The sequence below is a fragment of the Perca flavescens genome, chromosome 20, assembly GCF_004354835.1.
Source record: "Perca flavescens isolate YP-PL-M2 chromosome 20, PFLA_1.0, whole genome shotgun sequence".
NCBI lineage: Eukaryota > Metazoa > Chordata > Actinopteri > Perciformes > Percidae > Perca > Perca flavescens.
In genome coordinates, this window is record NC_041350.1 from 15867647 (window position 1) to 16011825 (window position 144179).

Below are 144179 nucleotides of genomic sequence, written 5' to 3' on the forward strand. Positions count from 1 at the left end.
TATCGCAGGAGGTTGCATTTATTGTGCGACAGAAAAGCAGGGACCAGTGAGGAAACTATTTGACTCATCTTCTCAAGGTCCCTGAAATCTCCACAGGGCCTTGTCCTTGTAGCACAAGACTGCTGAATCGACGCAGTGCACTGAGACGGCTGTGCACAGATAAATATTTGAGTATGTGTGAGTGGCGAAAGCGAGATGACTCTGTCAGTTGTGCATGGAGTCATGGCATCAAGCAGGGACCTGCTCAGTGACACCGGGTAACTCAAGCAATGACATGGACACATACTCACATACTGTATCTCTCTGCACTCTATCAACACACACACACACACACACACACACACACACAGCCCTGTCAGCTAACTCCTGTCAGAGGCATCACCCTCTAGGTATAGTGGTGAGCTTTGTGCACACAGTTATCAGGCAGCTCGCCAGCTCTGCCTTCTCCTGCCTCTACCTAGATGACTCCCTTCATCCTAATGAGCTCTGTCAGAATGGCATTTGACATAAGCCGTCAATAAAGCACAGCTGACGGACATTATAGTCCTGAAATCCAGGATATCCCTGGCTGCTGCCCCTCATGGAAACTGGCTGGCGGCCAATGGATATATTTGACATAATACTTAGTTCACTTTGTCAAATATACAATTTCACCCAAATCTGTAAGCAGTTTTTCGGCAGATTTCAAAATAAGCTGATTTAAATTGAACAATGTGTTTACAGATAAGGATAATTGGTATTATAGATTTTATTTTAAACTGCATTCAATTGATAAAACTGCATAAACTCCTTGATTAAAAGAAAGCAACCTTAGCCAATGAAAACATTTGTATATTTTCAATAGGCACGGCGTGTAATTGTGCTGCATTGTATGTGGAGGCTCTTTCCGGAGCGAGCATTGCCATAGCTCACAGATTACTGCTCATCTGTGGCTGGCACTTTTAAAACACTAGGTCAAGGAAACCATTCTATTGCATGGAAACTAATCAACTTAAATTAGTCTTTTTTTTTATTATTATTATTATTATTATTATTATTATTATTATTATTATAGTATAGTACAGTGTAATGCAGTGATGATGAGTGTATCATAATTCTGAGCTCAGGGTGAAGTCACTGCACTACGAGGAGCTCAGTATGAATCATTCCCCCGAGCTAATAGACACAATTCAGGCTTCTGTTTTTTTAATTTTTTTTACTTTCCATCTCTTTCAATTTGCCTGAAGATGTGTTGGTAGGTATTGGGGAATGCATACAAATAAATACATGAAATTAATCTGGCTCGCTATTCATGTACATTACAATAAAGAAGTTCATTTAAGTTTAGTTTTCTGTTCACATAAAACACATTAAATCACACACATCCTAAAGAGACTGTGTAAAGGTCACCGCTGGGAAAGCTGCGATAGTGCAGACAAAAGAGCAAATTCTGTTGCTAGAAGAGACATTTATTGACAGTCGTGTGTGTGTGTGTGTGTGTGTGTGTGTGTGTGTGTGTGTGTGTGTGTGTGTGTGTGTGGTGACTAGGAGGAGCAGAGGCTCGTAGACAATGTGAATTGGAGGTGAGGCCCAGGCAGTATGGCTGCGGCGTTGTGACCTGTGCCCTGACTCACGCATCATGTAGCTCCCTGGTGCCAGAGGAACTTCTGACCGTGATGAGTTTTGACTCCTGTCACCTTTGGGTGTCGTCAAGATCCTCTGACATGGAAATATATATATATATATATATATATATATATATATATATTTACAGATATATTTTATTTTATTTTTTTGGAGAGGGTGCTTTTTTGCAGCCTAAAATGCTCTACGGGTGACCACTGTCCCCACCATTGAAGAATAAAGAGAAGAAGAGACATTGAGGAAGCTTTCTAAACAGACTCAAGACTCTAGGAAACAAAAAAGAGGTTTGCTGTTGTCACACAGTCAGAATAATTGGAAAACTATTCATAAAGGGCTTGTTCTTTAGAAACTTCCCGTTAGGTTGACAATTATGTGTCAAACTCTGTGCGTAAACGTTCGTTGCACTGTATCATAATAGATGTAAAGATTAGGACCTTTAAGATGTTCTGTATTGCAGGCCCACTTTATTGTCAAGTGTGTTTGTTAGTGAATAAGATGTGGAAAAACACTGCGATAGTGTGTGGGTGGCTGCAGAGGAAGGTCTAAAGACCAAGCATTCAATTACCCACCTGTTTTGACAGTTTGTCTGTAGCTGTGTCAATACATTCAATGAAAATGGTTTTCATTTTTTATTTAAAAAAAGATTTTGGACACTTTACATCCATTTACCATTACAGTTGCGGTTCAATGTGGCTGAAAACAAGGGAGTGATTGAAAAGAAAAGCACGCTGCTGGATGCCAATTTCATGTATGTACTTTATGTGGAAAATCACTTACTGCTGTGTTCAATTTCAGGCATGCTGTATATGACTGTGCCTGAACACAGAGGATTTACTGTTCATAATTACCAGGTTGGGCATTTTAGCTCTTAACAGCAAAATGCTGCCTGCCACACACAATCACTTTGTTGTGCAAGTGCTATACATAGGTGATGCATGCATCTGTTCATTTGCAATTTCTGCTCTATGCCTCTTACACAAACACTCACAAGCACAGGTAATATATATAGCCTGGCCTTGTGCAACCTGCACTCTCCCTGGTTTAATTTAGCCCAGAAATTGACTGCATTCAAGAGTGTAATGGATGTAATAATTGCATGCCCTCTATAACATGCTAACAAAAAAACAACCAGTGGGTTTCAAGGTATTCCTAATGGCTTTCTTCCAAGGATTCGAGGTTCACTCTCACTGTATTGTTCATTTGCGACAGCCCGACATCATTCGCTCACTTACATTTGAGACTTGTGGGGAAAATTAAATATGGATATTCAGAGAATATAGGATCTCACTTTTATGCCACATGATAATGGTATTGATTCAATGAAGTTACATTTACATGCCACGGATGGTCGATAATGCCTGTCGTATGCAGGATCACTGCAGAGATTCACACAACAGCATTGGGAACGGACACTCCAGTATAAATGTTTCAGTGCTGCTGTCAATCTCAGTTTTGAAATGGGCATTATGCTATTACATATTCACCATGCTAGTGTGAATTGGCTTACTGGATATAAGGTCAAATATCACATGCACTGATTATGATAACAGTGGTCTGTGCTGTGTAGTATATGCCCTGTGAAACAAAAGCTTGGGGGAGGAGTATATGTGTCAGGGTAGGGCTGTGTGCGCCCCCACACTGACTGCTGCAGTCTATTGGCTCTTCTCTATCCGTGTCTGCAGGACTGTGTAACTGAAAGGCACTGGATTACGTACACTGGGGGCCAATGGGTCAGTGGATAAGAAGTCTTCTCTGTTACCACAAATCCACAGATTAAACACAGTGTCGAGAGCTAGTGCTGCCCGAAGGGCAAATGGGTCTGAAAACACAACTCTCCGAGCTTTAGCGTAACCCTTCTGTCACCGTGTAGCCACGAGGCAACGTATGAGACTTCTGTTTAAGTCCCACTGCATAAGCCTGGCTTTTAAATACATCCGGGGGCAAAGTTAATCCCGTGCTGGGACAGTTGACAAGTTAAAACTGTCTGTCGTTCACCAAAGTCAACAAAACACTGAAGTCAAGCAGGCAGTGGACATACACAGTAATGTTTGCATCCTCCATCTTTGCTAAGCAGAAGTGCCTTCCCACCCCAGACAACTAACAGCATACATTAGCGTTGTGTGGTACTGTTTGACATCACTGCCTGCCTTCTCTTGATGCTGTTTAAGTGCTTTAAACAGGGTCAGCGCCTACACAGACAGTTCAGAGGATATTTGTTTTTGCCAGGGATATTTACAATGATACCCATGTGAGCATGTTTATGAAGAGTAATAGTAATGGGGGGGAGAAAGGTACTGTAGGTCTGTATATGATAGTGGCAGGGCGGCTGTTGGTGACAGGTTTTTGTAGCGTCTAGGTCTAGGGAATCTGGGTCATTTCCAGCCTGTTCACATGTAACTATTCCCCACTACTTCCCTCCCTCTGCCCAGGGCATGCTACGGCCCAGCTACATGCTAATGATGACACAAAGTAAATGCACTTGTCTCTTATCATAAATTGGGTGGAAACTGAGCCGTGGTCTGCAGCGGCGTTCACCACACCTCTGTGCCGTATCAATCCTCTCTTCACTTTGTAGTCCTCTTTATGTTGCTGTTTGCTACTGAGCTTTAGATAGAAACGTGTATCAAGTGTTTTCTCTTTGGCAATCATCATCCCAAGCTGTTTAATGCGGTAAAGGATCTGTATCATTTGGCATAACAGCCACAGCAGCATACAGAAGCTGGTTGTGTCCATGAATGCAGAGGCTTCAAAATTCCTCATAGTATTACAGTTACTTAAGTAGATTTACCTACATGTACATCATGATTAACGGGGATCTAATGTTATTTTACTCTAATTCGAAGGCTAGCCTAATTAATATTTTTGAGGCATAACGTTAATCCTGATCATGGAATTTAAAAGCTAATTAATATTACATACAGATCCTTCACTCTCCCTTACTAAAATGGCATGTTTAGGTCTTTAACAACAGAGAAGACAGAGAAGTTTGCCAGTGATTATGAAATTGAAGATTTCCATTTTTCTTAACACTTTAAAGACCTCTTGTTGTTAGTTTTTGCTGAAGAAACCTTCTAGTCCTCCAATCTAACATCTGCAGTGGGTTGACAGCAAACAGGAAGACCTGACATTCTAGACATAAATGCAATCCAGTGCAATATCCCTGCAACAAATATTTTGGTTGTTTTTGACTAGAGAAGTCATTTTTTCAGGTCACAGTTTGAGTCGTACTGGTTTGGATTCAGGTGTTCCTGGTATTCCTCACCACTCTGGTTTTGAATATTGTTCACCTAGTTTCCACACTCCGTCTCCAGGGATTTTAGTAGGCTACGTATAGATTTAGATGTGGTTACAACTACATGTAAATGAGGTAAACTTCATTAAAAAAAAAAAAAATAGAAAGCCAGCAGCCATAAAAAAAAAAAAAAAAAAAAACGTCAGGTATAGAAACCTACAACCGCATCCAAATCTGTTTTCTGACAGAGGACCGGCTGCAAAGATGCCAGTGGGATCCATGAAACAAATAGACAAAAGAGGGGAAAAAATAGATGTGTTTGAATGCGATCCACTGTGTTGCGGTGCTGAATGTGCGGAGATATTGGTGTCAGGAGGCCTACTATCTCCTGACACAGTGACATAGGCCTAGACGCGATGGGATACTACTTCGGCTTAGTCTAAGTAGGCCTATAAAATGGCATATAATATTTATAATTTCATATGGAAGGTGAAATGAAATTGACATTACAGAAATAAGAGAAAGACATGCGAGCAATTAAGAAATAACAATAATATGCGAATAAAAAGGGCCTATGAGAGTTTTTCCTGCGATACTGAAATACGAATTGACAATAAGAAAAAGTCGTGTCCTTTTTTTCATTCTATAAATGTTTTAACAGTGCCTATAAGCTAGACGTGTTACTTACAGAGCATATTCTACAAATGTTATTTCCAGCCCTCCGTTTAAGAGATCCAAAACTCGCCTATATTTTATTGATGCGCGCTTCCTAGAAAAAGTATTGCAGTCCTTGTAAATTTCGGTTGGGATGGGCAGCCTGCAGGGATGAAATATTTACCGGCAGCTAAATATTTCAGACCAGCACCTTGTCAGTCGCTCTCGGAATTTACTTCCACTTCTGCATCTGATGGCGGTCTAATCCTTTATTTACCAATATTTACCGGTTGGTGTAATAATATGGTGAATGAATGGCGACACCGATAGACAGAATTGTCTTTATCTGCTCATTGCTCATAGTGGCCGCTCTGCTTTTAAATTGGTAATTTCATAACGATGATGCGGCTCTATTTGTTTGTCATAGTAGACCTATTTCTGACAGACATCAACATGAAGAGATAGTGTGCACATTTTTTAATTAATAAGATTATTTTTTTTATCTGTAATGATGATGCGGTCTCCCGCAAGAGAAAGGCTTCCTGTGCAGAAGGCATTTCATAACCTTGCGTCTATAATTCATGCAAAAAGAGCCCGAAGGGGATTCATCTTGAGTGTGTGGCGTGTGCGTGCGTGCGCGTGCATGGGAGAGAGACACAGAGGGAAGAGAACGAGTGAGTGTGTGTGTGTGTGCGGGGGGGGGAATCTGTGAAAATAATATGGCTTTTCCGTCAGAATGAACTTGGCTACTGTATCCAGCCATGAAATAATCTGACCCGACACTTCAAACCATCTGCGCTATCTATCCGCCCTCTTATTTACTAAATCAGCCTGTGCACAAAACGGAGTGTGTCTGATACTAAAGCCGAGTAGCCTGGCAGAGCCATGCTAATCCCATATAGCCTACACAAATATCACGTTTATTCCCTGCTGTGTTTTACAGCCATCACAGAAGCAGCCGATGCTGTCGGCACTGATACAAGCGTACTGTAAATAAAGGCAGATATAAGATATGAGCTTCAGTCTGCTGGGATCACCATCACACACCACAAATGCCAATATAACGGCAATCATTTAGCCTGTGTTTTCAAAAAGAGCATTTAGGCTATTCATGCCCCGCATTAGAGCCTGCATCATCATAACTTGGACTCTAATATAGCCCAATTTATTATGGTTCATAAATTAGCACTTTTGTGAGGTTGAAAAATACAGGAAGCCTCAACTAACTCTGGTTCAGGTTGCGAAACTGAGTTCCTGTTGAAATAAAGTCCATATTGACCCCTTTTAATGATTTATATATATAGGCCAATATCGGTAAGCCTTAAGGCTATATCTGAGTAGGTCTATTCAACGTAACGAACTGTAATCTTATTTTGAAATGAAGACAGGCTACATTGAAACTGTAAACCTTTAGCCACGTGCCTATATGATAGCAATATTATAGGAGTATTGCCTAGTAGATTAAAAGCATGCCTATCAGGTTGCCACAATTTAATAGGACATAGACCTACTTAACACAGTATAATTCTCAACTGTGTATATTATATTGTATAACATTTAACAAGGCTACTGAGTTTTGTTTTTAGGGCATATAGTCAGCGGGATGTGTCTTATTGCTGAGCTGAGCGTGTTTGCCTGCTTTGGCACTTGACTATAGACTGGAGAGTCTTCTTTAACACAAAGGCAGGGGGTGTTTGCAAAGCACGGCAGGGCAGCTAAACGTTTGAAGACGCGAAGCAAAAAGGTCAAAATGTTTATATTATTTTTAAAAAGGGAGGTGCTGAGATCTCCTTTCTGCCTGATTGGCCGAACTTGACAGTGATTGACGTGCATCCATGGCAACCAGGCAGCCAATCTGCCAAGTCCAATAGGAAATCATCAGAGGGGGCTTGACTGTCTTTTTCTCCCCCCTTAAAAAATACATCTCGGCTCCGGCTTTAATTCTTTCCTACTTTCATTCCCAGCCTACCTTGAAAAATAGGCTACATCGCGGCTCCGGCTTTAATTTCCTCGCACCTTCAGCACTTTACCTGCCAAGTTTGCCAAGCCCGAGGATGCGGTAGCCGGCCCCCACGCAGCATCTTTCCTCCTCGGCGGCGTTTGGTGTTTGCGTTTTTCACGGCTGGTCAGGCGATTGGTTCGGTAACTTTGGGATTGCCTTGTTTTTTTTTTTTAGGTGTCTTGGACTGCCTCGGCGCACGGAAAGCAGGAGGACACGACGCGGAGGAGAGAGGAGAAAGGAGGGGGAAACACAGGATAAGCCTCCATGTTTCAACTGCCCATCTTGAATTTCAGCCCCCAGCAGGTCGCCGGGGTCTGCGAGACTCTGGAGGAGAGCGGGGATGTCGAGCGCCTCGGCCGCTTCCTCTGGTCGCTGCCCGTTGCGCCAGCGGCCTGCGAGGTCCTCAACAAGAACGAATCGGTGTTGAGGGCCCGGGCTGTCGTCGCCTTCCACACTGGCAATTTCCGTGAACTATACCACATCCTGGAGAACCACAAGTTCACCAAAGAGTCGCACACAAAGCTGCAGGCTCTGTGGCTCGAAGCGCACTATCAGGAAGCTGAGAAGCTGCGGGGACGCCCGCTGGGGCCGGTGGACAAATACAGGGTGCGGAAGAAGTTCCCCCTACCCAGAACCATATGGGATGGAGAGCAGAAAACCCACTGCTTCAAGGAGAGAACCCGGCACTTGTTAAGAGAATGGTATTTGCAGGACCCTTACCCGAATCCCAGTAAAAAGAGGGAGCTTGCACAGGCTACAGGACTTACACCCACACAAGTAGGAAACTGGTTCAAAAATCGCAGACAAAGAGACAGAGCAGCGGCTGCGAAGAACAGGTGAGCTACATGCATCTCTTGGATGGTTTCTGATCATGAAAGCTGGAACAGAAAACAAAGTATTTGCCATAGTAGAAAAGAAAAAAAACACCCTGCAATGATCCTGACTCGATGTTGCATCATGTTCATGATTCAGCGTGATATTTCAGTTTAATAGGCTATAGCAAAACCGGCCGTAACACACGCTGGTTGGAGCCATTTAGTTCTGACATCATTTCTCGTCCTGTAATCCAGAAAAATCAATTTTTCTTTTTTAATAAATGCTGCTCGCAGTATCTGTAAGACATATTTTAAAGGGGTTGAAATGCAGAAAATTGCCAGCCAGCTGTAGTGTCAATAAAGAAGTTATTAGTAATTTTAGATTTTTTTAGATATTGGGAGAAGAAAGCTTTGGATAAAGAGCTTGGTTTAAGATTTAACACAATACTGTAGAACAACATTTAGGCTAACATGAAGAGTTAGCTACATCCACATGTTGTTTTATGCTTAGGTCTATTTGATTGTTAGAGCACCCCAGGCAATGAACATCTATTATATAGGCTACGCCGAATAATAATCATCTAATATCTTAAATGTAGTTTAATAGATAGATAGATAATGTGTAGCCAGTCTGTTGAAAGGCCTACATTGTAGATCGAGGTCACACTGCTGAATTGGTCATGTTTAATACAGCTAAAACAGACCATCATTGTAAGTAATCTATAGGCTACATTAATTAATGAGATCTTCGAGAAGTGACATTTGTAATTATCCTATTGGTTTAGCCTATATTGTAAAGAACCGATCTTGCTGTGGTAGCCTACTTGTACAATAACATCTACCATAACAGTGCTATTTCTTTTTCAAACATGCCGCAAAAAATGCTAGTTTTACGTAGCCTAATTACATTTCATATTGTGTGTTTTTATAGCCTATAGTGAAAGTGAAAAATATAAATATTTGTTTCACTCATAGTTGTTTCAGGATTTTTAACACTAAAAAATACACAGCAGTAAAATGCATTGCCTGTAGCCTAGGCAATAAGATAACCTTTTTTTCAGAAAAAATATAATTTTGATTACACTGTAAATAATGAACTCTGTACAGCATAGGCTACATGTTAAAGTCTTGTTGTCCCGTCTCTCCGTGTCTTCTGCCCAGGCTCCAGCAGCAGGTCCTGTCCGGCGGTTCGGTTCGCTCCCTGGCGGACGAGGACGGCACCGTGGACCGCCTGGGGAACTCGTCCAGTCCGGAGGCCAGTCTGTCCAGCAAAGCAGCCGCCTCGGCCATCTCCATCACCTCCAGCGACAGTGAATGTGACATCTGACGGGCAGATCGACTGTGTTGATGAATTAAAGGGGGATACGAGTGAAAGACAATCCAATAAAACAAGTCATAGTGCCTGCGTTGAGATAAAAAAAACAAAAAAACGAACACACTCTCTCTCTTACACACACACACACACACACACACACACACACACACACACACAAACTGATAGCCTATTTGACGGGTGCCAAAACATGAGGGGATCTGTGATCTGCGGCGGACTGCCCGTCCTTTTCCTTTTAGACCTAATTTTTTTTTTATGCGTTTTACCCACGTGTGGATAACTGAACTTAATAGCCCACGGACGAAACATATTTGACGGACTAATAAACCAACGCCCCGAGATGAAAAGTAAAAAAGAAGAAAAAAAAAAAAGGGATGAAGGCATCCGAGCGCCTAACCTGCTGTTCTCTGTGGGTATTTCATGTTGAAAAAGAACTGTGATATTTTTACTTTACTTTCAAAGTTTTATAAATAATGTTTATTTGCCTATTTAAAAACGATCTGCTCTGTCTCTTCGAATTTCATATTCATTTGCTTGGTGTTTTTAATACTTGTACACAGGTGAACCTGTTGAGCATGCGCGCTTTAGTGAAAATGTGTTTCAGTAAAAGAAAAGAGTAAAGATAACTTAATAAAATAATTGTTGATCAAGAGAGTATAACGTTTATTTTTTTTTTGTTAGTGTGTGGGGAAAAACACTAAGTGATGAATAGTATTGTAAAATATTAGCCTAATATTCTTATATAAAATCCTCTTCGTTGTATTCATGAAGAGAAACCTTTCGTGATTATAACACCACATTGCTCTATTCCCTGACACGTTTTAGAGCAAGGCCTAATTGGCCCACATGCTTTGCGTCGTGTAATGCAGGGTGACAGCGAGAGGTCACAGAGAGGCCGGCTCACTAACCCGGATGATCTGCGAGAGAGATCACGGAGATCAAAACACAGCAGATTGTGGAAATGGGCTTTATTCTGCCGTGGAGGAGGACACACAAGCTTCTTAAATCTTTGCAAGTGTCCTTTTTCCCAAGACAGGGTTTCATTTAGTAAATAGGCCGTGCATGGTGCAAATACATCCCATAAATTGACATAAAATGACAGATGTATTATGGTTAAATTAATATAATTTTTTTTGCTGGATTTGTGTAGCATTAATGCACGAGTAGACTATAATCTTAAAAGTACACATCTGTTTGGACAAAATGGCTGATTTGTTTGATCAAGTTTTGTCATTTTAACTGACTACAGTATGTGCTGATTTAAATGAAGCCGTTTTAAACAAATCCCAAAAACATTACTATGTAAAGCTCTATTTATTTCTGTGGAAGGCCATAAACTATTCTTTGTTTTGTTGTCAGCAGCATCCTTCCAAACTGATATCTGGAATTACAATATTCTCTTCCAGGTTGAAAATAATGTCAGTAAAATATATGTTTTGACCAGCATATTACTAAACATTTCTACTGGACTAAATAGACTTTGAATCTGTACAAATTGCACACAGTGAAGTCCTAATGTGGTGAAAAAAAGGATGAGAGCTAAGTGAGCAAAGCAGACTAAACCAGAAGTTAAAGTTGAGCTTTTCCAACTGATGGGACAGACACCTGGTTTCCTCCAATTCGGAATTAATTAGGCTACAGTAACTTCTGAAACAGACAAAGGCCTTTCAGCTTGAACAACACAGACGGCAAATCTGTATGGAGAGAGAGGAAACAAGTGAAGGGAAATAAATGGGGGGGTGGAGGGGGTCCTTTTTATTTTTTGCTGCTTCTCTTTCAAACCAGGGGGACAAAATGGCTGAATATTTCAGTTTCTATTGAAAATAAGGACGACCGGGGGACCAGATGAAAAAGTCTTTCTCGCAGTCAATACAGTTGTCAAACTGGTCAGCGGTAATCAGTGCTAATGATGGGTCTGCGGTCCCTGCTCGGACAAAAGGGGCCCTGCCGCTGTTTTGTGAAGGGAAGCGACCGCGGGTCCCTCTCCAAAGAAAAGACTCCTGTGAGTAGTCTGCGGCACAGAAAACACAAGTGTGTGTGTGTGTGTGTGTGTGTGTGTGTGTGTGTGTGTGTGTGTGTGTGTGTGTGTGTGTGTGTGTGTGTGTGTGTGTGTGTGTGTGTGTGTGTGTGTGTGAACAGTTGATTGTTTTCTGACTTGTAGTGGCCGCAGGACGTATGCTTCATTAATTTATGAAATATAGTTCTTTCTAACCTGATCTCGACATTGTAGGCTAAAGAAAACATTTCATCTTCTGAGGTATTTCAGCTTGAGAGTATTTTGACAAGTTAAGGTTTGCCAAATAAGTGTGAGGTTAACTAAAGGACCTGGTAGTAATAGCCTATATGTTGAAGGCAACGGCCTTGACATGCTATACGTCTTTATTGTTATTGAATCTGTCAGAGCCGTTCAGTGTGCAGACACTCTGAAGCGCGGTATAGTTTGTCACCATAAATGACTGCACAGGCATGATAGCCTGCAGAACATCATAGGCTATCTGATTGGATTTGATCCGTAAAACCTACTTAGTGTTTTTTGATAGATAGAAGAAGATAATAATAATAATAATAATAATAATAATAATAATAATATATAACGAGCGTCTGCCCTATTTCTGATACCGTGGTGCTGGAAATTTTTACCGTGGCGCACCGCCACTATGCTATCAACATAGAGGAAACACTGATTAAATATATAAGCAGCAAACTATTTTAAAAGGTTACTTTATTTGATCACATCATCATCATCAGCCAGAATGTTTTAAATGCATATTGGTTTACAAGTCCTGAGAGCAATAGTACATTATAATAGTATTGGTATTAATACGGTATTTGTATTAGCTACATTGGAGCAGCTTCATTAAATTATATAAAAAACAATAATTAAACACAAGATTAAACAAAAAAAAAACATTAAAACAAGTATAGATTGCTAAAACATACAATGTACTTGGTGCATGTAGAACCGTAAACTGCCACATCCAGTGCTGGTAGGCTACATGATTAAAGTGTTTGTATTCCCTTAGCAGTCCTACAAAGTGCCTGTCTGTCTAAGTTCAAAAGTTTTTTTTATTTCTAAGGCGAGAAGCCATACAGGACACACTCTATCCAACCAGAAGAGAGAGTTAGGTGACCTCATATAACAATATCCTACAGGGAGGTAACACAAAGACGTCACAGATACGAGATGCTGGTGAAACGGTCCAAGGTGACGACACTTTGCACATCGTTGCTTCTTTAGTCACATTAACAGGCACAGAAAACCACCTGTGCCTTTTTTTTTTTAAATAACCGTCCGGCTTAGATAGGAGTCAAGCGACTTTGCTGCGTCCACCCTTTAAGTGTCCTCTCCCAGTTTCCAAACCCAGATTGCTAAATTGCGGTCACGACGAGATGATCTAGGCTACAGTCATACTATAAAATAAATGTATTTAAATGTTGAGGGGGACCAGTACAAAGGGTATCTTACTTGTAGAGCCTGCTACCTTCAACACCTTCATCGTCTGTCATATTGGCCTAGGCCTAGGCTATTGAACAACTTCTAGAACAGTCGTTTTAAAATTGATGGGCAAAGTCAACGAAACACTAAACCAGATCCACAACGCCCTGCTGACTGCGATGAACACATCGAAACGTGTCCAGCTTTATAGGCCTACAGTAGCCTAGGCTATACTCAAATGGTTGGCCGTTTAAACCGGTATTGTAATCCATCCATGGTTCACACCTGGGATCGTATCGGTAGCTCAACATTTGACTTCCGGAGTGCACAGTGATATAAGCTAATAACAGACAACTGGAAACCATGCAGATAGCGCGCCTGGGAAAGAAGTGAAACAAATACAGCTGTGCTCAGTTTTTACTGCAGCTGCATACACCTCATCTAGACCTGCTGCATTCATGCAACCCTGTCAGCTGAGCCCAGTACAAACACATCGACACTGACCGCAATCCGGGGTGTTGCAGATTGTTCAAACAATCTACAATGAAATGAATTAAATTTATTGGGAGGGTGGCGATACATAGGGATGTGTTTGCTTTTAGTCTCTGTGGTGCTGTGCTGATCCTTCCAGTGGTGGAATGTAACTAAGTAGTCTACATTTAGCCTACTCAAGCATTCAAGTGCAATTTTGAAGTACTTGTAGGCCTACTTTACTTGAGTGTTTTAATTGTATGCTACTTTATAGGCTACTTCTACTCTACTATACTGAAGTGATTATTGTAGGCTACTTTTCACTCACATATCTGACGGGTTTATTTACTTTGCAGATTCAGGTTATTGATACAAAATACACCACTTTATTAGGAACACTTTATTAGGAACACTTGTACGGTGATGCAACTTTTTCTGCCAGAAAATTATGAAGCCTATAATGTTCAATCTTTGTTGACACTATCAGCGTTTTTATTTTAATCATGTGTTTTGTCATTGAGGTCAGTGACGGACTGGGATCAAAAAAAAGGCCCTGGCATTTGCAACACACCAACCCTATTTTTGTCATTTGCCCAAATTCCAGATGGCCAGTCCGTCACTGATTGAGGTTAGTGATGTGTTGTACATACTGCATTATATTGAGATGGGTTTCTAATGTTCTGGCCAATCTAATTTATGTAAATAGGGAGGGCAAACAATATAATGCAGTCCAGTACAACACCATCTTATAACCTCAGTAATAAACATATAATTGAATTGACACTTTTTCACAAAGACTGAACATTATGAGCGTTGTATTGGACTGTAATATATTGTACAGGTCTATCTAATAAAGTAGCCACTGAGTGTGTAATCAACTAATAAATTATGATGTATTATTATAAACCTGGCAGTATATCATGTAGTTAAAATCAGCCTAGCAACATTAGTAATGCTTACACTGATGGATCAATAATAATACGTTTACTTTTGGTACTTTATTTTGATGCTGCTAAATTTTTAAGTGCAAGACTTTTACTTGTAGCAGAGTATTTCTACACTGTTGTATTGCTACTTTTATTTAAGTAAAATATCTGAATACTTCCCTACTGCTGTCCCTGAGCTTGCTTTGCTATGTCCTATTCAATAGGCAGCCTTATAAAGTAGCCTCATTTATCTGGGCTTTGCAACTTTTGTTTTTACATGGAGATAATACATACATAGACTGTTAATAATAATAATAATAATAATAATAATAATAATAATAATAACAAATCATTTGATAATAAAAGTGTTCGAGGTCACTCCGCAGTGGAAACTTGTCCTTTTTGTTCTCCGCCCTCTTCCTTTTCATCCCATCCGCACTCCCAACACCTTGTTTGTTTTTTTGAACGCCCACTGCTTGCTGTTTACAGCGTTAAAACTGAACTCAATGTGTGATCCTTCGAAAAAAAATCAAACAGCGGGCGTCTTTCTGTGCGAAAGGCCATGAGCTTACATCAAAATAGACCTATTCATTAAAAAACCGCTCTTTTCACCCAAGTGTTTCCCAACCTTGGAAATACAGCTATTTCGAGGCTTTCGTGTGTGTTATTATAACCTGGCTGATGTTTTTCTTCCCATCAGAGATGCTGATGTTTTCTTCTTAAAGAATATGAAACAATCTCATGTAGGCTATTCTGTACAGTAGTTGCTTCATCTTCTGAAGGCTGAAAAATGGAACCTGCAGACTAGTGCCGCCCCCTGGTGGCTGTGATGTCTGACGTGACATGGATCTCTATGAAGGATCCAAGAAGTGTATAGCTCTCCGAAACAAACTAAAATGAAGTTAGATATTGCAGGATAATATACTCCATCTATGCAGGCAATTTACGAACCTATTTCCCCCGTTGGACAAAAACCTAATCAAAACATATTGAGAATAATTCATTGCTTTTATGTATTCCCTGGTGCTCTGGGACGTATTTTGTATTTGTTAGAAATATTAGGGAAATTAGTGCAAATTCCCTCCACCTATCTAAAGAAGAAGAACAGAAATACACATCATATTTATTTAGCCTTAACTGTTCAGTTAGTCTATACCTTCAGTGAATCTATTTCCCTAATAGATCCCCAAGAAGAATTCCGTAACAGAAATACTACAATCCCTTCATTTTATTTTACTTAAACTTGCAGTTCATAATTATTTTAATCTTTTTAAATAGCCACATTGAAAGACATTTGCTCTAAAGAATATCCCCATATGTGTAGTTTGTGTGATTTCGTAAAACTTTATTTTTTTTAAAAGCTAAAAAATAATCCCAGAAAAAATACTGAGGGACATGACCGGTAGCTGTCCTGATTAGATTTAAAAACGGAAATGACAAAATGCATGTCCCAGGCTTCAGTTAAAATGTAAATTCACGAAGCAGTACTCCATGAGTTATAGTCTGCTCAGGGTCAGTGAATGCTGCAGGAGACTTTCAGCACCACGGACAGAGACACAGTTCACCTATTCATCAATAATCTGTTCCAGAATGTATCAGATCAGTATAATTTCTGGGTAAAACCTAATGTGATTCATTCACTTTGTGCACACTATCGTAACTACATGGCCAAAGATATGTGGACACAAACACACACACACACACACACACACACACACACACACTTCACACCCACAGTTGATCTTTGTTGAACCTCTGATTTTAAAACCCAAGGACAACTGCTACAACAGCCTGTACTACAACCCTTGTAGCTGCTACCTTAATTCTTCTGGGAAGGTTTTCCACGATATTTTGGACCTGGCTGCAGAAATGTGGGCCCATTCAGCCACATATATATATATATATATATATATATATATATATATATATATATATATATATATATATATATATATATATATATATATATATATATATATATATCTATACACTATTTCTATATTATTTATTATATTAATATATATATATATATATATATACACTGTTTCTATATTATTTATTATATTATTAATATATATATTTATATATATATATATTTTAAGATTTTTTTTTGGGCTTTTCCGACTTTATTTGACAGGACAGCTAGGTGAGAAAGGAGAGAGAGAGAGGGAAGACATGCAGGAAATCTTCACAGGTCGGATTCGATGTATGTATATGTGCGCCTGCCCTACCCACTGAGCCAACCCGGCTACTATTAATATTTATTTATTAATCTTTCTGACAAATTATACATTTTGTTTAAAGTGGTTGTTATTGTACTTCCTATACTTATTGTATGACAAAAATAAAAACAAAACAATGCTAGGTAAACCTGTAGATACCTGGTAGCCTGCTTTCAGATATAAAGTTGCAATGTTGTATTTACTACAAAGAGACTGACTGTGGCTTACTAATTCATCACATTGAACCATGACCCTATGTTCTGCAGGTTATACCTTCAGCAGACTTCTGTAAGTTTGTCATAGCAGACATTGATTGGCCCCGTTTAGTTCTGCTTTAAATCATGTTCCGAGTCGTGCTTAGTGCATTTCGTCAGGCGGATCAATAGATACATCGCTACAACCTTGGCCAGTCTGCATCGCTCACAAATCCGCTGTTTGTTAGCAGATACAATGCAGACAATGTGAGGCAATTATGTGAAGTCAGCCAGCGTTCACATCATCAGCCTGCTCTGCTCACACAAAGAAAACCAATGTCAGCCAGGATCCTCCGCCTATTATTGGAGCTGTAAGGGCCTTTGTTGTGACAGGCGCTGGTGACAACATATGAGATGCAAATATGACCCAGTCCTGGAACGCCAATATCGACAGAGCAGATCTTAGATGAAGCTGCCTGTTGGAAGTCAGATGGCCTGCAGCAAAGTCTAAACACAGTGTCCATCAGACCTCAGAGACTGGAGACTCTTAGAGAAGAGAAAATAGATCCTTGAGTTTGATTAAAATGTCTATAGAAATACTCCGGTGGAGTGCTTGTTATGTTTACAGGGCTTTGAGTGCCTTTTAACGTGCTAGAAACCTTAATCTATTAGGCCTATTATTATTATTATTATTATTATTATTATTATTATTATTATTATTATTAAGAATGGCTTATTTCAATGTGACATTATACATGTCTGTAATCATTCTAAAGCTATGTAGTTGATCCAGATTCAGGGCCAGATTTACCCACCAGGGGGCCCCAGAGGGTAAAGGACTGTGTCAAAATGTCTGCTGTATTATAACCATAGACTGTACATATTAATTAATATTAACAGTCTATGATTATAACAGATTTTGGGCCCCTTTACAAGGCAGGGCACCGGTTCCCTGCATAGACGTAGACTATGTATATGCAGGGAACCGGTGGCCCAGAGGCAGGTCCCCTCTTTCCCGTTTTGGAAATTAAGCCTTTACCAGATGTTGTGATAACTTTACTATTGATATGACTAAATGCATCATATCATATGCATTATATTCTATTTTAAATTAAAGGAAAATTATGACATAAGCCTGCCAAGAAAGGGAATTCAAATTCTCTCGGGTCAGTAGGTGAAGTACAGTATTCGGCCACTAGATGGAGACCGTGACTAAAGAAAGAGAATCATTTCCACCAAGGGGAGATTTAAAAAAATACGCTGTTTTCTGTGGCTCATTCATCAACATTACAACTAAATGTGGCTACATGGGAGTCCTTAATTTTTTAGGTGGGTTAACTAAATGTGGAATTACTATAACACCTTTTTATAAAGCACTTTTTTACATTATGATCAACTATACACATCATTATCCTTTAAAATCCTTGACCCCTTAAATAATAATAAAAAAAATCTTAAGTAATCTTAAAAATATGACAGACTTTACCAAAGTGCTGTGAGAATCAAATTTTTTTGAGCTATTTTTATATGCTTTTCTTAATTATTTTATTATTTTACCTATTATTTATATTTATTTTACCAGTTATTTATATTTATTTTATTGTCATTTAAAATCGGTTTAAATTTTAGTTTAATTATTTCTTTTTAAATTGTCATTATTCTTTAATTACATTATTAAATTCAGTCATCTATCTCTAACTCAGATAAGCGATGTCACAAATATATTATTTTCTTATTTTACCAATAAACAATAACTATATAAATAATATAAAAGACAGGCTGACTTTTATTAGTTATCAGTTATCAGAAAAAAACCCGGACAGTGCATGTCAGCGTGTGTGTGTATATATATATATATATGTGTGTGTGTGTGTGTGTGTGTGTGTGTGTGTGTGTGTGTGTATATATATATATATATATATATATATATATATATATATATATATATATATATATATATATATTGTCTGTGCTTGTAGTACTGACTATTGACCACAAGATGGTAGACAAGAACAGTTTAGAGGAAACGTCTCAGTAGCTCTACAGCTGCAAGTTTTGTACCCTTCTGTCATATATTACATAAATGTCAATGAAAAGCCTAACATAGTCAACAAAACTTGTAATGATTGCTTTAAGAAAAAATAAAGTAACTCAGATAACAGTCGCTTCAGAGGACACGGATGTGGCTTATTTCAGGTCTGGATTGCTCTTGGGGGAATTACTGGAATTGTTGGGTCTTTGTATATTATAGAGTGTGGTCTAGACCTACTTTATCTGTAAAGTGTCTTGAGATAACTCTTGTTATGATTTGATACTACAAATAAAATTGAATTGAAATTGAATTGGATTAAACAATAAGGCAAAGCACTACTTACATAAATAAAGAATAGATATGTTAATAAAAAAATATATAAAAAGACACAGATGACAGATATGTAGATATGTAAAAAATATTGATGAGGGGGAGTAGGGGAGGGGGGGGTGCAAAAGTTCACAGTATGTGCAATGATCAGGGCTAATAGTCTAGGATGTGTGTTAATATAACGTGTAGTGACTGATGGTGGGGGGTAAAGAGTCAGTCAGACTGTCAGTGGGGGTGCCAGGCCTTGTTGATGAGGCCCACCACAGTGTAATGAGAATTAAAACATTAAGACATGTACATTAAGAATAATATTGAACTGCTCAAAAAACTCTGAATACATTTTGGACAGTGCTGTACACGTATACAAACAAACTACAGGTACACCAAAAGAAAATTTGGACCCAAGTGTAAACGAGCATACAGCATACTGAGTGGAGGGTGTGAACCTACATGTGTAAGAAAGTGTTGAGGCAGGGCAAGGGCACAAGTTGGGATTTTTAAGGGTCTATATTTAAACTCTCTGGTCTCCAGTTTCTGCAGCTGTCGCCAAGTTTAAGTTCAGCACCTTGAGCCTTTCTCAGTCATGCTCTTGGGTCATAGTTATAAACCTGCCAAACTCTGAGAAAGAGAGAGCGAAGCAGAGACCCCTGTCTGGTCTTCATGTAATAGCTCCTGGAGCTTCAGAAAGTCCAAATAGTCCCAGTGTCCTCCTTATCTTATATACTGACGCTCTACCAGCACCACTTTATAATGCATCGCACCATGCCACAATATTACTGCACATTTTCTAAAATGCTTGAAAGACTCTTCTATTGTTTATGGGATATTAGCTTCCCACTTTTAAACCCCCTCAAATTATATTATCAATTATTCATGGACACTGTTTTTTTATTGTATGGTTCCTCTGCTTCCTTATCATTCATTGTAGAATTAAATAATTATTACAGTACAATAGGAATTTGTAAGCAGTTCCCAGGTTTCTCAAAGTCATACACTTGTTTATGGTTAATTGTAACTGACTACATGTAGAACAATATACTAGATACATACAACTAATACCATCATGGCCATATCATATGTATTCCAGTTTAAGTTCAAACCTTTCCACTAGCAGTTTTTATTTATTATTTTTTTTTTTTAGATAGGCCTATTGGATTAAAACAAGACAAATGAGTAAATGATTTACAGTGTTTAGCTCTTTCTCTGTAACAATTACAGAGAATTGTAATTGACAGTTACAGTGAGGTATATTTCACGTAACTGGGGCCAATCTTTCTCTGTAACTGTCTCAATAATATCCACAAACCGATCAGAACTGAGGGTTTACATTTATGATGAAGGACATGGTGTCTCAGCAGCAGTAAGTGAAATGTTTAGAGGTTATTAATGCTGATAAAAACAACAGGAAGTTACTATCATCACTGTATGAAACTAGCCCCCTGATTTGGGTTTTTGCTAATATTCTACCTGTTAAATACTGTTGTATAATGTATAATACTGTATCTACTATAATCTGCATGTCACAGTCAGTACTGTATCAGTGGCACAGCAGTCTGTGTTGTCTTGATTTGAGACAGACAACTATGGAAACATGTTTGTTTTTTTTACTTTAAGGGGTTACATCCTGTGTCATGCTTCAAAACACTCGGTTTTATCAGGTATCGTGTTCTACATTGGTTTGAATCTGTGTGCGCTGTTTGTGTGTTGTTTTAGTGAACTGGTGAAAAGTGCGTTATGTGAAGGTCGTTTTATGACAGAATCAAACCAAACCAAACTGTTATCTTTTGCACATTAAATATTTGAAAATGCATACACTGTTGTGATAAAAATGAGCTGAGAATAATTTTGAGAGTTAATAATTTTTATAATCTTCAACCTATCTACGAGTGATTAAAACAAGTTTAAAATCTTCCTTGTGTGAGTGTTACTTTGAAAATACCTAATCATTGCCTGAGATGTATAATTATAAACTATCTTCATATACTTAAAATAAAGTGAAACAAAAGTATTCCAGTAAAATCAATGTGTAATTGTTAAATCCTCAGGTCTAAATAACTGATCTGCTCCTTCTCTCCAGGTTTCTCCAAAAAACATCTTCTGCAGGCAGCAGCAGCAGTCTGTTTGAAGACATCCAGCAGGATGATGATGATGATGATGAGAAGGCTTCTTCTTTTCTGCTATTTCTTTGATGGGTGAGTGGACTTACATAAATATTTTTCCAAATTGCAGCCTTAATAAAGACATTTCAGGTCCTTTTGGTAGAGCGAGATGACAACTCTTCTGTGCTTAATTATAGCTGCCACATATGATAAACATGTTTCCCACAAGATCCTACTAATATAGCACTCCAGCCTGTACTTTGTGAGTAGTAAGACAATCATTCATTATGCAGACAGACTAGATAGATAGACAGATATATATATAGATAGACATATATATATAGATAGATAGATAGATAGATAGATAGATAGATAGATAGATAGATAGATAGATAGATAGATAGATAGATAGATAGATATAATCTGTGTCTGCTGAAGTAGTGCCTACTGTCCATTGGCAGCTCTGTGCCTAATAACACAGCTTAGCTGGCATACCAGAGCCGGTGGCACATTGTTGTTGCGGTAACTCAGAGAGAGCCTGGTAATTACCACCGGCCAGTGACACCATGCTGCAAATGCACCAGTCAGTACTGAGAGGACCAGCGGAGCATTTCCCCCTCCCTCATGTTGCCAGGATGCCCTGGTGATCAGCCATGGCACACAAGTTATTAGAGGGAAGAAAGTGCTCTCACCAAACAGCAGAAAGAGAAAGAAGTATGCCCTCTTTCCTGTCTTTTTCTGCTTCATTAATAACTAAACTGAGTTGGGAAGAGTAGTTGGAATCTGTTATTTTACCCTCTCTCTCTGCCCTCGTCTTAGATACACTCGACTGGGCCATGAGCACTGAGTGAGGAGTCATGAAGGCTTTCTCTCAGGAGAGGCCCTCTGGAAAACATACTGCAGGGCCGGAATGGGAAGTTTATTTTGCTTGGTGCATGAATATCTGTGGGATGTGGGGCTCTGTGCACAGAGGGCTGCAGAAGCACTCCAGTTGCATCAATGCAGCACCCTCCTCCTCTTTCACTGTCTGAGGAAATAATTTCAGTTCATCCCCCACTGCATCCTAATAATTCCTAATTCCTCACTCATCTTAATTTCATGCCTTCTCTTCTCTCCTTTCGCTCTGTGTTGCCCTCCCTGTTCTTCTATCATCTGCAGACTGAAATAGGCGCAGCAGCAGCTTTTCTCTGGGCCTTTTGTCCCTGCTCAGGGAGACGTTTGGCACACAGAGGATCGTGTTACAACTTTCATTTCCTGAAATTTTTTTTTTTTTCTGTGTGGAAACCAAGAAGGGTATTTTATCCTCCTGCTCTGCAGCATGAAGATGAAGGGCGAGGGGAGGGAGATGGCAGCTCAGATTCGTGCTGCTGTCACTCCAACGTCGGCAAACAAATAAAGTACAAACTGCACATAGCTGCGGGGTCCTGGTGGAGGGTAGTTGTGGTGTGGTTTGGGCACAGAGGGGGTGTGGATCATGTGTGTGAAGTGGGGGGCTTGGTTACTTGAGCTATTTGTGAGCCCCAGGATAGGTGAGGTGATGCCCCTTGGGAGTGTGAGGTATATTTCATTATCCCATATCCCATACCACTTCCTCTTGTTGTGTCTGCCACCCCTGCCCCTCCCCAAAAGCCCCTTGAGCCTGGAGCAGTGATGTGTCTGTGTTTAGACTCGGGATCTTTCTTGGCTGGACATAGAAGCAGAACAACATGCAGTTTTGTGGTAAAAGTCTGCAGAATTATTAATTATTAATCCTATTGTGAAATAAGGCCTATAATATGGTACTATACCCAGTCATTATGGCTCAAGTTACGTCTGGCTCCTTAAAAGAAGCAATCAATGCTGTTTTATGTTCAGTACCTATACATAACAAATCTCTGGATGCAGTAGAATAGATGTCCAAGGCTGAAAGAGAAACTATAATTGAGTTTATTTTTTGTGAAGTTGAATTGTCTATATTATTTTATGGGACCTTCCATCTCTGTCTGTGGCTCTCATCCCCAAGCCCATTGGGTCCTCCTGAAGACTAAATCTCGCACCTATATATAGAGGTTTACTCCTCAACGCAGCGGGCCCGGGTTCGACTCTGACTGCGGCCCTTTGCTGCATGTCATTCCCCCTCTCTCTCCCCTTTAATTTCTTCAGCTGTCTTGTCAATAAAGGCCTAAAAATGCCCCAAAAAATAATCTTAAAAAAAAGTAGTATTCTGTCTTTTTGTTTGGGCTCTTTATGATCTTCTTTTCTTTGCATTTAAAATTCAATTTGAAGCTCTCTAGTTTGAAATCTATGACAACAAAAATGACAACAGTCTCCTTTCTACAATGTATATCAGTAATTTATATTCTGAGTACATTTCAAATGAACTATATGTTTTATACCTGCACTTTTATTTCCCCTTATGTTAAATAAACTACCAATACTTCAATTTACGTAGGACATTGTGTTTCAGCTCCCTGCTTGAAAGTATACGCCTCCTGCCACAGGTTAATACTCACAGATCACCAGATGTGTATCAATCCGCAGCTGAAAATAGTCCTCAAAAATTGAACTATATAACAGTGACCAACTGTTAAGTAATATTATAGATCCAAAACAAGGAAACACTATATTTGTGACCCGTTTTTAAAGATTTGCATCTTCAGTAGGAACCAATGGGCTGAGAGCCACAAAAGGCAGTCAACACATTGTTGGTTTTGGTCTTTTTATTGTCTTTGTTGACAATAAGAAATGTATAGAATAAAACCAGCTTTAATATTTAAAGATTGCAAAATTAGATTTAACAATTACCTCTTCTCTTAAATTTAATTATTTTATTTTAGGACAATTTAAGAAAACTTGGAATACTTTTTATAATTCCTGGATTGGACTTTTGCACCTGTACTGATAGTAAACTAATAATAATCCTCCTTATGTATAATATTGTAGCATAGCACACTGCTCTTGCCCTCTACTTTAGGATGTCTTCCTTTCAACAAAATCTTTTCAGGTAAATTATCATAAAATAGTTTTGGATCGGAGTGTAGATCTGTTTTAATTTGGCTTTGAAAGGCTGGAACTAATTAAGCCAATCTGTTGAGTCCTCACAAAAGTATCTCCAAAAAAACATCCCAGACTGAAGTCACTTTCCTGATCAAACATATGAGACTAATGCCACTATCATCTTTCTCTCTAAGCTCCAAAAATATACATATCTGATTCTTAGCAACCAGAGCTGGGCTTTTGTCTCTGGAACAGCTTGTTATATGAGCCTGTTCCTTCTGGCCACATTTTTTTTTTAATACAAGTCCCCTTCCGTAGACATTACACATGTCTTATCTTGTCCTTTGTCTTTTCCTCTTGTAACATATTTGAAAATTTCCCCCGGCCTTCTATTAGGTAATGTATATGATGCTGTCCTTCATTTGACACACAACATGCTATTTAACACCCTAATAGGTAGTGATCGTCTGCAGAGTCTCCTCCTCCTTGTATCTGAACCCCGGGTCATGCATCACTCATCCGACTGGAAGAAAGAGATAAATATTTCTTTCAGCTCTGTCACATAGGAGCTTCCTGTTGGACGAAGGGCTTCCTACTCTTTGGCTCACAGCTCCTACATCAGTATAATTAACATTTCGTAGGGAGAGTAGCATAATCCCTCTGATCCCTGTACACTTATGTCATAGAAATATAGCAGACGCCTGCCACTACCATCTAGAAAATGTTTTACTTTAATCAGTTTAATTTCCTTAGATACACACACTCCAAGTCTGGTACACGTGACTGTGCCCAAAACATACACATACACATACACATACACGACACACACACACACACACACACACACACACACACACACACACACACACACACACACACACACACACACACACACACACACACACACACACACACACACACACACACACACACACACACACACACACACACACACAGCAGTTGCCTCTGGGTACGTCCAGGCAGGAACATTGTCAGATCCATGCATCATTGGTAAGAAAATCTCTCTACCCCCAACACACCACCACCACCCCCACCCCTCTGAGGCAGACCTGAAAAGATCCTTTTGTCCCTCATCACCCGCCTGCCCCCACGCTCCCTTCTCTCCCCCGTCTCCCCCCTATCTGACACACACACACACCTTATACAGCCTGTGGTCATGGATACCTGGGACTGTCTCACACCGGCAGAGCTACCTGCAGGCACCAGACCATGGAAAGCCATGTCAACCAAAAGTTCCTCAGCTTTGGATTTTGTCCTTATAGGAGTTGCACACTGACTCTGATGCCAGAGAAAACATTAAGCCAGCTGAGGCAGACAGCGCAGGCTCATGCAGGCTACTCTCCATGTTTATTTGCACACGTCAGGGCCCTTCCTGCTGTTGTTTTAGAGCCACTGCCACTTATGCCTTTGAGAAATGAAATGCCCCTTTGATGACTCGGACTCTGTTTGCCATCAGCAGCTGTTGTTGCTGGCACCGGCGTGCTTTAGGCTGACGTTACCTCCAACCTTTGTCATGTAGTCTATAGGCCGGAGCACGTCTACCGCTTACACTTGTTGCATGGCTGGTAAGAGGAAGACACACTGGCTGATACAGCAGATAGATTTATGGCTGCAGACGTTGTCCCTCTGGATTCGGAAGCGAAGGTTTCGAGCGTGATTAAAAGCACTGTCAGAGTTTCCGTGTTGGATAGATTTTAGTCTCTTGCACATCCTGAAGGTGACTCTGATAGCCTCCCTCTGTCATGTGGCACAGAGCCTGTTTAATCCTTGCTGTGTCTGTACCCTGCCGGACATGTTGTCATTAGATTAACAGGTATGAGGAGTCACTTTGGTGGCTTTGTGATCACCTGTTTGTTAATTTGTGAATATTTAGCCACACTGTGTGCCAAGGACACGTGCTCTGGTCAGAATTAAATGTGATCTGCAGGACCTCTGCTCTCTGCTGACCTCTGCTGAATTTAGGTGTAGGTTGTTATAGTAGACATTTTTATTTTATTTATTTTTAAGTTAAGCCATTCGTATTTTCAATAAATCTAATTGTCCTGGGCAAACTGTTCTATTGTAAAAACAAAAACGAATCCCTTAATACTTTAAAGTTTTATGTGTGTATTGATATTTCACAAATACAACTGGACATTTAATTTAGCTACATTGTGACTGTTATATAAAGTATAATATAAATAATCATCTACAGCTATATGTTTTTTTTTTTGTTTTTCAGCCAGAAATTATTTTGTAAGAACACATATGTCACTTTTTTGTTGGCATATTGAAATTAAACTCTTCGTATTTTTAGCTCAAAGTTAAAATGCTGGGTGTAATCTGTCATGTACAGTAACTACATACATTTACTTAAGTAGCAAACTTTAAGGCCTTGAAAACATTTCTTCCACCAGCTTCTTATTATAAATGATGATGGTATATGAGCACACTATTTTCTGCTTAAATTAGAAAAGTTCACAGACACTCTCACATGAGAGATTCCAGTTTTTGTGTTTTTGTCTTTCATTGGTTTGAAGTGGCAGTACTCAGATGGAAAAAGTGATGTCACGGAATTCATTGCACCCATCAGCATTTTTCAAAATTTAAATCAAACTCTGATAAAAGTTGTGGGGTTGTTTGCTTAAGTTTGACAAATGCTGTCAATCACAATCCAAACCACACAATCCAGATGAAGCAAATAAGATGCATTTTTGAGTGTTATACGCTCAATAACTATACCCTACTGTGTTTTTTCTTAACTTTAACTTGGACTTTTGCTCATTTAGTCATAAATATTTCAGGTTTCAGAGAAATAGCTTACTTTTAAAACTCCGTTTTCAGGGGCTTAAAGTCAAATTTGGAGGTATTTTCTACTTAAGTAGTTGCATTTTACGCTACTTTACACTTCTACTCTGCTGCATAGGGGGAATATACTGTAACTTTTCACTGCACTATTTGACACTTATATTAAAATGAATGCATTGCATTAATGCAAAAACAGGATGCATTGTTATGGATTAAACAACCAAATGGCCCATAAAGTAGTTAATATTAGCATTGCATTTGTAATAATGACCCAATACTATAAAATCCATACTAATAAAGGACTGACAGAGGCATTTCTGATATTACTCTAAGTACATTTTGCTGCTTATACTTTTTCATGATATTGACTTCACTATATTAAAATGTAGAATTGTTCATTTTACTTAGGCTAAGTAAATGATCTGAATACTTCTTCCACCACTGACTCTCACGTGGATTAAAAATGTAAAAAGAAGAAACACTGACCAAAAGGCCTGATGATGGAAGGTCTGCTGAGGACATTCAGACAGACACATCACTCAAACACAACCATATGGATCTCTGTAGGTGATAGATGGGGAGCACAGCCCGGGTGTTGTAGCAGACCTGAGGGGTTCAGGCAGAGAGAGAGAGAGAGAGAGAGAGAGAGAGAGAGAGAGAGAGAGAGGCCTCTGGGATGCAGAATACCTCAAGGTCCCTCCACTGAAGCCGTCGTTGCAGCCCTGCAGCCCTGCAATCTTCGCAATCAGGCAGCAATGCTAGCAGCGACTGTTTCAGATTACGCTCAGGAAATCCTCTGTGCTCTCTGCTCAAAACAATTTACCCTGACATGAGCCCAAAGAGGAGTGTAGGGGGTGGGGGACAGGAGAGCTGTCCTCACCAGATTCCTGCTCTCAGGCCACCATATTCTCATATTCTGTCCTACAAATATTCAGTTTATTTATTATTAGTAGTAGTAGAACATTGTTGTTTATTATGGAAATTATTATGATGACCTCTATAAGACTGGGAGTGTCTGCTAATACTTTTACTGTATTTTAGAAAATATATTTATGTAACTTTGTTTTGTTTTGTTTCCAGGGCATTTGTATTGATTTCATCAGGCAGAGAACTTTTTTTCATATGGGATGTTTGCGTTAGAATATCCAGAGCTGGTATATAAAGGTTGAGTGGTGGCTGTTTCCCATGGCCCGGAACCGACAGAACAAACTCCCGAAGAGAGCAAAGAAAACACGGAAACAAAAAGCCAATGATCCACAGCACTCGGGCTAAAAATGACGAAAAACAAAAAAAACCCACTCTCTCCTTCAGCCAAACCAGACGCATAATCAAAGGAACCAAATGCGTAGACAACCGCCTCCTGACAGACAGCTGCTCATGTTGACTCACATTTAATTAAATTTCCCTTTGACTCTGTGTTTTTATTCTACGTTTTGAATTACCATCATTATTATTATTATTATTATTATTAAAAACAAGAGAGAGCACACTTTTATCTTTAACACAAAATGGATCATAATATATTTGATTCATATCCCACCAGCGTAGATTTGATGCGTGGCATTTTTGCATTTTTTAAAGATACACTCATTCTAAGCAGTAGGCAAATATATATTTAAATAGGTCAACAACAAAAAAATAAAATTAGGCCTAAAAAAAAAAAAAAAAATGAATTACGTTATTTTCCTCCAATTCACGATTAATTAATGGTAATTTGTTAATGATTATTTGGTTGCATATGTTTGAGGGCCAGGATACATTGTCTATTTTTTTCTTTAAATACACAAATAACACAGAGACAAATGTATTACTTTTGTTTTATTGGAAACTAATTACCATGACTCTAATGAAAACGGTACCTCATAGTTTCCATCGCAGGAGATTGCTATAATTCTTTTATCTCAACAAAATATCATAAATTAAGCAAATGGGCAGTCCAGTTAAGTGTTTCTTTGAGTTAAGAGTTTCAGACAGGCCCTGTTTGTGTGTTTCCATGTGCAGGAGATGAGAAAAGCTCCTGTCAGTGGGGACATACATGTTTAAGCGCAAAAAGGAATTTTGTTCTAACCAAATTTAACGACAGACAAGTCAGTCTATATTATAAGGTAGGCTACTATAGTGTTATTTTATACATGTATTCAATCTGATACATTTATCAGTCTTCTTTTTTTCGGGTTTTTGTTGTTGTAAAATAGAACACTCTTTAAGAGTCTCTTTAAGAGCCCAAATCCACAAGACTGGAGGTTAGAGGTCCCAACAAGGAGTCCTGCAGTTGGTGCGGGTGTCCGTGCATGCTGTGCACCGGCTGTGGGGGCCCCAGGCCGGACATGGGGTAAGCGGAGGCCCCGGGGTGGTTCATGTTGCCCTGAAGCAAAAGCGCTGAGTTCTGGTCGGGGCTCTGAGGTGGAGAAAACTCGTCCTCCGAGCTGGACATGAGAGACTTTCCTCCGTCCAGCGGGGACAGCTGGTTCTGTTTGTTGCCGCCTGCGTTGCTGTTTTCACTGTTCTCTCTGGAAAGGAGATAAACGTTTTGGAAGATGGCATTAAATCCGTATGTTGACATGGTATTTTGGAGATAAAAGGGCAGCATAAAAGACAGCCATAATTATTTTTGCAGTAACACCAAACATTGTATAGTCTATTGGCCTTGAAGACAAAACTAATCAGAGAGGTTTAGAGTTTTGTCTTCTCTGCAATTGTATATAGGCTACATATTTTATTTCTCTTGTTGGATGATATTTCCAGATAACTTAAAAAGCCTGTTAAACCCACGTGCTATTTTACTCCACAGTAGGCTAACCCATGTTTAACCTTTATATCTCAAAACTAGAAAGTTCTCCAAAAATATCCTATTGCTTTTTGTATATTTTTCCCCAACATTATCAAACACCACGTTATCTTCATTTATTAGTATTTCATGTATTTCATTATAATGTGTTACGGGACAGTTTCTGTAGAAGAAAGCCCATGTTTATTTGTCAACAACACACTTCTGTTTACCCACAATCACTCTTATCAGGACTTGTCTGATTTGGGGTATAGAAATAGGCCTATAAAATGAATAATAAAAAAAAACAAGTTGAAACTCCTATCTAAAAATGTTTTTTTCCTACTTTGCCACTTTCTTGCAGTATACATATGAAGTCTGTGCGTCCTGCACTTTCTTATACTTTGGCTGCTAGCCACATTTTGGCAATATTTCATTTTGACTCGTAGGTCTACCTTAATTTTCTCTTGAAACATCCAAATAATAAGAATGACAGGCATCACCGATGTTGTGTCAATTCCACGTACCTCTCCTTCGCCTCTGCGGCTCTGTCTCGCTGCCGTCTGTTTTTGAACCAGTTGCTGACCTGCGTGGTGGTCAGTCCTGTGGCCTCGGCCAGCTCTCTCTTTTCCCGCGGGGACGGATAGGGATTGTGCGTGTACCACTCTCTCAGGACGCCTCTGGACTTCTCTTTAAAGCAGTAGCTGGTCTCCTCGCCGTCCCATATTGTACGGGGCAGCGGAAATTTCCTCCTCACCCGGTACTTCCCTACAGCTCCAAGCGGCCGGCCGCGCAGCTTCTCCGCCTCCACGTAGTGCGCTTTCAGCCAGAGCTGCTGCAGCTTCGGGTGGTTGTGCGGAGAAAACTGGTGACTTTCCAGGATCTTGTAAAGCTCTCTGAAATTCCCCCGATGAAAGGCCACCACCGCCTTGGCTTTGAGGACGCTTTCGTTCTTGTGGAGGTGATCACAAGCGGGTAGAGACCACAGGAAGCGACCGAGCCTCTCCAGGTTTCCTCCCTGCTGCAACACCTCGCAAACGCACGCCACTTGCTCCTGCGTAAACCCGAATGACGGTAATATAGACATGATGTCCGAGCTCGCTCCACCGCCTAAAACGTTGGTATCCAAAACGATAGGTGTCGTTTATTTTCTGTGTTTATAGTTTCTTGTCGCGATGCAATCCAGCGCAATCCGTTCGCGCAGCACAGGCCTATAGGCTATCCACTCCACTCCAGCCCCTGATGCGCGCAGCAGATTGGGATGTTGATTGTTGGGACAATTTGTTCCTGTTGGAGATATGTCAGGCTTAAAGGGAGCCTGTGCGTTTCGGTGATTGGCTCTCCCTCTGCCCTGCACCGTGTACAGCAGAGCAGGACTGAGTTTGCAGCTCCGTTTCCTCCCCAGAGGCAGTGCGTCAGGGGCTGAAATTGGAGCGCTCCCACCTCCCGCCCCCACAGTCCCTCTCCCGCTGCAGCTGAGGGAGCAGAGCAGCACCTAAACACTAATCAATTATTACAGACCTCTTAAAAAGCCTTATTAACCTGTTCTGAATATACATCGTCTGTAATGGTGGCGACCATATAGGCTTCCAGATTTCCCACGTGAGTCAAACCACACACTGCATCTCCATACCTTATCAGTATAATCACAGTCAGTGGAGGGTAAACCCACAAAAAAAAACACGAAGCTTTTTATCTGTGATGGAAAGTTTATCCACTTTTAAAGGCTGAAACTGCTCACATAATCAACCGATGGTAGTACAAAGCATTTTAATAATAATACAAACTATAGACCTACATGAAATTTAAAATCTTTTGGTTATTTTTGTGCTTTTTCACCAAATGGAGGTTTATTTACCATCACAGCTGATCATGGGTGACGCCCACCACCACCTTAATTACATGCAGATTGAACATTTTGTTGTATCCCCCTTTATAGTCTACTAGTTACCGAAGGCGTTTATTTTATGAGGTGATATAATTTAATAAGTTCCTATGATTGTTGGGTCCATGCGTGCCATTACGCACGTCTTTTATATGAAAAACCTATAGCCTACTACCTGCCAAACGTGTTATGGGACATAGACCACCAGTAGAAAATCAGCCACTTAAGTGTGTGTGTGTGTGTGTGTGTGCGTGCGTGCGTGCGTGCGTGCGTGTGTGTGTGTGTGTGTGTGTGTGTGTGTGTGTGTGTGTGTGTGTGTGTGTGAGGCTGAGATGAAATGCCACATGGTCTACTAAAATCAATCAGGATTGGAAATACCGGACACACATATTTCGCAGCCTTCACACTTCTCTCTTAGTATAGCCTACATTGGCAAAATAAAGACGTTTCAGAATTTGGACTTATGTCAATCTGCAATGTTGTTGCTGTATTAGTGAGAGTCCGTTTTGTTTACACAGAAAATGTCCTCGCATTTGTTTATAGATTTAAAAATTTATATTAAATAGCGTGTGGACAGATATAACAGACTCATTTTATTTGTTGTTTTATCCTTATTTCCTGTTTGAAGAGGTCTGTAGCCTACATTTATATTTCAAGGATTAGACGGGCACAGCATTGGCTCCATTGTTTTCTGTGGGGTGAAACACTAAACCAATCCATTAGTAAATGAGTTCTCTGCCACACTGGTTCTTGGGGGTGCAGTTGTTGGTTTGAGCCATATAGATCACATTATTTATCTGCACCTGAGTCTGCAACCAAACTCCCTTTCAATATGTTAAGGAACAAGATTTGGCCTAGAAAATTATATATATATATAAATGTAAATACATATAAATGTTTTTTTTTGTGGCGACAGACACCTGAAAAAAACAGAGATCTGTTTTGACCAGCTCCACTCTGGAATATACCATATTTCTAATTGAACCTACATTATTTTATGGACAAATAAGTTTAAGATGTTTTTCAAAATTCAAAAAAATCTCAACAATGTGGGCATATGAAAACATTAAAATGTAAATCAGGCAGAATAACTGCTGGATAATCAGGTTTGGTCAAGCTGTTTTTGTTTTAATGTAAAATTAAATAAATAGCAGGTAGAACTTTGTCATAGGATTTATTTGACTATTTATCACATAGCCTGCTAGACTGGACCTAAACAGCTAATTTCCTCCTGAATGGATGCCATGTACTGTATCTCACCGTGCTGAAATCTCAGATTATTGGCTGAATCACACCCGAAGTCTCTGTTATTTAACAATACTTGTGAGGTTTTGGGGTTCATTTTTTTCATTGTTTGTAGCAGTGTCATCAGCCTGCAGAGGATCAATAGACACATACCATTTTTACAATAATGAATAAAAATGTCAATTATGTTACATGTTACTATTTACATTATATAAATGTAAAGTTGATTTAAAAAAAAGCTTAATTTTCATCTTTCTAGGCAAAAGGCCTGCTGTCTCAACATTCATGCCATGTTGTTTAAACATGATTAAATTAATATATCTTGTTCTATTATTCTCATGTAGCCTAAAATGTTGGACACAGGCCCTCAGGCCACTTGAGCTCGGGTCTATGGCAGCACTCGGGCCGTGTGTATAAAACCTCAGTGCTTCAGTAAATGAGCTGTCTGATGAGCGGCTCTCGAGTTTCTCTAATATCTCTACCACATTGCGCCGCGCCTCCTCCTTTAACCCGAGCAGCCCGGGGGGCGAGATTATTTCAAGATGTGGACTCTCCGCCTCTGCCTCTGCCACGGCCAGTGCTGGGCTCCTCATACCCGACTAGTAATGCAATACTTAGGTAGACTATCACTCGTTGCTCCTCTCAAAGTGGGACTTACATGAAGCAGGGATTCCTTATTCTCTGTATTTCCTCTCCGTTATAAAGTCCTCTGTTACCTCAAAAAAAAAAAAAACGTAGCCTATTATTTCAGCCTGCCTCTCCTGGAGGCGGAGGGCTCTTAAATATCATGGATGTTCCAGGTTTTAGTCATTGCCTTTCAGGGAAACTCAAATGAGTCAGTGTTTTCACCCCGAGAAAATAAACGTTTTGCCATTTCTCATTAAACTGGTTTAATGTGAGGTAGGCCTCAAGAGAAATGTGGACCATTTGCTTGTTGAATTATTCCACCTCATGATAGCAATTTGGAGGTGAAAACGACGTATTAATTATTGATAGATGCATTAGCTGTATTAGAAAAATTCGTTGCACCATGCATTACTGGGAAAACGAATGTATCGGTGACTGACACTCCGGTCCTGTGGGAGAAAACGAGAGAAAGAAAAAGTCTCATCTCAGAGCACCAGAAAGCACTTCATAAAAATGTCATCCAAAAAGCCCGTTTTTCCTATTTGAGAGTTTATTTTATTATTTTTTTGAAAATGTAGAAAAACTGAAACGACCACTGGATCACTGAACAGATGGTTTTCACTCTTCTAAATCCGAAGTGCTATTTCAGCTGTATCGACTGGGACAAAGCCGATACGGTTTATATTATGTGACAAATGTCCGATTTGATTACCAGGGGTTTTTCTTCTTTGTTTTTTGTGGGAAAAGAAAAATACAATTAAAATGTATGTATTAATTAAAAACATTAACATAAACAAGCATCTCAATGTAGGCCTATACGTCAAGCTTGTTTTTCATAAACATTCTTACAAACACGTGGGAATTTATTTATTTTCTTATAGACTTATACAATATCACAAAAATACATGAGAATTGGCTTTACATTTATGAATGTGTCCTGTTTCTGGTTAATTCAAGATGTCCTAAACGTGTCTTTAATTAAGAGTTAAAGCGGTTTATTCTGTGAGGTGAAAGGCAGTGAGAAAAAAAGCAGCTCCTTCTCTCAAAACAAAACACAACTGTTGACATGAGTGAGTTAAATGAAATTGGAGCTGCAATTATCAGCTTAACAGAGTTTCCTGTCATGTTGGAAAATTAGACCTGGTACAAGTGCACTGGGGTTAGCCCCCCATCAAAATCATTACGCATTTCCTCAGAGGACCACCTCCACAAATATGCAATTATGGCCTCGGCTTTTACAGTGCTTTGCTCGGTAAACACGCCCCGGGCATAAAGATCATTTGTTTAGGGATTGTTGTTGTTTTTGCTGCAGGGCTGGAGTAAGTAAACAGACCAGATGGGCAGACAAACACATAAATAAACAAAAGGAAGGATTTAAACGAAATTTGTTGCTATACCACGTATGCCTGTTGGCAGGGAGGGGGCGCCATGACAGTGCTATCATACAAGTCAAAATGTAACTCCGCAGACGACGAGTTGTCGCATTTGTTTTAGTAAATGACAACGTTTTAGAAGGCAGACAGTTGAGCAGGTGTGTGTGTGTGTGTGTGTGTGTGTGTGTGTGTGTGTGTCCACTGTCCACTGATCATTTCAGTCCTCATCTGCTACTGCTCCTGTTACAAAGTGCTGTTTTTCTCTTTGGGAAATACTGTGGTGTTGGACCTGATGCTTCCTCCCAGCTGCTGCCTCTGAGTGAGCATGTGTGAGTGTGTCACATTCACACACGCACACTTCACAAACTATCCCTATGACTTGTGCTTTCTGTCCTTGTAGTCCAGAACAAACCAGTGAATCATGCTCTTTGCAACTTCCCTTTTCCTTACTGGATGATGAAGTGCACATACTGTACCTGGCCAAGCAACAACTCAGTTATTTTAAGTGGAGGTAAGAGAAAAAAGTTGCAAGTGTTGAGGACATGTATTCCTTCTGGTTCATAAACACCACCTACTTTCCACAACCTCGGAAGAGCCGAGAGTAGATTTAGTTTCTGCCAGCAGGGAGAAGTCCTCTCCCCAGGCCTTGGCCAGTAGTGGTGGGTCTGTGTGAGCAGGCTGGTACCCGCTGACCCCTGCCCTCTCATTAGTGGGACGTGGAGCAGTGGAGTACCGTGCTCCCCAGGTCATGTTACATATGGCTTGCAGTCTGCTGCGCCGCATTAAATGTCAGCTTTGAAACCATCTGAAAGATCAGAGGTCAGTGTTTTTAATAAGGCTTGAATTCTGGGGGAGTTCCCCCCTTTTTTACTGCACACCCAAGTATGTTTTACGTTGCATGTTTGAAATTGTGGACAAAAATTATCTACTACTATTTAGATATGGGCATGTCCTGATTTTCACACATCAAGGGAGCAGTAAAAGAAAAGAAAAAACAGCAACTAGCTGTCCTCAGCCCCCATGAAAAATGTACCACACATCTTCTTTGAGGGAACAATTGTGCTCCTTTCCTGTCTAATTTATAGGCACAATACAAAGGTGGAATTTGGAGTTTTCTGTGTCCCCCTCCCCGTGAGACCCACAGTCCATGCTGCAAATGGGATATTGTTCTGGGCTCCAACAAAGCTGTTTTCACCCTCTTCAATATTACAGGAGGAGTTACCTGATACCTAACAATCAGCTAATCCACTGCCCATGGCGACGAGGTCACCTGTGCACAGGTAACTTTATCCCGGTTGCCTGCCTCTCCCTCCCTTTCCCGCTAGTCTCTCCCATTTTTTCTTTTCTTTCTCTGTGCCTCAACAGTGAGCACAGACAAACAGCCTCTGTTTATTTAGGTCATCAGTTGGATCATATATAACTCCTCCAGCCAGGATCTGCTGAAAGGACAACTCCTATAATCCACCACAGACACGCTGTGAATAAAATAAAATCCCTTGCTGTGTGTCCATTTGTCAAACTTTGTCTCCATTTTATCTCTCCTTTGCTGGTTTGGTTGGGTGCCCACAGAGTGAACAAGCATTGGGTGAAAATTCATGAATTTAAGTAGAATCCTCTAAAGTTCAGGCACTTTACTGGATATAGACTCAGTGTCTGAGTGACAGCACCTTAGATTCATTGTTCCACATGTTGAAGTAGCGGTATAGTTGGGGAGGTTGTTCGGCCTTCGCTTGGGGAAAAGTCCATTGGATTGGCCTGAGCTCTGGGGAGCTGCAGACCCCCCACCCAAAAGGAGCTTTGCCTCTGGAAATCTCATTGCTGTTTATTTGAATTACAGGGGCAGGGATGAGAAAAGGAGGGCTAATGAACTCCAGGTTGCCAGGCATGTGCAAACGATCACTGCAGGTTTGCAGAGAGCAGCACCAGGCTTGCTGGATTACCCCCCATCCTCACAGTTTGGCAACATAGGACTTTTAAATGTTGGGAAGACATATGTTTTTTGTCTGGCATGAACTTACATTTACAGGCATATTCTATGCCTAAAATTAAATTTAACAAAAACTCAGAGAGCATCACTTCATTGTATCAGTCATCTTGAAGCTAAATTTGTTAGAAATAATTAAAAAAATATCTGTTTTATGTTTTTATAAATATAAACTTTTATTGCAGTATGGAGATTTAGAAAAATACATTCACATAATTTCAGATAACAAACATATAATTCAAACTAAGATTAAAAAAACAAAAACAAAACAAATGACCATCAGTTTTATTCTATTTGCCCATGACTCATTTTTGGTATGACATTAAAGCACTGAGGATACTTTCATTGAAACATTCATTCCAATTGATGGGATTATGTCATAAATCCAAAGAAAAGTATTACTCGTCCACTTGTATGAAGACATGCAATGCACAGATAGATGCACATGGTGTGAGTTGGTTGTGAGGCTGAAATGTGCTATTATGGTCATGTATGACAGCGAGGAATTAGGCTCCTGTTGTGAAAAGCACTGGACACACTTGACAAATGGGCTCCACATTCTCTTGTCTTTCTCTCAACTGACACCCAACAAATGTGCCAGTGACGGCTGCGGCGGTGGTGGTAAATCTCTGAAGCTGCAATGTCACAGCCTGCACGCCAACCAAGAGTTACGACTGAGCTTACTTTCAGTGTTATTCACAAAACAAAAGTAAAAGGCACTAGTGTCCAAAACATTATGACGCCATGCAAAAAGAGACTATTACAATCCCTTTATAGAAAAATATCATTAATGTTTACTGACATTTGGATAGACACATTAAAATGAAACAGGATATAGTATAGCATCATCACATCTAGTTAACATACTATGAGTTGCAGCATTATAAACAACATTCGACGAACATGTCAACCAACAACGTGACCTTTAGATCTTCATTCATAGCTTGATCTCACAGGTTGACGATGAGGCTTGAAATTTGAGTCATTACTGAAGTAGTGTGCATTTGTTGAGGTGTGTCAGGCATGACAAACCCTCCAACATGAAGGCTGTTTGAAACATGTTACATTGTAATGTCATCATGGTAGTGCAAATGCCAAAACAGATCAATGCCATTGTGTATTTTAAGAAGCAGAAAGGCACATTTGTCTTAACTCTAGTCCAACACTCCTAGTTCATTTGGTATGATTTAAAGCACAATAACAGGGTTTTGCAGTGACTTGAGAGATATTCAGAAAATGTAACGTGATTACTGAAGGACACTTTTTCCCAAATCAGCAGCTTTGTGTGTTTAATGACCTATTCTCTGTATGTGTGTGGCAGTCCTTTCGTAAAGCTGTCGCTGTTTATCTGACTGTTTTCACAGAGGCTCTCTCCCTCTTTCCCCTACTGAATGACCTTTTTGGTTTGACCCACATGACGCATTTAGTTTGGAGGAACATCCTGGTCACATGACTCGAGGCATTCCAGCACCTGCTCCTACAGATCAAATCCACTCAACAGGAAGTAGCAGGTGTTGTCTATAAAAATGCACATTTAGACATGGCTCGAACACATACAGCGACTTCTTCTGTTAGCATGTAACAGTCGTTATGTTTCATCTTTTAAACGGGGCTTTTAAAACATGTCATAGACTTTTATTTTTTTTATCATAAACTGATAATGCTCACCCACAGGGCTCCCCTCTGACAATAGAGTGCATTGTAAAAGTCAAATGAACACAAATAATTTAACATTTAGAGGAAATGAATGGTAAAAAAAACACAAACACACACGCACACAAAAGTAAAAAGATTCACCATATCACTGCTTGGGGGGGCATGAGTGCTTCTGCGAGAGGAGAGAGGTTAAAGGTCAGCCATGTCCTCCTCCATCTGCACTGTCTGTAGTTTGGCTAGCTCCTTCCCCTCCACAGCCTCCATCTCCCCACACATCGCCCGCACCATCTCACTCACGCCTCCTGAGCCCGTGCCGTCCACCTTGTTCTCTACAAGGTTCATGTAGTTGTTGTTCATGCAGGGGCCCATCAGATGCGAGGAGGGCCCCCGGACTTCGTGGCCCCTGAGATACTCTGCAGGCTGGAGGTGGTGGCTGCCGGGGTCTGTTTGAGCCATCAGGGGCGTGCTGACAGTGAGGGTGGTGTAGACCTCTGGCTCAGGGCTGGACGAGTTGACAGCGGAGACCTCGGTGGTCAAGGCGGGACCTTGGCTGGAAGGAACCTCTTCTGAGTTGGGGGTAGTGTAGCTGAGCTGACCGCTGGGGTCCAGGTGGAGCCCGTGGTGGTATGAGGAGTACACGCCTCCCTCCAGAGGCTCCTTCTTGATGGCCTGCTGGCCGGTGTTGCTCATGCTGTAGAGGACAGTGCTGTGGTGCAGGGATGTCATGGTCAGCTTGTCCTGCTGCCGGAACGAGTCGTCACTGGAGGAACTCACTGCTACATTATTCAGAGGCATGGTACCTGTGGTAATACAACAATGGATCAATACATACAGTCCCTCTACCTCCACATTAGATCCTATTCCCATTGCTGGTTCCCCTTCTCATTCCTCACAGTATTATACGTTTCATTTACAGCAGGCCTTGGCCCTGAAATTGCTGTTGTGTGTCTCACACACTTTGTGCTCTTTCCCTGTGGTGCCCCCTGGAGAACGAGTGCAAGAGCCTGCCAGGACTCAACAGCAAGCTGCAATTTTCTGTTTTTCCTTATTATTCATCCTGGTGTAGATTCTCTGCTTTATGTCAAAGTTAAGTGCTGTACTGGCTTATTCCCTGTTAGTGCGCTTCATGGCCTCTGATTGTCTGAAACATATTTCCCCTCCTCCCTGCTCTGCAGATCAAGAGTGCAATGATGATGAGTGATGGTGACTTCAGAGCTTGTTTTTATTCATCTCTGGGGGTTTCAAAGGACCACCTTCTTCTCTGTGTGTGTGTGTCTGTGTGTGTGCGTGTGTGCGTGTGTGGCCCTACCCTGTTTCTTCTGCTCTATGTTATGTGTAGTATCGGCCCTTTGGGCTATGGCCCAAACACAGACAAGCCAAGAATAAAGCAGCTCAGATATATTGGGTGGACGTAGTAGAGGCCTGTTGACAAACCACCCGAGACACGTAGCATTGCACTGTAACATTTAAGGACAGCAAAGGGCACCACTGATATAAGGATATCAAATTTATATTTTGATATGAGAGTAGATTATGGATTTTGGTTATTCTAATATGTGATAGATCATAATGGAGTCTTTTCCTTGTCTTCAAGCTGCACTACATACTAGCATTACATTATGGCAAAGTGCAACTTTAATGGATTTAGGTGACTACTTTAAAAAGGGGAAATGAACATTGAATGCCTCGAAATCCTTAAGCATTATATCACTGTTTTAGACAATATCACCAAAGCTGTGAGTTCAATGAGTCATAACCAACTTATTTTGTCATTGGCGGCTATTTCTGCCTCAGTATATTTAAATACAACTTTGAAGTAAACATAACAAGGCTATTACAACCAAACAAGTATGTAAGTTTAAATAATGCTGTAGTTTTCTGAACCCACCTTGTTGTGTGACTGTTGAGGAAGATGAGCGGGAAGAGAGCTGCAGTGGAGGAAGACCTACGTTGCTGTTGAGTAATGAGCTGCCATCGCTGTCAGAGACCCCACTTGGTACCTGGACCAGACTGTAGCCACCCAGCTGCAGCGCACCTGACGAGGAGCTGAATGTGAGCACAGAGGAGCCTCCGTTCTGGGCAGCCATGGTGTGAACCCCCTCCAACTTCACCTCTGCTCCGTTCACACAACCTGAGTAGGAGGCATACTGGAGGGCAGAGTCCTCAGCAGAATTGCCCAGTCCCTTCTCCTGTCCTGTCTGCATCTGCATGTCCATGCCAGAGCTCCCCAGCAGCACCCCTCCAGACGGCCTCAGAGGGTTGAAGGCCAAGGGCTGGATGCCTAAATTGAGCCCGTTGAAGAGGATGTTTCCAGGTGTGTGGAGGTAAGATGAGCCACCATTGTGAAACACAGTGGATGAGGGGTTACTGGTCACTAGACTTCCATTGTAGAGACTGCCACTGCTGGATCCAGGGGGCAGTTTGATGTCCCCGATCTGTTGGATGACCACCCCACTGTCCAGAGGCCCTGTTTGAATTGGAAGGGTCCCATGGGGGATTACCCCATCTGAGGAGTTAGAGAGGGGTCGGGGAGACAACTCCTCATTGCCTTTGCTCGACTCATCCTCTGTGCTATGGTTTCCATCAGATTCACTGTGAAAAAAAGACAAATGGTGTGTCACAAAACAACAACAACAAAGGAATTATTTGTGGTAAACTATTGTTATAATTTAACTTCAAGCCCCCTTTTGAATAAAAACGTTAGCTAAGATTGGAAAATGTGCATGTTCCTGATATAGATATAAAGTAATTTCTCCTTTAGAGAACACACTCTAAAGCACTATTACAACTCAAATTCAACAAAATACAATTTGTATATTGGCATTTATTTTCTTTCCACCCACAACTTTCCAGAGTCACGTTTGTTGCTGTATTATTACACAGCTTTGAAGAGCAGGCTGTGTTTGTGAATGTGTAGCGCCCTTACCTCATGGAGAGCTACACTGACAACAACCAACCAACGTCAACAACCGTGCAACCATTTGGCGCAATAAATGCTGGTACGAAAAACTGCCAGCAGTGGTGGCTGTGACAAAACAAATGGCTGAGAGTATGTACTTGAATTTTCTTTCTCAATTTAAAATGGTGCTGCCATTTTAAATCCATATTGTTCTGTTTCCATGAAGTCCTAAAACGACATAAGTAGTTAGCTTATTAATGAACGAGCTCTTTTTTTTTCAAGATTGATCTAAACAGCTGCACCCCCTGCGCGCTCTCTCTCTCACACACACACACACACACACACACACACACACACACACACACACACACACACTCCGTCACTTCCAGGAAATAGTATAATTAGTTGCTACTAATATGACAGGATTTATTGAAAATATCCAGTTATAATTAATGTTGTTAATACACTGTTTCTAAATAATTTTAGGAGCGACTTAAATGTAATCTATAATGTTGTGTGCGTGTGTGTGTGTGAGAGAGAGAGAGAGAAAGAAAGAGAGAGAGAGAAAGAAAGAGAGAGAGAGAGAGAGAGAGAGAGAGAGAGGGGTCACCTCCACCAGGTGCGCGTCAGCTTTGTTCACAGAGAGAGACACATGAAAGAAGCTACATTTCTGTCTGTTTGTGTGGAGGATTATAAAATGAAACGCAGGAGCTGATGGGGGCTCTGATATCCTTTTTGATCTGAGAGGGGAAAAAAGTGACAATGAAAATGATTTATGTGCTGGGATGGGAACACGTGCACGCGCTACTGTGTTTATGTGTGTTCATCTTTAACACACACACACACACACACACACACACACACACACACACACACACACACACACACACACACACACACACTACAATCAGATAAGAATAACTTAAAGTAACGTGTTAATTGTTTCATCAAAGTTAGCAACTTCTCGAGTGTGACAGTCAAATCACTGAAGTGTAGAAGTTGCTATGTTATTTAGTTGCTTATGGTTTCCATGCCCCTTAGCACCAGTACACTTGAAACAGGATCTGAATGGCAACAGCTTCATATTTCAAAACAGCAAAAGCGTGCTCCAAACCCTTTTACGCACACTTTTTTTTGTTTCTTAATTATCAACCTTTCATGATTCATATTGTCACGTCTTATAAAGGAGTCCGACGGGACATTATGAAATACACTGAGTATTGTCAATGTCTGAGAGTGAATGGTTGTAAACTATAGGCGCCCTTCCACGAAAAAAAAGCTTTCTAGTACTTTATTAAAATGATTCTGGTTCTGTTTGAATGCGCCTTTAACGCACAGCAGACTCAGAAATATTTTCATCATTTGTTTTATATGAAGTTTGACTGAAATAGTCTATGGCTTGATCCTTTTGTTTCCTCACCTTTTTGATTGTGCCTCGGACGGGTTTCTGTCTCTCTGTCTCCTGTTTTTGAACCAGTTGCTGACCTGGGTCAAGGAGAGTCCTGTAATCTTGGCGAGATTTCTTTTCTCGGCAGGAGAGGGGTACCTATTCTGGTTATACAGATCCTTCAGCGCGTTTCGGGACCTCTCCTTGAAACAATACACAGTCTCCTCGCCGTCCCAGATAGTCCTGGGGAGAGGGTACTTTCTCCGGATCCGGTACTTGTCAACGGCGCCCAGGGGTCTCCCCCTCGCCTTCTCCGCCTCGGTGTACCGGGCCTTGTACCATAGATCTTGCAGAAAGGTGTGGTTGGACGGACTGAAACTGTGGTTCTCCAAAATACTGTACAACTCCTGATACCGAGCCTGGTGGTAAGCAACGAGGGCTTGGGCTTTCAGGATGCTTTCGTTGCCGCGTAGCAGGTCACTCTGTGGAAGGGACCACAGGAACCTGGCCAGCCGGTCCACATTACCTCCCTGCTGCAAAGCCTCGCAGACACACGCCACTTGCTCCGGGGAGAAAGCCAGAGAGGAAGCGGCGTTCACCAACAGCTCCGTGCGCACCGCGTCCGTGTTGCGCTCCATGGACAACTCCGCCGCGTCCAGCGCCACAAGCTTGATGCACTCCCGCTTATCCACCTCCTTCACATTTTCCCTCTTGATGTCATTTGCTGTTGTGACTTCTCCGGCAGAAGAAGAAGACATTTTTTTTGTTCAAGCCTTCCCTAGTAAAGTCACTCCTCCCAGATCGATCAGGTTACCTCCTCGCCATGCGAATACGATCGGATATCTGACAGCAGCTGTAAGTAGATATCTCTCTCCCCTTTTCCTTCCAACGTGACTTTTACTCTGCGGGGACTGGAGCTGGAAGGAGACACACTAGGGTCTATCTGCAGGAGAGACACGCTATTGGCCGCGGAGGGCCCCATAAGGGAGGAGCGAGCGCGATTCAGACACGAATGTTTGGTTTCCAGCTGTCAGTCATATAACTTACAGTAGGCTATATTCCCGTGGATCACCTGTGCAAGGTGAGTGCTTTTGGGATCGTGGGAACGGGATATCCTTGTTTTCTGTATTGTCAGAAGCTGGCATAGCTAAATGCGGAAACATCAAAGTGTTTTTATTCTCATATCGAGAAAAATAACCCTGGGACTATTGCCATTGTCCCAAAATGGGCCTACTCCACTCCAAAGGAAATATTCTAAATAACTTTCAGTACATATCCATAGTAGTTTAAGGTGCTATGTGATTGAGTTAATTTGTGAATATTGGCAGTTTGTCTGTCACAAGTCATTGACACATTGGGTCATGATCACAACACACAATTATCTCATAGCGTGTTAGGTCAAATCCCATACATAGATGTATAATATTTAGTAATGGCTAGGGAAAAAATTCTGCATTATTTCAAATTCAGAGTATTTCCTAGATGACATTGTGTGTGCTGTGATATTTCTGTCCTCCCAAAACTACATCTCTAAGTTTTATTTTCACCTTTCATATTTGTTAGACCCCAGAGCCAACCTATCTGTCTTCCATTAATATAATTTGAAATAACATGATTTAATATCTTAAAAAAATCACCTAAATCTGAAATCTGTAAAAGCATATACTAGTCTTACAGCATTATATTTATGCTGTCATAACATAACTTGAAAGCTGAGAAATTGCTCATTATTGTCTTGCAAATAATTATCAGTCTTATGTGGCACTGGCGTCTAACTTGGTGTCTGATCAATGACTGACATTTATAAGCCTACATAGTCAATAAATCAATATGACACATGGCTAGGCCTAGGCTTTTAGTGATTGTGATAGAATATGTTTTCAGAGCTATACCTTTGAAAAGAGCAACCTGTTAGTGTTACTCTTTATAACTATAATAGGCTATTATATTGTTTCTCTTATTTGAGACAATAAATCACATGATAGCCTATAGCCACCATCCATGGTGAATTATTATGAACACATTACATATTCAACTAGAAACTGCATGATGTCAGAAGCCCTGGGGAGTAACATCTGGAGAGGTTTTTGTTTTAATTATGTTCCAGTACAGACTTACATTAGATCATGGAATATATGGTGATCTATAGGGTAGCCTAATGCAGAGGAGGTGAAACCTATAATCAAAACAGCCATTTTCTACATTCTCTCTCTGAGTGGATAAGTGAAAATAAACCACTCAGCTTTTTACCTCATACCCCCAGGGACTCCTCAGGGACCCCTTGGTGCGCATGCACCACAGTGTGACCACCACTGTTGTAGAGGTTATCATTTAATAGGAACTTCTCTTATTCATGGCGTTTCCCATCGGACCGCTTTCTGTGTAACACAACGGTTCGCCGCCGGGAAAGTGACAGGAGAGCTGCTAGTTGTTGACACTTCTCTCGAGGTATTTTAATTATTATTTTGTGTTGCGCAGGCTGAAATGGACGACCAAGGGTGTCCGAGATGCAAAACAACCAAATACAGAAATCCGTCGCTGAAGTTGATGGTGAACGTCTGCGGCCACACGCTGTGAGTATTTATTACACAGTAACGTTATATCTCACAGCTGAACGAAAGTAGCTAGAGAGGGAAGCTTATTTCCCCCAGCTTTTGCACACCTAACTTACTAACATAAGAAACCCCTAAAGCAGGCGCATAAGTCTTATTTTTAAACTATTTCCACTTGTGTTTAGCTGTATAATACTCTCTTAAATCTTAACGGTTGGCCGACACCTCATGAGCTTTAAGCTACAGCTAACGGTTTAATGTGCTCTCTGATCATAGATAATGCGACAAGTATAACGTCGGAAAATGACTTCCTGTCGGTTATGAACCCCACATTCATATTGTTATTATAATATTAATATTGTTAAATATGCCTAGCGTTATCTCTTAGAAAGACTAAAGGTAACGTTAGCGTCAACAGGAGAGTTCACACAGTTTATAGGTGGTTTATGCTCCATCACAGCCTTAATAGTGCTGCATAATAACTGTCAATCTTGCCAGACTTTGTTTATAAACATTACAGACAGTTAGCTCTTATTAATAACACTGCATTGCTACATTGTTTGCACCTGACCTGCTTATTTGTACCCCTCTTTAAAAACTTGATGAAGGAGTGGTCAGTCCTTTGAAATAAGACTTTTAATGTAAAGTTCAACAAATTCAGGATGGCAGAGAGATGAGGAGTATACACTTTCTGTTTGTTTTGACCACATAATGAGTACAACATTATCCAGAGGTGGTAAAAAAGGGCCAACTTAAAGGACCAAAGACAGTCTAATCTACACAAGGACTGCGCTGCATGGTCACAGTATGACCAATGTATTTTTTTGTGCTAAACTGATGAATAATGTTCTCTCTTAAGATGTTTCTAATGGACCCTACCGACCTAAGGCAGGATCCATAAGGACCATCTTATGGAGATGGACAGAAGCCCAAGCAGAGACAGAAATCAGTCCCAGACCCATACCCTGTCCTAACCCAATCCATTAAAAATGCAACCTAGACATAAACGTTTCCACCTTCACACCTACCTTTAACCATCTCAAGACTGATCCCTAAACATAACTTTTAATATGTCATTTTTTACTTACTTACTAAAGCCCTGTGGTGGGATTCTACATTTAGCATAAAACACAAAATAGAAAATGGCCATCACAAGTTACCAGAGGCTAAAATATTAACTTATATTGAAAATTCTAATTAGATTAAATATTAAGTAAATTAAATTTACAATAACATTAAACAACGTAAGCAAGTCTTTGCTCTTGTCAACCTGTAATTGGCAAATATATGGTATTTTATGTTAAAAAAAATGACAAACAATTAATCACAAGTGGAAAAATTGAATTGCTTTATAAACTATTGTAATAAGTTTACTCTAATGCTATTTATTGTGACGCTGCAGTTTTTATTGTGCTTCATCCTCATGTCAGTACTCAGTAAAAACTTGTTTGCTGTGCATTTTCCTATATTTAACCTTGTCATCTGTTTAAAAACCTGGTCATTTAAATGATGGGGGCAAGTTTTCTATGAGCATCGTGCAATGACGGTGGTAGCCTGATGAGAGCATCTTTTCGACCCTGTCTGTTTATTGACTGTACCATCAGGAAGTGGCCGTGCTTTGTCATCAGGTCAGCGAGCTTATAACTCACCGCCTCTGTCTGGATGCAGGACTACACACAGAAAATTAAAATGATTCTGCAATGAAGCAATTTGGAGAGATGTCCTTCCAGCCCAGGTCACCTTGGATTCGTTCCTCAGAGCGGGTGCAACTGTGAATTAATGCACCTCTTGGAAACTGCTGTACTCTCAAACTGTATCAGTATTTACATCACTGGTGTTATTTGGTTTTTTGTTTGCGGCTGGGTTTCCCCAAGAGTTGATAAATATGGAGGCCTGTACTGTAGCGTGAGCAATGTGTTTCAATTTCACAGTTACTGATTTCCCATCTTGATGCAATCAACTATGTGGAAAAGTGAATAAGAAAGAAAGGGAAATATGAAAAATATGAAATTAGAAAAGCCAATGTGTACATGCACATACAGTATACAGTACCAAGTGCAATTCTTGGTTCCTCTCTAATTCTGAAGAGTGATGTACCTCCGTTTACATTTGTGGGAATAAATTCACAGAATAGAATTTGTCCTTTCTTAGTGTATATTATTACCATATCTTAAGTAAAGTATAACATAACCTTTAACATTCTGGGAAGTGAATGTGTCATCCTATCAAATTGCGGTATTTGAATTTAGGGCTTGTTTGTCCATATATCCCAAATGTTCTCCATTTTATAATCACCAAAAAATTGATACCTTTGAGTTTTGGGCTGGGTTCGACAAAACAAGCAATTTGAAGATGTCACTTTGGGCTCTGGGAAACTGTTATGGGTAACTTTTCTGTATTTTATGAATATGGGCTAAATGATTAAATCGATTTATTGAAAAAATAAATGAATACTGAACTTAATCATTAGCTGCAGCCCTGGTTGGACTCTCTGCACTTGTTCATTTATATAGATAACTGTAAGCCTCACTCTACCTGGGCCGTTCCAATCTGGGCTGACAAGGTGATGCAATGCATTATTGAGCTTCTCCACCTCTAGCATGCATCTAAATTTAAACCCCACCACAGCACATTTTGTATCGCTGTCACCAGGGGCATTTGATGTTATTTATTACCTTTGCACAATGACACCGGACCAATGTCCTTTGGCATTTGACACTAGTAGCCCTGCATACAGTGGTGATTACATGGGTCCACCCTCCATAGTGAGGTTGGGGATAGACACACCTCATTAAGTAGAAGCTAGTTTCCTGTACCTGGTAGTTGTATGTTCTAGGTAATTAGTGGGGAAAGTTTTTTTAGGCGTCCAGATTTCCAGAAGTAAAAGCTCTGTTCATTCATTAAGCTATAGATGCCTCCAAGACATGTATGGGCATAAAATACTTTTGGCTTAGTAATCAGTACAAACAACTGTGTACTTGAAAAATTAAAGGAATAAATCAACAATTTTAGAAATAAGGTATTTGCTTTCTTAACTATTAGCATTCTATTTGCTTTCTAAACTAACCATCTTATGGCTGTAGCTAACTACAGCCATAAGATGGTTGGTTTAGCATAAAGACTGGAAGTAGCGGAAAATGGCCAGTGTGGCTTTGTCTAAAGATAAAGAAATCTGCCTACCAGCACCTCTAACTAAATTGTAAATTGTTGGTTATTCCACTTGAGTTGCTACACGGATAAAAAAACAAACAACATATTACGTAATTAGTAAGCTTTAGTGGTGCTAGGAGGCAGATTTGTTTGACCTTTTGACAGAGCCAACTGCCTCCTCTTCTTTTCTTCTCTTTTAGCCAAACATAGTCATTTTTAAATGAAAACATAGTAGTGAACGTAGCCTTAGTTTCAGCAAGAATGCTAATAAGCATATTTCCCAGAATGCTGAACTATTTCTTTAAGACAGAAGTCAACTACAAGTTCCATAGGGCATTGTTGTAAAATAATTTAAACTTTTGTTGCCTTTGCTGTTTATAGAGAGCCTAACATCAGCCTTACCTCAGCTTCTGTTCCACAAACCGTTGGTTCTTGCCCATAGTATTGTTTCCTTTTTCATATCCCCGTTTTTATTTTAAAGAACATTGAAATTATTATTTACAAAACTGTTTAAAATTTACCGTGGAAAAACATTTTTGAAACCTGTATCTCTGCCCACTTTGCTTCTCTATGAAGCACACCAAATCTAAGCTTTATTTTTTTAAGAACACACAAGCCTACGCAAGCTTCCTGTGTAAGCAAGCATACAATATCCTGGGCCTCAGCATTTTTTGACTGTACTGCTGCAGGTATTGTAGGTCACAGGGCAGGACAGAGCATCTTAGCAGGTTTAAATTTGAGAAAAAGCCAACCCTGTCCCGAATAAGTCGTTGTTTGGTGAAGATCATGAGCCTTGTGGCAGAAACAAGTGAATCCAGCTCCTGTGAGTTTATAGGGCTGTTTTGTTTTTGCTCTTTCTTGCATAAGGAGGAAGCAGAGATGCAGGCAATGTCGCCAAGGGGTGGTGGTGGTGGGGAGGCCTCTTTGCTGAGCCAGGGCCCTGTTCACCCTCTTCTTACCACCCCCTTCTTTGACCTGCTGACAGCTGCAGATGGGAAAGATAGGAGCCTGGAGCTCTGAGCAGGACAGGTGAGAGAGGGAGGAGTCAGGAATACTCAGTCAGCGACAACAGCCCTGGGACACAGGGATGGCAAGCTGCTAGAGATCTGTCGGCTCACTTAAATGTCTGTTCAGTAAGCCAAGTAATACGGCGTAGCCTTGGCAAGAGATATCTGAGTCCTCTTTTGATTACAAATTGCAACAGGCACACAATCCGAAAGCTGTCACTTAGAGAAGGCACATTTCAGAAGAAAGATGGCAAATTGACTCTTAAAATCTCCTCCTTCCCTCTTAGACGTTCACCTCTTTGCTCTAGAGTTACACAGGATTTCCCCTTTGGAGAGTTCTGTTGTGTGGTCCATTTATGGGGCAGGGGGCAAGCTACGCCCCACTCCTCGCCCCGTGTTGATGAATGGGCTCTTTGTGGGCCTGTGGAAACAAGCTGAATCCCTCCATCTACCTCCATATGGCCAGGCCTATACATCCCCTGTAGCCTGGGGCCACAATGAACATCTGCCTCTTCCAGGGTGCACTCGAGCTGGGGCTTCTCATGCTCTGAAGCACCAACTGGACAACGCAGATGTTTCTGTCTGTCGTTCAACTTTCATTTTTATTTTTATTTTGTGGCTTCATCTAAACCAAGCTAAAATGCTTGTAAGATAGTCTCCTACAATGCAAGTTATATCAGTTTGCTGATTGGCCGTAAGATCTCGATGTCACACTTGGCAGGTTGGGCTTGTTTGACCCATATCTGCGATGTTAGATGTAAACAGCCAAACTCCATGGCTCTGCAGTTTCTCCTTCAACTGCTTTTTTTTTTTTTTTTTTTTTTATCCTGCTGATGAAGTGAAATGTCTTGCATGATGAGTCTGTCATGATTGTTCTTAAAGGCTCCATCCCAAGAAAGCTTTTGACTAGGCACCAGTGTCTCAAGCCCAGTCCTCGACTTTGGAAATAAATTCATCAACCATTATCATCAATGATGTATTGTGAAAATCTGGCTTTTTCCCATCAACTTTGCTCTATTTTGTTAAAACTGTTGGTGCTTAAAAGCAGATAGTGACATTTGAAAACCAGATGTTGTTTTTTGTGAAGGTGGTCACAAGCAGGAAGGTGAATTCCTGTGGAAATAAAGCTCCGCAGAGACTTAATTAAAAGCGTGTACTGTGCAAACGTTTGTTCAGGCCCTCCACCCCATCAGGGGAGATTTAGGAACATTCCCATTGTCTTCAGTGTCCACTCCTCGCTTGAGTGTGACTGATGGGTAAACGCCTACCTGCATAAAGGTGTGATTGATGGCTAAGCTCAGGGTTGTGCCCTCATCTAGGTCTGACAGTTGCCATGGAGTCATGTCGTCATGGTGCATGAAGTAAACCTTCCTGTTTGAACCTGGCCTTTACATGAAATTCCACAACACTAGTATCCGAAGAGTGTTTCTGCTTTTTGTTCAGAATGGCAGGTGGAGAGGCATCTTTACTGAATACAATGATATGAGGAACCAAAGGCTGCCTGAAAACTCATCATGACAGTGCTGTTCTGCTACGTATTTTGTCCTGGAAAGTAATCACATTCATTAAAAAGATTTACAGTAGATACATATGGCTTAAACGTGGCTCCTTTCATTTAGACACTGTCAGGAATAATGATGCCATCTTTTGCCAGAAGAAGGAGAAAGGTTGGAATTGCATGTAAACATACTGATGCTCCTTTTTTTTTAGATATTAAAGTTACATTTTCAGATAAATGAAAGTCTTAAGCAATAATTACAATTCATCTTAGAATACTTACCAATGAAATAAGGAATACACAAAAAACTGCAATTGTCCATCCGTATTTCTTCGCCAAAAATTACGTAAGACTGAGTCCATTCTTATAATGATAGACTACACTGTGAATTACAGAGCTGGATTTTATCATATTATGCAACGTGGCATGACTGAGGTCTGTTGAAATAACAATAAAGCAAATGTTTTTCCAGTGCAGACAGACACACCACTGATGGGGTGTCAGGCTAATTTCCTCTTGTCTGAGAGTAGGAGGCAGCCTAATCGACATTCCAATCATAATAGCAGCCATCTTTGAGCACTCAGAGAAAATATTCATATCCCCCATTATCACCCACTGCGCCTGATGATAACTTACAGACATGTAGAAAAAAACAACACAAATTTGGTTTACTGTGAGGAAAATTGTATTTCAGCAGCCACATAAGCCCACACATGCTTACAACTGACTCTCTGGCCTGCCTGGGAGGGCCACCTCTGGAAACATTTGACTCAGCTTGATGGTATTTTCTGTTTTGTTGTCCCCTCTCCCCCACAGATGTGAGAACTGTGTGGAGATGCTGTTTGTGCGTGGTTCGGGTAACTGTGTGCAGTGCGACACGCCCCTGAGGAAGAGCAACTTCCGCGTGCAGCTCTTCGAAGACCCGACCGTTGATAAGGAGGTGGAGATTCGCAAGAAGGTGCTGAAGATGTGAGTGACCAGGAGGGTGAGGGGTGCGGCTCTGCGTGTTTATGTGTCATCTAATGCCTCCTCCCACTTCTTAAGCCACCTTTGTCTTTCTCATTACGTTTGTTTTGTAGACAATGAGTCTCCCTGGGGGGGCTCAAACGGTAAGGCTCTTTCCCTGCCAGGTTTTTACTTCTCAGCCCCTCCCTGGCTTTCCTCTCTCCCTCTCATCTGTTCTTTAATAGCCCCTAATTGACATCTAATGTATGCCTATTAGGCAGTATGCAGACATGGTATTTTAAAATGGTTGATTTAATGGAGGCTATTAATGTCCGTGCATATCTGCTTTCATCAGGTTTTACTATTTGTCTCATCAGTTCTGTTCTTCCTTTGCAGATACAACAAGAGAGATTTTGACTTCCCCAGCCTGAGAGAATATAACGACTACCTTGAGCAATTGGAGGACATAGGTAGGACCCACTTGGAAGCCTCATGCTGAAACAGAGGGCAAAAGGGATGCTTATTAGTATAATGCTAACACGTCTTGATTGGCAAGAGAGCAGGATATGATGCGGCCAGTCAGCCTCACTACTACTTTGTTTCAGTGGCCAAACTGTGCTGCTGCAACAAAAAATCCCCTTCAGCCCAATATGCATCTTCCTCATAGACCACCATTAGAGATGTCTGTAAACCTGTTGACAGGACACCTCAAACTGTAAATAGGGTCAATTATTACTATTTATATTAAACACTTAGAAACCATGGAGGTTTAATATTTGCAAAACTTTCCCTGAGTTTAGATATTATTTTTTAATGTGTGACGTGATCCCAATGCAAAGTATATGGGCCGAGCAGGACAGGGAGGGCTGGGCCAAGCAGAAAGGCTAATGAGAATGTCATGTTAAATTCAGATATCCAGTTCCTATCATATATTGAAATGTTTTCTTTTTTGGGGGGTGTTTTTAGGCCTTTATTGACAGGACAGCTGAAGAAATGAAAGGGGAGAGAGAGGGGGGAATGACATGCAGCAAAGGGGCCGCAGGTCAGAGTCGAACCCGGGCCTGCTGCGTCGTTTAGCTGTCTGAGCTCCTGGCCTGCCTTCCTATAAAAAGTCTTCTCTGATTGGTCAGCTGGCCCATTCTGTTGTGTTGGGTGGGCTGTGCTTGCTCAGGGAGCACCAATGGGCAGCACATTTGAAAAACTGTGCTGGCTTTCTCAATCAATGACATCATTAATTGAGGAATTTCAAACAGGAATGTGGGCTAGCCGTTTTCAGGCAGTTGAGAAAAGTGCTCCATTTGGAGTGAAATGTTTTTTTTTTTTTTACAAACCCCAATTCCAGTTAAGTTGGGACGTTTTGTAAAACGTAAATAAAAACTGAGTAAAATGATTTGCAAATCTTTTCCAACCTATATTCAATTGAATACACTACAAAGACAAGATATTTAATGTTCAACTTTATTGTTTTTTTTGCAAATATTCACTGATTTTGAATTTGATGCCTGCAACACATTCCACAAAAGCTGGGACAGGGACAACAAAACACTGGGAAAGTTGAGGAATTCTCAAAAAACACCTGTTTGGAACATTCCACAGGTGAACAGGTTAAACGGTTTGGAGCAACATATGCTGCCATCCAAGCAATGTCTTTTTCAGTGACGTCCCTGCTAATTTCAGCAAGACAATGCCAAGCCACATTCTGCACATGTTACAACAGCGTGGCTTCGTAGTAAAAGAGTGCGGGTACTAGACTGGCCTGCCTACAGTCCAGACCTGTCTGCCATTGAAAATATGTGGCGCATTATGAAGCACAAAATACGACAACGGACACCCTGGACTGTTGAGCAGCTGAAGTCGTACATCAAGCAAGAATGGGAAAGAATTCCACCTACAAAGCAATTAGTGTCAATTAGTGTCCTCAGTTCCCAAACGCTTATTGCGTGTTGTTAAAAGAAAAGGTGATGTAACACAGTGGTAAACATGCCCCTGTCCCAACTTTTTTGGAACGTGTTGCAGGCATTAAATTCAAAATGAGTGAATATTTTCAAAAAAGCAATAAAATGTATCAGTTTGAACATTAAATATCTTGTCTTTGTAGTGTATCCAATTGAATATAGGTTGAAAAAGATTTATATATCATTGTATTCTGTTTTTATTTACGTTTTACACAATGTCCCAACTTCATTGGAATTGGGGTTTGTACTTTATCTATTACATACACAAAAAACTATATAACGCACTAAAAGACTGGAAAAATCCCCAAAAGCATAATAGGGGCTCTTTAAGTTGACTACCTCCTTTGTTTTTTACTTTGTTTAACACTCAAAATTCTCCTTAAATTTCCTATTAAGCAGCCTTGAAATTTTTTTCCCATAGTTTGACAACAGCTTATGAGTATACATTCTGTATCCGCTCTCTCCAGTGTGTCAGTACCACAATTAGGTTGAGAGAAATATTGAATTACCAGATGTCATTTTTAAGGCTGAACCATTCAAATTGTCTTGAACCTCATTTTATACACTGTCTTCAAGTATTTCAGATGTCCGTATTTGTTATCTCTGGAACTCTTTAGATCTAGACTATAATTGAAAATAATAGTATTGTGGTTTTGAACAGTGCTTGTGAACAGGGGTATTATTTAAAAATAGGCATAACGGCGCACATTTTCAGACTGTCTCGTCTCCTGAAAGATGTTCATAGTGTTGCACTCGGGTGTTGAAACATGCATGAAAAGTGAGCTGAGAGAGAAGTTAACTTCTTATCAAGTATATTGGGTTACACTTTACTTGAAGGTATCCACATAAGAGTGACATGAACGTGTCATAAACATTATAAACAAGTCATAAACGTTTATGACATAACGCTTCTTTCAGTAAGTGTCATTCGGTTTTTGTCATGACAAGTTATGGTTAGGGTTCATGTGTCATGACTGTGTCCATGACAGTGTCATGTGTTCGTGACTGTCGCTCTTAAGGCCGTTTTATGGTCCTGCGCAGGCTACACGCAGAGAAGAGGAGAACCAGGAAATGCAAGTCAGGGGAAATGCAACGCTACCAAGCCACGGCTGGGCGACGTGCGTCGCTGCGACGTGTAGTTACATTTTTCGAGAGGAGCACGTCAGGCTACGGTGTAGGGTCTGGCGTAGACGCAGAGGGGTTTGCTACGCACAACCATAAAAGGCCTTTATGTAGATACCTTTAAGTCCCCTTAACGCTGGTTTGTGTTTCCTCAATGTAGTGTATAACCTGACAAACAACATTGAGGTCGAGAACACCAAGCTGCGGATGGAGCAGTACCAGAGGGAGAACCGAGATCTCATCCAGAGGAATAAGGTTAAACTTGTATGTACCGAGTATTTTCTCACACATGCATAATACCTTCATTAATAATGATAATTAGGTGCTAAAATAAACACCTTGGAGAAGTCAGAGTGTAGGGTCAAGTACAATATGGCATTGCTACGGCTGGTGGGAAGTCAGACCTGTGGTCAAAGATGTGACACGACATTTTGCAACATCCCTGTTCTCCTCAGACACGAGAGCAGGAGGAGCTGGAGGAGCTGTTGTTGCTGGAGCAGCAGGGCAATGAGCAGCGGAGACTGGACTTGCTGCAGGAGGAGCAGAGGCAGCTACAGGCCAAGAGGAAGAACAAGCAGGCTCTGCTGGATGAGCTGGTGAGATACAAACTTGTTGCATGTACATATGTCCAAAGTCTGGTGAGCAAAAAGCTGTCACATTATGTCAGATGTTCCATATCTCACACACTCACACACACACACACACACACACACACACACACACACACACACACACACACACACACACGCACACACACAGCCTGAGGGTTCATGGCTGTGAGATCATTAAGAGACTATTACCAGTCATTGTGCTGTGGGCTGCATTGTTGTCATTCTGTGATTCCAAAGCCTCCTGACTCCATTGTGTTGAGCTGCAGGCTTTGGAAGTGATTGTTCCTGCAGAGCGTGCTGCTGAAGGACCATCACAGATAGCAGGCTAAGCTGTGTGTTTGTTTGTTTAAGGCACAGGGCCTGTTGACTGTAGGCAGATGAGATCAGCTCCAACCCCCCCTGGGGGAACTGTCCTGAGCTTTGACCTCTGTACATCCCTGTGGTCTCACACACATACACCAACACATACATTTAGATTCCTTGTTACTGTTTGCTGAAGCAGTGGTTAACTAATCAATAAAACACATCACTGGGAACTCGTAACACACTTCTTGATTATTGTTCTTATCTAATGTAAACATTTTACATTATTTGTCTCCAGGCTTATTTTTTTCTTGAATATAATAACTTTTTTTCTCAACATTTTTGTGAAATGAGGAGCATTTAACCATGTGATGTCATCCAAATAAAGCAAGTACATTCAATCAAACCAGGACTTATTGGTGTTAGAAGCCATTAAATCACTTTTGGTTTATTGTTAAATGCTAAGACACCTCTAGACTGTCCTAATGTGGCTGTCCACCCCATCACGAATGTCCTACCTTTTCAGTGAACAAAGTGTCCAAGCTTGCACAGAGGTCTAAGAACAGACCTCTGTGCTTGGCAAGACTCCATAGGAGAAATTGAAATGCCCGACCTTGCATTTAATGGAGGTGAAGGCGGCGCAGTGCACTTGAAGTAGCGTTCCCTGCAGTGCCACAATTTTGTTGATATGGCTTGCATCAATAATGTGTCTGATTGGGTGGGTATTGGGGCTGCTTCTGTTTTAATCTTTTCTCAACATGCAACAGTTACAAAAAGAGACGGCATCAACATACTGTATATAAGTGTCAGCTGTTTTCGCTGACCAGTTCTGGATGGAGCACTTTGTTGCATTTATCACACTCACCTAGATTAACATTCTCATAAAATCCTGTTTGTTTTTCCAGGAGCAGTCTCAACTTCCTGCCACCATCTTGCTTGCCCAGCACAAGGTCCGCGCTGCCAAGCTGGAGACTCAGATAGAGCAACAGAAGCAAGCGGTCAAACCTACCAGTTTATTTTCAACTGGAATCCATATGGTGAGTGCAAAACTTTAGGCTTATTAGCTGTTTAACCCCAGTTCATACATACAAATTCAAAGTGACAGCCTCTTGCCTGTGCTCAAAACATGCAAGGGACTGCATTGGTGGGTGCGTGTCGTTTCAGCTACTTGTGAGATAATGAATTACCATCCAGGAAGCCCAGGACAATGGTTTATAATATTAGCGTTCTACAATTCTGCAAAGTTATCGCGGCAGCAATTATTTTATTTTTCACTTTGGCAATTGAGAGGTAAACAGTCGTAACACAGACTGGCCTCATTCAAATGAATGAGAAGGCAAAACATTTTCATGCTGTGGTAATGTCAGTCCGAACACGACCTTGCACACATTTGTCAGAGTGGGCTTTGCTGCTTCAGGTGAAAGCAGGGTGAGCACTGTGAAACATGATAGCTTGAAGAAGCCATACCATCGCTTATCATAAATAACAAATGGCTACTATATTTACAATGAGCCCATGCAGGTTAAGGTCACATGGTTGTATACCTCTATGCACTGGTTGTATAGTGGGTCTGAACAGTTAAGGTATTGGAGTGATTTTAGTTCAGTGCTAATTTAAACTTCATGTGGAGTGTTTGTTGACAATAGAGCAGTGATAAAAGTCCAGACCTTCAAAGGGAGGATGTTCCTCCGTGTCTGGTGCTACTTCAGTGTGGGAACAGGGCCCTTACCCTGTCAGTCATGTCATCACATTCCTGTGGGCGTACGGTGGGACCCACAGGGAGAGCATGTGAGCTCTGGCCGTTTTGAGCTTGCAGCTTTGTGCTCACCCTGTCTGGAGAGACCTTTCATTTTGCTATCGTTAAGGTTTTCAGTCGTTTATTTTCATTTTACTGTGATGAGATAGGCTGTGTCATCACCCCTACCCACCCCCACAGCAACCCTCATGAGGCATGGTTGTCTTCCCACAGTTTAGTGATGCGTGGGAGAGATATCTGCTTAGTACTCACCTAGGCTCAAAGTGGAGCTACGTTTTGACATACTCAGGTATAACCCAGTTCTCTTTTTTTTCCCCATCTTCGAAGAAAAAAACCTCCTGAAATTTCTTTGCCTTTCCTGCCCATTTTAATTGGTATGGCATTGCTAACTCTTTGGAACGTCTGTGTTAAATAATCTAATGCAGTAATAATCATTGAGACAAAAACATTAATTTACTAATTAAACCCCAGAGACAACTGACTCTTCCACCAACCCATGGAAAAGCATTGCATTGATCCAAATGGAGGATTTGGTACTCTGACTCTCACCCCCTTGATATACACCGTGAAGTTAAACTTGCTGATGGAGAGAGAAACAGCATGATTGTATTGCTCTTGGCTTCGTCTGTGGCTGTTTTCCTCGCTTCTTTCTTCCCATTTCTCTTCATCCCCCCGTCCCTGAGCCCCTGTTGGTGTAGCAGAGCTCTAACCATGCATCTGCTGTGTTGGACTGAGAGACTTGAGTCAGGGGAACGTGTGGGTTTGGATTTCCCTTCACTTCAAAGTCCATAAGAATGACTTCTGTTTGACTTGGTGGGGTTTCAGCACAGAGCGGTGGATTCCTGCAGATTGCTGGAATTCATTTATCTGCAAGCTTGTGGTCCCTTCTTCCAAGCAAGGTTTCAGTTTTTCTTGAGCAGAAATTAGGGGAGGCAATTGTAAAAACACATTTCTAAAGCTGGACTGCAGTTCCATGATATGTCTTTATTCACATTTAAGCTGATTTGTGCTCCTCTCTTCACTGACAGGAATATGAATTGGTGCTGAAATGTCATTATGTCATTAATTGATTAGTCATTTGTCAGAAAATTGATGGACAACCATTTTGACATTCAGTCACTTAAGTCATTTATCAAGCAAAAATGCAAAACATTCACTGGTTCCAGCTTCTCAAATGTGAGGTTGTTGTTTTTTTTCAGTTTCAATGGAAACTGATTATCATTGGGTTTTTACTGTTGGTCAGACAAAACAAGCAATTTGACAATGTCAGTTTGGGCTCTGGAAATTGTGATGGACTGGTTTCACAAAACAAATAATAGATTAATTTGAACAAAACAATACAGAAAGATTAATTGACAATCAAAATACTCTTTAGTAGCTCCCAGTAGCAATGCTTTCTTGTGAATCACATACACAAAGGAGAAACAGATTGTGACAGTGATGAATGGACAGAGGGCTGATGCATGACCTCTTGTTTTTTTTTCATCTCAATGTTTATGGTGATGTACAAGTTCACCAGTCACAGAAGCCGAAATTCATGCTGCCCTTAGCACCCCCTTACCCACCACCACCTGCCCAACTAGCACTTCAGCCAGCTGCTTCACCCCGGGCCAAGGTGAGCCGTTACTTGTGGAATGACATATCTGCCTGTCTCTGAGCCGTCCAATCCATGGAACGTGAGGATGCCAATTATTCCTCAGCTTCCCCAGTCTTGATTTAAAGAGTGATCTAATCTTGCATCTAGTTGTGTCATGTTGTTTACTGGGAACATGCATGTGGGCATCTCAGCTATGCTGCCACTACACTGCCTGGGTGATTTTCCAGGAGTTGGTGAAGGGGACTCCAACCCTGATCCTAATTATTCTGGTTGTGTGTTAACATGTTGGTGAACGGATGCTTGAGGAAGTTAGCCAATCCTGAGGGAAAGTAGTCTCGGTCCAGGTGTGATGTGATGTGAGGTGGGATGGGCCTGGTCTTGCCTCAGGAATGGTCTGGAATCACTGACTAATCCCTCACTTTGCAGGCACTCTATTGAACCGAGAACACACACACGCTCACACGCTCACACTCACACTCACACTCACACACAAACAAAACGCACACTCCCCTCACCCAGTCTGAGTAAACATCCTTTGAAGAATAAAGTGTCTTTTTAAAATAGATGTCCGCTGATCTCAAAAGAGACTCTCTGTATAGGAGGGAGGAAACTATTCACTGTTTAAACAGGTTGCTTGTTGTTGTCTGACACATAAGACCAGACTCAGTGCCAAGCACCTGCTCAGAGAAAAACGTGAACATGAGTTGAGGGTTATTAGCATATAAATTTGATTTGTATGAGTAATCTTGTTTTTGATAGCTTTTAATCATGTTGGCTTTGTTTGTTTCTGCCAGTAAAGTTATTATGTTTTCTAGTCTAAGAGTGTACGTGTTTGGGAATGTCCTCAGCTGCCACACTGTCCCATTCCTGAAAGTGGTTGACCGATAGGGAATCTCTCCACCTTGGGGCAGCTTTCAGCGCCATCTTAGATGAAAGGTCCTAGGTTCCAGCACTGCTGAGCCCCAATCCACTCCTCACAGGCGGCAGAGCAGCTGACATACCTGACGAGGCCAGCATGGGCACCTAATGAAAGCAGACGGCACACACACATAAACAAAGAGCAACTCACACACACAGTCGGCCAAATGTGGGTGGAAAGTTTATCCCTAAACATAGATGTGTAGCTGACGGAAATAACCCCGGGTTCTCTCTGGCTTTATTCCATTCTACACTTAGGCAGTGGTATTTGACTGCCACAGAAAACACAAACACAAGTACAAACACTCACACACACACGCTCATGGTGTGAGTTTGTTTACTCAGGCCTGATTTACTTGGTTTAGTTGTCCTCTACAGTGACCTCTGCTCAGTAGACATACTCGTCAGCGCAGGCCAAGCTCTCCTTTACTTTACTCGGGCAGACTGGCCTAACCTGTTTTACCTGCAAGGTTGTGGCTACATACTGGCCCCAACCCCCACTCACTAGTTCACAATCTTCATTTTCATTTCCCTTATTCACACTCTTGAGACAAATAATACCAGGCAGATATTTGTGTTGTCATATATATAAATGTCCACAAACCAATGGTTTTATGTGGGAGAGTGCATAACCCCTTGCCCTTTGGCCTAGGGAGAGAGGGGGTCAGCTCAGGGGGTAAAGAGAACCGTCAGCCCTGATTGGCACTAGCACATGTAGGCATTCACACCTCTGCCCCTGCCCCTGGCTTGGTCCTGTTAGGTAGGCCTCGCCCAGCCCAGCGGAAAAAAGGAGTTGTCAGCTTTAGGGGCTTTGCGCTGGGGCAGCTGCCACTGGACAGACGGTTATATTTAAACTTGTAAGGCGAGGGGAGGCACTGTGTGGGCAGCAGCTTTTACACTTGCTACTTGCTGCTCTGTGGGCCAGTGGGCAGCCCAAAGCTCTTTATCCATACAGAAGCACTGGCAGTGCCAGGGAAGAAGGTGGAAGTGAGAGCTGAGGATGGGATGGCACTAGGCTGGCCCATAACTGGGTTTAATAATTGTATCCTCTATACAATGCTGACCACTGTTTCCCTTTCCATTGTTCTCATTATCACATTGTGCATTAGTGACGAGAGCCTCACTGCCTCTGGAGCTCTGTTGGAGCCAGCTGTGGCCCCCCGAAACCCTTGGGAAGCATGCAACTGTATGTGGTTTTGTGTGTGTCTGTGGATGTTGTGGGGAGGTGCTGATGGAGAGGTTAGTCTCTAAGCCACCTTGATGTGTCCTGCTGAGCTGCAAAGTCAGAGGAGAGTTGGGGGGGGCCTGGATAGTGTTGATGATCGTGCAGTGTGTGTGTGTGTGTAGCATGAGTTTCTGGTGGCATTCTTAGTGGTGACCCATTTTAGCTGTTGACCAATGAGCTGAGATTGGCATCGTGGATTTTGGATAAGACCTCCTTCACCGCTTTCTGACAGAACGTTTATGACAACATTTTAAAATGCAAATGGTAAAAGTATAGAAGTAGTAGTAGAAGTAATACTTAAAAACATTTGGGATCATTGGCAGGTAATAAAATAAACAAGTCAGTGATTGGAAAACAAATCTGGCTTGTCAATAAATTTTTTCAAATCTAGGAGCATCCCATTCATCTCGTTTTTAATGTAAACTTTGGTACATTTTATGCTATGCCTCGGGGGCCGACCTCTCATACTTTACAAGTAATGTGACTTTTATGAGACCCCTGTCCCGTAAAAGTCACATGAATATCTGTCATATCACACTGTCAAATGGGTTAACCCTGTTGCTTTCCCAGAGGGCACTGTTAAGATGGACAGCAGAGTTAAAATGAGAAAGTAAAGAGAAAGAGTAAAATGACGGCACATCACGAGCCAAATTCAACCCCCCCAGAAGCATATGGAGTGCTTAACAGTTTTCCAAGCCAGCACTCAGTCCCCTCCACAAACATGAGGACAGGCAACAGTGACGGCATTACTTGACCTTTTTAAAACGATTCCACTCCTGGAAATTGAAGCTGGTATTGCAAGATCACTATAACTCTATCTGGACCTGAGGTTAGATGTAGGAGGATCACAAGACCAGAAGAAGCAGGACTACTCCCTCTGGCGCGATGGTGATTTCCTCAAATCATCCTCCCCTGCAGTTTTATTAAGATTGATGACCCCCAGAGTTTGGTTTTAGTGTCACAGGGGTATACTAAGAGTCTTAAAAACAGTTATACACAAACTTGAAAGCATCATGAGGGCACACATAATTTTGTGTAGGTAGTAAAGTGCGCCTCCGTGATGTGAAAAGCAGATGTTTGTGTTGGCTTTTTCAGTGGTGTTGTTCCAGTGGCCCCTAGTCCCTTAGCCATTTCTGCTCTGCTGTGACCAGCTGGGGGTCCCCTATCTCTCCCCTTCTGTTGCTTTCTTTCACCGGAGCATTTGGAAAACAACATTCAAATGCCGTAATTTACGACATAATGAGTTCATGATTGAAAGATAGAAGTACTAGAAATCAATAATTTGCTTGCAGATTTTTTTTTGTAAATATATTCAGAAGAGCAAAGCTGGTTCTTGTGTATGCATGTCTTGTGCTGTGTTTGTTTGTAATGATGTGTCTCTGCAGTTTTCAAGGTGCCCTTGCAGAGGAATGCAACAGAAATTTCTCTAGACTAGGGGTTGGCTCTGTTCTGACTGTCGCTCAAAAATCAGATTTACTGCCCTTTAGCTATCTGCAACTCCCAATTTGCCTCTCTCTTTCCTACTGCTCCAACATTGTAAACTTTTCTTCTTCTGCTTCTCACTCTACCCTTCGTCCCAGTGATTGGCGCAGTAGGGGAGTTAGTGCTGAAAGTCTGTAAGAAGATGGATGGAGAGACTGAAGGAGTGTGAAAATGAGGGAGAGTGACTGGGTTTGGGTCTGTTGGTCTGGGTTTCATTAGCCTGTGGTGGGGCTCTACCGTGTTGGGTGAATGGATGGGACAGGATAGGGGATCACTGGCACCTTGGGGTTTAAGGTTGAATGAAAACCATAAAGAAGCATGTCTAGCATTTGTGTTTTAAAGGAAAAACCCAACAATGTAAATCTAAAGCATTAAATAGTGTTTAAAAACAGGGCATGCGGATATGGGCAATAGGCTAAAATACCATCTGTTCTTGGGTCCATTATTTGATTGGGTGTTTTTTTTTCTTATTATTTGGGATTAAGTAAGTTAACCAACAGATCTTACAGTCAAGGAGCAAAGGTTTGATGTGATTTTATTTATTATATAAAAATTAATAACTCAATCCTGGAAAAGAACAATACTTGTTATTTCAGCAGCAGTAGTTTCATAAGCATAAGGTAATGCTGCCAAAATACATGGCGTTTTGAGTAGACGTTCTTTCACTATTTCTCTCACTCATCTGCTCCCTCCCCCACCTACATGTATAAACCACCACTGAATGCAACGGGTTCAGGCTCGTTCTGTTAAGATAGTTAAGTCATTCTGGGAAAAAGTATTGGATGATATGGATAAAATCCTGTATCCCAGTATATGTCAAGTTATATTGTAATATTGATATATATAGTGATATAGTACATTTTCTAAAAGAATCTACTGAATAACTGTTTATGGATAAAATAAGTAGAAAGGAGTGTCTTATGTTTAGCTAATATAGTGAATTAAGTACGTGACATTGATGCTAACATTGTATAAAAACATAATACTGCTGTAAAGTAGTCCTGCTCATTGATTTGCAACATTGCCTACAATGGCCTAATACAGCCAGATATACATACATTTATATTGTTTAACGGTATACATTGTCATATCACCCAACCCTACTGGAAAATTAAGGAAATCACACACTAAAGTAGAAATTGATGAGGCACGTTGAAGAAAAGTATAAAAATAACCCAATGACAAAATAAATCCTGGATTGCTTCAACACAATATATTGATGATGTATTATGTTATAAGAGTACAGTATAAGTTTTCTTTGGGTGTGGGTTTATTGGCTATATGCTGGTCTTATTAGAACAATTACCATTATGTTGTGTTTGGCTGACAAACTCTGCATCCATTGCTGTCTCATCTCAGTGTTCATCACTCGGTGCTTTTGTAACTTCCAGCTCAGATTTGGTTGTTTTATTTCCCTGTATGTGCGCTCGCATGGGCCAAAGCATGTGTGAGGGCGGGCAGTTTGAGGCCGCGGGGCACATGTTACTCGTTTAGTTTGGTTTTCATCAGCTCCCCTCTGTGTTCTGTTGTTTATACTCCCCCACTAGTCTTTTCTTTGCTTTCTCACTTATCTATTTATCTCTGCTTTGTCTGAGTTCCTTTGCTACTCTCTAAAATAGTCAGTGTTTGTTTAGGATTCATCTTTTTAATTCCAGGTTTGTTTCATGAGTCTGGCTCATCTTCTGAGTCTCATTACTTAAATGCTGGAGAAATCAAAGTGGTCTGACGCTGTGTGGAAATCCCCCTTTGATTGCAGAGCCCCAAATCGAACAAATCTACAGTGTCCTTAAAAAGTAGGAACTGGAGTAGCCTGACTGAAATCTTAACTTTGAGTAATTATGGATTGAAGGGGTTTTTCAGACTACAGTTTTCTGTCCTTGACACTGCAGGTCTTATGACTGTAGCACAGTCCTTCCAGAAAAATGCTGAGTTTTTTTGTGATTGTTGCGGGCAAAAATCCTTGATTATGCGGCACGTTTTCTTAAAAAATGCAATGGAATATGCGGGATATTTATACTCTTGTGTGAAGTAAACACAACATTTTTCAACTTTCCACTAAGATAAATGTGACTTTTTTGCAACAAAAATGCGGGGATTATGAAATCATGCAAGCCCCGCATATTTTGCGTGGAAATCGGCAATTTATGCGGCAAAAGTGCGGCGTATTTGCAAAAATGCGGCCCCCACATAAATATGCAGACTTTGGCTGATTATGCATTGAATTATGCGATTGCATAATCACGTTTTTCTGGAGGGACAGTGTAACAATTTTGTATAACTTCTGTAAGTTGAACTATGCTGAGGATTTGCCTAATTTCAGTGACATTTAGATTCACCCAGTTTAGATCGACATTGTTTTAGGTCTGCGGAAAGACAACGCAAATAGTAAATAATCACAGCTAAACCCACAAACATGGCACTTCCTACACACTTACACTAGCCTACCAAATTAAAGCTTTAGTGCGTAACTTTTTTATATTAATGAACGTCCGTTACATTCAAGTCATTGCAAAATGAGTTGATACAAAGCTAATTGAGACTATCAGCTTCACAAAACTCTCTGTATTTCTCCGCATGGCTGTATTTAGAATTTGTTGTCGTCCGGTGACTTGTGCACAGAAACTCGAGTGAAGATAATTACCTCTTCTGAAGAGTCCATCATGTTTTTTTTAATCCTCCGTGTCCTACTTGGCTACTAGCAACTGTGTGGAGGAGGGGTGGGGGCACGTGCGCGATTACGGAAGGCTGTGTCATGTGGATGCAACAACAGTGGTGTTGTCATTACTTAGAATTTCCCCACCACAGTTCTCCTGCATGATGTTATGTTTGTTTCTTCTTGATCAGATTCCCATCAGGAATAGTTGTTGAGTTGCCAACAGTGTGTTGACCTCTAAAAACATGCCCAGTTAGGTTTCTCCACCAAACCAGCAGTGCCTCGGGATAGTGGAAATGTTGCTGAATAAAACTATTGCCAAACCAGTCAGTCAAGAACTGGTGGTTGTTAATGCTGCGGTTTGATTGACATGAAGCCTTTTCTAAATATTTTTTTTTCCTGTTTGTGTCATCTTGATTGTGCCATAGTTTCCAGTGTTCCATTGCATACTAAACTAAGACAATAAGATTATTGTCCCGTCTTGATTGTTTTCTCTTCCTTGTTGTTTTTTCAGCGCCAGACGGTGTCTCTTCAGCCTGCTCCTAAGATAGAGGAAGTTCTGTACCACTACAACCCCCTTCAAGTTGAAACCTATGGCCCCTTAGTGCCTGAACTGGAGCAGCTGGGCAGACTCGGGTACAAATTTATTTACACACTCACACAAGTTGAATGAAAGAAGAATACCCCGATAACAGGTCCATTATTTCCTCATAAATTCTTTGGAAGTTTCCTGGAAAGAACTATGTCATTTGGTGCCAAGTAGGCTATAGGAAAAATAGAGACAAAGTTCTGTTCTCTTGAGATTAATTAGTTGGGTCCAATTTCTAAGCCGCTCTTGAATTTCAGTGAAATGTCCTTAAAAGAACTGCTCCCTTTAATCCCAAGTAAATATAAAGTGCAATAAAAGAGTAAAGGTTTAGCTGACCTGCCATCGCTAACTTATAATATCAGTTAATTGTAATTAATTAATTAATTAATAAAAAAGATACCAACTGAATACTGTCTCAATTTTCCTTGTAATTGATACCTAATTATAAAGTTTTTTTTAAAGGACCTCCCCAAAAATGTACAGTTCCTTTCTAGGAAATTATAATAAGCTACAGGACAGGTAAAATCAGGTTTTACTGATTCAACTTAAATTGTGTAGTTTTGTAATTCTATTACATAGCTAAAGTAGTGTATTGTCAAGGTTTTGATGTAGAGTTAGAGTAGCTGCTAGAGTCAGTCTGCTTGGAAAGCCTGGCTCGTCTCACTTGACTCTCCTCTGATTCACTGGGAGAGGGAAAGCAAATGAGCAGGGCTGGGAGAGAGTGAGAGAGAGAGAGAGAGAAGGAGTAACAACCATCACCCTGCCACAAGCCGCCACAGTGCCTCTGTAGGAGTGTCCATTAACACACACAGGAAGTGCTTTCCCCGACGGCCCCTTTGGGCCAATCAATCCACGACGCCATTGGTCCAGTTCTCGCCGAATGTAAGCTATCCATCAGACAGCCCAGCGCCCAGCCATCTGCACTGCAACTGGCTGGCACTAAAGCCTGCCCACACACTGAGAGCGGCCTGCTTTTATTGGGTGACAGGAGCTAAACGGGGTCATAGTCTTTTTGGGCGAGCTCATTGACTTTCAGCACTGCTTCACCCTGACAATAACCTTCATTTGGCTGAGATGTGTGGATATGTACATAATGTCAGCATGTTTAGGATAAGGGTTTTCTAGTTTATTCTTCTTTATTCTTCAGATAAAGTTCATATCGACTTTTATTGCATAATCACATATACCTAATTACCTGGAAAATGACCTACTTAAGGTGATACATTTTCCCTTTAAAGGATTGCGGTAGAGTTTAAGCAGAATAACTGGTACTTATTTACATTATGTATTCAGTGAAGTGCTGAGGTCCGACTTCTTTTGGCCAGGCTGATCAATATGCAGATGAAACACATCTCACAATTTTTGCCGCATGCTGGAGCTCAGAGGAGCGGAGGAAGAGGAGGGGGGGCCCGGTGTCAGCAGTTCAGGGGTCCAGGAGGACCAGTGCTGGAGAGGAAGGGCTCTGCCACAGAGATAAATGAGGTTCTGTTCACCGAGGAACACCAGTCCCAATGGTGCAGGCCGCAGGCAGCGACACAGACAGGCCCGTTCAGACAAACCACAACTCCCAAGATGCAATGTGCTGTTAAGTAAAAGCAAGGAATAGTGCTGACACTTCTGCACAGTTGGCAGTTTGTGATTCAGCTAAGTTTGAGGTTTTGTGCATGCAAGATCAGATATACATAGATGATCAAGCTTGCACATAGACATGCATACATACGTTGTCCCTTAAACCTACTATACACTTTGTCATACACACCCACACTCACCCCTGTTATTGCAGTCCCAGCATTTTGGCCTCCATGGGAGTTGTGTGATGTGGTAGATATTCACAAGTGTGTGTGCAGAGGAGAGAAAATGCAGACAGCGTTGAGAGGGTGAAAAGTGAGTCCCCTGTGTAGAGAGTTGGACTACAGTTCCAGTCCTATGACCTGTGAAGGGAATATGCTTGAATGTGTGAGGAGATATGGATGTGCCTGAGCATGGATGAGGTGAAAGGGGCTGTGAGGGGCCAGGTACTTATTTTAAAACACGGCTGTTTGTCTTGGTCAATGCCCACAGTGACAGCAGCACCACTGGTGATTTGTCTTGGACATAGCCATCAAGTGAGACTGGATAGTTGAGCTCACACACCCCCTCCCTGGTGGCCCCGGGGCCTCTGGGGCTGGTCTCTTGCACAGGATGTCCAGTCAACCCAGGAGTGACTGGAGCCGTGCTTTTTATTTCAACTCACTCTTTTCTTCTACGCCGCTCTCTTTCTCCCTCTATCTCAGTGTCTGTGTCTCTTTCGCCTTGTCCCTTTGCCCCCAAAAAACCGCAGGAGTGCTGCACGGCTGCCAGGAAAAAGAAGGGCCACGCCTCTTTCACTGTCTCTCCCTCTTTGTCAGCTGTACCTGAATAAATATGGGCTGAGCTGAGCTCCTATATTAAAGACAGCTGCCTCAATACTGGAGCAGAGTAAAGGCTGCATGTTCAGGCAACAGGGGCCTCCAAAATGCCCATTCAGCGTTCACCTCAACATCTACACCCCCCCAACCCCTCCCACACACACATGCATAACCAAATGCTTCTCCCCCTGATGTGCATAGGTGCGTATGATTTGCCACAGAGGATAGGACCCCTACTGTGTGAGGTTTCTATAATGGCAGTATAGTGCTGTCCATCTCATTGACTGGCACATACCCAGAACCATGTGTGAGCCGTGAGAATTATGAGTAGACTATGAATGTAACATTACAGCCTGTACTCCAAATGTCCTGCCATGGCTCCTTGCTTTTATGTTGAACAGTAAAAGCCTCTAATAAACAAAATCAAAGTAGAAGTAAATACTGCATTGGAGACACAAACGGAAACATATGATGTTTACATTATCATGACTGTGATATGAATCCCAGCACACGGCAGCCAGAGACTGAAGCGCCTCCTCACGCCGACCCTGCGCCTGCTGACGGACATAACCTGAATGGAAGCACTTGGATACATAAAAAAACACAGCACCAATAAAGTCATGCCTGCATTTTAGTGAAAAAAGACCAGTTTCTGTAGATGAGCCCACATGCTGGCGACCTGGAAGAAAATGTTACATCCTATTTTTGCTTGTGTGTGTAGATGAGCATCTCAGCCTGAGTTTGTTCTCTACGAAAATACTTTTAAAGCTCTGAGTGCGTAGGCGATGAAAGACTAGGCTCTGGACAAGGACAAATCATACGGGGGGAAAAATAGGGGAAAGAGAAATTGGCTGCGGAGCATTGAAAAATTTGACTCAAACCTCAAGTGCTGACAAGAAAGCTAGCCAGAACAGTTGTTTGTGTTGGCACAGGTCGCCCTGAAATTAGCCCATCTCTTTCTGACAGAGGTTGCTCAATGCGCTTCGCCAAATGCCAGTGTATATAATATTATGAAGTTTTGCCTCCTCCCCCCACTCCGCATTGCTTTCTATAATTGGTGGAAAAAGTGAGGTTTTCTGTTGGGAGCGCTTGTCAAGCATCCGTCTCTTGTCGGTGGGGTGAAGGGGAACAGCTGAATGAGCAGAGTGTTTAGTCTGGAGCTGGTCTCCTGGGGATACACTTCTCCGCACAAGGAAGTAGTCCTCAGAGCACTTTTGCTCACCAAAACAGACACCTTGTGAGTTAAATAGCGATGGATAGTTTTCTATGACCATTCATAAACACAGAGAACAACAAATCGTTTTCATCCCCTGGACATTGCCCCCAAGTCTTCTTTTAAAGTGACTCAATCTTTTTATGGACATATGTACATACACATAGACACACAGAAGTACATAAATCACTTGTGCACACACACATAGACTAGCTATGTTTAACATGTACTTAAAGGACGCCTGCTCACTGTTCTGGTTGGGAGCCAAGGGTTAATGGGTCTCTGAGTGATGCTCTCCTCCTGCCTGTGTTCTTTAGCTTTCCAAGCATCCCTTGGCGTCTGCGTGTTTATGTGAATGGTGTGTGTATCTGTTTGTTTGTTTGTTTGTGTGTTGGCTTATACTGCATGTTAAGTGCTTTGGTGGGAGGGAGATATCCAGAATAGTCAGTGGTGCCATCACAGCCCTCAGTTCCTGGCAGCCGGCTTTGCTAGCCTCTCCCTGCCTGGTTGGCCTGACTCCAGGTCTGAGCTCTCCATCTTTCCAGCTCTACCAGTGACCCTGGATTTGGCTCTGGGAGTTTAGCAGGGCTACTAAACATGGTCCATAGAGTACTCTTGAATCCATTTCTGCCATCACTAAATTGGAGTATATGAGGTTTAAATTGCATACAAATCATTCTTTCCTCCCCCTGCTTTTCCCTCTGACTCTGTGATGAAAGTGCAAGTCAGCCATGATATTCTTCTTTTTCACTCAATATGCAGAAAACAGCTACTCCAAAGGAATTTCCAGAAATCGCCATGAATAGCTTTTCCATGTATCCCAGGTTCTGTGATCCCTGCAGGGCGCATATCCATTGAAAGGGCCAGGGGTGGGGGGGCAGGGTCAGAGGTCACTGACCACGGGGGACCTGAGGTGAAGCACCGGCACGTCAGAGTGCTGAGACTGACGGGAGCAGAGTGATGGCACCTTGGAGAGACTGGTCTTGTATTCTTGGCCTCAAATAGTCAGGCACTCATGCACTCTTTCTCACACAAACCCAGCTTTGATGCTTAAGTTATGAGCTGGAGACTGGGCGCCGGTTAGCATGACCTTAGATGAACTCCCTCAAGAGCAGTGTGCTTTGATCTACTTTTACTACTATTAGATAATGTCTCAAGGCACATAGTTTGCTCTCATTCAGCCAATTAAAATATTATGTGACTTTGCCAAATAGTACAATTTATGGGAAAACTTGTTTATTTGGCTCTTGCATAACATGATGGGCTTTTCCAAAATACTTTGGGGTTGCCACCATAACCAAGACCTAAAGCTGAACTTGGTTACTCAGATATTTGATATCCTCCTTTCTTCCACAATACAGACTCATCGCGTGTGCCACTGTCTTGTGTTACTAGATCCAGCATTGCCAGTAACTATAGACTTCAATGCAGTGCTTCTCTGACCATTTAAGTGTTTCCATAGCTTAGATCTAAAAGCTCGACTGTAGCAGTGGAACTCTCAGATTTAAAATTTGCATAACCAAAAGAGAGGCAGGCATTATAAAAGTGTGGAGGCTCAAGTCCAGCTATTTGACTTGCAAACCTGTGTCAGCACAATGCCACATCTTCATTCACAGCATCTAGCCACCACATTGCTTTCATACTCAGCTTCTTGTACTGTAGGTACTAAGTCTCCTCGTTACTAACTGGATCAGAAACAGAGTGGAGCGTGGCCACCATCCGACTCTCCACCAGCCCCCACCCAGGCCATTATCCCGTCTGTCTTCAGTAAACAGACCATTAACAGACAGAGCTGGTGGAGGCCAGATCACTATTGTTTCCCCTCCCAGAGATCTGTGCAAATATTGATCTTTTCTTGAAGTATGAGTCAAAATAAGCATGCACTGTAGTTGACTGCAGGCTTTTTACTTGTGCTGTTTACTGAGTCACTACTGACCCAAAGAGCGGGCATTACAGAATGACAGAGCGGGAGAAACATTTGTCTGTGTTGTGTATTCTGGTCATCTGAAAGAGGTCTGCTTTTAGTGTTATTGTTTTCCCTCTGTGGGCTGTGTGCCAGACAGACCAGTAGTCTCCTCCCAAGATGAACCCAGGCCAGGCCAAACCAGGCCATTGCGAGCGAAAGAGACATCAGCAGACATTGAACTCTGAGTATAACAGTGTCTCTTGCCTCCAGTTTTATTTGTGTCACAGCCTAGAGGCGACCGGGTCAACACCCAGCGTAGGGTGAGGTGATGTCTTCTGACTATTTTAACACACACTGATCTTTTTAGAGTTGCATGCTTGGATTTTGAGCATGATGGTGCTTATAGCTCTTCAGCCCCGGGGCAAAGGGCCTGGCAATGTACCGGGGGATTAGCTGGCTCATTTTCCCTCTTAAGAGCTGGAGAAAGAAAACAAACTACCATCATGTGGGGCTTGGCTGTGGGGACTTGCCACGCACACCTCATGGTAGGAGGTACTTCCTTACTATGATGTATGAATTATCACCCTCCCACTGCTGTACCTTTCCCTGCCTTTTTCTGTTTCCTTTATCCCCCCTTCTTTGCTCTTTTCCCATCTTTCTCCATCAATGATAGCCTCTTTGCCTCTGCTCAGTGCTTGAGGTGCTTCAGTAACTGATACCTGTGGAGGCGACCTATCCCCCTGAGACAACTCTATTCTTCCTCCCTGTATCGGGAATGTTACAGCTAACTTTCAAGGCGTTTAGCTGTGTGTATATATGGGTGTGCCTTGTGCTAGCAGCCATTCACTGAACAGCATATGTCCTTCCATTGTTTACGGCCCCATTTGGTTAACGATGACACTGATGTCATGTCATTATCCTCCCTCTCCAGTCTGGTTTGTCCCCCGCCCCTCCTTCCTCTAAGCTCTCCAGGGGGCAGAGTTATCAAGTGGCAGCTCAGGAGACAAAAGAAAGATGCTCTCTGTATCAAGTGGCTAGCGGGATGTGTGATGCCTCCCCAAGCCCCACGGCTGCTGCGGTTAGGTGTGAGGCCACTGGCCCAGCCAGTCAGCCAGCCTCTATTGCCCCCATCAGGTCAGACAGAGGCGGTGCAGGGCCAACACACAAGAGAGCCCTGGATGAGTAGTGACAGGTGATGCTTGGACCAGGAAGTGATGTTTGGGCACAAGTAGCACGATAGGCCTTTATCATGGGCACCTCAACAATGTTGTTGTTCATAGACACAAAACAAGTGTACCTCTTAGTCTTTATCAGTGCAACTAACAAGCTACAATGTTAAAGACAGCTCACAGGTTGTCAGTCACTCCACATGAGAATGTATTTCTATAAGCGTTAATGTCAAGTGTCACCCAAAGCTTCTGTTAACACTCTAAACATGTTCTCCCCTTAACTAATTGTTAGCTACACCCACGTCTTTCTCCTCCTGTCTTTTGGGATGCAGAGAGGCAAACTCAGCATGTCGGTGGTGATGATAAGACACACGATAATGGATAAGGGGTCTATAGGCTTGTGAGATATGATGTAACCACATTGAGCCCCCCTCAGACGCACTCACAGAGTACAACTTGAGATAATCTGGTGGACCGTGGGTATGCTGATGGCTGAGGATCTGTCTCACACACTTGCATGTCCCAGAGGAAGCTGCATTCAGTGGAAAAGAGTGTGACCTTTGACCCGTGGTGATGAAAGACCACTGTTGACAGATATAGTATACCTGTGAGAGTCCTCTGTGTTTGGCTTGTCTGCGGGGGTTTTGTTTCTGGACTGCAGCCTGGACTAATTCACACGTTCTCCACTGGTAAAATTCTGCTCCATCGGTTCGCCATCGGTATTGATACAAACAGCTCTGCCCTAAGAAAAACATGTATTCACACACGTGAATTGTGTAGACCCACACATAGGGGCATAAGCACACATTGCACATACACACAATGCACTCAGTGTGCTGTGTCTCTCACAGGGGTACATTTTCTCTCAGGGTAGAGTGTAGGAAGGAGGGGCAGATGGGGCAGCAGTGCTGTGAGTGAAACCGGAGCTGCCTGAGGAATGCAAGGGGTGTTTTTGGAGGACTGGAGTGGAGTTTGGGGCGTAAAGGGGGGTTGACATAAGGGGTAGGATGGGTGATTAGGGGGTGACAGCTGAGTGCTGACCCCTCTATAATGACAAATCATCTGGCAGGTGTGTGGCTCTGCACCCCCCCTCCAGCCCCCATCATTTCCAGGCCAGGAATCCTCAACCGCTGCCGGAGCAAAGCGCTAAAGGAAGACTTCCGGACATTCACACTGCCATCCAGCAACCTCATGACTGGCCTTTCAGAAGTATGGGGCAGCCTCAATTCAGATATAGCCTGCCCTGTGCTTGTCAGCTGCCCTCTTTGTGCACTCAACACACCAGTCTAAGTTTTCGCTTTAATAAACCTAGTTAATGAGGTTTCAGTCCTTGGAGTGGTCTCAAGTAGGGTAGGTTTTATGGATTTATCTTTGCAGATGTCATTTTTCCTTCCAGTGTTCCTTTGAAAAGAATACATAGTTTATCTCTCCAACTGCCTGAAAGTCAGCGTACTCTGTGTGGGTCATGAATCATGCTGACGAGAAGCTGAATTCAAAAATTCTCATCTGAAGTATAAACAAATGCTGACCATGGATCAGTGAGGGTGCTGTGAAAGCAGACAGGTGCCAAGCTGAGGCTTAGGTCTCAGGTCAGTGCTTTGAAATAAAAAAAGCAGCTGGACTTCAGAATTTATGAATTCCCTTAGAAAATCCCATTCATTCAGATATTGTCTCAAGTTTTCCATTAAAGGAGTCCATTTATCTTCTTTTAGTCTCACATTGCCAGACCTATCTCCACAGCGCTGTAGAATAAAGTCTGTCTACACCACACATACATTCTAGGATAGGAGAAAAAATGCTCCGGGTTGTTTGCATTTCTTTAAACCAATCACAATCGTCTTGGGCAGCGCTAAGCTCCGGACCCACAGCGCTGGCTCTGCAAAATAGTCTCGGGAAGGAATTTGTTTTGGTGGAACATTTGCACCTTGCAACAAAGAATGCAACATACAATATTAAATGAAGTTAACAGTTAACACGATAATGTAACGTGAGCTATTTAAATTAGCTGGATATCACCATGTGTACTTCTTTCATAGCATTCCCCACCAATCAGTCCCAAACATTCCAGTTAGATAGTAAATACCGTAAACATATTGAGCTATATATTATAACATATGATTGCCTTATTGCACGATCCATATTTTCTTCAAAACTTGCCATTTTCAGTGTGTAGCTTGCTAGTTCGAGCTTTGTTATTGTTTTCCCAAAGCGAACGGATTTTGAGAACGGCAACACACAGAAAGCAAAAGCGGACGGACGTCAGGCAATTATCCTGGAAATGAACTTTCATTGATCCAGAGTAAGCATCTTTGAACTGTTAGGCTTTAGAAAGCAGCCAAACCACATACAGTAATTCTACAGTTAGCTTTGTTTAAGACGGATTCAGATTGCTCCATTGTCCCGTGGGTCTGCTCTGCCGTTTGCATGTTGACTAAGTGTTTGCTTGCTAAAAAAGCCATTGTAGCATTACTGACTTTTCCATCAAGCCTGGGCTTCCACAGCTCTTCTTAATCCAATTCCAGCCAACACATGGAGTCTAGACAAGAAGCCCAACGCAGACCTGCACCTCAGTCTGATATTGGCTGTTTTCCCTCTGGAGTCCCAACCTCACAGCTATTTCCCCAAGGAACCCAAACACCCTCCGTTCCGCAGCAGCATCGTCAATCTAAATACAAAGAGGAGCCGCACATTCTCAGCTGGAAATCACGCAGAACCCCGCCGGAACATTACGCCACTTATCTTTTCACTTTGAATTAGAGATGGGGCTGTGCGGTGTTTTCCAGGCAGCCGGATAGGAGAATACTTTCGGGGTCCCGTCAGGAAAATCTCTGACCGTTATTAGCATTAGCAGGAGACATTGCCCAGGTATTCAGAGTTCCAGACTCAAGTGGAAAAATGCTGTTGGCTCTGAACAGTTTTGATCCACATGGCTTTTTGAAAGAAAGTGGTTACAGCAGATGGTATGAGTAGAGGTTGAAAATAATGCACTTTATCAACTATTATGCTTTTGAGAATACAGAAAAAGAAATCTAAATTTGACACTCATGCTGAGATGTTCATCCGAGAAAACATCTGGCCAAACATACATCAGTCTTTTGAGTGTGTATACTAATGGAAATCCCCTGTCATATTCCCTTGTGGCAATTGCAGTCTGACACGCACACTGTCGTACTGTGTCATTCAGTTGTCTTCATCACCTGCACTCGTCTTTTCCCACTCCCCCCAAGCGACATAATGGGCCAGTCCAAAGTGACCCATATTTACCCAATAATACGAGGCTTTGAAAAGACCCATATCGAGTTGCAGCTAATGCTCCAGTGGGGCCCGGAGAGTGAAAGATGTTACCGGCCGACACAGCTTGGGTTTCAGGGCCCTGCGAACAAAAGGCAGTCCAGTCCTCCGAGAGAAAGGGAGAGAGGGGATGGAGGGGGTGACGGGGTGGGAGGGGGTGGAGACTGAGTGCACACTGCACATTGAAACAGTAGCGTCAGAGGGTCTTGAAGCGTCTGTTTCAGAGGGGTATAGTGTGTGTGTGTGTTGTATCTCGTTTTATGATTGAAAGCAGTGTAAAGAGACTACCTGTTTTTGTAGGAAAGTGTGCTGCACATTTTTAATGCATTTCATGTTGTTGCAAGTCTTAGGTGTTGCCAGTCCACTCTTAATGTTTCAGCATTGTCAAGTACAGTCATGTGAAAAGAGTCTAGTTCATCTTTCAGCTTCTTCTATAGCCGGTCATGTGTATGTAAATGTATGCGGCGGGCCTTTACAGGAAGATGCGGATACGGCCGCTGAGTTAATGGAGCAGAACTGAACTAACCTTGGGTGTTAGGGGTGAGCAGAGGGCAGACAGGGTTGGTTTAAGAGAAGAGAGTTTGTGATGATGATACCCAAAGGTGATTTCACCTCCTCCTTCTACTTCCCACCACTCACCCTCCTCCTCCCTCTCCTTCATGTTCTCTTTTTGCTCTCTCTCTCTCTCTCCTTAGGGGCAGGCAGGTATAAAGTTACACAGAGCTCTCAGCTTTCTTGGAAGGAATGACCACATGAGTAGCTTGGGGATTAGATTAGCAGGAAGAGCAGACTTAGCCGAGCTGTAAATAGCCCACTTTTTTCACCATTAAAAAGGCCCAGTACAATATAATCAATAGATAGCACTCATCTGATGCAGGAAGCCATATGAGAAGACCTCCCTCAAGTGCTCTGAAGGACAGGCTACAGCAGCTTGGGCCTAATGAAGTTATTATTAATCACTGGGCCTCCTGTTTTGAACTTGTGTGTTGCTTCTCTAGTGGGTGATGAGTGGCCTTTGTGTGCTGATTGACATCTCTTGCTGCTCTTCCTCTCACTTTTACGGTCTATTGTAAGACATGACAAGGTCATCTTGTGTGATATTCATGAATGTTTGACTTTCTGTGTCTATGTCCCAGTCATGCTAGCGAATATGTTTTAACTTTTATTTTCAGTAAAGGTTTTATTGTGTTACGAGCAAAGAACCTCGCACAATCATAAAACACCAAAGCAAAATATGATCTATTCAGCGTGTAGTCTAACACCTTTTTCTCCCTGTCCATCTCTCTCACACACACACACACACACACACACACACACACACACACACACACACACACACACACACACACACACACACACACACACACACACACACACACACACACACACACACACATCTCAATTTTCTGTCTCTCTGAGCCTCCCCACAGGTGTTAGGTTACTCTGTAAAGCAGCTTGAATGGGCACAGAAATCACAGAGGGCTGTCTGTGCTCTTGATTCCCGTTTCACTTTGAAGTTTTCTCCTGCTCACAAGAACAGGGGCCACAAAGCCAGACTCGTGTGAGGGCTTTAGCCCTCTCTGCCAGGACTCTGATTTCTGCAGGGTGGGGGGTGTGGGGGGGGGAACAGTATTGAGAGGCAAGGCTACGTGTTGTCTCGGTTGCTGGAGGACTTTGCTTTTTTAGCTTCGTAGTCAAGATGCTACAAGAAAGCAGGTTTCTCCCCCAATGACCACTTTTTGACGGCACAAAACACAGTGGAGGAAGGATTAGGGTGGTTAGGGACACAGGTCACCCCCCCTCTCCTCATACACACACAACTCATAAGTAGAGGGACATCTATCACCGTGGTGACAAGATGTGGAGACAAAATTAACAGCTCAACTGTTTTTCTGTCTGCGCATGAATGTGAAAATAAACAGTGACTTTTGGCTTTGCTTAAGAACCTGAAAAGGGGCTTTGGCAGGATACATCTGTAAGCACTTAAAAAATAAAAGACACCCATAATACTTTAATGGCGCCATGTTGGAGAGGCTTTTAGGCACAAGGTGTTCCAGTGTAAGTGTATGGGTACGTCTGTCTTCGTTGATCTCATCGAAGGGCCAAAGGGTCGTGGAGAGCCAGAAAAAATAACTTCAAGTGTGGATTTAATGAAGAATAAACGTAAACTCAAGTTACACTCACAGGAACTACTATTTGAAAGCAGCTCTCAGGCTGCCAGTCAGTCACTGTATTTACAAAATACATCACTGCTGTTACTGACCAAAGCTCTCTGTGTGTTCTCAGGTATCTAAACCACGTGCGGGCTGCCATGCCTCAGGACACAGCTGGAGGATACACCTCAGCTTTGGCATGTCATCGAGCGCTTCAGGATGCTTTCAGTGGGCTGTTCCTTCTGAAACGCTGAGCACATCCAGAGCTAAAACAGCCACTGGTTAGAAATGTGACTAAAACGACAATAAAAGCCACACTGCTACAGAGAGAGCAAAAGCTGCTGTGGTAGATGGTTGCACTGGCTGATTTTTAGTCAAGTGTATGTGACTTTTTTTCTTTTCTTTTTAAACATTGTGTTTGATTTTTCTTTTTTGAACAAACAAAATGTAGAAGTTTTTTTTTTATTGAGTTTTATATTTAAATAAACACAATGACCACTGAAAAGCTTTCAATGATTTTATAGATTTATTTAAAAATTAACAACTTAAGACATATGGTCAAGCAAAGTTGGGTTATAATTTATTATGTCATAAAAAAAAAAAATCATCAGTTAAACTCAGTTTGTAAAAAAAAAAAAAAAAAAAAGAACCCCTCCAAATTCTCAAATCCTTATAGAGGCGGGTTGATATGATTACGTTGAATCTGTAGCTTCTTCACACTTCTGTCTCTTTGGAGCTGGTTCTACTGAAGGTTCTGTGGATAAACAAAGTCTATTTAGAATTGAGTACAACACACACACACACAGTTAGGGCTGCAAATAAAGAGTATATTCATCATTGATTAATCTGATGATTATTTTCTTGATTAATCAATTAGTTTTTTGGTCTATAAAATGTCAGAAAATTGTCAAAAGTGACGATAGTGTTCTCCAAAGCCCAAGATGACGTCCTCAAAGATATTCAGAGTAGTGATGAAAACTAGAAAATGTTCACAAGCTGGAATCAAATAATTTTTACTTTTTTGTATAAAAATGACTATAACCGATTAATCGGCTATCAAAATAGTTGGCGTTTATTAGTTGACAACTAATTAATCTCATTAATCTTTGCAGCTCTACCTCTAAGTTACTGCTGCAAATAAAGAGTATTTTCATCACTGATTAATCTGCTTATTATTGTAAATCAGAAACAGGTCTTTTGCCAAGTAAGTATTCATATACAAGGAATGTGCATTGGTATTATTATAGTAAAATGTTGAAAACTTAAAGATCTTCCGTCTACTTGGTGAGATGGAAAACGGCATATTGTTCACATTTGAGAAGCTTGATACATCATTTTTGGTATTTTTGCTTGAAAAATTACTCAATCTATCAAAATAGTTGTATTTTTTGGTTGATTGATTAATTGACTTTGTTGTTTAAGAAGTAGTAAAATATAATACACAAAAATTAAGCAGAAAAAAAACGGATTAAAATTGAGTCTCCAAGAACTGACCTGTCTGTTCATAATCAGCGCTGAAGAGGACCTCTTTAGGGAGTGTGAAACTCACACACATCATATCTTTGTTGGGTGCTACATTACGCACAAAATGCACAGAACATTGCTCCTTCAGGGGGAACCCGAGGCAGCGGGAAGCCCTCTCCACCACATCCGTCTCAGGGTTGTCATCTTTAGAGAAGCCGTAGCAGTGCACCATGGGTAGGTTCTCATCACAGGAAGTCTCCTGGTGCAACAGGCCTCGGAATGCATCCAGGAACTCCAGAGCCAAGGCAGGCAGGTTCATCACTACATGGACACTGGCTTTTCCCTTCAACAGCACAGGCAGCTCCTGCTTCACAGGCCCCTGGATGAACGCTCTGCCATCCAAGTTAAAGGTTCTGACTTTCTTCTCCACCTTGTTGAGTTTGCAGTTGTGCTGCAGCCATCGGTGGGACTCTGGGTTGAGATCGTTGGCCAATACGTTGGCCCCCGAGCGGGCAGCCGGGATGGCGAAGGGTCCAACACCAGCAAACACATCAAACACAGTGTCACCACGTTTCACAAGCTGCACCACACGCTGGTGCTCTGTGCTCAGCCGGGGATTCCAGTATACACGAGAAAAATCAAATTCGTACGTCACCCCGTTTTCTTTCACCTGCAGCACAAAGATGATGTCATCAACCATCAGTCAATGATCTGATTATATCTGAGAACGACTGTACAAATAGATAGTGCTGCTATGCAGTACATGTAAATCATTTGTGATTTAACCTACTTTGGCGACCATGTTCTCCTCTCCGGCCAGCACCTCCATCTTGAAGTTACGGTAAGTAGAGTCAATCGTGTTTGTCTTATTGACCACACAAGTAACACCAGGGTTTTTGTCCATGATGACTTGACCTACAATGGAAGCAGCCACCTAGTTAGCATGAACATAAAAACAAATCTTATACTTTACATGTAAAGTACAAGAAGTTTTTGAAAAAGCTGATAAAAAGTGTTTTAGACCAAAACCGAATAGTAGCGCATTGATAAAATGTCAACAATTCTTCCTCCAAGAAAGAATTGCTCAAATAACAGTGAGTCACAGTTGAGGTTATTTGTCAATTTAAGAAGGATGGAGCCAACACACAAAGTCAAAGAATTGTGCATTAAAGTTGCAATTCGGGCACAGAAGTGTGTGGTTGAAACTTGACATGCTAAACATGTTGCTATGGCATGTGTTTTCCGCAGTAATAATTTCGAGAGAACACAGTAACAATAATCTGACTGTCAAAAATGAAAGGAAACCCCTCAATAAATGAGTGGAGAATCATAACAAATACAGTGAAATGGTTTGTCCAGTACTAGAAAGATGTGAATTGCATGTTATGGCCTTCACGGTCACCACATCTCAACACAAACTGAACAACTGTGGCAGATTTTGGAGCTACGTGTTAGACCACACTATCCACCATCATCCTCACAACACAGAATGAGGGAATCTTCCTACATCTGCCTCTCACCTATGAGGTTCTTGTATGGGAGCTGGTGGTCCCTCAGGTTCATGTGTGCGATGTGTCCCACCCGGCTGAATCCAGAGGTCACGTCCTGGCCCTGAGGGAGCACAGCCTCCAACACTTCTTCACTCTTCAGGTTGTGATAGGTGAGCCGCAGCTCATAGTACTGAAGCTCCTCAGCGACACTGAAGGACCTCAGAGCGTCGGCTTCAGCTTCACTGAAGAAGCTAGGTGAGGACCCTCTGTGGGGGTCCAACAGGACTAAACGAAAGTCACTGCTCTCCTCTTTATCTTGCACCACTCTGGGCACCCCTGGGCGCTGGATGGTCGCCTTTCTTAGGCTCTTTACCACTTTGTTTAAGACCCCAGTGGGCACCCGTAGAGCTGGAACAGTAATGGTCTGTGTGAAGGCCTCTTTGTCCAGAGAGGTCATACCCCGGACCTCTGGAGGGGGTCGGTACAGTTTAGGCTCCATTATGGTCTTCACAGCAAAGCCAGAACAAACTGAGGCTGGCAGTGAGGCAGCAGAGCAGAAGTTCCGGTGCACAGCGGCAGCCTTTAGGTTCCTTTCAGTTTGTAAAGACGTAAATACTCTGAAGAAAAGCCTACAATGACAAAGACGTTGGGTTATGAAGCAGACAAGTTATAAAACACATCGTAACTGTAAACTGAATGTTTTATTTAACTAAACGGAACGACTTTGGGGTTAAATAAATGCGAATTATGCAATTATGTATGAGAAATTTCACATTCAGAGCTCACCTCAACATTCTCCGCTTTCAGGCATGTTGAAATGCATCATCAATGGTCGACCAGAGCCGGCTGGTGATTGGTCAAACGAGCGGAGAGTAGCTTTCTGATTGGGCGGTCTCCTGACGTGCCAAATGCGACGGAAAAGAGAGGCACGTGATGTGAGCGAAAAAACAACAACAGTCAGCATCTGACAAATTGATAAGAGTGGAGTTTAAAAGTGAGAAGATGGTTTCATAACTTTATTTTGCGCTTGGACGAGGCAGAGAGAGTTTGTTTCTTGTAGTTTGTGTCCTGAGTTGTCCAGAGTAGAAAATGAGCATCAATGGAAATGAAACCGCTGACTTATATCGTGAATGTGGCGCCGGGGACATCGAAGGAAACGAAACTACACCTTTGTTAACAAATGTAAGTACTAAAACAACCTGTCTTTCACCGCCAAACAGTGTTTCTAAATAAGTAAACTTAAGGAATAAGTAGCAGCAGCTTTTCCATGCACAGGTGAACTATCGAACGCAGTTGACTGACTCAAAATGTTTATGACAGAAATCACGGCTCTGTCAGCACTTACAGGGAAAGTCCACCCTCAAACAGAAATGACACCGTGGATGATATATCTCTATTTATATTTGTATCTCTTATGCAAATTAAAATTAATTCTACATGTCATTACATTTAAATGGTACATATATTTTACACGTGACATCAGTTTGCTCATCATGATTAATACCACTCAGCCCATAAAAACAGTTATGGTCTGTGGCCCTAGAGAGAGCTTTCCAAAGTCTATAGCTTTATTTAATTTAGATTGAACTTAATTGTTTTGCCTAAAAACAGTCACATTTAAAGATATTGAGTCTAAAAAGACCATCGGCACCAGCCTTCAAAGCAGACTATGGGTGATTATTTCTTTTTTAAATAATAGCCTACTTGTATAATGAAAACTCCTCCTCAGGTTGTTAGAAAAGTCTAAATCCTCAACAGGGTCGGAGTGGGACTCATTTTCAGCCCTGGAGTTTCATGCCTTAAACCGGCCCACTTTACTTAACAACTGACTATATTAAAATAATGTAGTTAAAACCTTATATAAGTCTGCAATAGCGCACTGTTCTCTACAGCCTTGTAATTCAGTGTATTTTTTTGTAAAATATCACCATTTCCAATTCAGTGCAAACACGGTAATTGTTGCTTCACAATTTAAAACAGTTAACATATTTACAACCCAATGATGTTCAATAATATCGAAATCTATTTTCTGTGCAAATAAGTGGTCAAAGATATCCAGACCGTATAATGAAATAAAAGAATAAATAAAAAGACATAAAGAATGAAGTAAAATGTATTGCACTAATGACACCATCATCTATTTTTTCCTTTGTATAATATTTCATGTTACTTTCATCCTATTCCCTTACAATTGTGGGCTTTGTATATTTACTATCCTACTTTGAGGATAAAAGGCATAATGGATCACTAGTAACATTTAGGCATAGAACATGGTGATATTACAACTAATATGATCATGTTTGCTTGTTCACACACTGTGGTACAACAACTTAGATGTGCCTTCCACACTGACAGCAGCTATCCCTTGCACACTACTAGGTCCTGGCTCGGCTTCTGACACTAAATCACATTTTATAAATTGTCATAATTCTCAGCACAAATCTCCCCTTTTTACAAAGCTTTCTGATCAGGTCAAGTCAGTTTTATTAATGTAGTGCCAAATCATCTGGCATCATTAATTATCTCAAGGTATTTTTTATATAGAGCAGGTCTACACCATACTCTTCGAGTGGGCTCCATGAATGTAGAGAACGATGTGCTGCAAGGTATAGGAAATACTTTAAATAAAAAGAGTGGGCTACGAGTGCAGGCAGCCTAGGGGCAGCATTAATGATAAATGTAGCAACATCTTTGAAACCTCCATAAACCGCTGAGAGGCTGAGTCAGAGAACAATCAACACCTGTGTGACGCGCTGTTTAAATTATCCACTTCCACTTTGTGATAGGCGTTTAAAGATTTATTGTCCATTAGGGCTGCACAATATGAGGAAGCTATGCGAATATCTCTATTACTTGCGATAAATAAACAGATATTATAATGTACTCAGTTCTGCTTTTCTGCTGCTTTCAGTATTCTGCTAAAATACAACAAATTCCTTGTTGAATTTAAACAAATGAAATTAAAATCATTTCCATCATTCTTTTGTTGAACAAATTGAACATTGAATTGAATACAAAAGCAGTGTTTCCTCTATGTTGATTTTGTAGTGGCGGCCCACCATGGCAAAATTTCTGCCACCACGGTATCAGAAATAGAGCTGTCCAAAAAATGTAGTCGCAGTTGCCTTTCAAATGATCTTGCCGACATAATGCCGCTCACATTGCAATTTAACAACAGTTAGAACTATTCAAAGGTTATTGGGCCCGTCCAATTTAACTCCACATACTGTTGTGTTGGTGTAGTTTATTGTCAAAATGTTCGCTTTCTTCTGAGTCGACTATTAAACGAACAGGGCCACCCCCCTGTTCGTTGTTCGGACAGACCTGCCCCCACTGCTAAAAAAAAATCCTAAAGGAAACACTGCAAAAGACACCACTAAAAAAGAATGACATTTTAATGTGCAATTTTCCACTGATACTCTCTTTCAACTAACTTGACTAAAAACCTAAAAACCTTGGAGTGTCTTTCTCGATATGTTTATTGCTCCAGTTGATATCTCGATGACGATAAAAAAACAAAACAATATAACAATACATCCTTAGCCCTATTGTCCATTTTAAAACAAGAAAAAAACTAAAATGACAAAATCCAGTAGCATGAAAAATACTTTGTGAAGGTGGATGTGATGTAGTTTGCGTTTGCAGTGAAACTAAATAAATAAACAGACATAACATATACATATACATCCTATAATATATTTTGGCTATGATTTAAACCCAGCACCATGACTGAACACCGCCAGCCCTCGTGACCAAAAAAACTGATTGGTGCTCCCGACTAGCCAATAGGGCCGGACATAGTGTAGGTGAATGCCTACACGTGATTTACTGTGGCCAGTATCCCCCGCTCAAAGGAAGTGGTGAGAGTAGAAACACCCTTGCACTTAATATAATGACACATTGTCATGTTAAGTTGATTAATTGCACCACTCATAGTAACATGTGTCAAATTACAGTGAACATAACTAGATTAATCCTATCACCAATCTGAAGCCAAGCACAAGACATAAAATAGAAAAGGAACCAGGTGAGATGGACTGGCGACCATGCATGCTGGGATATCCTTTACCCCACAGTGATCCTGAACAGTAATACGCTGGTGATGAATACATCCATATGCATACATTCATTTATGCCATATCACATTATTTTTCCAGTGCATATTTATTTTAAAAGTCACATTCTTAGTATCTTTAAATCTGTTTAATTTCATTTGCTGCATTATAATTTTACATGGCAACCAGTCGGCATTTCCATCTCATCTCATCCCTGTCATAGTTTACTTCCTGTCTTTCAGTACTGTAACCAAGGGTGAATCAGATTCAGCGGCTCGCAGGTCAATCCAAGCTTGTTGTGACACTGACACCAGAGTTGCCACTCGTTCTCTCCAGGATATCCCCTATTAGAGAGGTCAAGCAGTTTGGGCAGCTCCCTTATCCTGAGCTCAGGCAGCTGTCCCACAGCTAGCAGCTCAAATCCCACCCCATCCATTCCCATTCCCTCATCCTACATGCCACTGCAGTGTTGTCTCATGACATCTATCATCAGGGCCGGCCAGTTGTTCTTAATACTGTCAGGAGCAATTCTCTTAAAGCTCTTACAAAAATAATCAGATTTCTTCTGTTCCATTGTATTCACACTCATTGTTTTACATCTTTATCTTGTATCCACATGTTATCTCTGCTGTGTGTGCAGGGATCAGTGCAGACCAGGGCCAAAGGAGCCTCCTTTGCCTCCTCTGTGTTTAACCTGATGAATGCCATCATGGGCAGTGGCATACTGGGTCTAGCTTATGCTATGGCTAATACTGGAATAGTTGGGTTTTGGTAAGAATGCTTTTGTTGCACCTTTTTATCACAGGGTTGTTTAAAAAGCTGACAGCTTTTTAAATAAATCAGACATAAAAACAAGTATATGTACGCTAATTTCTACTCTATGCACTTTTCCACTCTAGTCTCCTGTTAGTACTGGTGTCCAGCCTGGCAGCTTACTCTATACATCTCCTTCTAAAGCTATGTGACCAAACAGGTGAGACACTAACAATGGATACATAGTCTCACTTCCCTGTGCGTTTTATCCAGGGGGTTTCATCCAGATTTTTTTTTAACCCACACCCTGGACTACCCCCCTTACTTCACTCATGAATAGATGACTATTTAGGGAAACAAGCTGATATGTTGCTATCTCTTTGTCTTTATTTAATTCCTAGTGGTAATTGAATCAGGTGATGTGGAATCAGGTTTAGAGTCAAAAGAGCCATGAGACAAGATACAAAGAGACATTATTGTTAAGTTTGTTATCTATCAATTGAATACCCAAATAATGTTGAGTTTCTTAAAGATAAGGACATCCTATCCTGATTTGTGATTATCTTTTGAAAGGGAACTCCACCAAATTTACACATTAAAGTGTATCTTCAGGTCTACCATTGCATATGTGTATAATGCCTTGTGTGGCTCCAGAGAGAGCTGTCTGATAAATTGCCTCAAGTCCGTTTGTGTCTGACTACAAGTTTGAAATGGGGTGTGGAGTTGGGAAGAAGTGAGCTTAGCAGACCTCTGTAGCCCGCTTCCCATCTCTGCTGGAGGCTTGCAACTCAAGACTAGTTTAGCCACTACTAGCAAAGCACACCCAAATCTACAACTGAACTGTCAGGAGTTGAGTTGCATTGTGGTTAATGTAGGCACCAAGTTTTGACAAGGAAGAAGAGTGCCTAAACTGTTTTTTTCTCTAGTTCTGCTGCATCCCTTTTAAACATTTGATTCCTGTCCACCATAAGTCAGGCAATGCAATGCTGAATATGTTGAGCACTCTTTTAAGTAATTGAGTATGTCTTATTGTTTTGGATTTTACTCTCATAGGTATCAATTCTTATGAAGACCTTGGAGAGCGAGCCTTGCAAAAACCAGGAAAAGTAAGTGTTGTCTTTTGAATCTGTGTGAGTTAGCCCTTTCGATAAAGGAATTCACTCACTTAGACCAGGAGACATTTTCATACTAACCCCCTTTTCAAATTTATTTTTAGGTTCTGGTGGGAATTTCTATTATTATCCAAAATATTGGTGGTAAGTCCGCTCCCATTTCACTGCACAGTTATACATTTCTTGTTGGAAATAAACCTATTTTGTGTTTTTCTTGTTTCTTGTTGAAGAGGATGCATAGTGCTGCAGGGTCAGACTATGGACAGTTTATTCTGGAGGCAGATAGGGCCTCCTACTGGTGATCAGAAGCCTCTGTGCTCAGGTTTACTCCCTCCTTCCTATGAGGCTATTATCCGGATTCCCTGATAACCTTTGACCCTGCAGCCGCTGTCCTCTCAGTCCCCTCCCCTGGGCCTGAAACCTGACTTACCGTCTAATTGATCACTGATGGTAAACCCACCCAGTGTTGAGTAACCTAATGGGACCCCTCCCTTTATTTCCCCTACCCCCCCCACACTTCTCTCTCTCTCCTACTGCCATCTCCACCCGTCCCTCAGCCACAAACTGCGCTTCTCAGACAGTGGAGAGCTGAGGCGATCGCTCCTCTACAGTCATTAGTGGCACGGCTGAGTGGATTATTGCCGTGCCCTCTGGTATGTTTGTGGTTTTCCCAGCATGGGGCAGTATGTGTGAGAGCCAGCACTCCAGCATGCATCTGTCTACACCCTGGGCCCCTTTTATAAGAGTGCAATTAGCCCCACTTTGGGTAAACATTCATCTGTACTGCTAAAGGCTGATGGGCCAATTGACCTTAATTACTGACCAGCCCAGGGCTCTCACATCCAGCCTGTCCCCTCACTCTTAATAAAATGAAACTGGCTCTGTCTTATGTTGAACACACTCTCCTACTGTTTGCTGACCACACACAGAAGGTTAACATCACTTTTTTTTGAATTTTTACGTACATGCTTATTAGAATATGTTTTCCCACCACAATCCCTTTTCTTCACTCAAGGGCCTTTTTTGTTATTATCCCACTAGGGATTCCCATGAAAATGTTGTCGTGCTTACAGTAACCAACTGCATGAAATTAAACCATTGCATCATGCCTGTTGTCTGATCCCTGTCAGTGTGTCTTTATGGGCTTGTGTGGCTGAAAAATGTATTTTGTTCGTTTAAGTTGTTGGATGAACTTTTGCGGGGAAACTTTTGGGCTGGAACAGTAAAGCAACTGCTCCCTCAGAATAACCTCATTGACATATTTTAGTGCTTATAAATGGCATTAGTTATTCAAAAAGTGAGTGTCTGTGTGGGCTTGAGGGTTATTGGAGGAATTTTCTTTTATAAACAAATACAGGATCTGAGGGATTATGGTCTAGGCTCATTAAAGGGCGAGTGCAAGACCTGCCCCGGGGGCAATGAGGTCCCAGTTAACTCTGGCTCTGCCTGGCTTCCCAAATTTAAATCCCTTAACATTATCTCCCTTTATGACTGACCACACACTGCATCTGAATCCTGTTTCAGCCAGAAACGTCCTCTCCACCTTGTGCAGTCTCCATCTTCCCTTTCCCATTTTCTCCTGGAGTTTTTGGGGGCTGGAATGATCCTCAGGAAGTGACCCTGATCTCCTCTCTGATTGGCTGTCTGTTGGAAGGAGCCTGTCGGAGGCTGATAATTTCCTGTTTCCTAGTGAGGTGGAGCAGTGGGAGAAATACCTGGATTAGCGTCCGAGATCATTATTATTAGCATTCCTCCCCCCTTCTCACTTCTCCATCCTGGCTGCTACTCCCGGTCTCCAGCAGTTGGAAGATCTGCATAATCTCTGCTCCTCTGCAGCGAGGGCTTTGCTGGTGATCCCCTTGAGCTGCTTGCCCCACCCATCTGCATTAACTCAGAGCCGCCGTTCCCCCTCCATCCCGTCTTCCATTTCCTTGTTCTGGAAAACGCACACCACCCTCACACAGCATAAAGACAAGCTTGTGGCAATATACAGTCATCTGCTGTGTATGATTGTTTGCTTTGCTTTGTTTATTTTATTTCGAAAACTGATTTTCTGAACCTTTTTGTCTCTTTTCCCCTCAGCCATGTCATCCTATTTGTTCATCCTGAAGTCGGAGCTTCCTGTAGCCATCGACAGCTTCTTGAGCCCAGACAGCGTAGGGTGGGTACAAACAGCACTATAAGCTTCCTGCTCCCCCAATAAGAACATTTGGTTCAAAATCTGTCACAGCTGCGGGTAAAACCAAGCCATTCTTTTAGAATAGCTGCACTAAGATAACGAATGAGTCATTCCTGTTCCCATGATGTTGTAGATTATACCTTTGGCCTTCAGATAAGTCAAATTTGACACTTCTGCACCACAAAGCTACACAGACTTGAATTAGTTGAGCAATGCGAAATGTATGAATAATGCGGTGGAAGAAGAAACCACCATACACTAGTAATACTTTGTCTGTGAGCAACTGGAGGAAAATTCGGGCTCTGGTCTGTATAGTCTGAAGCATGCCCAGAGGAAATGTATTTATGATGGAGGGCCATACATCACCCATCATGAGCAGACCATGTCTTTCATTGGCCTACGTGGACGAGCCTGTAGCTCCGCGCCCTCACAGAAAAGTCCCAGGCCAAGAATGTAACTTCTATCACTTTATTATTGGCCACACTGGTTTAAGCAAGAGTTGTAGCTGCTCTCAGCCCAATCCGTCAACATCTGAATCTTCCACACACAGCTGCTTTGTATTAGTGCTCTCCTTTCACCCCCCAAATCTCTCGCACATGTTCCCCGGAATCAGACTGATACAAGGGGATATCAGTTTTGCCATTCTAATTACAGCTCACTGCTGAAGGAAACAAAACATTTCTGTTAATGAGTGGCTTTGAGATGTTAACAGACACATACTCAATTCCATCAAAGTCTAAATGAACGACTTGTTTTATATTGAAAAGGGTTTTTTTTTTTTTTTTTTTTTGGTTCATTTATCATAATACGGCAGAGCGAAACACAGTTGTGCTCAATCTTTTAGTATCTGTCTGTGCTAATGGACTGTATGGCCTGTTTATGTTTCTCTCGTTGTGTTTCGGTTCAGTAACAAGGCCAAAGACGTGGACAGCTGTGGATTTGGGTTTGTGCTGCATCTGCCAGATTTATGCTGATCTTCAACACTATGTGGAGATTGACTCATTGGCAGTCATACTACACTTCTTAACTGAGAGCTATGCTGCATCTTGTTATAGCGTGAAATGTTCCACATTTCATGGGTCTTCTAGGTATCCTGCGCCTTTACAGTATGCCTCGAGCCTCCTGAGAATGGATCCTAGTGGTGGTGGAGATTTTTTATACATCCCTGTGTGTGTGCATAACGTTCTGTAAAAGTAAGAAAGGAGTTAGCTAAGCTGCGGTCGAGTGGTTCAGCTAAACTTAGGTTAGAATAGAAGTGATTGGACAAGAGAGAGTCAGGGTCAGAGCAGAGGTCTCCCTGACATCCAGTTATAGGGCAGAAACAGCGTAGACGCAGAGACAAATCCATCAGCGCCTATGGTAATGCCACAGCTGTGAAACTGCCAAACAGGGGTCAGTGGGTGTTGATGTGGTCAGAGCAGGTGCTGCTGGCTGTGGGAGCCCCATAAAGAGTGGTGGAGCCAGTCCCTCATGACCCCACACTGCAGTCCAACATACAGCAGCGGCAGGCAGCACCCTTCCCACCTTACCCCAACCCCAGCAGAGCCGGCATGCCTTCGACATGTGTCACCTCGAACGTTGCCCCCCCCTTCTCTTCTAGCTCCCAAATCCTGAATAAACCGCCAAGGCTATCCCTCAGCATAGGAAAATATTATTCCCCCTCTCCGAAAAACCCGGAAAGCGAATGTGGTCTCATCTGACGGAGCGACACAAGGTTTGCATGTGAATTACATAATTGTTATGGTTTGCAAGAACTAAAGCCCTTAATTCGTACCACATGATGAATCTGTCGCTCTGTATTTGAGCACGAAATGGAGACAAATTTCCAGAGTTGGTCCATTTTAAGGCTCTGAAGATTCATCTCTGTCGTCCCTGACATTGCAGGACTAGGGAGATGATGACGATGATGATGATGATAAATGTGGCTTGATTACGCTATGGCCTTTTTAATAATTTAATAATTCATGTCCACTTGTTTTCCAGACATGCCTGGTATGAAGATGGCAGGTTGCTTCTCATTCTGGTCACACTTTGTGTTGTTCTACCTCTGTCAATGTTAACTAAAATTGGTTAGTACGTTGATCAAGTGGCATCTTGATTTGCTGCCGTGACTGGTTTGAATTGTTGTTTCTCACCAGATCTTTCTCTCACCCTTACAGGTTTCCTGGGCTACACCAGTAGCATTTGCTTTTTCTTTATGCTGTATTTTGCAATTGTGGTGAGTTAAAATATACTGTTTAAAAATTATTATTTTTAACTTCATATTGTTGACATGTTACTTGTCTCCTCTCCAGGTTGTGGTCAAGAAATTTTCCATCCCCTGCCCACTGCCTCACAATGTGACTACACTTTCAGGTGCCTTCCAGGTAACCCTAATTTCCTTCTTTTCTTGCACACACTTCTTCCACGTGCACACAAACCCATACATAAGATACCTCAGGTCTGAGGTAGGTAGTCTGGACCAGACGGTCACGGCCGCAGGATTATGAGGAAAACAGGAGACTGAGTGATTATGTCTGCTCTGGCTGATGAGGACCAGAGGAGGCTGCAGAGACCTGTGTATGGTGAATAGTGCCAGTCCTGAGGGGAAGGAAGTTCAGGTGACCTTGCATCAGTCTGGAAATGACCTCTGGCCTTTTGGAATTATACAGACCATAGTATAGCTTCAGACCTTGCATGGTTTACTTAGATGGTTGTTTTCCTTTTTAGCACCAAAGCCAGGCAATGGAATCCAGCTTTAGGTTTCTTCCACTTCCACAGCAGCACTGCAGAAGTCATCTCCTCTCAGAAATAACATGCTCCCTCTTCTCTCCTTGTTTCTCCAGATATTAAATTCCACTGACTCAGAATGTACACCCAAACTCTTTATCATGTCCAGTAAGGTATGTCTATGAAACCAGCCTTTTTCTTTACGCTGCACATGCAGAACCTGTGAGGTGGCAGTGAGAAGTTGTTGAAAGTAGTTCTGCTGTCTTCTTCACTCTTTCCCTAAGGTTGGGCTGTATATATAAGGATCTCGAGTGTACTATGCAGCTGCAACTCACATTTATGTTACATGTAAAGGCCATATATACGTTCAGAATTACACAAAGCACATATTTGGTCCAGATGTTTAAACACAACTTAAAATGTGATCCTAAAAGGTCACACTTGTGCGGTTTTTAGTAATATATATATATAATTCCATCCACTGAATAAATGTACTCTGGGAAGTTCACACCTGAGCTTTGCATTGTCACACTCATGCAGCCCAGATGGTAATTACTGCTACACAAACACTTAACCCACCTGCTCCATCACTCCTGTGTAACTGTGTATTATAACTTGATAATTTGTTAATGATGGCTGTGCTATGGCTGATGTGTGTTGCAGAGTGGCTACGCCATCCCCACCATGGCCTTTTCCTTCCTGTGCCACACGGCTATCCTGCCAATCTACTGCGAACTGGACCGGTCAGCCTCTCAGCTTTACTTTCACTGTTCAATTCATGTAATTTAATTTATTTTAACGCTCTGTGAATGTGTTCTTATGTTGTTTAGACCTACTAAGGCCAAGATGCAGAACATTACAAATGCCAGTATTAGCCTCAGCTTCCTGGTTTACCTAATTTCTGCGTTGTTTGGCTATCTCACCTTCTACGGTAAGCCTGCAGTGACACACTTTACTGCAACTACTTACTGTAGCTGCTTTTCCAAGCCCTGTCATATCTGTTTACATTGTACCTTTACTCTATTCATGTCTCCTGCTCATAGGTCTTGTAGACTCTGAGCTGTTGCTTGGCTACAATAGGTATATGCCTCGGGACATCATTGTGATAATGGTTCGACTGGCCATCCTGCTCTCTGTGTTGCTGACTGTGCCCCTTATTCACTTCCCTGTGAGTACACCAACTCCAAAATATTCTTTTAACACAAGCAAAAAGTACTGCAGAATGTTCCTCGTTCCTCATTTATAATGCTGAATGTCATATTAAATGTATGTCAGTACATTTGCTGAGTTCCTGTTTTGCAAACCCTTTAACTACTACCAACAAGTTCTTCCTTCCAGTCCAAAGCCTACAGTACATCTTCTACGAGTATGTTTGGTTAGATTTATCTTTGTTTGTGTGTGTGCTCCAGGCCCGTAAGGCTGCAACTTTGCTGCTGTTTGGACGACGGCCCTTCTCGTGGCTGATCCACATCATTGCAACCCTAATCATCCTGGGTGTGGTGCTGCTGCTGGCCATCTTTGTGCCGAATATCAGAAATGTGTTTGGAGTTGTGGGTATGTGATGTTATTGAAAAATGGGAAATAAATGTTTGTTTTGATATATTATCTTTATTAATTATATAATTATTATTCTTTTTTATTTTACGGACAAAAAACATTTTGCTTAACAGTGACTTTTAAATATTCGGATCTGTTTTTGACTACAGCAGACATTAAAATCTGCCAAGCTCTCAGCCAAGATGTCAATATTCCACAATTATTGATCGTGGTGGCTAAAATCACTTATACATAATTAATGGAGCAGTCCTGCTCAAACTGTTTTTGAAGCTGCTTTTGTCAGAAATATACAGTTTCTCGTCTGTGCAATTAAAGTGACGTTCCTGTTACTTTCCCCAGGATCGACAACGTCCACCTGCCTGATGTTTGTTTTTCCCGGCATTTTCTACCTCAAGATCAACAGAGGACCCCTCAGATCCTTTGACTCCATTGGCGTAAGTAAACACTGATGTCTGCCTATTTGTCTGTCTGTCTGTCTGTCTATCATATATATTGAATTCTGTTAAATTTAAATAACAAAAACAGTTTGAGCCCATTTTCCTTATAGACTACAGCTACTGCTTACTTTTTTAAATTCATTTTGATAATTTTTTCTTAGGTAGTGATGCTGTGTTGTTTGTGCTCTTTGTGTCTCTAGGCTGTCCTTCTGGTGGTCATTGGTTTCATTATGGGAATCATCAGTTTCTCTTTTATTGTGATCACATGGGTACATGACTCCTAACATCTTTCCCAAATAAAGCACAACAGTAAAGAAAGGGAAAAGGATGCAAAATAAACTGAATAGAGGATAAAAAAGGTTGTTTTTCTCTCAACACTAGACTAGTGTTTTTGTACTTTCTAACCCACAAACATAGACCAAACGCAGCACATGAGCGAGAACAAAACAAAGACTTTTCATGTTATGCTTACAGATTATTTCTTTTTACTTTTCTTTTTTACACGCTGGCTTTCAGACTTTAGTTTATCATTATGTTCATTTTATGTCCTTGTTTTTCACTTTTACTTTCTGACAGCCTTTGTATTGTTCTGTGTAAATGATCATGAACCTTATTTAAACCAATCTGCCAGTATTTGAAAATGCTGTTGATCAAGTATGAACCATAAATGTGTCAGGTATACAGCTTTGCCAAACTTTGTTTATGGAACATTTTCACAGGTCTACATACACCATCACTAATTTTCATTCCCTGATTTATTTATTTTTTGGGATTTTTCTTTTAAACTTGTTTTTTTCTCGTAATCATTTAATGCATGTATTGATTTTCCAAACCTCAGGCCTAAACTTTTCTGGTGCTACTTGTATTCTTTACCTTTTTAATGAATGTTTGGACCAGTTAAATCCAGTGCACTGTATGTGGTTATAATGTACTGTACAATAATATAATTGTATTCTTCAAATTAGTGGCATTTAATAAAAGGGAAATTGTTTATATACTGATATGTCAGTTAGCTCATTTAATCACTAAGCTGTTTTATTAGTGTTGTGGAAAGCTCATCAGTCTAACATGTCACATTCATGGCTGAGTGTTTGATTGGCAGGCCCAGTATTGACGCTAAGACCTGCTCCTCAGCGTTGCGCTGTGAGTTCAGCCTGCAGCTAATGAAAGCCACATGCTCGATACGTTTCTAATCACGATGCTGTTTAGATTGTCTTCATGCTGCCTCTGGAACCTACAGCCACCCGACTGCTGGTTTTAATCTAAGGAATTAGGCAGACCGGCCCCGTCGTGCCTGCAGAAAGCAGTGGCTGCCCGCTCTTCACGCCCCCTTAAAGAGGTTCCCCAGTCCAGGAATTATTCTATGCCACTATCCTCCACACAGAAAGTGCATCACAACTACTATCAACACTGAATATATATTTGGTAGTTGGTGGTGAAAGAAGTACTCCGACCCTTAAGTAAAAGTACCAATACAACAATATAAAAACACTCTGTTATAAGCCCTGCATTCAAGCTCATACTTAAGTATAGTACTCGTTCTGCTGAAAAATGGTATGCTATATTTATTATATATGACATTATTAGATGGTTAATACTAATGCATCAATTTGTAGCATGTTTCTATTGTAGCTAGTCAAAGTGTAGTTAGGTAGTTAAGTGGTTCCCAACCTAGGGATCGGTCATCTGGGTAGGGCCACAAGAAAACAATAAATGTAAATGGATTGTATTTATACATAGTTTCTAGTCTTAACAACTACTCAATGTGCTTTTACATGGCACAGGCACCATGCACACACATTTATACACTGTGGCCGAGTCTTCCATACAAGGTGCCACCTGCTCATCAGATAAACATTCACACACCGATGGCACTGCATCAAGAGCAATTTGGGGATCAGTGTCTTGCCCAAGGACACTTCCACATGGGACTGCAGGGCCAGAGATCGAACCACCAATGTTTTGTTTGGAATGCGACCGCTCTATCACCTGAGCCACAGCTCTCCTACATACAATAAATAGAAATCTGAAAGTGACACCCAAGCCAAAAAGGTTGAAAACCACTGGTTTAATCTTTAACATTGTATTTTATAAGCTTATCACATGGTTTTATGTAAAACTTTAATCTGAAAAGTAACTACAGCTGTCAGATAAATGTTATCCTGTAATAAGTAGAATATTACGGTCTGAAATGTAGTACAGTAGACAATCACCAGCCTTCTGTCACTGTATCTGTGGAAACACAAGCTCCTTCAGAAATTAAAACCTCTGATTCCTATTCATGGTTTCCTATGGGAACTACTGAGCTAAACCCATTTGCAAAACAAGATTGCCACCTAGTGTCAGACTGTGTTCACAGCAGCCCAATTCCTTTTCATTTTATTGACATTCCTCTCTTGGTTTATGAAAGCCTAACTAGGAAGAGATAACCAGATGCTCCAGTTTTCTCCCAGTTTTATCATGTGTTGGAAACATGCATGTTAACACAGACCAGAGATGTTTTTATTGAGGTCTGACTGTGGCAGGAGTCCTCATCCCAGGGTGGGAGTGTTTTTGTTTAGTTAAACTCACTCACACCCTGGGCCCATGTCCAGCAGTATGACAACACCATCTCCCAGGGTTAAAGGATGGAATGAGGCGGAGGAACGATGGTGGGCTGAAATGAATCCCCTGTTGGCAGCCTCGGCTCTCGTATTGTTTTAAGAGGAGTCGACTGTGTTCTTTGAAAATTATTTTCTGTTGTTGGAAATCAGGATTTTTGGGTAACAGCTGGGTCGGATCCCATCGTCACTACTTTGACCTTTAAAACAGTTTGACATCTTATTGTTTGATAGTACTGCCTTCGTGGATTAGATCAGCAATTACCAACTAGGGATACGTCTTTGCCACGGGGTACAACTCATTAAATAAACTTAACTGATTCAACATCAAAAATTGCTGTTATATATCCATATATTTGTGTTAAGGACTAAGCTTAGGGTTAAACAGTTGAAATAGTTAGCTAAAAGTAGTGGACAGGGTACTTGAGCTCATGTGACAGGACTGTGGGTGGTTTTATTATACATCCATGGTTGTAGATCTGACAAAAAAAAGGTTGGGAACCACTGGATTAGATCATCTGCAGAGAGCACTCAACAGCCTAAACTGTTCAGTTTGACTTTGTGGTGAGGTGGTTGCAGACCTCTACAAATTAGAATTGGCAGAAAGCAGAGCCAAAACGGAATTCCACTTCCTCTTCCTGTTTGTGTTTCAGAAACATCTGATCAGCGTGGCTTCACAGGTAGTGGATGTCAGAAACTGAAAACTTGCACATCTGCTTTCTGTTTACCCGCATAATCTTGTTCAACAAGCATTCCTGGCTGAAAGGTCAGCTGCTTCAAAAGTCTTTTCACATTAGCCTTTTAATGCTGGTTGGCATGATGAGTGTTTTCCCTGGTTGGTCATGGTGGCGGATTGCATCTTAAATGCAAATGCCATCGATATGCAAGTGTCATCACTGATGAAGTGCTCTATATCTAACTTTTTTCTTTCCTTACATTCTCTCCATTCTCTCCATCTACCATCACTCCATGCTGCTTTTATGCTTTTAATCGATTTCCACGCTCTATCAGTAAACTTGCTCTTTGTGTCACAGAAAGAGCATTCCTCGCTCTGAGGACTCTTTTTGAGGCAGCAGATGCTCTGGTCATAGTAGAATTACTCTTTTTACACACACATTTCTTCATGCTTTTTGTAAAGTCATATTGATAAAAGGCCCACAAAAAAGGAAAATATTGTTTTCCTATTAGGACATTATCAGCTAACAAAAGCGTGAAGCAGATGGAGCGTTACAACCAAAGCTTACTAGGCTGTGTTTATCTTCAGTGGTCTTTATGTATAACATCCTGAGTCTTGACATTGTCATCTTCTTCTGCTTTTTTGTTTGTTTGTCTCAGTCGCTTCATGCTGCACGTGTGTAGACAAGTGATGTCTTTCACTTTACTTCCATTGTGGATGTCAGGGCACCACAGGCTGCACAAAACTGTCTTTCACCAAAACACTGAAAAATGTGCTTTATCTTTGTGTGCAGAATACAGGTTGCTGTCTTTAATAGAGACTGCTGAAACGGCGTTCAGGAGAAGAATTGCTTGACACACTCGGTCCACTATCAGGGTCAACATAATAGCAGCAACACAATGACATAAAATAGACTCCAAGATTGCTGTCACCATAGTCACCAAGACTCAATAAGCCTTGGAGAGAGTATAACAGAAATGTTATATTGTCAGAGCAGAAATCAAGGTCAAGGGTGAAATAACTCTTTGGTAAATAAACAAGGGGGATTTTACAATGTTTTAAGAAGTATTGCATTGCTTAGTTATTTTGGCGGATGAAGAGCAGGGGTTGAGAGGTAAGAAGAGGACTGATGGACGCCCAGTTGTCAGCAGCGCAGTATGGGGTTCAGTCTGTGTTTTGGGGGTTGGTGTGTAGGGGTGAGCTTGTCTCTCTGCGATCCCATCAGCCCTGGGCTGAGCTCTTAATGCGGCCCTGACGCCTTGCTGGCGCAGGGGCCACGCTGCCTCACATCTGGAGCCGATTACCCTGGAGGGGCTGTGACAGAGCCCCCACCACCACCCTCTACGCTCTGCTTCACTGTCCAACGCAGCTCTGACCACTCTCACAGTTACATTCCTCCACTTTTTACAACAACACTCTTTATTTTTGTCAGTCCCTCTTTGCTCTTCTTCATTGATTAAGAATTTTTTTTAATCAAATAATGAAGGCCTAATTAAGGCTCTAAAAAATACCCAAAGAAACACCACTTTAAAAAAATAGTATGATTAGTTTAATGACACTAAGTCATTTGGTCACTACATTATGGTAGAATTTCTGCAGAAGAGTACCATCTTGAGTCATGTTTTCCTGTGGTAGAGACCTGGCAGTAAACACCACTTGTGAATATAGCACATTTAGTACCAAATCAGCTTTTACAGGTGTGATTTATGGAGTCCCTCTGCTTCCCTGCAGGAGAGCCCCAGGGATGTATTGTGTGTGTGTGTGTGTGTGGTTCATCATGAGGTTTCTATACAGCCTTACCTGAGGAGAGGCTGGGGTCTTGTGGCTGTAGGACGGAGGTTCGTTCTACTGCAACCCAGTGACTGATGGATGTAATTGAGTTTGTGGTGGTGCAGGAGGCGTGGTGGGGTGTATACTGGCCCCGCAGGATTTCTCTCACCGGGGTCAAAAGAGTTGGGAATGGGCTTCGCCATACCTGGGTCATACTCTTGTTTCCCCGCTGCTCTGTTTGGCACCAATGCTATGGTTCATTAGCTGCAGCTATAGGGTATACCTGGGCAGGGAGCCAGAGGATTGAGCTGTCCTGGGTTACACAGACATAAATTGGAGCACAGACTGCGAAGTGAATGTGAAAACTCTACAGGTGGCTAAAGTTAAGTTGTATACAGAGAATCAGTCTGCTCTAAAATATGGGAGACTTTTGGTAGCTGGCCTTGTGCTTGTGTGCAATAAAATGTTGGAATCTTGAGGAGATCCATCAGAAGTTTTGTATGTATTCAATGTATTAATGTGTGTGTGTGCGTGTCTAAGGCATGCATGTGTCTTGTGTGTGTACATGTACACATGTAGCCCAAAAGTGTTCTCATTTAGGTGTCTAGAGTAATGTGTAGTTGCAGAGTTCTCCCATGGGTGCATAATTCAAGATTTGGTCATGACAACTACTTCCAGAGAGAGTGAGTTAGACTGGAAGGAGGAGGAAGGGATGGAGGGCCACAGAGTTGACAGACAGAGGGAGAAAATAAGAGGGGGACTGCAGGTAGAACAAAGAGACAAAACAAATCACCCTGGACCGTAAAAATGCCAGCTCTGGCTCCGGTGTAAAACAAGTGAGAGAGGAAGTAAAATAAACATATTTTTAAAGTGGCTTCATCATAAGACAGAGGCAAGCAGAGACGAAGAGGAGGGTTGGAAAAATAATTTAGCAGTCTTATTCTGCCATCTGCTGGACAATGTGACACTTAACGAAATCTCTTCATACTCAAACTGAGCTTCACTGAGAAGCGGTATACTCACCACTCACAACTTATGACATTTCCCTTATTGTCCAGGCACAAAAATACCATTAAAGTAACTTGACTCTAAGATCTTACACCACACAAATGATGTATGCTGTGTGAGTGCACTATATAATATACAATAGTATATTGACTCTTGTTACTCAAGGTGAACTTCAGCACAGATTTTAGGTGCTTGTAAATGTTCCACTTTAACCCATCAGGTCTGACAGAAAATGTCAAGGATTTGCAGCTGATAGCTGTTAGTGTATTCACACTCCTGCACCAAGGCAATCTGCTATCTGCCTGCTTTATCATTAGGATCTTCTCTGCTCAGTAAGTTCATGTCTGAGATGTTGTTTACAAGACAGTCTTTATCCCAGGGATGTGTAAGATCTGGGACCCAGGCTCTTTATTTATAACAGCTGGAGCAGAGAGATGTGGAGCACTGCCATTTGGCAGAGTGGGGTGAGAGGTCAAGTCTAACACCTATAAAGTGGAGACTTTGATCATGGCATTTATGGATTGAGCAGGCACAGCAATCTCAGAGGCAGAGACACACAGAGAGAATGGCATTCAAAGAAGAAAAGAGAAAGGGAAAGCACTGTGAAGAACATGAACAAGGGAATTAATCCATTTCAAATAAGTATATTTTACTTACTTACTTATATTTTACAGGATTTATTTTTCTTTTTTCTTTATTTGCTTTTCTCAATTAATCTTTTGGTCAATTAAATGTTGGGGGGGGGCAATGTCTATCATTTTCCCCAGAACCAAACAAAACACTTGTTTTGTCTGACCAACAGCCAGACAACAGCAGCAAACCCTCACATCTGAAAAGCTGGAACTAATTTATGCTCAGCATTTTTGCTTGATAATTAAATGACTTAAATTATTATTTTTCTAATGATTGACCAACTAATTAGTTTGATAAATTATGTCAGCACAAATCAAAACCATCAAGGGTTTTTCTAAATTTGTGATTGGCCACTGTCTCACAGCATTTCATTTGACGGCCCAGATGAGAATCCTGTTGAGGCTGCATTCTCGCCAGAGCCGTAGCCAAATCTTCTTTTTTGCCACCCACATCTGCTCCAATTTTATTATATATTTGTTTAAACCCTTTTTTGAGTCCCCCAACAGTATGATTTATTTCCCTTTAATTTCCAACATGGATGTGAAGTCCCATCTGCAACCACCTGGGGGAGAAACACAAATGTTATACATTATTTAATTGTTTATAAATAAATTCAGCCTTGGGATAACAGCCCTCAAAATAGGTCAGGCTTAAAAAAAAAGAAAGAACGTGTTGTTGTGTCATGCAGGCCACTATAACAGCCACTTGGTGGCGGTATTTTCTCCACTCAGCACAGGACAGGTGAGCGTCACAACACCTTCAGCGAACAGAGTGATGCATCATGGTCAGCGTAGTACCAGATTCCTCTTTCTCTAGAAGAACTACAAATTCCACCATGTCACATTCCAAACCAACAGCAGGGTGTGTGTGTGTGTGTGTGTGTGTGTGTGTGTGTGTGTGTGTGTGTGTGTGTGTGTGTGTGTGTGTGTGTGTGTGTGTGTGTGTGTGTGTGCGCGCGGCGTTCATAAACATCCATGGTGCGCGCTCTGTGACAAGTAATGCGGAACTTATGCCTCCTCGCTGACATGTATATGTTGTGGCTTCCTTACTGAAACTACGCTTCTTAAAACAGCTTCACACATCGAGCCAGCGGAGCGTTGTGGGGGCTGACAGTACAGTAATGTAGCCTATGTGCTGCGAGGCAGGAGACTCTGGGGATGAATGTAACTGAACGTAGACATCAAATTAGAATGTCATTTTAACTATGAATGTATTAACGTTACAGCCTTTTTGTTGGTCAGTGTTGATATGAAGTGGGCTTGAATATTTTTCTCGTTTTACTTTTTTCCGCTCCGTGAGTGCTTTTTACTTCACGCGTGAGGCTAAACAAGCTTAATAAACATGAAGTTTAATGGTTATCTGAAGCTCCGGATCGGCGAGGCGGTGGACCTGAAACCGACAACCTTCTCCCTCCGCCACTCTGTCATCTTCAACAAAGCATCTCCAGCCCTGGACCCGTACATGGTGGTGAAGGTGGACGACTTCAAAATTGGACAAACTCTCACCAAACAGAAAACCAACACGCCGACGTTCAACGAGGAGTTCTGCCTCAACGTGAACGATGGGAAACAAATCGAGATGGCAGTTTTCCACGACACTCCAATCGGATATGATGACTTTGTGGCCAACTGCATCATTCAGTTTGAGGACCTCATCAAAACCTCCAACACAGGAGAGACTTTCGAGGGATGGGTGAGTAAAAAGTAAACCTACCAAGAGTAGGCTATGTAAACATGTTTTCCAATTCTCATTACCCTAGTTATGTTCCCCACCCAGGGGGACACATTTACCATTGGGCCCCTCTTGACCCGCAATCCCCACCCTACTATCCATGCCAAGAGGGTAGGAGTGGGCAATACCATAACATTTGTTTTCAGTCTATTACATACATGCATTTATTTGAGACTTTTAGTTACTTTACAGATTCAGATGTAGGCCTAATGTGAGATGTGCCATTCTGCATGATGAGTACTTTTACTTTTGGTACCTAAAGTATATTTTGATGCTAATACTTAATGTACTTTTGCTCAAGTAAGATTTGCAGGACTTTTACTTGGAACTGTACATTTACACAGTGGTATTGTTACTTTTACTTGGCTACACGATCTGAATACTTCTTCCACCATTGATTAAAACACAAGACAGTAAACTAGATCTACAAGCAGTTATACGGGGTCCGACCACCCTGGTGCAACTCTGAACCAAAGCTGTACGTGGAGTATAAGGCCATCTCTGAATATAGCTTATTAATAGTATTGATACATTGGGTATTGATCCGCCCACCCCTATCAGATACCCAGACACCAATCAGTAATATGCTAACAATACAAATTAGCTTGTGCTATTATTTTAAAAACAACTTAATTGAGAAATATGTCCAATGTGAGCACACTAGCAATACATACAAAAAGTAGGTGAAAGAAAGTGACGAAGAATTTTGGGGCCCCTTGGGTCTGGGGACCTTGAGAAGTGACCCACTTTGCCCTGATGGTAATCCAGTCTTGACAGTAAGAACCAATAGATCCATGGATGAATTACCAAATTGGCCTACTGGCCACAATCCTAAGGACTTAATGAGTCAGGGGAGGCCTTAAACACTTATTCAATCCAATGTGATATTTTATTATATATTTCTTTTCAGGTATTTTCTGGTAAAGGGACCTATTGTCTCAAAATCCACCCATGAAGATATTAATAGTATTTCCCCATGTACTTCTCGACGAATACCGTATGTTGTTCCCATAGATAGATAGATAGATAGATAGATAGATAGATAGATAGATAGATAGATAGATAGATTTAGATTAAAAAGTCAACATAAAAAATGTCAATAGTCATAAAAAGCTTTGCAAACTCATTTTGGAACATCACAGGTACTATTTTATATACAAGAATATATTGTAGTTTTTCCCATGAGAGCTTTGGCACATGCTGAACAGTATTTGAGAGCCGGTTCAGAAAACAAAACATGTTATGTAGCTCAGGGCGATGTCCACTACATGTTTTACTGTCACTGTAGGTAACCTTGCCGTTTTTTCTGCCCAAAAACATCAACATTTCCACGTGTGCACAGGCTTCGTATCTTAGTTTTGGCAAAATGCACCGGACAGGGACCATTCATGTCATGCACTCATTGGCTCAATAGCTTTTACTGTGATCATAGACAACTGTGGTCTGCTACCACACACGCTGCTGCTGTGGCGAGGTGTTAATTCTGCTTATGCAGAGTGCACAAACAGATGCACATTGCCCCTGCCTGCCCTGCACAGCATTTGACGTGCCTGTACATACAAATGTATGGTGCTAAAAACACCCACACTTTGCCTTCCTAATGCACACTTGAAGAAAATGGACCTCATCAAAGCTCAGATTAAATGCCTAATGTTAAAGATCACATTAGTCTCACTTTTTTTCAGATAAAACTGCTCCTTCAATCTGGAGTTTCTCTCTTCTTGCCTATTTTCATCCCTATAGGACTATAAACCACTGCAGGTGTTGGTGAATGTAACCTGAGCTGTCTCGGCTTGGAACAGGCTGAGGTGGTATCGACTACGTACCACAACACTCTCATCACATGCAGACATATTCTCCTTCATCCCAATACAGCTTTTGTCAATTGAGCATGTTTTTCTGTTTTGCTATTTGTCTAAACCTTCAGTTAATTAAATCACCCAGTGAGTTTATACTATGAAGCAAAACACTTAATTTCACCAGTGAAATAACTTTACAAAGAAATTAGATAGATAGATAGATAGATAGATAGATAGATAGATAGATAGATAGATTTTTATTGATCCCAAAAATGGGAAATTACAGTGTTAAAGCAGCAAAATATCAGCACACAGCACACATACAGAATATACATGAAATAATAATAGGATAGAATACAAGAACAAATATTTAAAATATATACGTATATAAGTTGGGAATAAAAATGCACAACTACTTAACTAGCATTGATGAAGATAAACCTATTGTGCAAGTTGCACGTAGTGCAGTTGTGATTGCGATGTCTATGAGTCTTATCTAACACTTCAGTGATGAAGTGTTAAAAAGTTTAATTGCCTGAGGTAGGAAAGATTTCTTGTAGCGGTCCGTGCAACATCAAAGCTGTCGGAGCCTCTTAGAGAAGGTGCTCCTCTGTTGGACCAGTTGATAAATGACTGGTCCAACCAGTTGGATCAGAAGTAAATAAACTCAGCGTCCTGTGCCAGTAAGAACCTTACAATAAAGTATGCGTAATATAAAAACATACAACATTGTGTACCGAAGACAAATGTCTCAGTACCACAGCTTTCTTTGTACACAAGTTAGTAACATTGTAGCATTGTAGAAATGATTTACAAAATGTAACTTCCCACCACCACACATCTCTGACCATCCAAACACTTATACTTGCAGTACAGTGTGGCAAAGTCACAGTGACATGGTGTTTGAGAGATGAGGCATTTATATACATTTTAAACTTCTGCATTCATTGAATTTTCAACATAACTCCACAAGTACTTCAACAAAAACAAGCAAGTCAGGTGCACTTAAGAACATTCACGACAATGCGCTATAATTATACTTTGCAAAACAACAAAGCAAATCTTTCCCCCTCTAGCATTTACATACATTTAAAATGTGTGAAATGCATATACTTATGTAAGAAAAGTAGGTATTGATGTTTATTTGAGCAGGATGAGTGCCAAATGAATAAATAAAAATACATTAGAGCCAGCTTAGCACACATCTTCACCACGACCCCTAAACGCTGAGGGGATGTGGTGTGAAAGTGAAGCTAGGCTCACTGTTTTAGAAGTAATTAGTTGGCTTTCTCATTTCAAGACATGAGCTTGAAGTTGTTATCCGCTAGATCTGAACTGTTTTTGTGCTTTGTTTCACAGTAGAAGTGCTGAAATAGTTTGTTTCACATGTGTGGGGCAGCAGAGACTGAGGAACAAGCCTTCACACGCCCACACTGCTGCTTATCACAGCATTCTCCCCTCTATCTGATCAGCGCTTGAGGGCTCACTGTGAAAATACTCACTCTCTATTGGCTCTTATCCAAATGTCTATTTTCCTCCCTTCTGTGCACACAGTCCTGTTTGATGCACTTAAACCCCACAAAATAATGAATCTCTTAGTTACTCAACACTTTTTAACTTGAAATTATTGTCAGCATTGATATCATCTGTCTGAGACCGTCACCATATGCCATTTAGACACATGAGGCCAGTTTCCTTTGCCTCCCACCTCTTAATACTACATTGTGACATCTTTGACTCATTCTTTTGAACTCTGTAATTTTGCAGTATGTCGACCATAATCATTATTGTGGTATCTGTACTGTTGGAGTTGTTTCTCAGGCTTTAAGTATGCATAATCAAGTCCTTCTGAGGAGCATTGAAACTGAAAGTGGGTTAAATATGGCCCCTCAACATTTTCCAGCAAAGTGTACAGTACTGCTTGCTCGACTGAAACGGACCCCATCCCCTGTTAAAAAAAGGAGAAAAAAAAGAACTTCCTCCTTTGTGATACAGCATTAAGTGTTCTGCATTATGCTGCCTTCACCCACATCTGCTGTATTTTAGATCAGATAGTCATTTGCTCCACCTTAATGGATAAGTTCACATCTTTTTCTGTCTGTCCTAAAACAATGTTGCCTGTATGCACATTGAAATAGTTATTAGCCGCTTAATTGTTCCTCCTGTATTTAGAAATGTGAAGTAATGGGGGACAAAATTCACAGTCTTCATTCTGTGCTAAAATACATTTAGTCAAGCCAAAGCCAATAGCCAATATCAGACTTTTACAACAACCAATAACTCTATACGTTTATATGGATATGTACATATGGTTTCAAGAAAGCCTTGAAAAAACGGGAACGTATTCTGAAATCTGACTCTTTTTGTTCAGCTGAGCTGTTTTATCAGAGAAGAGAGACATTTTAGAAATGCATTGTAGCTCTTTAGTTCTTCTTGAGAGGTGGCCAGAGAAAGCAAAGAGGAAAATACCAAAATAGCATCACAGTGAACAAGAAACAGTTACTGTCTAGACAGTATAATGAAACAAGATATGAGAACAAGATATGAGCAGGTAACCAAAAATAAATAAAAAAAATGAAAGTTTTCCAATAAATGGCAAACTGAGTGGCCACAATTGACACCTAATGTGTCACTGTTTTGTGCTCAGAGTATTTTCCAGGCGGTGGTGTATGTGTAACAAAAATCTATCTTTATTTTAGAGTACAGTGACCTAAGTTTCCACTCAGTGGTTGCCACAGGAAGTATCTTGTTCTGTCTGCCCATTGCGATCCATCTCTATTGTCTTCTGTATGTGTAGAGCTTTTTAATGCATATTCAGACATTTGTAAGTCATTACTCATAACTTAACATCAGGTCACCCCAACCTCTGCAACCAGGCCATCCTGCCAGACCTGTTTTGTTGTCTTTATGCCACCATGTTCAAAGTCCCCCGACATTACGTACACTCTGAAGAATGCAAGAATATGAAGTTACGTACAGTACAGGCCAAAAGGTTGGACACACCTTCTCATTCAATGTGTTTCCTTTTTATTTTCATGACTATTTACATTGTAGATTCTCACTGAAGGCATCAAAACTATGAATGAGCACATATGGAATTATGTACTTAACAAAAAAGTGTGAAATAACTGAAAACATGTCTTATATTTTAGATTCTTCAAAGTAGCCACCCTTTTGATTTTTTATTAATAAGGGAAAAATTAATTAAAAGCACACCTGTGAAGTGAAAACAATTTCAGGTGACTACCTCATGAAGCTCATTGAGAGAACACCAAGGGTTTGCAGAGTTATCAAAAAAAGCAAAGGGTGGCTACTTTTGAATAATCTAAAATATAAGACATGTTTTCAGTTATTTCACACTTTTTTGTTAAGTACATAATTCCATATGTGTTCATTCATAGTTTTGATGCCTTCAGTGAGAATCTACAATGCAAATAGTCATGAAAATAAAGGAAACTCATTGAATGAGAAGGTGTGTCCTAACTTTTGGCCTGTACTGTAGCTCCATTTTTGTCATACCAGAGCTGAAGGACTGATTCTCAAATGTCGGATACCATCTCATATGCCTGTTTTAACTCAGTTATTGTAACTCAAGCACCAAAACCTCTTAGTTTATTAAAAGAAGCATTGAATGTGTCATATATCTGATTTCCTTTTTGTTTAATATATGTTAGCTTGGGTTACATATGTGTTTTATAATAAACTTGTCTTGCTCAATTGTAGTTCATCTTAATATCTGTCCGTACTGTTTCTGCTATTTTGAGTATGCAGAAATGTAATTGTTTGTGTGTGTGTCTACAGATGGACTTGGAGCCAGAGGGCAAGGTTTACATTCATATTACGCTCACTGGATCCTTCACTGATGGTAAGGCTGCTACTGTCGATGTAGCCCAGTACTCCTCCCCATGGAGAAACATCGCTCTCGCACTCCTCCTCTGTTTCTTTTTCACACCCATATGCCAACTCAGTCACTCTCCTGTCTTTTCCAGTCTGAAACACTGCAAACTGTTTTGAATAATTATCTGTGAGCTATTAAATACCCAAAGTGCAACTGTGTAATAATAGAGCCTCTGAGAATAGGTGTGTGAGTAGGTAAGTATATGTCAGGTATGCTCAGTCTAGAGAATCTCCTGTGATGAGAGGTATGTTTGCTTTCTTCAGACGTCAGAGGATGTCAACATTGAGGACATCTGTTGCTTGGATATGTACGTGATCTTTTAACCAATGAGATGTAACAATTTAAATAAGACGACTTAAGGAAGTGACCTTGCAGGTTTTTTGAAGCAGAAGCCTGCTTAGCTAGTGATTACTTGGCCTCCGTTAAGTTCCCTTTTTTATTATCTGCTGCCACCATGCTTTATTGCCTGCAAACCTTATGAAACACTAATATTTAATTTACCTATAAAATACATGACAAAATATTAACATTGTTTCAGTTTCTTTCCCACTGTTGGAAACTAGCGGAACATTTTCAAAGATTGATCTTTTTTGTTTTTAAATATTGCTCTTTTTAGATTTGAGTAGGTTAAGTTTTATTATATATGTATATTATTAAACTAAACTTTCAAAAGCTCCTTGCACACTTCTTTGAAATGGCCTCGTATTTTGTTTTGTTTTTACCCCTCTTGACCTCCGCAGAGTCTACTGGAATATTTATTTTTCCAGAAAAGCACCATACTGTCACAATACTACTAGCAAACATCACAATTCACTGACTTGAAGAACAAGTACCTCAAATTTGTACTTAAGTACAGTACTTGTACTACTGGATATTTTCAGAGTGCGACGCAACAAATGAATCGGTCTATCCGATACAATAGACTATCAACCTTTTACAGAGAAAAACTAAGTAGTTGGGCATATGATGGAGGTTTTCAGTGTACAAAAGAACTGTGTAAAGAATGTAAAGCCCTCTCTTCACACTTCTACCACAAAAAGATCTGTTTGCAGGGGGATGGCGGGGGCTCAGTAAACATGTTTCCGTAATGCATGTGTGGTTTTCATCTCACAAATAGTTCCACTACGCGTACACATAGCTAGAGCATATAGAGCCAAGCCACGCAGTTGTGCACAACGGTATAAAGATATGCACATACATTTGCACAATACAATATTAATTAACATTATTCTGAAATAATTAGTTAAATTATTGGTTTATTGATCAAATGAAAATTCACTAGCAACAATTTCCATCATCGATTTGCTGTTTAGTCATTTATCAAGCAAGCATGCCAAACATTTGTTTGTTCCAGCTTTTGAAATGTGAAGATCTTTCCTGCTTTTAGGTGTTTAATGTCATCCTAAATTGAGCCCCTTTCAGACTTATACCCTTTTACGTTAATCTGATGGTGCCTAAGTCATTTTTATGTCCCATAAAACAAAATTGTTTTTCTGGATTCAGAATATTTTAAGTTGAAGTGGTCGAACTTGTTAACCAACAGCTGCCTATTTAAACCTCCAGCAAATATGGAACAAATAGTACTGTAGTTGTCATTCAGAGCGCTACACACAATGCCTGTGGGAACTATCTAGCCCTTTAGCTGCTTAGTGCTCCACCGTTCACCAGCTGGTTGCTAAATGTGTCCGTCTACTGTTCAGTGCTGAGCAGGTAGTGCACGGTGAAAACATAGCTGAAAACAATTGCCTGTTGTGGCTGAAAATGTCACAATGAGAGCGAACCAAAAAGATGAGCTAAAAGATGTCATCAAGCTTTTTAGAGTCAGGTGATATTAATTCTTTGTGGGTTTGTCACAACAAGTGACCCCCTTTCACGTACAAGTAGTGATGTGATCCATTGTTAATATAGAGATATTAATTAAAGCTGCTTTTAAAGAAATTCTGCAACATGAAAAGTTACCCATTCTACATATTTATGTTTTTTAAAACCGTAGCTCTTATGGTACAGTATTGGGTCTAGGAATTAGTCTATGGATTTCTGACTCATTGCATCATTTTGTTTGACGTTTTGCTTTTCTGTCAGATGATGCCATAGTGAAAGAAAAGACCTTTAAGCAGTTTACAAGGAAGCGACAGGGGGCTGTGAGACGGAGGATCCACCAGGTCAACGGACACAAGTTCATGTCTACTTTTCTCCGTCAACCCACCTTCTGTTTCCACTGCAGAGAGTTCATCTGGTGAGAAAGTCAAGCAAAGGCGAACCACTGCAGCCTGTACGTAGTATCTGTGTGGACTGTAAACTGGATCTGATTAAGTCTCTTTCTCTGTTCATAGGGGTGTTTTTGGAAAGCAGGGGTACCAGTGCCAAGGTGAGCAGACCTTATTTTCTGTTTCTGCCACAGTTACTTACAGACATAAGTTATGAGTTTGACATTGAGCGGTTGTTTTCTCCAGTGTGTACCTGTGTGGTTCACAAACGATGCCACCAGCATGTCGTCACTGTGTGTCCACGCATGAAGAAGACAGAAAAAGAACAGGTAATAACAGTTTTACTGTCAGATAAGACACAACACTCCTTCTGTACACAGTATCAAAATGCTGTTAGGACAGCAGGATTTCTTGTCACTACAGATCATCAGATCAAAAACAAAGTAATCCGTTAACACACACACACACACACACACACACACACACACACACACCCACACCTCTGATTAACACCTGCAGTGATCAGTAGACTGTACAGGTTCCTGTTTCTGAGTTGAGCTGGTCACTGAGCCAGAACACTATACTTCTCCACGCGTGCTTGTTGCATTTTCCATTTTTATAAATACATCTATGCTTGTTTTAGCATTTGAACATGTCGTTTTTGCTCTGTCTTACTATATTTTGCTGAGCATTACAAGTTTCTCTTCCTTTGGGAAATTCAGAGAAAAGCAATTGCAGCAATAAAAAGAAAGAATGTCCCCCCATGACAAAAATAGGAACTAAATATTAAACATACTTAGAATATGTTCATGCGTGGTTGAACATACATAGTTTACAGTATGTCTTCTCTTCACAGCCCACAAACCAAGGCTTCAGCATCAACGTCCCTCACAAGTTCAACATCCACAACTACAAGTCGCCCACCTTCTGTGACCACTGTGGCTCACTGCTGTGGGGAATAGTCAGGCAGGGGCTGCACTGCAAAAGTGAGACCTGTGTAAACATTTGTCTCTCAAAATCAGGATCTCAAATGTCCTCATTTGTCTTTTATTGAGTGCTCCTCTCTGTGTGGTTTCTCTCTTCAGTCTGTAAAATGAATGTTCATATCAGGTGCAGAGGCAACGTCGCTCCCAACTGTGGGGTCAACAGTGTGGAACTGGCCAATAAGCTTGCAGAGATGGGTCTGCAGGCTGGAGGACTCTCTAAACGCAACTCAGTGGTACAAAGGCTTAGTTTTACAGAACAAGTCAAATCTGTGTTAATATTACTCAAAAGCTGCTTTAATAAGACAGATCTTAGTGGTGTTTTATTTATTATTTTTTCACTGACAGGCCAAAGGTACAGGTCAGATGAGGGCGCCCACTGAAAGGAGGGAGAGTACGGACACTCAGCAGCAGACCCCTCGACTGGGCATCTCAGACTTCACGTTCCTTCAAGTCCTTGGCAAGGGCAGTTTTGGCAAGGTGGGAATGATGAGAGAGGATGATGAGAAATGCTCTGTGTAATGAAGTGATTAACCTAGGTGAACAACAAGGAAAATAGTAGAATGTGAGAATATGGTGAAGAGGCATTTAATAAATTTTTTTTTGAGGCATTTTAGGCCTTTATTTGATAGGACAGCTTATACTTGAAAGCGGAGAGAGAGGGGGGAATGACATGCAGCAAAGGGCCGCAGGTCGGAGTCGAACCCGCGGCTGCTGCGACGAGGAGTAAACTATGAAGAGGCATTTAATTCCAAATTATTTCATGACTGGGGCGAACCCTAGCTCACCTAGTAGAGTGTGTGCCCCATTGGCAGCAGCCCGGGGTTCCAATCCGACCTGTGGCCCTTTGCTGCGTGTCATCCCCTCTATCTCTGTCCCCCTTTCCTGTCTATAACTATCTAATTTAAAAAAAAAAATAAAAATAATCTTTAACAAAACAATTATTTAATAACTATTTTCAAAAGATTTTGTAACATGAAGCATATCAGTTAGCATTTTCATCACTAGAATACATTTGCTTAAAAAGATAAACCTCATCTATTCTGATTTGTATTTAAGTGAGGCTGAATTTGGAAAAACCTGTGAAATCTATCATACTCTGTGTATGTTGTTTCTGCAGGTGATGCTGGCGAGACTTAACGGCAAAGATCGGGTTTTCGCGGTCAAGGTGTTGAAGAAGGACATAATTTTGCAGGACGATGATGTTGAGTGTACCATGACTGAAAAGAGGGTGCTGTCACTGGCCGGCTGTCACCCCTACCTCACACAGTTGTTCTGCTGCTTCCAGACGCCGGTCAGTAGAGATACACTCACACATGCACAAGCACATTGCAAACTAAGAGTGTGAAACTCTAAAACACCCTCTATACTGTTTTTGGAACATTCTTGGATGTAAGGATGCCTTCCCATCCTGTATTGCTCAAGATGAGGCTGCCCTGCATCTTTGAAAGAATATGCAGTATTTTTCTTCTTCTTTCTTTCATGTATTTTGATTGTAGTTAACTTGCAAACAAGCACCTTGCAATGATCATTTAAAAACATGAAAGGCATTACCCAGTTTAAATACCTTGCATTATTCAAGATTAAATAACTTACTGCCATATCCACCACAGTTGATTTTGATTTGGTGCGCTCAACAACAACAAACCATATAATCACATACACACAAAAACACACTGCCACAATTACAATACATAATCAATACAGTAGTGCAACCATGTGGCTCATGTCCTTAAAGTGACAAGTTAAAGTGCATGTGCTTGCAGCTATTGGCATGTTGCTTTTCAAAATACCACTAATACCACTATTTTTCAGAATCACAACAATATAAAAACACTGTGTGATAATAATTGACAGTTCTCTTCTATGTTTTTACAGTGATGTCTTATAAGTCTTAATATCCTTTAGATATTTTTTTCTAAGTGCCACAGTACTTTGGTGGTCTAGTTTGGCATGTGGCATACTCCTCACACTGTTGTCAGGTCTATTAACCTGGACCTTTACATATTGCTTTAGTTTCCTCTTAGTACAAAATGGCTAAAGACATTGATTTCTTTTGTTTACTGACCACAAAAACGGCACAGTTAGACACACTGCAGTGTAGTGTATACAGTTAATATGTAGTGTAGAATTGGTACACAGCATTATAATGCGTACAATGGTCAGCAGGTGGCAGCGGTTTTCCAATGTTGTGCCTGAGAGGGAGTGAATGAAGCTCAGCTGGCAGAGCTGTTCTTCCTGCACAGACAGGACACTTCTAATCTGCTTTCGTTGTTTGAACCGCCACTGACCCACTTCACTTTGGATTAAAATAGAGCAGCACGAAGTGAAGTATTGACTCATTGACACTGTTCCCCTGACCCATTCAAACCCACACATAATCAAAGAATAGCCTTTGTTCCACCACTGCACCTTTTTTAAGGTGTCTTGTCGCCCTTTTCCTTAGCAGGTCATCATTATAAATTACTTGACATTTTCTCCGGAAAGCACAAGATTGTATCAGTTTTTTACATTTTGCTATTATAAGAATTATTACATGTTGACTATTTAAAGAGCAATTTTGCATCAATTACAAACTTTTTTCCAGTGTGATTTTTGAAACGTGAGTAGGTATGGAAAGAGTGGGAGAGGCGATGAGGGGCGATGTTTTGCGCCTGTGGGGAGGTGGAGTGGGCACGTTTTTTCAAATGCTGTCTTTGTAAAATTGTTGTTCAACACGGCAATTAATCATCAGATGCTCATCATAAACATTTAACAGTAAATTAAATTCAATCTCGCATAGCCAGACATCTAGCTCATCAAGTTCATTGAGATTTAGAGAAAGTCTTGCAAAATAAATGAGTAAACTTTGTAAATCCATTGGCTGTGAATCCCTTTACAGCTATGCCACACACAGAGTGTTGCCTGCTTTACTTGTGCACTACATTCTTATTAAACTGTATACATCTCAGGGTAAATACAAGACCACTCTAAACCACAGAGCAGTTAAACAGAGTCAGCTGTGACTGAATGTCCTGATCACTTCAGGAAGCTTTGTAAGAAGATCTGCACATCACATTCTCCTGCCATGTTTTTTTCCCCCTCTAGGCTCTCATTTTCTAGATCACATCTCAACCATAGCCGGTAATGAGAGAGAAAGATTTATGGGTTTGATCAGTATTTCTTTTGCCCTGCTGACTTTCAACTTCGGTTAGTTGCACAGGAATCCATTAAACAGTCATGAGAAATTTATGAGAAGTGGACAGGTATCCTCCTTGAAGCAATCTCAGCATGTCCATGGTCATGGGTTTTTGGAGTATAATAACATGGGAGCCTCTGTGAGGCTTGTGTGGTCTGTGTGCACATGTGTAATTGTCATCTCCTTGCTTCCTTTTGCAGGACCGTCTCTTCTTTGTGATGGAGTTTGTGAATGGTGGCGATCTTATGTTCCACATTCAGAAATCCAGGAAGTTTGAAGAGCCGAGAGCACGTTTCTACACAGCAGAGATCACCTCCGCTCTCATGTTCCTGCATAGCAAAGGCATCATCTACAGGTCTGAGCAACACGAATAATAATGGTCTTTGCTGTGCCAAATAGAGTAGAACATATTTGTGCACATAAAGGTCTCCAAAGCTTTATGTAATAGTCTACTGCAGTAAGTCTCCGGAGTCCTAAAATGAGTCCTAAAATAGTAGTTAGAATGTAAGTAAAGAATGTAATATTGTTGTTTACGAATTCGCTTTGGTGAATTGTCCAACTTTATTGAAAGTAATATACAAAATCTATGGAATACCCTTTTGAGATGGATGTGTTAACTGTGTTTATTCAGCCATTATTTCCTCACTTCCTATTTGATCAACATCAGTGCAGTTTTTGAAGCCATCAATCATATTCTGAGTTTGCCCTTGTGGTTTTATCATCATCTCAGCCTCCTCTCAAAACTAGTATCATCCCTTAATTATTTTTTTCCCCATTAAAATTCTCCAAGCAGCTCTTGCAGCGTAGTGTGTTGCAGCCAGTGACTCGGGCTGCACATCCAAATGTTCAGTTTTATGCTCATTATCACCTGTATTTTCCTCAAGGCCCATACCCTATAATAGCAAGCACAGTGTAACAACAGATTGCCAAAGAGTGCTTGCTAGAACAGCATGGTTACATTTTGTGTGAACTGCACTTTTAATGATATCATTTAAAGTTCTGATTTTAATCAGATACTTGAGGATATTCTTTTAAACCCTTTTAGGATGCTGTTGCATATTGGCAGGGAGTAGGGTGGCAGAGCAGTGTACTCGCTGCCAGTACATGATGATAAGGAAGGGGGCATCATGTGAGCTAAATCCTGAGTTATATTTAGTGGTCCAAGTGTTCTATGTCAGCCTGCACCACATAGCATGACTGTTAGCTGAAGAGGTCACACGCAGTTTGCATGCTACAACAAAAATAAGAAGCCAAAGAGCAGCTTGCACATCAGGCCACTGTAAGAAGAGCGGAGCTCATGCTGCCTGCTTAAAATAAGGCTGTAGCCTTGGTCACTGTGTTGTGTAATATGCACATCTTCTACTAGATATCTCTCTAGATATATTTCTCTTAGCTTGATGTGAAGCTGTGCTTTGAAGCTTCTCAGATGAAAAAGAAGTTTAAATATGTGTTTTTTATTCATGATATAAAATACATCTAGTTTTGTTGAAGACTAAATTTCAAATCCTCGGAACTCAGACTGGCAGACTTTTAGCAAGCGTTTAGTGAGGAGAGTCAGCAGGGGGTGCATCACGAACAGCTGCTCAATGTCATGCAATCCAGTACAAAGACCTGCAATAAGCACTGCCTTTGTGAAGCTGAATTGTGTTGGCACTGTGCCAGAGAGGTGTTGTATTGTGGTGTCTATTTTATTTGTCTCTACCATGTTATAGAACAAATCATATTAGGAGGGAACAAAATATTTAAAAAAGAATGGATTTTAAAAATCCAATAACTTTATCCAAAATCTTGTTTTAAGAGTGTTTTAATTAATCTTGTATAACAAGACACTGCTAAATTGTGACTAGAACCACAGTGGTTTAACCTAAAGTTGATGTGTATTTGTATAGATTTCAGACTGCCATTGTAGTTTGTCCAGATGTATTCTTACTCTCTAACCTCCGTCAGAAAAGCTTACAGTATGTGCGTCATAGTGTTTGTCAGCACTTCCTCTTCTCTTCTTTGGAAATTTTTAATTAGTGCAACTCTCTCCTTCAACCAGTTAGTTGTGCTTGTAGTGTGATAAAGTTCAGTACCTCAATATTTTGGATAGCACACTGTCTGACTGACCCACATCTGATAAAAGAAGTTCAAAGTCCAAGTCAGACTTGTCTTTCCAGTGTGTTGAGGTGGGTGGATGGAGTACAATAACACTAGTTGCAAAGGGTTATTTGCATAGTGATGTGTGATCCTGTGTAGCTCAGTGATGAGAGCATGGTAGTAAAATCGCCAGGGTTAGGGATTAATTTCTCAGTGGACACATTCATACTGGAATATATTCACCAATAGTACTGGAAAGGGCTTTGGAGCATGAAAATGTTTGCGAAATAGCAGAACTGGTTATATATCACAGACACCCACTTAAACATAAATCTAAATTAATAATCTAAATTTAATGGCCTCCACAGTTTTGGTAGTCTATTTGTATTAAGCCCTTACATGCTCTAAACTGTGTACAGTGCAGCTGAGTGGTCTTGATAAGTAACCATAAGAGTTGCTCTCTTTTGGCCCGTCCATAAGACTGCGAGAAGGACAGTCACCCTGAATATGTGAGTCACTGTTACACAATACGTTTACGTTGGAAAAGAGCAAACCAGATTATTCAAACCAAATCCAGTTTTGCTTGACCAACAGTCTAACTTTTTGTATTTGTCATCCTGTTTGAGAAAATCACTCAGGATCCTTTTTTATTTATTTATTTTATTGAAAGAAACAGGGGAAAAAAAATCTGTTCCTTTTTAAAAAGTTGTATGCATCTCCCAAATGTTGTAATTTATCCTCAGCATCACCCTGTTCTATTACATAGTATCTCCTATCCAGCTTCAGTCAATTTTTGTAAAATGATCTTAGACTAAACTTGGATCACCTAATTAGAGCTCAACTCCAGAGCTCACACTCTGAAAGTTTAAGCTCTCTGTCAGATGACAAAGCACCAGCTGACATGAACACAGAGGAGATATTTTCCATTGTTTGGTTAGGCAGGCACCCACATGCACAAACTGCTCTGGGGAAGAGACTTCCACTGATATTAAAATACATTTTCTTTTCAATTCAATTAATAATAAGACATTATATAATCGCTTTGTGGAGACTTAGAAGGTTGTATATTATAAGTGAGTAATTATTATGCCGACATGGTCATTCATCAGTTCCACAACACAGAACACTATGACATTTATTTCAATCTAATAACGTTATTAATAAAAAAAGTGTGATGGAATAAAGTAAACCACCTAGCTCCTCTATAGGTCCTTTAGGGATAACAATTTTAATTTGATAATAAAAACAAAATTATTAATTTCAGCAGTTAAATCACAAATCACATTTGCTTAAAAGGAAAACAACCCACATTCATAACAAAAAAACTGGGTGTTCCAAATTGCATAATTTCTTTTTGATTAACAATTTTTGTTTTTATTTTTTAACAACATACAAAACATACAACTTGCAACATGAATTGCCCCCCCTTTGTCATCACCAGCCACCCGGACAAAAATCAAGAAAAGATGACATAGTAACTACAATATTCAACACCAGTCAACAAAATGGTAACAAAATAGACAGTAAACCAAATAAACATATGTATAAATGACAACACCATAAGCCCATCCCAAATTGCATAATTAATCATTAACAAAATAATAACCGTAGTATAACTCTAACTTAATTTACTCAGTACATGTGATCATGTCTGATTTCCTATGCTGTAAGAATATGTAGCTCAGGTTTAGCCTCGCATGGATTCAGAATAAATATTCAGATCACTTTTTCCTTCTTGCCAGCCTAAGTGGTCATCTGACTCTTCTTGGCTGCCATTGAATGGTTAGGGAGTTTCACCACAGAAGCTTTACAGTCGTTAGAAAACCTTCTCTTTCTGTCTCGCCACAAATGTCTACCTCCATCAGATATAATTAGAAACAACACCAACAGGGTGCGACTGGAGACTGAGCACAAACATGACATTTTAGCAGATGTTGGTACCAGTTGGACTTTGATGGCTTATTCCAGCCGTTACTATTTCCCATTCGTGTCTGCTGGATAACAATGCCCCACCACAAATATCTTATTTTCGGTTTCTTTCTGTGTTCGTCTTGCCTTTCAGGGATCTAAAATTGGACAATGTTCTTCTTGACAAAGACGGTCACTGTAAACTGGCGGACTTTGGCATGTGCAAAGAGGGCATATTTGAAGGCGCGGCCACAGGAACTTTCTGTGGGACCCCGGATTACATTGCCCCTGAGGTCAGTTTCTACACATGCTTAACAAACATACTGTAACTTTATACACCTACAGTTTCAGACCCATATCTACTAATAATGACAGACATTTGGATCCTTTATCCACCACACCTGTGAAACAGGACATTTTCATATATTTTGGTGCCTTTTTTTATATATTTTAGTTTTTAACATTAACAGATTGCAGCTAAGAATAAATTCAAACACATTTAGCTTTCTGCAGCCCAGGTCGTCTGAGTTTGTATGATGCAGTTCCTAGTCCCATCCTCTCTCCCTCACACCACCTCACTATAAACAAGCATTGTGGTCACTGCCCTTCACTCCAAACTCCCTCCTGACTTACTGGAAGTCAGCGTACCTGTGAGGTCAGCTTGTGAAGGGCTCTGTTGACTTGACAAACCCTGATCCCCTCATCAGACTGCACCTTTACAGACGTGCTTGGTTTTCATAATGAGGGATTAAGATGTCTGTGAAGTCTGTGTTCTCAAATTTGAGAGATTTTCTGCTGACCAAACTATGTGTGTCTGCATTTATGAAAGGCTTCTTTGCTGTCCTCAAAAAGTCAACACTTGCTCCTCAGTTTAGCCTCACTGGCAACACACTACTATACATGTCTACTAACTGGACTTCATGGAGTGGTTTTAAATTTGCTGTAATGCTCTGTGCTGTGATGGTTAACTCTAATGGTATGCTGTGACATGTTTCCACAGATCCTGCAGGAGATGCTTTATGGGCCCTCTGTTGATTGGTGGGCTCTCGGGGTGCTACTATATGAGATGCTGTCAGGACACGCTCCCTTTGAGGCTGAAAATGAAGATGACCTCTTTGAATCCATTCTCAATGAAGAGATTGTCTATGCGTCTTGGCTCAGTGCAGAGGCAGTGAATATACTCAAAGCTGTGAGTCCGTGTTTTTAAAGTGGTTCATCCACTGCAAAAGTTGCATAATGGATAACAGTGGATGAAAGCCAAGTCTTGTTGTAGTCTATCTTTTTGGCAGACATTTACCCTCCTTACGTTGCCTCTGTCTGACTTTTTTCCATTATACAATTGCAGGAAATGTGTATGAAGCTTTTTTTAAACTTAACTAATGATAGAGGAAATCAATGTATCACTGGACTTGTGCAACAAAAAATAACCAACATTTACTTAAGACCAATTCCCTGTATTACTGGACAGAGTAACACGAGCCTGCCTTATGATATATTAAGACAGCAAAGGTTAAAACAGCTTTGCTCTGGATTTCTGTGATCAGGGTTTGTTATTTGATGTTGTTCAGACTGACTGACACTCTTTGACTGCAGAGTGACTGGCAGCCCTATGTAGCTCTGGCAGCCAGCTGTTTGGCCCGGGTCTCCTACATAACTATATTAAGGCATGGTCCACTGCACAGCCACAGCACACAAACTATAAATATGACGACACTTCCTCCCTCCACTCCTCCCCTCTTTGCAAACTGTTCTCCTCCTCTTATCTATGTTGTTATTCCAACATGCTTGAGGTAGCACAGGACCGATAATCTCCCCTGGTAATTTGTGTCACTGCTGCCAGTGTCACACGTTATGTAAAGATACATGTTCTGTTGGTGTGAGTGGATTTGAAAGGTTCTCCTTTCCTATAAGCAAGTTGATGGAGTTCAGTTGAGTTTGTTGAGAAAAATTACTTATTTTAGTGGTTTGTATAAAGATGCTCTATTAACAGGTGGATGTTGATTTTCAGATTAAGCTATTAATAAGGTCTGAAATAAATAATTACTTTAATTGTTGATTTTTGATTAATCGATTAATCATTTAATCTATATACTATCAGAAAACAGTATAAAATGTCATCACAATTTCTCAGAGCCCAAAGTGATGTCCTCAAATTGCTTCTTTTGTCCAACAAACACTCCAAAACCCAAACATGTTTGAGTTACACTGATATAAAACACCCCCACATTGCAGCCAATAATTGATATTTATGCTTTATAGAGTACTTAAATGATTAATCAATTCAAAATAGTTTATACATTTATTAATTTTCTGCCAGTTGCCGCATGAATAATCCACAAAGTTTTGGCACTAGTATTCATTTTGGATTGCATTGTGTGTTTCTGCTGGTGTAGTGCCGAATGGCTTCTTCATGTAGAAATGCCGACATGGCTGGTCTGGTGCCTAGGATGGCACAGCTGACGTGTAGCCATGGAAAGATGGCATCAGCGTGCGGTAGTTTTTCTTAAGTTTTGTGGTCTGTGAGCTCCTGAACTGATTGACCCCTGCTGGTCTCTCAACCTCAGTTATTTCCACTTCAAGGTCCAGACTGATGTAATGGGATGGTTTAAAAAAAAAAAAATCAGTTTTAACCCATTAACTACAAATCACATCATCAAAGTGATGCTCGCAGCAGCAAATCCCTGCATGCGAATGCATACACATAAAACTATAATGTTTCTTCCCCCAAAAACATGTCTTGATGTTAACAGCAGGATTCAAGTCTCTGCAAGTTGATTAATGTGGTGTTCTTGCATTTATTGACAACAAAAGCTGACTAGAAGCTGTTGCATCGATTTGTTTGACGTCTCTCTAATCTCCTTTCTCTTTTTCTATGAACTTAGTTTTGAAGAATCATGTGGTGTTTTTTAGGCCTCTGGTAGTTAATAATGTTTGGAGCGGATATTGCAAGACATATTGAGCTTTCAAATGACTTTGGATTGATCTGGCCACTGTCACTGTGGAGACGGAGGCCCGTCAGTTTGTTGTACCCTAGTCTGAATGTCACCGCTAGCCCTTAGGTGTGCACTGACTCATCGGCCAAGAGAGAGCTGTCCAAAACAAATTTTGTTTTTTCAGTTTCTTCCCAGAGGCAAGTTAAAACAAAGTTTTTTTCAATTTAGAGTTTGTTTTGTTCGGACCACTCCCTCTGGCCTCTACCACCCACCACTACTTTGGTGGCAGAGAAACAGTTGGAGTTCAACAGGTGATTCACTGTTCTATTGTTTTATTGTTTACAACACCAGGAAGTTAAGACACCATAGTTACACTTTATTGAACCTGGCTGAACTCTCTACAACTTCAGCATTGTAGAAGACGCCAGATACAATCCAGGGTGTGTGTGTGTTTTTTTTTTGTTTTTTTTATGTGAGTTGGGAGGCGGGGATTGACTGGATGTCATCCTGGCTCGAGTCCAGTTTGGCATTACTCCCAAAAGATTCTGGTCTGATCTAGTTGAATAGCATGTCACATTTCCTCATTATGTGTAGATCATAAATATCTGCAGAAATTCACTGATTCCAAACCGTTCAATCCTAGTTTGTTGTTGTTGCTCTTATGTGTTATCTGTTCTTGATAATTACCTGATTTTAATTGTTTTCTTATTTAGTCTTAAGTGTCTGTAAATTCATCCATCTTTTGGTTTTTACAGTTCTTGACCAAAAACCCGGCCCGGCGTCTGGGCTGTGTGGCCTCAGAGGGTGGAGACAGCGCTGTGACCAGCCACAACTTCTTCACTGGCATAGATTGGGAGAAGCTGAATCGTAGAGAAATTGAGCCACCCTTCAAGCCCAGGATCGTAAGTGAATGACATAAATGACTTAATTGATAGCATGATAGTGTGTATTATAAATGATAATGAAGACACTGAGCAGACATTAAGCAGTGATTGACTTTGTCTTACCTTGTGGCTGCGACACTGCTTTTTGCTAAAATGTTACTGCTGCTGATGAATAATTCTTTATTAATCCCCTCCAGAAAACACCAGAAGACGTCAACAACTTTGACCCAGATTTTACTCAAGAAGAGCCCACCCTCACGCCCAATGATGACCCTCCGATCCCTTCCATCAACCAGGAGGAGTTTCGTAACTTCTCCTTCACCTCCCCTGAACTGCAGGAGAGCTAAGGGCCTCTTCATTGATCTGTCATTCATGCACTTTCACTCTTCTCAGTGTCTGTGTCTTTGTCTCAGACAGCTGCCAGTGGTACGTGCAGTATGATGCTGTCACATTCCCCAGAGACATGAGGGTGCAAAGTGCCGAGGAATCTGCCATACACATGCTCGTCAAGAACCGGGGCTGCACCGGATGAACTCTTAAGCACTCCTGTAATTCCCGAAAAAGTGGCATGTGATCATCTTTTGAGTGACATTTAGTTTTGACTATGTTACAGCTCGGTTGGGAGACATTCATGCAAGTGTCTGTGTGGAATTGGTGTACTTGACAAGTTGGTGTGTTGTAAACTTGTTTGACAAAATAGTTTGTACAACCTCAGAATTTTATTATACATTTTTCTCTAGATGAGTTCGCTTCCAGTTACTTTAAATGAAAAAAGCACTTTTTGGAGCATAAGGGCATGGTTTGTGTTTCTTTGTTTTTTGCTTTAGCACTGTCCAGAGAAAGGAAGAAATCAAGAGTCAGTTTTAACCAGCCTGACAGAAATTCCCAGGAAAGTCCAGCTGCCAGTTAAAATCCGGGAAGGACTGAGTGAGCAGATGAAATAGTTTTTCAATGATGTGACCCGGGGGAAAAAAGAAATACTCACAGACCCACATATACTGGCTAAATTACATGAAAAATTGAAAGATTTACAAGGATGATTTGTCTAAGTAGCTGCAGTCAGTTTCAGATAATAGCAATTGTGTATTATTTATTTATTGAACACACCCTGTAACAAAAACTTGGCATCCCTCTCAATGGTTTTCCATGCCATTTGATCAGCCAGGCATGTTGAGGATGATTCAACATTTTTATCTGAGGTAAAAGCTCTGTGGTGATTCACGCTGACTGTGAAATATCCAAAAGTTTTAAGATTACCCCAGACAGTTGTCCGGGCCAGAAGAACAATGCTAGTAATATCGTGTTTGGCAATTGTCCGATTCAATTGAGTCTTGATGCATCTGAAGGTTTCTCAAGACTAACAGTCAGTCTGCTGCTCTCTGCTTACACACACACTCTCTTTCTCTCAACAAACACAGAGCCTTTGAAAGCTTCCAGCTGTGTGGGCAGACTGCTTGGGTAATGAGAGCTCACACAGGGGCATTTTCAAACATGCAAATCCGAGAAAGTTACTGTATTGAATATTTTCCCTTCTTAACACTTAAAACACCATCACTGTTATAATATACAATTAGGAGGAGGTAGACAGAGGGAGATAACTTAAAACTTTAACCCTGCAATACATTAACATGGCCAACATGAGTAGTTCATTTTGTCATCGTAAACCAGTAGAGAATAAACAGGAAACCACACAGCGTCGTTGCTGTCGCCTTTGATAGAAACACGAAGACAAGAATCATGCTTTTGGGACACGTTGAGAAGCATGAACACAATACAGTATGTGTTGTTGGTAATATAAATTGAAAATGTTAAAACAACAACAAAGGAAAAAAAGAAACTTGCATTGAAAGGAATTTTGTGTTCCCTGTGCTGAACCTGCCTAGACATGAACAGCCGACCTTACACAACGGAGATGGACTCTTCCTGTTAGTTTGAGGTCGGAAGTCTTTAGACTCAACACAACATCTGTTTATCTCCTCAGCCCCCTATCCTGTGGAGGATTGTGTGGCTAAATACTGTAAATTGGTGGCTTCAGATACAAAAATGCCTGTGTATAATCTGAAAGCTTTTACAGCACAAAAGCTAATGCCAAGGTATGTTTACTTACAAAAACTACATTTTAACGAGTGGAGGCCAATACTGCAGCGAAGCTCATCACTCACTCATCTTCAGTCTCTGTTAAACAGCATTTCAACTCAAGAGTTAGAAGTGCATTGATCTCAGGGACTTAACAGCAGCCAACTAATCTTTAAACTTTCCTTAACAAAGATGGGTGGTGTGTGCTATACAAAGAATGGGACATTGGATTAAATTACTTGACTTTTTGTTTACCCATTAATGTGGCCCGTTTGACAGCTTTCCTCAGGGAATGTCTGAATAAGAGGAAAGATTTAAGAGCCTTGTCTCAGCTTTCATTACTGAAACTTACTGATGGCTGCCAGCAGTATCTCTACACTGCTTGATTGAATCAGTGTTTGATCCCACTGTCCTGCCTGTATGATTGATACCCCCGAAAGTAGCAACAGATAATGAAAAAGACTCTACGCAGCATCACCTATAGTGTGACTCCCTGTAGAAATCTACACTTGATGCACAGTTTTTGTGCATCAACACAAAATAAGGTATGTGAGTTCAAGTACACACTCAGTACCTCACGTGTGGTTGTTACATTAGATCATGGTTCCTACCATGTGTAGGAATTGACTCAGAAAGCACAATCAAATCAGTCAATAATGCAATCTTGTACAACACAATCTTTCTTGTACATTTCAACATTTCTCTTTCAAAGTTGTATTAATTGTTTCGTTGCACAGCAGAGAGTCCCTTAAGTGTATTTTAATTTAACTTCCAAGACGTAAAAAAAGTTTGTGCCACAACAAAAACCTGCAAGTGCTCATATTTTTGCACACTATAGTACTCAAATACTAATATCACAATGTTTGCTCTTGCAGAGATTACTGGCAGGGCTCAGAATATAACCGTGTTTGAGGTGGTACCATGTGCTCACCTTTCTGAAGTGACCAATAGCCTAGAAAAAGGTGTGGCTAGCACCTAAGACAAAACCCAGACAATTGTAAGAGTTATTCAGAATGACTAACTAAGTAAACATGAGTAATTTTTACAATGACCTGGAGCACTCAATGTTGAATACAGGCAGTTATTTCTGGTTAAGCACAGCCACTAGCATATTATAAGAACCCGATGAATCCATATAGTATATGCTAAGCTTTTCACTGATTATTTTTTTTTAATTGGCCTAAAAAATAAATTCACAAGGAATAGCAAAGCTACACAATGCCTTCATTTCCCTAAGTCAAAGTCTGCAACTCTGACACACACACACACACACACACACACACACACACACACACACACACACACACACACACACACACACACACACACACACACACACACACACACACACACACACACACACACACACACACACACACACACAGTGCCACCCAGTTCTGGGAAGTGACAACCAAAGCTTTGCTTAAATTTGTCATAGCGAAATGTAACAACCAACATTTTAAGGACTGTATGGCAAAATAGCAAAGAGGATATTTAATGAGGAGTGAATTCTGAACAAACACTGATTTTGGGGGTTTAATATAGGGGAAATATTTTTTCTCTTCCAAAGCAAGAGCTGAATCACAGGCTATGTGTGTAACTGCCAAACAGTGGTATGGGAGGAGGAGCCTGACTGGAGATACATTTCCAAACTACTTCAGGAAAATAACCAAAACCATCTGTAAGCCAGTGAGTGTGAAGTAGATTCTAGTTGAAATTCCTCAAATGCACACATCTTGGTAATGTTAAAATGCTAATTTTGAGCTGGGCACAGCATAAAATATAAATCTAAAATCGTTAATCTTACCAACTTTCTAATTACAATTAAAACAATGTTTTTACATCACGGTGTAGAATACTGTACCACCCTGAAATTGCACACTTCGCAGTAACATTGTGAAAGTGTTGTCAGTCTGGTGGAGTGAGGTGAAGACATACCAACTCAGAACATCACTTTCTCCTTTCTACGATGTGTAAAGTTTGCACACTGATTCAATTCACAACGATACACTTTAGCTTTTGAAAAATTATCTGTCCTTAAGTTTCATATTCTTGAAAATGTTAGGCACAGTCAAAAAATAAACTAAAAACTATAAAAATAGTATATATAAATGTTTTGGGCAGAGAGGAACATGCCACATGAGGAACTGGAGGGTGACAGGGCAAAGTCTATTTGGTGGAGCACTGGATGAAAGGCATAGACAGCATAAATCTGATACAAGTGTGTGTGTGTGTGTGTGTGTGTGTGTGTGTGTGTGTGTGTGTGTGTGTGTGTGTGTGTGTGTGTTTTGGTTTAAAAAAATAGAACTTCAAATCTGCAAATCTAGAAATGTTAACAGTATGCATACAGAATAGATCATACTTGATAGGAGTATCATTGAAAAACCAAAAGGGATGTAAATAGCACTCTAACCTGTGTAACCTTGTAATGCATATTTTGGTGTCATAGACGTACAGTTGAATCAAATACTGTAACTTTAGTCGAATTTGTTTTGTTTGGTCTGTAGCTCTTTCTGTGCGCGTCCTCGATGGAAAAGCAGCATGTGACTGCGCATCCCCGCCGAGGCAGGGGGGAGGACTCACTTGCAACATTTGTCTCAGCAGGAGAAAACCTCTCTCCAGCGTGGCACAGTCTTTGAAGAAGAGTAGACGAATGGGCTGTTTTAAGCCGAAGAAAGCTTGATTTCTTTGACAAAATATATACAGTGAGAACTCGTATGCAAATCGCTTGAGGATTTACAGATTCATATCGGTGAATAACAGCGGTATTTTGGTTAATTTCTCGACGGGCCCGGATACAGCTTGATATCGGTAGAGAGACTCAACTCCGGTCCTTTCGTCCTGACATGGACACAGGAATTGTACCAGAAAAGAAAAGGTATCGTAAATGCTAGCTAATGCTATGCAGTAGGCTATGTTGTTGTTTAAGAGCTGACGTAACAACTTTGGACTTCGATTGGGATTCAAATGCTACTCTTGTGTGACACTATGGGCTTTCTTTCAAGGTTAACTGCCAGTTGAGCGTGTTTTTTTTCGACAAAATACATTTGCTAGCGACGCTGTTATCGTTAGCAAGCTGCTAACATAGCTAGCTCGTAGCTATTGACGTTGAACTGTTTATTTACCAAGCTTAACGGTATTTATTTGTTTTAAATGTGACACACACACACACACACACATATATATATATGGTATTAATAATGCATCTCTGGTTGTGTATTGTCTGTTTGTGTGTTCTGTGCCAACCTAGTGTTCAGCGACAAGCTGCCAGCCCTCATGTGAGCAGAGAGTGGTGTGTGGTTTCTGATGAAATATTTAGGGTTAGTGAAGTTGGCCTTGGTTTGAATTTCTCTTTTATTTTTCTGGACTGCTAACGGTCTATGGACACATTTAATTAGAGAGGTAGTTATAGCTTATACGTTTACGTGGAAAGTTGTTAATAGTGGCAATAGCGCCCTTTTTGAGGAGGGTCTGGCAAAGCGAGACTACTTCTCAGACAAGTCTACCCCAAAGCACCAAGCATTCACAGGTTTGTTTACTTGGAACAAAATCAGTGAACGTATTTTGGGAACTAGTGATAACTTACAACACAAGGCAGGGTGCAGGAAAGCAGGTTTAAAAAAAAAAAAAAATACTAGTTGTCATTGAGTAAAACTGTCCTGGGTCCAGTTTGGGTTAGTCTATCCACGAAGTTACACTACGGATTGCTCCGGTGCCGCAGGAAAATCCGCCGGATGCATGTCTTTTCGCCGATGTCCGTTTCTTTCCACTTTTTGTGTTGGAATTTTAAACTCCAGTCGATTTATGAAGACTGGTTAACTACTCATTAGATCTCTGCATGGTAAATTGAGGCAGCTAGCTATACTATCAGTCCAATCTGAGATTTCTCTCGCACGAATAAAACTTTTGAACATACACATGTTCCACCAAAACGAGGCTATTTTGCAGGCTCCGTGCGGAGCCTATCGCTGCCCATGACAATTGTGATTGGTTTAAATAAATGCAGATAAACACAGTTTGTCATAAAAAGGATCAACAGATAGTCACCAGAGTCATTAAAGTTGACAGGGATCTTGGGGATTCCTCTGCTGCCAGATGAAGAGGTGAAATGGCAGCCATGACATTCTTCCACATAGGACAATAAGAGAAAGCTTCACTGTGTAAATACTTTGAAACATTGATAACTCAACATGGGTGCTATTTGTTCCATAGAGCTTAAGTTTTGTTTCATCCTAAACGTAAAAAATCCACTAAGCTGTTAAGATCTTTTTACTGTTGTTGGTTTCATGCACTTGTGCCAAAATGGTTGAGTGGCCTATGATAAATAATCTGACTTGTAGGCAGTTAAATAGTTGGCCTGTAGTTATCATTCCTCCGATTTCAAGTAATTCCCTTTGGTGAGGATGCATTGTTGTCAAAGACTGCATCCAATTGCCCCATGGGCTTTACTCATTCTCTGCCAATTTAAAATTTGGCACATTGTATATGCCTAGATAAAGGGCAACATCCTGTTTAGTTTCAATACGTGTGTGTTAATTTTGATCTCAAATCAAAGAGTTGTTGTCTAGTTTGATGCAGTTTTGGCTGGTGTCTGTGAGGTGCCTTGGTAATATTTCTGTCTCATCTCTTAATCACTAGGCTTGACGTCAATAGGAGGATTCACTGCCTGGCAATTTGCATGTTGCCACGCTGTTCCAACTTGTGTGCAGACTAGTTAGAACTTGAAAAGGAAATGGTGTTACTTGCGGGTACAAGCCATAGGTATGTAGGTTTGTTTGTGTGCTCATTTTTGTTGTTTATGTTTTGTGACTGAAGACGAATATAAAGAAAATATGTGCTGACGACTTTTATCAGACCGCTAAATCTCTGCCTACTATGGGTGTAGCTGATCCAGTATCATGTTACTATCAGTGGTGGAAAAAGTATTTAGATCCTTTTACTTAAGTAAAAGTAATAATACCACACTATAAAATACTCTGTTACAAGTAAAATTCCTGCAGTAAAAATGTTACTTAAGTAAAAGTATATAAGTATCATCAGGAAAATGTACTTAAAGTATTAAAAGTAAGAGAAGTGTTTAATCGGCTAGTCATTTTAGCTGTACTTGTAGTCCTATGTATTGTTGGGTAGTTTAATTTATAATAAAACCTTGTATTTTATAAACTACATGTTTTGTGTTTAATGTAGTGGAGTAAAAGTACAATATTTTGCTCTGAAATGTAGTGGAGTAGAAGTAGAAAGTGGCATGAAAAGGCTCAAGTATAAGTATCTCAAATTTGTACTTAAGTACATTACTTGAGTTAATCCACAACTGGTTACTGTGTTTAAAAATTGCAGAGACAGTCAGTGGCCATTAGGGTTGGGCATTGAGAACTGATTCCTACTTGGAATCGTTTCAAAAATTACGAGTCCATCGTAATCGTTTCTTTATTGGAATCGTTTGGAGGATTTGGTTTCAAATCTGATCATGGGTTCCAAATTTAATATGAGCAACTTTTGGTTTCCGTAGCAACCAGGCGCTTGTTGTGTTGCAGCCTTGGAGCACAGTCAGCGGTGCTCTAGTGTGGCTTAATTTTACATTGAAAAGCCCCATCAAACTGCAACCCACCTTTGAATCAAAATAAAACTTTCCTCTTATTTGGGAAATAAGCATGTGATCCGTTTCAACTCCACCACTCAAAGAATCGGAATCAAGAATTGATACGAACCGGAATCGAAAGGAAGAATCACAATTGTCAATATCCAAACGATGCCCAACCCTAGTGGCCACTGGTCAGAGGCCAGTGAGGTAAAAGAAGGAACTCTAAAGTTGAAACTTCCTAATCCTTAATTGTGAGGACTGGTTGATTGAAGTTGGTCTTTATTGGAGGGTACTCCTCAAAAGGACACCATATCAGAAAGCATTTGCAAGGGTTTTGTTGTGTAAAAAATGTCAAATCCCACCTTATTTGTGTAATGATACATCTTTTGTTTCTTTTTTTCATTACCATATATGCCACTGTCATAATGGCTTTGACATAATGTCTTATAAACAATGCAAGAAAAGATGAAATCAATTCCTCCATATACATTGTCATGTCGTATGATATTGCACATTTGGAATTTGTCAGTGCTGATCAGTTGTACAATACTACTACTTACTTTACTACCACATAGTTAAGTGTCCAAAATGTGCCCAAATAACATATTTCAGTTTTTTATCTTTCACCCTCATTGTCCTGATACCTAAATCTGAAGTTGTATTTGAATTCACTATCTGTCAACCAACAAGGATAACTATGAACTACATCATGATGCCAAATTGCTACAAATAACTGTTAAAGTCATGCTAAAGAAACATTTTTAAATTAGACTTGTGTAGTTTGGAAGCTGTAATCTAATTGGATGTACTTTGAAAGGTCAGCAGCATATATTTGATAAAAGTTCCAAAACTTTTACTTTTGAGCAAACTGTGAAATGTGATAGTGTTGTACACCTGCATCCCAGGCACCTGTCTTTCCCTTGTCAAAATTAAAGGGAAAACAAGTTAAAATTATTTTTGGCTCTGGTATACCCATTTCTTGCTAAATTAAATTCAACCTAAAAGAATCATGCATTTATAAATGTCTGCTATTTTAATGAATCCTTTGATATTATTATGCAACATAAGTCAGTTTCTCCAAGGCAGTATTTTGAACAATCCAAAATACCCCTTTTCCATTGAACACACTTCAAAGAAGAAGCTTTGTAAATGACGACACATGGAAAGTCAAAGGAAGTAAAATACTTAATCAGTTGGAGGCTGATTTGTTCAATCCGCGTTGGCTGAGTCAGACCAGCCCAACCCCAACGGAGAGGCTCTTTTTGTTAAGAAAGAAGTGTGTACATTAAGTTAAATTTTATTTACAAAAGTTAAAAGACAAGACATAATGCAGATATGTGAAATGGGACACTGTGGTAAGCTATAAAAAGCTTATGTGTAGGGGCCCAAACACTAGAAAATGATACACATTATACATACTATCATATTGTTTGGATAAAAAGGAACATTATACAATAACATTTACAACCTACAAGAAAAAAACTAACCTAACCCTACATAAGTGCTCCCAAGACATTTATTCCACCAGTCTTAGCATTGGTTAAATAGATAAGATGCAATAAACATTGGTTTATTGTTGTTGTTTATCTTAAAGATACATTTCTCTGTTTGTTCATCTCACTTCAATTTTTATTTTATTAAGCAATTGATTTATATTATTCTAGTACTAAAAAGTTAAATTCTCATATGCAATTTATATAATAAAAGATCAATACTTGGCATCTGTGTATTGATACAGTATTGCCACGGAAAATATTGTGATACTATATTATTATTTTTTCATTCAGAACATGAGAAAATAAACGTAATGAGCTAAATAATTGTTCTTCTTAATTATTCTGTTTTTGTAATCATTGGGAGACAAAATCATAATCACAATTCAATTTCGATTAATTGCACAGCCTTAAGTGGAACTGGCTCAGGGGGGAACATTTCATCAAGTTTTACAAAATGAAAATCAAGCAGAATGAAACAAAAACTTCACAGTTTTTACCAAGGAAATTAAAAATTGGATATAAAACAATCTGTAAATATATTAATATTGTCAGCACAAATGTCCATTCAGTTTCCCGTATGTGTCAGTCTAGTATTTATACTACTACTGCTGAACTGTGGCTCTATTATTCCACTTCCAAAATACTGTGTAATATTGATTTCATCACTCACTACAATATATTAAAGCATGTTGTATAGCATCATACTAAGGAATTTAGGGGAGACCCTTCTTATGCTGCCTCCAAAAACATCAATTCATGTATTAACATCATGCTAAGGGTTTGTTCTTCTGTAAAAGGGTTTTATTTTCAGTGTTGCTTCTCTTGCCATATTGGGTTGAGGTTTTAGTTGTTGTGTTTCCCTGAACTGGATTATATAATACATAAGCCAGTGTTTACTGTTGCACTTAACAGGACTGACAGATAGTTGGAACATTTCTCTAGCAAAATAGGTCAGCTCATAGTAACAAAATAGACAACCAACTCTGGTAGCATTGGCAAAGCTGATATTTTGTGAAATGTGTTTTTTTTTTTTTTTTTTTATTATACACTTAATCTCCAATCCACTTGTATACATCTGTTAATGACTCTAATACATTTTGTTTGCACAATAGCACTTCTTTCAGAAAACAGAACAAGTCTAATTAAAACTATCACTACTGAAAATGTGATTGTGCATGCCACGAGACATGTCAAGCAGAGGACTGCTGGGCGTGCATGGCCATGTGCGTTATTAGTGTTACGTAACGGCGTTGGCCTCTCTGCTCGCCAACATCAAGGGACATGTTTTCATTGCATGTTTCATGTAAAAGAATAAAAGCAGTTTTAGTTATTTATTTATTAAGTTTGAAAACATTACTTTTTCATAACTAATTATTGTAGTATTGAATAGGACTCAAAAGTAGACTGTTGTGTCATGGGCTGTATTCTTTCAAATTAGATACTGTGAAAAAAGGTTATGCTCTCAACACAATTTACTGTCTTTTATGATCTGCACGTTTAAATAAGTATCCATTACTTACTGAAATCCTCTGGTATTGTAGTAATACACAGTGGCTCAGACACTAGTGTTTGTCATGTTGAATGTAGGCTTTCTTGTATGTATTGTACCCCTCAGTGGAGATGTATTGAAGTGAAATATTACAGCTAAACTTAATTTCAATAGGATTTGCATGAAGGCATGTAAGACAATGGTGTGCAGTCACTACAGAAAATAACAATTTGTATACAGGCTTGTACTAATCAATCATATAGCATCCAATGGGACCACAGTTTATATAACAATGTGTGGCGTTTATCTGTCATTAGATGAGCAGAAGCTTAGCCAGAAGACTTTCCCAGTGTTCCTGGGTACAAAAATGGCTTCTTAATCTTTTGTGATAACTTCACCCTGTAATGATAAATTATTTACACGAGTGTTGGTTAGAGGTGATTGTTAAAGTAGGAGCCAAAAGTCAGTCTTGAAAATAAGGAAATGTGTTCAAACAATACATAAGTGGTTGCATAACTCTGCAATCAGCTTTCATCATGTCCAGATATTCTGGCTATGTCCTGTGGGGTTAACAGAAGATATTGTAAATATTTGTCAGTGGTATTGGCAAAAGTGCAAATGTGTGATATGAATACTGAATGTATACACTTGTAGCTGTAATTGCAGTCTGGGTTAAAAAATGTTTATATCACAGTACACATAAACTTCTTCAAAAGGAGGCTGACTCTTGGTATACACACCACCAAGTCATCAAATGGGGATTAGATAAACAAGGAAAGATATCCAGTAGAATTGTGTTTGGGCCATGAGACAACATGGGTTGAATTTCTTTTTGATTTTCTGTACAGTTTGAACACCCACCCCCTAGTGCACTGTTTTTGCTATGTGCAACTATGTAGGAAGGCACCTACGCAACACAGAATCCTCATGTATTTACAGACTAACAGATGTTTTTCTCAGGCTTAGGTCAGTTGGAACTGCCCAAGAGACAAAAGCCACGCTCAGATGTTATTTTGTAATGTGTATTTGATGGAAAGCTTTGGTCTTATACCAAAAGTGTTCCCTACTACTATGAAAAATCTGTCTGCAACCCTGCCAGGTAATTTGATACGCAGTAGGCTGATTTCAGTCAGCTTGTCCATTTACTTGTTAGAGAGCCTTAAATAACAAGAGAGCCTTAAATAACAAAATGGCCTTGGTCAATGCTGTGAGTGCAAAACGGATCAATTTCAATTAGGTGTACATTGTTAAGCCAAGGACTTTTGAACTGCCATCCATTTTGTTGTGATGCTACTCCAGTGTCTAAACGCTTTTGAGGTTATGAGGTCGTGGTTGTGAGAGAGATAATAGTATAAAGTCAACAGCAGTCAGGTTGACTATTGCAATTATGTTGCCAATTTAGCAAATGTATTTATGTTGGTGCTCATGAGCGCTTTTACACATGCTCACCAATACAAATTAAAACTCACATCAGTGCTTAGCTTAAAAAACAAGGTTTTTCCATTGTGAGAAATCAATCAAACAAAGTGACTAATTTTATAGGGGCTTTGCAGTCATTGTGTCCTTTTTTTTTAAATTGTCTTTTTAAAATACTGCCAGGTATTAAGATCTTGTTTACTGTGTGGTGAGAGTCGGACCGTAGTGACTGCCTGGATAAATGCTTGATCTAATATGGGGCTAGTACGAGCAGTAAGCAGTAAAAATAATAGAAAATATTAGTTTGACCTGGTGTTTGAAGGTGTCACTCACTCGGTTTGTATGTGTTCTCCGTGTTAGTGTCAGTTATCATTCGCTTCCCTGTAGATCCGTTCAGCCAGACTCCTAAATGTCAGGATGATTAGTGTCGCACTGTAGCTTGGCTGTGCACCAAGGAACAGAGAGAATCCATGCCCAGCCTCCAATCCAATCACTTTGAGGGGGCGGACTCCATTTCTTTTGGTCAGCAGCCAATAAGACAGTTGCAGATAGCCATGTATGTAAATGAGTCTGACGACGGTCCAGACGGCAGCTTGGCTGTGAGCTTGCTTGTTGCAGACTCCAGCTGCTGCAGCCTCTCTAGTTACAGGCCAGTGACCGGCCAGACTAGTACACACCCTCAGTTGGGAAGGAGGAATGTCCGCTCTTGTAGTGTGCATAGTTTGTGACCAGGCTGTGGCTGACCCATCACCTTTCTCCCGCAGGGTGAGCTCGGAGCGGAGGAAGGAGAAGTCAAGGGATGCAGCACGAAGCCGGCGTGGGAAGGAGTCGGAGGTGTTCTATGAGCTGGCACAGCAGCTGCCCCTGCCCCACAGCGTCAGCTCCAGCCTGGACAAGGCCTCGATAATGAGGCTCATCATCAGCTACCTGCGCATGAGAAAACTGCTCAGCACTGGTCAGTATCTGTAGTTGTTGTAGGGCTGGGCGATATCAAATCAAATACCACGATATTTTTGACCAAATACCTCTATATATCAATACTGCAGTGATATTGTAGATTTTTGATAATCGTCAGTAATGTGGATATAATGACTAAGTGGGTAAAGGCAAATAATGGAACAGTTGGAACAGTCTGGTAAGTACAGAAAATGACATCACTTTACTGTAATGCAGCCTTTAAAAACCGGAAAAGACAACACTTATGCCACATTACGATATTACGATATCATAAATCTAAGACGATATCTAGTCTCGTATCACGATATCGATATATTGCCCAGCTCGTAAGTTGTTGTACCTGTCAGTGGGCAGTTAAGCTTGGCCCTCAATCGGTATTTTTTCAATTAAGTTCTGGTCTCACAGTGATAATTACATTTCCATTATATTGTCAGAGGCAGCTTGAGAATGGATTGTTTTGATAAAGTTCCAGATACTACATTTTCATTGTTTTGTTTTTTTGCACTGTGATAAACTACAATTAAAATAATGTAAAGGATCTTTTGGTGGAAGGAAAGGACATTTATAGATGTAGAGGAAAACTGGAGAAAACAGAGATAGATGGCTAAACACTGAGTCAGCTGCTTAAAGAAATCAACTCAGACATACACATTTAGATCCCTTTGCAGATATACATGTGGGTAGTGTGTTTTCTGTGTGTCGCAGTGTCCTGCCCTGCAAACATGTTCTTTTGACAACAAAGACTCTTCATATCAATTTCCTCTTGTTTTTATTTTCTTTCCCTACCTTCCTTTTTGTCTCTTCTCTCCTCACTTCTATGTTATCTCTTCCAGCTGAGCCAAGGGCAGAGGAGGAAACAGAGCTTAATACACAGCTAAACGGCTCCTACATAAAGGCATTGGAGGGCTTTCTCGTGGTTCTGTCTGAAGACGGAGATATGATCTATCTCTCTGAGAATGTCAACAAGTGCCTCGGGCTAGCACAGGTTGGTCCTGCTGTGTCTCAACATTAAAAAAGGCCATGGAGGAAAGAGCATAAAATTTCATGGGAAACAGCAGAAAATAAAATATGGTTACTATTAAGTTTTCACATATACTGCCCAATAAATAGACACATACACATGAGGCCTTTTATTGAAAAAGAAGTCCCCACAAAATGTCTACCAAGAACAACTAAACTGCTGCATGTACATGGTAAAAGGTAATGGTAAAACTTACACTCTGTTCTCATTCTTTCTGCTGCAGTTTGACCTGACTGGACACAGTGTGTTTGACTTCATACATCCCTGTGACCAGGATGAGCTGAGGGAGATGCTGGTCTACAAAACAGGTGAAGGACAAATACAGTGAGCAGTGTAACATTATAAGACCTCACCAATTGACAGAATTGGGCACACACAAGCACTGTGTCAGGTCTGCCAGTATTCCAATCAACACTGAATCCAATCCACTCTGTGCTGGCAAATTCAAACCTGGAGGCTGTCAGAACAAGTTATTTTCCCACTTCAGTCCTGAGGTCAAAGTGATTAGAGTTGGCGAGTGTTTGGACCTTTTCACTCAAACATTACAGGAATATAATGCTACATCACTGGCACATTTCCCATTTTGCTTGCACAACACAATTTAGCATTGCTTTGTGGATTGAATTGAGTTCAATTAAGTTTCTCAGTCGAACTTTGAAGTGAAATAATTAGGCTAAAGCGTCCCAGTTGTTCCTTATTGAAATGTGCTTCATAACATAATTTGTTATCAATGCATGCCATACATTTGAGCCCACATTTGCTTTTTCTGCTAGGCACTTTATAGTTTCACAGTTACAAGGGGTGGTAACTCCACTTTATTTAACTTAATATAGCGGACTACAGTGTTTTACAGGCTAATGTCTCCTTAGAATGCAAATGTGAACTGTTGGCAAAAGTTTATAATAGGGCACTGAAAAAAAATTAAATGAAATGGAACATCTCTTCCTGTTGGTGTGATTTCAGGGCCCAAAAAGGCCAAGGAATCAAACACAGAGCGCAGCTTCTTCCTCCGAATGAAATGCACTCTCACGAGCAGGGGCCGCACTGTCAATGTGAAATCAGCTACATGGAAGGTAGGACGCAGTGGAATCAGTGAGGAAATGCTCTACCAGAAATGTATCAAAAACAGTACTTATATTAGTATATACTTAATATGCATATATATGTAATAAGTATTAATATAATTGTCATTGTAATTGTTGTCTTCTATCATGTGCAAGTATGCTTAACACTGAGGTTGTTAGTAATGTCAATCAAATTTCAGAAAACATTTTGGAAAAATAACAATATCCAACAATTGGAAATATATTATTCTTTTAATTATTTTATTAACATTTTAGAAATTGTGTAAATGTATGTCTTGTAGGCCATGTCATAACATGAGACTGTGTAATGACAGTTATTGTGTTCATTGCCACGGCCCACTCTCAGCCTGTAAGATGGCTGATGCTGATGTTGAAGTCCTGTCTGAATAACGGTGGCCTGTTGGCGAATAATTAGAAAACTATGGAGTTCAAATGCACAAACGTGAAAGCTACAGACTGCATTACAGCGGATGTCTACTTCAGCAGTAATCCAATGACCTAATGTGCAAAGGAAATGGACCATCATGCTGGTCTTTATACAAATTGAACCATCAGTGTCTGATTGACATATATACATAATAGGAAGTCTGCATTAGATGTAGCCATCATTTGAATAGGTTATGAACTTAAATGAAAAAGGAGTTGAGTAAGCATGAGAACCTAGAACTCAAATAGTGATAATTATGTGTCTGCTGCATTAGGAAACCTTTACTGCCCGTTTAATGTTGTGATTCCTGTTCCCTCTCTCTAGGTGCTCCACTGCTCGGGTCATGTCCGTGTTTATGACAGCCACACTGAGGAGACTCCCAACGGGCACAAGGAGCCACCTGTCCCCTATCTGGTTTTGATCTGTGACCCCATCCAGCACCCCTCCAACATTGAGGTCCCTTTGGACACCAAGACCTTTCTCAGCCGCCATACAATGGACATGAAGTTCACGTATTGTGACGAGAGGTGAGTTTGCCCATCTGAGTAAATATTAAAAAGCTTAACATGGATTGATTCAGCGACTTAAGCAAGCTGTGTAGTGCTTTTCATTGGCTATTATTACCAAAGCTCTCACTAGCATAGTCCTACAGAGCCACCTAGTGTTTATTGTAGATACTACAGAAGCCTAGTCTGTGTGTCAATTAAAGAATTCATATATTTCTTTTTGTTGTTGTTGCTTGTCCAGGATCACTGAGCTCATGGGTTATGATCCAGAGGACCTGTTGAATCGTTCTGTATATGAGTACTATCATGCTCTGGACTCAGACCATCTTACCAAGACTCACCACAACTGTAAGCGTGAACAACAAGAGCACATTGATTTAAAACTTTTTCAAACCTTTAACCAAATGTCTAAATCTATCTTTTCTCTATTCCCTTTTCTTTGCTCTTAGTGTTTGCAAAGGGCCAGGTCAGCACAGGCCAGTACCGGATGTTGGCCAAGAGAGGAGGCTTTGTGTGGGTGGAAACCCAAGCCACTGTCATCTACAACAACAAGAACTCCCAGCCACAGTGTGTTGTCTGTGTCAACTTTGTGCTTAGGTACTATAAATGCTCTTCAAAGAGTATTTTTAGAAGAAATTATAACATATAAATCAATTTGATGTGTTTTCCTATTGAGATAGCTAAAGAGCTGGCTTGTACAAAAAACAGATTACAGACTGTTTTTGTGGTTATTTTCAGAGCCATTGCAAAAATACTCCGTAAACTCAATCTTACGGCTGCATAACTCTGTTACAGTGGCATCCAGGAGGAGAAACAGATCTTGTCTCTGGAGCAGATTGAGGATGTGAAGCCAGTGAAGGAGGAAGAAAAGGCTGTGGTTGAGAGCAGCCAGCCTGACCTATCTCTAACCCTGCCAAAGGATGAGGAGAAGGGCCCAGAGCTGGATGTGATCAAACTGTTCACTCAGGCGGTAGAGGCCCAGCCTCTTGCTAGCCTGTATGACCAGTTGAAGGAAGAGCCAGAGGCCCTCACCTTGTTGGCCCCAGCTGCTGGTGACGCCATCATCTCCCTGGACTTTAGCTGCCCTGGTTCGTGGCCTCTTATACACACGCTTCTTCACAGCAGAAATCATAGTTTATATCCTGGGTGATTGAAGCCATTCAAACCTCCCTCTGTCTTCTGGTACAGATTCAGAGATCCAGCTACTGAAGGAGGTCCCTGTCTACAATGATGTAATGCTTCCCTCCACTAGTGACAAGCTGGCTCTGCCTCTTTACCCTCTGCCGCCCAGCGAGCCTCTTCATGTTACTACCACCAGCTCTGAGGATGCCAAAGCTAAGAGCTATGCTCCAGCCACATCCACCACATCGACCAGCCACAGCTCCACAGAGGTCAGACGGTGTGAATTATTGTGATTTTGACATTTAGACAATGCACTTATTTCTTTACTTACTAATTGTACTGAGAAGGGAATGACCTTTGACTTCTCTTCTCTTTAGGCTGACAGTCCACTGGACTTTTGTTTCCCCATGGACTCAGAGATGAGCTCAGATTTCAAACTAGACTTGGTCGAGAAGCTGTTTGCCATTGATACAGAGCCGAAGACCCCCTTCAACACACAGGTAATAATACCAGGACATACTGTAGATTTCACTGTATTTAAATCAAGTTAATTATCCAATACAGTAAAAGGTTGATTTAATTCTGAAAAGTCTGATTCATTTGATCTTTTTTCTCCCCTTAAGGCAATGGAAGATTTAGATCTGGAGATGTTAGCTCCCTATATCCCCATGGATGATGACTTCCAGCTGCGCAGTCTGAGCCCAGAAGAGCCTCAATCTGGTGGACCAGTCAAATCCCTTGAGAGTTCTCCAGTCCATGTCACACAGGACATCCACAGCTATCCCAGCTCCCCATTCAGTGCACCAGGCAGTTGCACAGCTTCCCCAGCACCACTTAACGCCCCTAATCCTGCCACTGTTGTTGCTAAGAGGTAAAGTCACCCAAGTCCTCCATATTTATTGCTTTATAGTGCTTTTTGGGTTAGCTGACCACTATTACTGTGCCGCAGGACCCCACAGCTGGACAAAGAAGTCTCGCTCAGGACTCTGGCAGCTCAGAACGCACAGCGCAAAAGAAAACTGGGTGACCTAATAGAGATTATTGAACAGGTAAATCCTCAACATCCAAACATGGTTTATATAGATCCTACTTTATATTTACAGATGGCGAGTTTGAGTATCTCTATTTGATGATTTTCCCAGGGAACTTTGCTGCAGGAAGAAGTGGAGCAGGGCAAAAAGCTGAAGGCCTCCGAGTCAGGAACAACCAGGACCATACTTCTGCTGCCTTCAGGTGATTAAACTAGACATGTGGTAAATACTTTAGACTGTTGCTTGATACTAAACACAAGCAGAATTACAACTCTTAAATATCTTGTTTTTTTTTCTTAGATATGGCGAGTCGTCTTCTGGGAAGCACATCAGAGGGCACCGGTTCCCTTTTCACTCTTCCACAGCTCACACGCTATGACTGTGAGGTCAACGCCCCCTTGCAGGGTCGTCAGTTCCTGCTGCAGGGAGAGGAGTTGCTGCGCGCTCTGGACCATGTCAATTGAGTCAATGCTTAGCCTGCTCACTGCTGGACTAGACTGGACACTACAATTTCTCCCTGAATATTGTCACTCTCTTTCCAAGACCCCTAACCTCACCCCACTGCTCCTTATTTATGTATCTGTATGAGTCTGACTATAGTCTGGCTGCTGTTTGTGCACCCCATGTGATATTTGCAGCATTCCACCACGACAAACACCATAGCAGCCAAGGTGCAAGGGATTCAGGCATCCTGAGATGTCCAACGGTTTGTTTTTTTTCTCTCTTGCGGGGAGTCTCTCGCAGCACACAACGCCTTGACGGATGACCCTTTTCCAGCAGGTCACCACAGACCCTGGCGCTACTGCCAGCAGTGTATTGTAAGCTTGAGTCGCACAATTTATATTTTCTTAAAAAGAAAAATATTACCAGCAATATATATTAAGCCTTTTTAAAGTCGTTTAAATAGGATTTAAACTATTTTATTTTTCCTCCCATACTTGTATGTTGTAGTACTTGTACCTAACATAAAATGTCTTTAGTCCAGGAGTATGGACATATTGTTTAAACCTTAGATGGTTTGAATGTTATCTCCATTTAATAGCTATCAGTCTTTGAGGTAAATGCATTTTATTGTGTAGCAGTCAGTACATGTCACTTTATACTTTACTGTAAGTGTGTGTTACTGTACATATACCATGGACATTTTAATTTACTCAGTATGGCTTCACAGCTTTGACTATTACTGTCAAATGAAATTGAGTAACTGCTTAACTTTTTTTGTTTGCTTCTCATCATAGATGATTGGCATTTTTCTCTAACAAAGTGAATTCCTGTTTTTGGTTTTTACTGTGTGGCATACTCAACAGTAGGTTAAAATAAGTGGCATATTCATATTTTACTTGTGTGATCATTGTCATGGTAGCCGCATGAGTTATCAAACATTTGCCATTTAATGGTCAGTTAATACCGTTGATCCATGCCATATTGTTGGGTCTCCCATGCTTATTGCCGTCTTAACAATAAATGGCTTTAATAAAATACATTGTTTCAGGTTTCATTAACTTGCATTTTACAAACGCTGTATTGTGGGCTGTAGAAACAATTCATTACATGACTAGTTTTGATAGTTTGCCACAGCAAGCATTTTGTAGAGGTAGAAAACGCATTTTGTTTAATTTTTCATTTATTCTGACACTGCAGTCTTGTCGCTGTAATGTTCTTTGCAGTATCAACCAAACATTTAACAAGTCATCAAATACTGGAGGTCAAACTCATACATTAAGACACAGACCAATCATGTGGCTGTCTGTTCCTCAGGTTAACTTGAAGTCAACAAATTAAATTGTGTGGTAATAGTGTCACTCTGTACACTCTGGAGTCATTTGCAGTCGAAGCAACTCGTCTCCTCTCTGCACCACCATGGTGATTTTGTCGCTGCTGCGAACGGCCTGGTAGATCTCCTCTGAGGTTTTCACCTTCACTCCGTTAATCTCCAACACGATGTCTCCTGGTATCATCCCCGCTCTGAAACAAGTATGACAGTACTGTGGGTTAGCAGCAACATATACAAGCTAAATCCCTTGCCTACTATATCAAGAATATTCATGCAACAAGTGAAATGCACCACCCCAAACTTCCAAGAGCAAGAAGATCCACCACCCGTCCGCATCCCAATAGTTGCTTGATCTGCTTACCTGTTGGCCGGGGAGCCCATGATCACTCTGTGAATTAAGATGCCATGTGTCACGTCTGGGAAGGAGGAGTCTCTTAACTTCAACTCTGCAATGATACTGTAGCAAAGGGACAAAAGAATCATCAGGTTTAATACACAGCGGTGCCAGTTCTGATGTAACTCCACTCCGTTTAACCATTTCTGACTGAGAAGCATTTACCTCGGCGTCAGTGTCAGCATCATTACACCGATGTACCGTTGCTTCGTCTTTGATTCACCAAACCAAGTACCTTGAAGAAGATGCACAAAAACAGAATGTGTAAAAATAACATCTTTTATAAGAGAATAATTGGATGCTACAGAGAATATGGGAGACTGAAAGACATGATTTGTAGCTTTTGATTCTTACTCTTTTTTTTTGCTGCTTGATCAAGGAAAAGTCTCAGGCGATCGGATGGAATAGCAAAGGAGATTCCTGCAGTGACCTTCATGGTGTTTATACCAATGACTTCACCATCCTAATTAGAGGAGAGATAACATTTGGATAGTGTTTTGTGCACCAAAATGTTATTTGCTTGCGGAAGTCCATTAACGTCAAACTCCTGCCCTTTTTTTGATAGTGATGATTTTTCCAGTTGCTTGCAACGTTGAACACAAAGTCTTGTGCTAAACACACATCATCCCCACACTCAGAGTATCAGTTTACATATCCTGTAACAACAACAAATTAAAAACATCAGGGTTCTTTCATGTAACATTAACAACTGCAACTAAAGTGCACTAAAATTAAAATCCCCTGTCCATTCAAGCATCACACACCACAGTGTGAACAGGTTTAGTGACATTTGAATGTGATGATCAACATTTAAACCAGACCTGTGACTCACCAAGTTAATCAGGGGACCTCCAGAATTTCCAAACTGCAAAACAAATCAGTCACACGTGACGTTAATGAGACATTTCTGAGTCACATTAAGATTCTCTCCACAAGCTTATTTTTTCCTGATCTATTTATCACTTTTGTTTCTAACATTTATGTACACTCACCTAAAGGATTATTAGGAACACGTGTTAAATTTCACATTAATTAAATTATCTAATCAACCAATCACATGGCAGCTGCTTCAACGCATTTAGGGGTGTGGTCCAGGTCAAGACAATCTCCTGAACTCCAAACTGAATGTCACAATGGGAAAGAAAGGTGATCAAAGCAACTTTGAGCGTGGCATGGTTGTTGGTGCCAGACGGGCTAGTCTGAGTATTTCACAATCTGCTCAATTAATGGGATTATCACGCACAACCATTTCTAGGGTTTACAAAGAATGGTCTGAAAAAGGAAAAACATCCAGTATCAGTCC

General features: G+C 40.9%; 9 protein-coding genes across 11 annotated transcripts in view; 5 read left to right on the forward strand and 4 right to left on the reverse strand.

Moving 5' to 3' along the window:
- Positions 1-10019, forward strand: part of six6a (SIX homeobox 6a) — a 17222-nt gene extending 7203 nt beyond the window's left edge. Inside the window, exons 2-3 of the mRNA XM_028566055.1 lie at positions 7686-8347; positions 9488-10019. Of these exons, the coding sequence (XP_028421856.1) occupies positions 7776-8347; positions 9488-9653 (738 nt within the window). The 5' untranslated portion in view covers positions 7686-7775 and the 3' untranslated portion in view covers positions 9654-10019. The remainder of the gene's footprint in view (positions 1-7685; positions 8348-9487) is intronic.
- An 18939-nt stretch (positions 10020-28958) lies between these two features.
- LOC114546847 (homeobox protein six1b) lies at positions 28959-31307 on the reverse strand. Its single transcript, XM_028565958.1, has 2 exons — positions 30448-31307; positions 28959-29663 (listed from the first exon to the last, which is right to left on the reverse strand). Exons 1-2 carry the CDS (start codon positions 31005-31007, stop codon positions 29369-29371), a joined length of 855 nt encoding a protein of 284 aa, XP_028421759.1. The 5' UTR covers positions 31008-31307; the 3' UTR covers positions 28959-29368.
- A 5920-nt stretch (positions 31308-37227) lies between these two features.
- On the reverse strand, positions 37228-43909 carry six4a (SIX homeobox 4a). The gene is made up of 3 exons (XM_028566626.1): positions 43010-43909; positions 40579-41282; positions 37228-39490 (listed from the first exon to the last, which is right to left on the reverse strand). The coding sequence occupies exons 1-3, from the start codon at positions 43732-43734 to the stop codon at positions 38880-38882; spliced, it is 2040 nt and encodes a 679-aa protein (XP_028422427.1). The 5' UTR covers positions 43735-43909; the 3' UTR covers positions 37228-38879.
- A 1416-nt stretch (positions 43910-45325) lies between these two features.
- mnat1 (MNAT1 component of CDK activating kinase) lies at positions 45326-78895 on the forward strand. Its single transcript, XM_028566203.1, has 8 exons — positions 45326-45549; positions 52000-52152; positions 52525-52598; positions 55366-55469; positions 55661-55801; positions 57025-57156; positions 66265-66386; positions 78592-78895. The coding sequence occupies exons 1-8, from the start codon at positions 45461-45463 to the stop codon at positions 78710-78712; spliced, it is 936 nt and encodes a 311-aa protein (XP_028422004.1). The 5' UTR covers positions 45326-45460; the 3' UTR covers positions 78713-78895.
- A 126-nt stretch (positions 78896-79021) lies between these two features.
- trmt5 (tRNA methyltransferase 5) lies at positions 79022-82275 on the reverse strand. Its single transcript, XM_028566052.1, has 5 exons — positions 82199-82275; positions 81443-82041; positions 80713-80837; positions 79953-80592; positions 79022-79212 (listed from the first exon to the last, which is right to left on the reverse strand). Exons 1-5 carry the CDS (start codon positions 82204-82206, stop codon positions 79151-79153), a joined length of 1434 nt encoding a protein of 477 aa, XP_028421853.1. The 5' UTR covers positions 82207-82275; the 3' UTR covers positions 79022-79150.
- A 9-nt stretch (positions 82276-82284) lies between these two features.
- On the forward strand, positions 82285-95215 carry slc38a6 (solute carrier family 38 member 6). 2 transcript variants are annotated; one of them, XM_028566053.1, is made up of 16 exons: positions 82287-82594; positions 86108-86238; positions 86367-86440; positions 87274-87326; positions 87437-87476; positions 89415-89493; positions 91495-91580; positions 91671-91729; positions 91806-91877; positions 92337-92393; positions 92884-92963; positions 93051-93151; positions 93264-93388; positions 93630-93774; positions 94117-94211; positions 94415-95215. In XM_028566053.1, the coding sequence occupies exons 1-16, from the start codon at positions 82502-82504 to the stop codon at positions 94496-94498; spliced, it is 1374 nt and encodes a 457-aa protein (XP_028421854.1). In that variant the 5' UTR covers positions 82287-82501; the 3' UTR covers positions 94499-95215. The 2 variants fall into 2 exon arrangements, with proteins under 2 accessions (XP_028421855.1, XP_028421854.1); XM_028566054.1 differs by lacking the exons at positions 86108-86238; positions 86367-86440 and having other exon boundaries at positions 82285-82594.
- A 6620-nt stretch (positions 95216-101835) lies between these two features.
- On the forward strand, positions 101836-123425 carry prkcha (protein kinase C, eta, a). The gene is made up of 14 exons (XM_028565480.1): positions 101836-102593; positions 108233-108296; positions 110412-110565; positions 110663-110697; positions 110783-110865; positions 111393-111522; positions 111622-111755; positions 111868-111999; positions 112640-112813; positions 114898-115052; positions 118839-118977; positions 119685-119873; positions 122373-122519; positions 122699-123425. Exons 1-14 carry the CDS (start codon positions 102243-102245, stop codon positions 122846-122848), a joined length of 2037 nt encoding a protein of 678 aa, XP_028421281.1. The 5' UTR covers positions 101836-102242; the 3' UTR covers positions 122849-123425.
- A 3699-nt stretch (positions 123426-127124) lies between these two features.
- On the forward strand, positions 127125-142189 carry hif1aa (hypoxia inducible factor 1 subunit alpha a). Its single transcript, XM_028565571.1, has 15 exons — positions 127125-127455; positions 135324-135514; positions 136350-136501; positions 136761-136845; positions 137501-137610; positions 138374-138576; positions 138797-138903; positions 139005-139152; positions 139351-139643; positions 139744-139946; positions 140055-140177; positions 140301-140548; positions 140627-140726; positions 140820-140910; positions 141009-142189. Exons 1-15 carry the CDS (start codon positions 127424-127426, stop codon positions 141170-141172), a joined length of 2250 nt encoding a protein of 749 aa, XP_028421372.1. The 5' UTR covers positions 127125-127423; the 3' UTR covers positions 141173-142189.
- Positions 141760-144179, reverse strand: part of LOC114546640 (serine protease HTRA2, mitochondrial) — a 6755-nt gene continuing 4335 nt past the window's right edge. For both annotated transcript variants that reach the window (XM_028565573.1, XM_028565572.1), the window contains exons 4-8: positions 143709-143741; positions 143231-143339; positions 143042-143111; positions 142844-142939; positions 141760-142673 (exon numbers count right to left, since the gene is read on the reverse strand). In XM_028565573.1, coding sequence (XP_028421374.1) covers positions 142508-142673; positions 142844-142939; positions 143042-143111; positions 143231-143339; positions 143709-143741 — 474 coding nt within the window. In that variant the 3' untranslated portion in view covers positions 141760-142507. The remainder of the gene's footprint in view (positions 142674-142843; positions 142940-143041; positions 143112-143230; positions 143340-143708; positions 143742-144179) is intronic.

Coding starts and splice junctions, on each gene's coding strand:
- trmt5 (XM_028566052.1), bottom strand. Junction 80,593..80,712: donor AGGAGAACATGGTCGCCAAA/GTAGGTTAAATC, acceptor TTTGTGCTGCAG/GTGAAAGAAAACGGGGTGAC. Junction 79,213..79,952: donor CGCTGATTATGAACAGACAG/GTCAGTTCTTGG, acceptor GTTTATCCACAG/AACCTTCAGTAGAACCAGCT.
- prkcha (XM_028565480.1), top strand. CDS start 102,243: ATGAAGTTTAATGGTTATCTGAAGCTCCGGATCGGCGAGGCGGTGGAC. Junction 110,866..111,392: donor AGAAGACAGAAAAAGAACAG/GTAATAACAGTT, acceptor TTCTCTTCACAG/CCCACAAACCAAGGCTTCAG. Junction 119,874..122,372: donor CAGTGAATATACTCAAAGCT/GTGAGTCCGTGT, acceptor TGGTTTTTACAG/TTCTTGACCAAAAACCCGGC.
- six4a (XM_028566626.1), bottom strand. CDS start 43,734: ATGTCTTCTTCTTCTGCCGGAGAAGTCACAACAGCAAATGACATCAAG. Junction 41,283..43,009: donor TCCGAGGCACAATCAAAAAG/GTGAGGAAACAA, acceptor TTTTTTTCACAG/TGAATCTGATGGAAACCATA. Junction 39,491..40,578: donor CTCAACAGTCACACAACAAG/GTGGGTTCAGAA, acceptor GTATTACCACAG/GTACCATGCCTCTGAATAAT.
- slc38a6 (XM_028566053.1), top strand. CDS start 82,502: ATGAGCATCAATGGAAATGAAACCGCTGACTTATATCGTGAATGTGGC. Junction 91,581..91,670: donor GTCAATGTTAACTAAAATTG/GTTAGTACGTTG, acceptor TCACCCTTACAG/GTTTCCTGGGCTACACCAGT. Junction 91,730..91,805: donor TGCTGTATTTTGCAATTGTG/GTGAGTTAAAAT, acceptor TCTCCTCTCCAG/GTTGTGGTCAAGAAATTTTC.
- LOC114546847 (XM_028565958.1), bottom strand. CDS start 31,007: ATGTCTATATTACCGTCATTCGGGTTTACGCAGGAGCAAGTGGCGTGC. Junction 29,664..30,447: donor GCCGCAGAGGCGAAGGAGAG/GTACGTGGAATT, acceptor TCTCCTTTCCAG/AGAGAACAGTGAAAACAGCA.
- mnat1 (XM_028566203.1), top strand. CDS start 45,461: ATGGACGACCAAGGGTGTCCGAGATGCAAAACAACCAAATACAGAAAT. Junction 52,599..55,365: donor TGAGCAATTGGAGGACATAG/GTAGGACCCACT, acceptor TCCTCAATGTAG/TGTATAACCTGACAAACAAC. Junction 55,470..55,660: donor AGAGGAATAAGGTTAAACTT/GTATGTACCGAG, acceptor TGTTCTCCTCAG/ACACGAGAGCAGGAGGAGCT.
- hif1aa (XM_028565571.1), top strand. CDS start 127,424: ATGGACACAGGAATTGTACCAGAAAAGAAAAG. Junction 138,577..138,796: donor TTCACGTATTGTGACGAGAG/GTGAGTTTGCCC, acceptor TTGCTTGTCCAG/GATCACTGAGCTCATGGGTT. Junction 140,549..140,626: donor GCCACTGTTGTTGCTAAGAG/GTAAAGTCACCC, acceptor ACTGTGCCGCAG/GACCCCACAGCTGGACAAAG.